Here is a 135926-nt window from a genome sequence, read left to right as displayed (position 1 = left end):
CACAGGAAGTTTGAATGATGCTCAGCCAGGAAGCCCTCCCAAATGAGGGGCAGGTGCAGAAGCCAGCTCAAAATTTCCACCTGATGCAAACGTGTGAAAAAGAGCTCAGATTTCCCATCCCGAATCATATTTTCTTCAGGAAATGTCCTTCATCCCTCCAGTTGCAAAATAGGACCTTAATTTGTGCACATAAGAAGTGCAGGTTGGTTTGCTAATATTAATTGGGTCTTAAGGACTAGACTCTGGTCTTTATCAAACAGAGCGATCCAAAGTGGTGAGATCACTTTGGTGGTGGTGGGGGGGGGTGTCAAATTATTCTCCAAAGCACCAGAGGGCAGGACGAGAAACAATGGATGTAAATTCACCAAGGAGAGAAGCAATCTGGAATTAAGGAGAAACTCCCTAGGAAGGTTGGACAATTAGCCAGCGGAACAGCTTGTCACCAGACACTGTGGGTGCTTCATTCCTGGAAGCTTTTAAGAAGAGTCTGGACAGTTACTTGTCTGAAATGTTATAGGTCTCCTGCTTGAGCAGGGGGCTTGGCTAGAAGACCTCCAAGGTCCCTCCCAGCTGTATTCTGATTTTGATTGATACATGACAATGATTGATAAGAATAAACGGTGCATTCAGCTACCCATGTACTTGCTCAGATTCAGATAAATGACCTTTAAGGTGCCCCTCTCCTGACTTTTAAGATTTCCCCCCCTCAATTCTTAGATTTAGGGCAGTCCTTCTTCAACTCATCAAATATCACCAAGTTCTTCTCAATTTTCCAGTCCTGGGAGTTTGGTAGATGACAGGTTGGGCAAAAACGGATTTGAAAACCCTTCTCTGGTTTATTTTCTTGTGTGCCAATTGCAGAGCCCAACATAGCCACAAACGTATAAGGAATTATCAAATAAATTAGGGCAGCCTTGATATAGGAGATCACACGCTTGTATGATTCCTGTTGTAATTACATAATAAAGTACATCAGTAATACTGTAACTGTATCCTCTCGCCTACTGTATCATGGCCACCCTGATTTTTCTGATTGTTCATTATCAAGATAATTTGATTAACACCTAGAAACTCCCTAGAAATGCAGGGATGTCCGTAAAGTATATGAGGTTTTATTGGAACGAGGCACTGTAAATTCCACCACTGGTACATGAAATCTCCTTCTGCCACTTCTGGCCTCCTAGCAGGTGGGAAGTCTGGGCTAGGAAGCTAAGCGGGATTATATTTCATTATACTTCCATGGGGAGGGAAGGGGGGGGGGAAGAAGTTATAGGTCAGCTCTTCGCCGGCAGTTCCTCCATCCTCTTCTCTGCAATCCCATCCCGTTTTCCCACGGGAACGCCCCTCGGAGAACGTGAGGCAGTGAGGAACGCAAAGGGCCGATTTGCGAATCAAATATCGGCTTCCTTCCTTCCCTTTGACATTCTCCATCTGTCCAGCTGCAGAATTTGGGCACCGGCTGCCAGGGTTTCCAAGTGGCATTTCATACTGCGCCTTCCAGATGTTGAAGACTACAACGTCCATCATCCTCTATCTCCATATTGATCACCCCGGTGATCAAGGCTGAGGTGAGTTGGGCATCCCAGAACTACGTTGCTTGAAAGAAATCCGGCAGAGCTTAAGAGGAAGCAAGAAGGCCCTTCGCCCTACAGGATCTGCCTACACTGTAAAACAAGGAGCAGAAGAAGAGAAGGAAGGGATGCTGGAAAGACCCCCTTCACCCCTCCCCCAACCCACCTTTCAGATTAACCTTCGGCAGGGGATGCAGCCCTCCGGCTCTTACAAAAATGCAGCAATTCCCTTCTCCCAAGTACAAGCAATAGTAGGAAGACCCCAAATTTTACACAAACAAGAATACAGGTGAAAAGGAGTGGAAATCAATGATACCCCCCCTCCCCAGAAACCAAGCAAGGTCAGTTCTGGGACGGAGATGGTGAGCCGCTCGGCAGGGCAAGAAAACAGACGGGTCCATGGAACCTCTAGGAGCCTGGTTCAATTTGAGGGAATCTCTCCAGGGAAAAGAAACGTGGCCAACTTCTGAGCGTTTCTGAACCCAAGATATCAAAGGCAAAGAGAAGATCTCCACCGTTGCAGACAAGAGAGACTTCATCACACAGAACATCCCAACCAAGCTTCCTGCAGGCAAGTATGAAACCAGAGGAGGCTTCTAGAGGGTGACCCCCTTACAAGCCAGCCTCTTCTGGAGAGATTTTGAGGGCTCCAATGTTAGACCCAACCCCAGCGTTCCTCCTCTCCTTGACGAGAAGCCGACGTCTACCCTGGCTTTATGAATTATGGAAGGGGTTCACTCAAGTCAAAGCTTGCTTCGTGCAAGCTTCGGAGACACATCGGGCAGAGAGGACGGAAGCTTCTATTAAGCAAGGTTAACTTCTCTGGCAAACGTGCCCCGTCTGCAGTGTTCTTCCCTTAAATCATACCAGGCACCACCGCCAACAAATCATGACATCCATTCCAATTTTTTGATGGCCAACAACCACAAGGAGAGAGGGGGGGAGGGAGGGAAACACCCTCCAATATTAAATAAATGGAATAAGGAAGAACGGAGGTAGAAGAACTGAAAGAACTATGCAAGGAGAACACCCCCCAAAAAAACCCGTCTTTCCCTCAAAAGATTCATCCAAAAAGAGGTCAACTGCTATGACTTTCCAAACGTTGGTAGACCACAACACCCATCATCCTTTGCCTCTGTATTGATCCTTACTGGCTAAGGCTGAGGTGAGCTGGGCATTGCCCAGTTAGGTTGCTTAAAGACATTCAACATATTTTAGTTTGAGGAAACTCCAGAAGAAGAAATTAATGTGTTGATATTTGTGAAGAGCAAGTCTTCATTTGTGGTCCAGAAAGAGAGTCATCACCAATGGGAGCAGATCACTGTTACCCAAAGACATCGCTTATGAATCCAGGCACTGTGAGTTTGGAGGTAAAAACCGAGGTGCGTTTTTCAAGAGGCAACTGGACTTTCTGGTTTTTCTTTGAAGACATCTCACTTCTCTCCAAGAAGCTTCTTCAGCTCTGACAAGATGGTGGGGAGGGGAAGGACTTATATTCCTTGCAGACAGCTGGTCATTTGCATCCTTTTACAGGGTCATTGAGGCCACTTGGAGGTTTATCTGTGTCTTCAGGGTCTCTATCCGGTCAGAGCTGAAGAAGCTTCTTGGATGAGAAGTGAGACGTCTTCAAAAGAAAAAAACAAGAAAATCCAGTTGCCTCCTGAAAAAAGCACCTTTGGGACAACCGTGATCTGGATGACGGAGAATCTCTACACACTTTTAGCTATACAATTTGGGATGAAGACCCTTGGAATGGGTGGGGGGAGGAATGGATTTCCAGAAGAAAAATTGCAGACAGCAAGAACCATTTGCACCACTCAGGTGACCCCGAGGACACAGGTGAACCTCCAAGTGGCCTCAATGACTCCCTAAAAGGATGCAAATGACCAGCTGTCTGCAAGGAGCATCAATCCTTCCATTCTCCACCATCCAGTCAGATGCTGAAGAAGCTCTTTTGCCTCTGCTGGCTTGGAAGCTAGATGGTTGAAATTGGAATGAGAGTAGCTAGAAGAAGTGGACACACAGAGATTTGGGGATTTCCACCAGTCTCCCTCGCTAAGGGATGGAGTCTAGCTATGTATGGACTTTCTCCTCGAGATCCTGGGTAGGTCATCCTAAATAGGTTCAATTTCCTCTTGCCTCACAAGCAATGATCCCCAAGGTCACCTGATCGGGGAGGTACAGTCACACAAGTCTGTCATTATGGTACAGTGATTGAATTGTGAGAGGACTATGATGAAAGCTGTGGTAGCTCCTGGGTTCACTTCATTGGAGCATTGCTGGTTGGAAGAAACCAGAGGACATCATGTTAAGTACAATTCAATATTCTTTGAATTCGGTCAGGAAGTCTCTTCCAATACTTCAGAATAAAAGGAAGTAGCGATCCATTCTTTGGTGCTTCTACCCCTCACCAAAAAACTATGGACTTCTTTGCTGGCATTTGGTCTCATGGGAATTTTTAGATGCGTTCTTCAATATTATGTTGTGGTTTCAGATGAGTTGCTTGTTCAACTTCTTCATATTTTAACTACTGTAGAAGATTGACTGATTGCAGGCCAAGGGTCACAAAGCATGTTCGGTGTAACTTTCAGAAAGCACATTTTGAAGCTTAGTTTTATGGTCTTCAAGAGCCCACAGGCATGAGAAGAAGGTTCTCCAACAACTCATAAGCGCACCACACAAACATAGGTGCAGCTTTTGGAGGGCAGTTCTGAAGCTTAATTTATAATCGTCAGAATTCATGGGCATCACAGGAAAATTCTCCTACAAACTTCATTACCACCAGCCCAAACTTTATTTACAACTGAAGGGTAGAAGTTCTCGGAGACGGTGCCAGGGACCGGAATGGTTATGCAATCCTCCTTCATTTGTTGTAACGATTGGAAATTCTTCCCCCTGTGACAATTAAGCTAAGATCGAAAAACAACACAGTCCAATGATGCAATATAAGGCATTATTCATCTCAGCTCGACTGCCATGCTGGGGAAAGGAAAGGAATATAAATAAGGATGATCCCATTCTCCTGGCTGTCCCTGAAGATCAAAGCACCAGCGGAAATTCACCTTAGGACGTTCCTTTCCCTCCATGCCAAGAGAAGTTTTCTTCCTCCCGTTCTTGGGACATACCAAGTTGTAGCTGAGAGGCCAAGGGACACTCAGGCTTAATAAATAAATAAATACATAAATAAATTGGTGGCATTCAAACTAGGAAGACTCTCTGGCACTGGAAAATATTTTGTCCCTCTGCTTCGCGACACATTGTCCAAATTCCAACTTCTCCTTTTAAAACTGTTTCCTGTCAGAAGTTCTGGAGATCTGCCTGTTGAAAGCTTTGTTCTGTTCCAGGGAGAGAAACAGAAACTGCGTATACAACGATGGACTTGCCAAGATTTTTTTAGAACAAAAAGAGAGAGAGAGAGAGAATACATGTACACAGAGTTGGCAGACAGTCTGGCCATTTTGGGGGAGGAGAAGGAGAAAGGAGGAGGAGTAAAGGAGGAGAAAAGGAGAAAGAACAAGAAGAAAAGGAGGAGGAAAGAGGAGGAGGAAAAGGAAAAAAGGAGAAAGGAGGAGGAGAAGAACAAGAAGAAAAGGAGGAGAGAAGAAAGGCAGAAGGAGAAAAGAAGGAGAAAGGAGGAGGAAGAGGAGAATAAGAAGAAAAAAAAGGAGAAGGAGAAGAAAAGGAGGAGAAAAGAAGGAGAAAGGACGAGGAAGAGGAGAAAAGGAGAAAAGCGGAGGAGGAGAAGGGGGAGAAGAACTAGAAGAAAAGAAGAAGGAAGGGTGGAAGGAAGGAAGGAGCAAAGAAGCTTCTCCAGAATGCTGGGTTGAAATCAAAGCTGCTCTTGGCGTCCTAGGACATCTTCCAGCCTTTATTGTCCCATAAGCTTTCTATAAAGCCAGCTCTTATTTCAGATTCATGATCTATGTGGAAATCCCCAGCATAATGCTAAGTTGTCCTTAGTATGTACACAGCCACACGTTTCTGGAGCATTTCTAGAGAGGAAGGGCTCAAATCCCAACCCACTGGCTCCACAGTTCTCCCCGACGCTCCCTGTGTGGGAAACCAAAGCCACAGGTACACGCACGCTTCTAATAGTTTTTCGTGTACCTTGCTCGCATCCTTGGCGCCTCCATCCTGCTGGCCTCATGTGATTGACAAATGCACCTGCTTTTCGGTGACATCAGTTGGTTTTCTAACCATGCTCCCAGTCATCCCTGGAGGCCAGGGGGGTGACGGCAGCAGCGTGAATGATGATGATGATGGAGTAATGCTTACCCAATCCTGCCTCGAGTCTTCACCTGGGAGTGTAACCTAATACATGGGATGGGGAATTCAACCCTTGAGAGTCAACTCTTGAAGTGTGTTTTTCTTTCGGTTAAAAGTAGGCATGGCTTTCAAGCAATGCAGCACTGGTTCTCTGGGACTGAGGAGAAACCTTTCAGGTGCCTACAGCATTAAAACAATGGATCATGAGATCAGAAGGCAAGATCACGACATTTTTGTTGTTGTAGTTGCAAAGTCGTGTCCCACCCATCGCGACCCCCATGGACAACGTTCCTCCAGGCCTTCCTGTCCTCTCCCATCCTCTGGAGTCCCCTTAAGCCAGAGGTCTTCAAACTTGGCCACTTTAAGACTTGTGGGAATTCTGGGAGTTGAAGTCCACAAGTCTTAAAGTTGCCAAGTTTGGGGACTCCTGATTTAAGTTCACGCCGTCTGCTTCTCACCTTTTCCTGGAAGGGAGAGTTGCTCATTGCATGCAAAGTCCTTTGGTTGTCACCCAAGGCAGGGTCCTCAAACTCTTCAACAGGGGGCCGATTCATGGTCCCCCACACTGTTGGGGGGGCTGGACTGGCTGGGTGGACGTGGCTAGGGGGGGTGTCATGTGATTGGGTGGGTGTGGCCAATTTCCAGTCCAACCCTCTGCTCAAGCAGGAGACCGATACTAGTATTTCAGGCAAAGGGTTGTCCAATCTCTTCTTAAAGACTTCCAATGTTGGAGCACCCACAATTTCTGGAGGCAACTTCTGTTCCACTGATTCATTGTTCCGACTGTCAGGAATTTTCTCCTTATTTCTATATTGGTTTCTCTCCTTGGTTAGTTTCCATCCGTTGTTTCTTGTCCTGCCTTCTGGTGCTTTGGAGAATAGCTTGACTCCCTCTTCTTCATGGCAGATATTGGAAGACTGCTATCATGTCACCCCAGGTATATGGTGTGTGTTGTGCTTGTTTGTTTTGTAATATTTCTGTGTATCTATATCTGTGTGTGTGTGTGTGTGTGTTGTGCTTGTTTGTTTTGCAATACTTCTGACCTCCCCCAATCCAAGTAGCGTCTGACAAGATCAAAAGCACGAAATAAACAATACAGCGCAAGGCAAAATTAACACATCACCCGTAGACAAGGGCCACACGTGCTAATATAGGGGGGGGCATGCTGACTAAACCCCTAAATTTGATTTTAAAAACACAACCCACCCATCCGAATTCAATTAAAGGCAGAGGTAATTTTCCCCCTCTGTGTAATTAAGCATCCTGCCCCCCCCCCCCGGCCCGGTCCTGTTTAAATTGGCAGCTTCTGGATGGGAGCCATTCCACTCATGAATATATGGCAATCTTTGTGGCAGAGAAATTGCCCCGAGGGCAAAAGATGAGAGTGTAAAAGTAAGAAAACTCATTTTACCTTCTGAATGGGAAGGGGGGGGGAAGGCGTTTCTTAGAAAGTCTGCAAAGTCCTTTGTTCAGAAAAACAATGTCCTCCCCCCGGTCAGTTCAGTGGGTTTCATGCCTCTTTTATTTGGAGATTTACTGCCCTGTTTTGTGTGGAATTTGTGCGTGCCGAAGGATGATTGATTTTCATTGAAGGGAGCAGGACTGGTCAGCTAAAGTATGTCGGGTTTTATACCCTTTTTTATGAACTGCGTCGACTGGGATGGATTCCGTCCCCTCCTCAGACAGTTCTCTAAGCAGGCCTTGAAAAGCTCTGAGAAAAGAAGTTATTGATAATACACCCCCCCCCCCCGCAAAATAGGAGAGGACGGTGGATGGAAAGCCAAAATGATGCTTCTAACCCTCAAATGCAAATGTCTTCAAGAGGATCCCTGGCTAAGCTCTCCGTCCCGTTGGGTTTGGGGCTGCTGAGACATCTCCCCCTCTAGTTCTCCGCTGCAGGAATAAATCTGATTTTCAAGGCAATCGACAGTTGGGAGGTGGGGACAAAAAAATCCCACTGGCAGATATACCTGTTCATCGCGGACTTTGGAAATAAAAATCTGCAGAAGATTATCTCTGATGTAGCTTTCTATCTCCTGATTCGATAGCCCCCGTTTGCCAAAATGCCAAGAGAGTTAAAAATAAGCAGAAACAGTTGAATTCGGGCTCTAAATGAGCTTGGGGGAAATTCTAATGAATGGATCAAATTGCCAAGTTAGGTATCTCTTCTGCTTTGATCATAGCTATTTCTGAGTTGAATGGAGGCCTTTGGACTCTGGTACTGGAGAAGACTCTTGTGAGTCCCTTGGACTGCAAGGCCATCCAGCCGGTCAGTCCTAGAGGAGATCCACCCTGGCTGGTCTTTAGAAGGCCAGATCCTGAAGAGGAACTCAAAGACTTTGGCCACCTAATGAGAAGGAAGAAGGACTGCCCTGGAGAAGACTCCTGCATTGAGTCCCTTGGACTGCAAGGCCTCCAACCGGTCAGTCCTAGAGGAGATCCCCTTGGCTGCTCTTTAGAGGCCGGATCCTGAAGAGGAAACTCAATCCTTTGGCCACCTAATGAGAAGGAAGAAGGAACTCCCTGGAGAAGAGCCTCATGCTGGGCAACGATGGAGGGGCAAAAGAAGAAGAAGGGGACGGCAGAGATGAGGTGGCTGGATGGAGACACAGAAGCAGCCGGCGTGAGCTTCAATGGACTCCAGAGGATGGTAGAGGAAGGAATGGAGGAACATTGTCCCATGGGGCTGCGATGGGGCAGACACGAGCTTTAACAACTAACAACGACAACATTTCTGGTTAACATGCGTTAACAGATGCGGGGACATCCCCCTTGGGGGAAAACGAGAGACCAGCTCTCCATTAATATGCAATTATTCTCCCTCAGCCACCCAAAAGCATTTGCAGACTGGAAGAAACAGAAAATGGGTTTGTTTGTTTAGTTTAGAATAGAATCACAGAGTTGAAGAGACCTTGGAGGTCACCTAGTCCAACCCACCTGCCTAGGCAGGAAAACCCTATACTGTTTCATACAAAGGTCTATCCAACATCTTCTTAAAGACTTCCAGTTATTGGGGCATTCACAACTTCTGGAGGCAACTTCTGTCCCACTGACTAATCGTTTTCACTGTCAGGAAATTTCTCCTTAGTTCTAGGTTGCTTCCTCTCCTTGATTAGTTTCCACCCATTGCTTCTTGTTCTATGCTCAGATGCTTTGGAGAATAGCTTGACTCCCTCTTCTTTGTGGCAGCCCCTGAGATATTGGAAGACTCCTATCCTGTCTCCCCTGGGCCCTTCTGTTCATTCAAACTGGACACCCCCAGTTCACCTCCACGTGGTCTGATTCTATCCCTCATATTCCCATTTACTGGGGAAGGAGGGGGAGGGAAATCAATATTGCTTGGAAGGACATCGAAAAGGGGAAGAAGTGTTTTAGACCGTATTTTGCAGCAAAGTTTAACTCCCAATAAGTGGTTTTAGTTCCTCTTCCTCCCGACTGGACAGATTTAAGAAAAATGCTGGAGGTTGTAACACAAAGAGAGGTTCTTCAAACGTGGTGTTTTTATTTCATGGTCTCGATTTTAGCCCGGCTCTAAAACTGCAGAGTGAGCACATGTGCTTAAGCAGAGGTGTCTTTTCTTTTCTTTCTCTTCTTCTTTCTTCTTCTTTCTTTCTCTTTCTTTCTTTCTTTCTCTCTCTCTCTCTCTCTCTTTCTCTTTCTTTTTCAACCCCAAGACCGAACAGGCTGTTTATTCACGGGGGGCTCCGCTCCCCCCTGTATTAGCAGTCACAACCGTGAATCATCTGTTTGCCAGAGCTGCCAGATGTAGAAGGAACTCAGTGAAGGAATTCAGTCTTCGCTCCCCATTCAGAGAAACAATGCCCGGGTCCTGCACACAAACGCGGCTTTGTTTCCCCCCCCACCCACACACGAAAATTTCTCCAAAATGCCCAGACAAAGAGAGAGAAACAGAGAGAGAGAGAGAGAAAATCCCCTCACTTTCCTCAGAAGTTATTTCAAGAGCTACCCTGGAAATAGAACATCCTAGCAGGTTATTTGGTTTTAAAATATAGATATATATATAGCTTGCAATGTGTTCTCCACGCCATACCCAACTAAGGCTTGAAGAACAAAACTGCCACCACACCCAGCACACACAACATCTTCTCCTGCTTTTGATTGTTTTTGTTTTTCCACTCCATCGTTGCACAACTCGGAAATGGAGCCCTGATCTTAAACGCGGCTAATGCTTCCCGGGATTTGATTCCTGATCTGAGGCTGCAGCAACCCATTGCAGGCATCCTTGGTACAATAAACACCGTAATCAGGACAGTTGTTGTCAACTTTTGTTGTTGTTGCTGTTGTGGTTGCTTTGTGGTGGAGGGAATCCTGCCAGGGGAATGATAACCAAGGGCAGTTTGGCAAGAGGCGTGTGAAGGTGGGTGCCCTGTTCAGCAAAGTACACGACCGGGGGATGGGGGGGGGAGAAACCCCTCCCTCAATTTATGATGGAAGGAAAAAACAGGAGGACATCTGGTTAATCAGCATTAGAAAAGGAGGCACATTTGGGGGGGGGGGAGTGCTTTCTTAAGGGACCCGGTGGCTCAGTGGCTAAGACGCTGAGCTTGTTGATCAGAAAGGTCGGCAGTTTGGCGGTTCAAATCCCTAGCGCTGCATAACGGAGTGAGCTCCCCTGACTTGTCCCAGCATCTGCCAACCTAGCAGTTGGAAAGCAGGCAAAAAATGCAAGTAGAAAAACAGGAACCACCTTTGGTGGGAAGGGAACAGCATTCCATGCGCCTTCGGCATTGAGTCATGCCGGCCACATGACCACGGAGACGTCTTTGGACACCGCTGGCTCTTTGGCTTTGAAAGGGAGATGAGCACACACACCCCTAGAGTCAGGAACGACTAGCACAGATGTGCGAGGGGAACCTTTGCCTTTCTAAGCACTTTCTTGGAAAGGAAAATCCCAAACTCCCACCCAGCGATGCTCACCTAAGCAGGATTTTGCAGCCCTCGTCCAAAAACCTTTGAACCCCCCTGCAGTACAGATGGTCCTCGAGTTAACAATTGGTTTGGTGGCCATTCAAAGCTACGACGCCCTGAAAAAAGGTGGCTTATGACCGTTTTTCACATTTACGACCGTTGTGATGCCTCCATGGTCAAATGAGTCAAATCCGGGCACCCCCCCAACGTCCTTGCATTTAAGACAGTTGCTGGGTCCAGAGGTCTTTGACAAATCAAGGGGGAAGGCAGGTTCTCTTAACAACCGTGTTACTAATTAACCACTGCAGTGATTCACTTAGTAACTGTGGCAAGGAAGGTGGTGAAATGGGGCAAAACTCCCTTCACAACTGTCTCACTTAGCAACGGAAATCCTGCCCTCAACTGTGCTTGTAAAGCGAGGACTACATCTACACCATACATTATATAAGAATACGGGGTGCCAAGGCAATGACTTCCCCCCCCCCCAACCTTGGCAGCTTTCGGATGGGTGGACTTTAACTCCCAGAATTCCTTAGCTGACATCTGTGGGTTTCAATCAACCCCCAGAACTGGTGCAGGCTGGCTAGGGAATTCTGGGAGTTGTTGGCTGCCGTGGGAAGAGAGAGAAATCTATAACTGTATTGTCCTTTACACAGTTGGCGGGCGTGGGGGAAAGAAATGATTGTTGAACGAGAGATTTCAGGTCCAAGGAGATACAGATAGAGATGAGTTGGAGCAGACCTTGGAGGTCATCTAGTCCAACCCCCCGACATATGGCAGTCCAGTCTCTTCTCGAAAGCTTCCAGTGATGAAGCTCCCACAACTTCCGAATTGCCTAGAGACCGAGGTGGCGCAGTGGTTAAATGCAGCGCTGCAGGCTACTTCAGCTGACTGCAGCTCTGCAGTTCAAATCTCACCGGCTCAAGGTTGACTCAGCCTTCCATCCTTCCGAGGTGGGTGAAATGAGGACTCAGACTGTGGGGGCGATATGCTGACTCTGTAAACCGCTTAGAGAGGGCTGAAAGCCCCGTGAAGCGGCATATAAGTCTAACTGCTATTGCTATTGCGCTCACTGTCAGAAACTTTCTCCTTATTTCCAGGTTGAATCTCTCCTGGACCAGTTTCCACCCATTGTTCTGGCCTTCAGGGGCTTTGGGGAATAGCTTGGCCCCCTCCTCTCTGGGCAGCCCCTCAGAAATGACCACCCCCCCTGATGCAAATTCTTTGCATCCGCAAGCAAGTCAAGCTGCCATCAAACTTTTCTTCTCTCCGTCCTTGGCAACTTCCTGGCCCAACATCTTCCATCCCTCGGTCTCCCTTATCTGAAGAGCTCCCAGGCCATCTTTCAGACACCGAAAGGCTGATCTTCAGCCAATGTCCCCATCGCTACCGAGAAGCTTTGAGATCAAAGACAGGGCTGGGTTTCCCAGAGAAATCTTTCAGGCCAAGAGACTCAACGATCCAGAGAAGAACTCACAAGCGCTGCCCACGACATCTGGGGTCACGGCCTTTGCGAGCTCCTTCCCTGGCTGCTTAGAGCCCCCCACAACCCACCCAGATTTAGCAGGAGGCACCACTTGTTACCCTGCCTTGATAGAGGCAGCATTCCCGACCCTGTAATTACCGACTTTCTTCTTGTCTAGGTTGAACCTCAACTTGATAAGCCCACTTCAGTCTCGTCCCATCAGCGCCTCCAGGCAAGAGCGGAGTTGGGAGTTTCATCGCCAGAACTTGCCTGGCATTAAGGCGGATAAGGCAGCTGCTGCAGACAGTGGGGGGGGGGGGGGGTTGTCGCTGGTTGGAGGGGGGGGGACTGGAGGGAGGGGGTTGTGTGCATTGTAGAGAGGCAGAAGAGTGTTGTTGTGGCCCGCCAGCAGAGCTTCTGTAGAGTGAGGAGGTTGGGGAGGAAGATGGGCCAGTCCTGAGGTCTGGGGAAGGCTCTGATGAGGGCTCTGTGTCGGAGGCAGAGAGGGGACATCTGGTACTGTACGTGCTTCCTTCGGAGTCAACATCAGTGAGCAGAGGAACAGCTGGAGCCTGTTTCCAGTGGTGCGCATGGAAGGGAAGAGCCAAGAACAGGGGGCGACTTGGGAGTAAGGCCACAGGTGGCTGATGAATTTATCTCCCAGAGGAATAAAAGAGAGCAAAAGGGAGTGGAGTTTGCAGAGAACATTAGTTCGCTTAATATCTGTGACTCTCCGAGACTCCGTGCCAAGTTCTGCAGATCTCAGCCTGGCAGCTCTCCAAGCCAGATAAGGTCGTGACTGTTAAATCCTCCCGCGAAAAGACTTTGCTGGATGGAAATGAGCAGAATTCACAGTCAATTATCAAGGGTATTTTTGTTCCTGCTCTTGGGGAAGCCTCTGGTCAGAACAAGTGTCAGGAAGTGTGTGTGTTTGTTTGACAGCTGTCCCTGTTGTCAGCTGCCCGCAGATGCAGGAGGAGAAGCGGTTCTCCCCTTTGTATTCCAGAGGAGGGACTTAAAGAGGGCGCCATCTTGCTCGGGTTGAGGGATGGGCCATCTTGGAGGCAAAATATCTTGGACTTGGTAGAGTCACGGCCCCCTTTGGGGGACGGTCAAGAAAAAGTCAGAGCTTTATCACACGTTGCTTAAAAAAGACTAAACCCGCAGAAGTTACATAATCTAAAAGCCGTCCTGGAAACAACCTCCAAGAAACCCTACAGCCACCTCAACTGGGAATGGCTGAGGCGGCCAGAAGAGGGAGATCCAGAACTCCTGAAGCAGGAACAGAGGAAGTAAAGAAGGAAGGAAGGAAGGGGCTGGTTTAAGCTACCAGATCCCGTGCTTAGTTCAGGGATTGGAGCAAAGCCAAGTCAACAAAGGACCATCCAGCTTTTGCCTGAAGAACCAGAACGGCTTCTGGTTCCATGGCTGACTTGCTCTTCCACTCAGGAATCAGGGCTCAATCAGAAGGTGCTTTCTTGAAATGCTTCCCTGCATATGTGGGGTGAAAAGGAAATTGGTCTTGCCTCCTTTGGGGTATTTGAAGAGCAGGGTCCCATATCCTCCCCTGCAGGTTGTTGTTTTTCCAAGGCAAAACACACCCAGTTTCTTCCATCTCTCCTACCTAGACGTTCGAAGAAAGCTCTCTCCAAACTTGGCAACTTTAGACTCGGGGACTTCATTCCCAGAATTCCCAGCCTGGTGAACGAAAAATTAACCCAGAGAAGCAACTTAAAGACACGTCGAATCTCACTGACCAGCGAAGCCATGAGCAACAATTAAGCCCTCAACACAGCTCTACTTTGTTTGTTACACAATGAAATCAGCCTAGTGGAATGTGGACAGAAAAAGGACTTGCAACCAGCATTCTAGACTGTGGAGGGACTCGTGTTCACAGCCTGCATTCAAGAAGAATTTTTTGAATTCATCAACACACGATGTCACCGCTTCTTCTGAAAGGGCACGTTGAGGACAACATCCTTACATTACAAGCCTGGCCTACCTCAAAATACCAATTTCCTCGAAGAAGAAGGGGCAAAAGCCTGCTCCTCGCCACTTGCTCTGGGTCTCCAAGAAGCTGCTTTTCATCTCTGCTTCTCTTTCTTTCCCCTCTTCTGCCTTTCTCTCCCTCCCCGGGGGCATCCTTCCAAGCTAAGCCTTGGTTTCCAACCCACCTTCCAATTTGATTTTCTAAGAACGCCGGTGGGGCCCTGCGTTCGAGCCAGAGCTATTCTTGGAAACAGAGGCTTTGTTTGAAGATGGTACTTTCCTAGCTTCCCTTTCTCTAACACAAATGAATAAAACAAAATGGAAAGAATGCAAATGGATTCAGAGAGGAGGAGGCATAGACAACACAGGTCCTACGGTGGAAGAGATGTCGCTGGTTGGCCCTTACTCACATTCCAGGGTTCAGAGTAAGCTGTCTAGCAAGTCTGCCTGGAACCCACACTGTACATTGGATATAATACAATCAAGAGAGTCCAGAGGTATGTCACGAGAAGAGTCCTCCATTCCTTTGCTCCCACAGAATCCCTTAGGCCACCAGGCTCAAAATTTTGGCCTCGGAGAATCTGGAACTACGCTCCCCTATGGTCTGACTTAGCGTAGTACACAAAATTGTCTGCTACAACATCCTACCTGTCGATTACTACTTCAGCTTCAACCTCAATAATACACAGGCAAATAATAGATACAAACTCAAGTAAACTGCTCCAAACTCAATTGCAGGAAATACGACTTCAGCAACAGAGAGGTCACGCCTGGAATGCTCTACCTGACTCCGTTGTTACAGCCTCAAATCCCCCCCCCGCACAGCTTCAACCTTCAACTGTCTATTGTGGACCTCACCCCATTCCTTAGAGGTCCGTAAAGGGGGCGAGCATAAGCACACCAGCGTGCCTTCCGTCCCCATTTATTTGTACCCATTTTCCTGTGTTTATGTCCATGTTTATACCTGCTATCGTGTCCATGTTTGACAAACTGGAAAAGAAGAGAAAGAGAATAGAATTCTTTATTGGCCAAGTGTGATTGGACGCACAAGGAATGTGTCTTTGGTGCGTGTGCTCTCTCAGTGTACATAAAAAGACAGGATTCATTCGTATTTGTACACAAATGCAAGTCCCGCTTCCCCTCGTAGGTTCTTTTCTTGCAAACTATTTTCTCTTCTTCGGTCACCGTAGGCCTTCCGCTCAACAGAATGGGGCCAGGGTTTCCTACAGCCTGAAACACCCCCCCCCCGCCCCCATTGATACTTGTCAATGTTTAACAGCCGAGGCTCTGAGCTTCAGATAAAAAGAGCTGAGACCAGATTCGATCTCCCTGTTGTCCCAGGGAAGAGGCCTTTTTACGGAACTGCCTGGCTGGGCTGCAGGACGGATCTGAGATGGGAAGCGGTTGGAATGAAAACACAGGCTGGTCCAAGAAGGGTTAGTTTTTGGAATGCAACCTCGCCGTCTCTAAAAGAAAAGACACGGAAAGCACGCACCAGCCCCGTTGCAACCCACGTCTCTCCCCCGTGGTCCAGCCTCCAGCGGCGGCTCCCCTCTCAGGCGTTCCTGGACCTGCTAGAAAAATCCCACTTTCTGCCGATTGTTCTTTCTTCTTCCTGGCTATTGTCCACATTCTTTTCTCTCTCTCTCTCTCTCTCTCTCTGTAAATAGTTGCCACGCTCCAGGATGAAGAAGACTTGAGTGGGAGAGAAACAAAGGACGAATCTGACTTGCATTTGCAAAATGCCTGTGCAAAAGAGAAAGACACGGAGACTCTGGGAAGCACGCAGAGAAGAGCAATGAAGATGATCAGGGGGCTGGAGGCCAAAACTTACAAAGAACGGTTGCGGGGAATTGCCTATGTCTAGTCTAGTGAAAAGAAGGACCAGGGATGATGTGATAGCAGTCTCCCAATATCTCAGGGGCTGCCACAAAGAAGAGGGAGTCAAGCTCTTCTCCAAAGCACCTGAGAGTTGAACAAGAAGCAGTGGGTGGAAACTCATCAAGGAGAGAAGCAGCTTAGAACTGAGGATAAATTTCCTGACAGTGAGAACAATTAATCAATGGAACGATTTATCTGCAGAAATTGTTGGTGCTCCCATCACTGGAGGTTTTTGAGATTGGATAACCATTTGTCTGAAATGGCTTAGGGTTTCCTGCTTGAACAGTGGGGTTGGACTTGAAGACCTCCCTCCCAACTCTGTTATACTGTTGTTCTAAAACTCACTGAAGTTAACTCTCCTTTGCTCTGTCAGAAAAGACCATGAGGGAAGTATGTGCTGAGTTATTCTGATCATGGATCAAAAGAAGGTCTGGATGACGAATCCTTTCTCCGCATTCAGCATTCATTCAATAGCAATAGGAGTTCGACTTATCTACCGCTTCATAGGGCTTTCAGCCCTCTCTCAGCGGTTTACAGAGTCAGCATATCGCCCCCAACAACAATCCGGGTCCTCATTTCACCCACCTCGGAAGGATGGAAGGCTGAGTCAACCTTGAGAAACGGTGAGATTAGAACCGCTGAACTGAAGATAGCAGTCAGCTGAAGTGGCCTGCAGTACTGCACCCTAACCACTGCGCCACCTCGGCTCTTAAGGTCCATGAAGGCCAATTTCTCCATCTTGACCTGATCCTTTCTGGTTCTGACAGACTACAACCCCCATCTCTTTTGAGCCATGTGGAGGTCATCTGGAGAGCATCACTCTTGGGAAGTTGGATGGGGAATCTAATATTTTAACAATGCATTTAGTATTGCAGACAAGAAAGTAGGGAAGTTATCTAGAGATCTAGAGATCTAGAGTCGAAGATTCTAAGAAAAGTCTAGCATGTTGGAAGTCAATTCTACAAACCTTCAACCAGCATGAAAAGACCTTGGAAGATCAAGTCCACCCAATTGAGGACTTGTATTGTGTCCTGTATAGGGTAAAGGTTCCCCTCACACATATGCTAGTCGTTCCCAACTCTAGGGGGCGTTTCAAAGCCAAAGAGCCAGTCCGAAGATGACTCCGTAGTCATGTGGCCGGCATGACTAAACGCTGAAGGCATATGGAAGCGCTGTTCCCTTCCCACCAAAGGTGGTTCCTATTTTTCTACTTGCATTTCTACGTGATTTCGAACTGCTAGGTTGGCAGAAGCTGGGACAAGTCACGGGAGCTCACTCCATTATTTGGCGCTAGGGATTCGAACCGCTGAACTGCCGCCTTTCTGATCAACAAGCTCAGCGTCATAGCCACTGAGCCACCACGTCAGTGTCCTATATACAACGGTACAAAATTGGGAAGTCTAGGCTGGAAAGTTGGTGGAGAACCACAGAAACGGGGGAACAAGTCCCCCCACTGCCTCTCTGCTTTGGGAATAAGGAGCTGTGGAAGGAAGGAGACAACGCAGCAGGTGAGAATAACAGAGGAAGATGGGTCTATGCAATAATGTGCTTCTGATTTATTTAATACTGGGAAAGTGTATGGCAATAGAAGGAGCATGATACCCGTTGCTACCTCTGGGTGAGAGTGAATGGTAGAAATTGATGGAGCACTCAGAATATTCATTTTATGTTTCAATGTGGGAAACTTCCCCAAGAAAGCAACGGACTCCAGAAGAAGCTGAATCATTGCTCTTCTCTTCCTTCTCCACCTCCTCCAAATTTAAATGTAGGATTCTGCACCTTTTCCTGATGGCTTGCAGGGATCTCACCTGGCGAAGGACGGCAAGAGATGAGAAGGCAACGACCTCTTGAGTCATCCGGAGCACTTCAGTTTCTTCTGTCAAGTGGCTGATTCATTGTTGGCGATGAATTCCTTGCTCGTAATCAGGGAGCCCAACCTGTAAGTGGACATTACTAAACCACATTCTTGCTTTGAGTGACTCCACTAATCCAGAATGTACACCTGGGAGCCTCATCGTGTTAGTCTCACCCGTGGAATGGGACCAAACTAGAGAGCTTGTAAGAGAGAACTAATCCAAGGAGAGAATCCTTAGAATTAAGGAGAACTTTCCTGACAGGGAGGACAATGGATCAGCACAATTGCCTTGCCTCCAGAAGTTCTGGGTGCTCCTTCACTGGAGGTTTTAAGAAGAAATTGGACAACTGTTGTCCGGAATGGAATAGGATTTCTTGTTTGATCAGGGGGTTGGAGTAGAAGACCTCCAAGGCCCCTTCCAACTCTGTTTATTCTGAGCTTCTGCAAACTCACAGCCTTTGGTTCCCCTTGCAAGGGATTTTAGGACTCTAAGAAGGATGTTCTTCCTTATTTTTCTGCTCCTCGTATCCTGTATTATGCCATTGTTTTCCCCTCTGGAGTTTTTGATCCACTGAAGTGACCCAGTACGTGGGAACTCAAAACATTCTCAGGATTATTGTTATTGTTGAGATTTACCGTCTGTAATGAAAGATGTCACTCCATCCAAGCATCTCAAAATCACCTGTGATGCTTTAGATCAGCCCTTCTTCATGCCAGCAGCCACCCCCAACACCCCTTGCAAGAGACCCTTTCAATGGCTACAATAAACCCATGTAATTCTCAAACAAAAATGCCAGGGTGACATTTTGGCATCAAAGTAGATTAGAGGGATGTGCAAAGCATTGTGGTCCTCATCCGATGTTTTTCACTTGTGGACACTCCTAGGGGTGAAATTCAGCGGGTTCTGGAGAACCGGTAGCAGAAATTTTGAGTAGTTCGGAGAACTGGCAAATATCACCTCTGGCTGGCCCTGCCCCATCTATGCTCTGCCCCCCACCTGAGTCCCAGCTGACCAGGAGGAAATGGGGCTTTTGCAGTATCCTTCCCTTTGCCACGCCCACCAAACCACAGAACCGGTAGTAAAAAAGATTGAATTTCTTCTCTGAACAAGAGTTACTTGTACTTCTAATATCAAAGAAATAGCGGATTAGAACCACTAAAGAAAGGATGCAAACGGGGGAACAGAATGAAAGGTGCATAACAAACATTTAACTGATTTTTATTTATGTGAAATCATTAAAATTGAACTGCTCAACGGTCCCGCGGCCAAGCTGGTTGCGGTGAGGTGGCTGCATTCTATGTCATTCAGTTGGTAGCCCCTGATTGCAAAGAATGGCTTTTGAACCTCCAGAATGTCTCAACAAATGTAAAAAGTTATTTATCTTACTTCTATAGTCTGCCTTTCTTCCCAAAGAGCATCTCTACTTCAATGCATTTCGTAAAGTATCCACGTTGGAGAAATTTCTTTGATCGGTTTCAAAGCCTTTATCAAAAATGACAGCAGTTAAGTTAAAAACCCAGCCGTGAAGACATTTGATACAACATCTAAAGAAATTCCTTGCTAGTTAAGCAAATGAATTCATATCCCAGGCATTTTCAGGGTGTTTAAGGTACAGGTGAAGCCTCTTTTCAACTCAAGCTTCACTCTTCATCATTTTGTGGGCACATCCCTAAAAAAAAACCAGTTGAGCTTTCCTGCTCATCGCCCAACCAGGTAAATAACCAGCTTTAACCCTGCTTAACTCAGTGGCTAAGACGCTGAGCTTGTCGATCAGAAAGGTCAGCAGTGCGGCGGTTTGAATCCCTAGCACCGCATAACGGAGTGAGCTCCCGTGACTTGTCCCAGCTTCTGCCAACCTAGCAGTTTGAAAGCACGTTAAAAATGCAAGTAGAAAAATAGGAACCACCTTTGGTGGGAAGGCAACAGCGTTCTGTGCGCCTTCGGCATTGAGTCATGCCAGCCACATGGCCACGGAGACGTCTTTGGACAGCGCTGGCTCTTTGGCTTTGAAAGGGAGATGAGCACTGCCACCTAGAGTCTGGAACGACTAGCATATATGTGCGAGGGGAACCCTTACCTTTAACTTGATGAAAACGAAGCAAAATAAGATAGTTTGGTGGACTCTCTTGATTAAATCAGGATTTTTATCTATGAAGTTCCCTTAAGAAAAAGCCTCTCCTCTTGGCTTAAAAATTAGTAAAAACTCATATGAATAATTAGATGATTTCTTCTCCCTGCGATTAATCAACCTTCCCTCGCAAGAAAACAGAACCATCAGAAGAAAAAACTTGTTAGCACCACCAGAATGGCGATAATCTACTTATCTCTCCATAGTTCACTTTAGGGATCCTCTTTGGAAATGCCCAGTTTTGCGATAAATGTCATTAAAGTGCTTTAAAAGAATCGCCCTGATCCTTTACTGGCTTGTTATTCAGGGATGGCTTAAGCAGCGATATAAAATCCAGAGCAGGCCTGTCATTTATGACATAATTAACGTTTTAAGTCTCTCCTAGTAAAAAGAGAAAAAAAAACACCAGCCAGGCAAGTTTACTGAACTGATTTGCAAAATGTGAATATTCTCAGTGCTCGTATTTATCATCACAATAGACTCCAGCTTTTATTGTTCTAAGAAAACATTCCTGCACCTGCACCAGGATAAATAGAGGAAACGGAGGAAAGGAAATAAATGGGATCTTTATTTCCCAACAGAAGGCACCATAAATTCTCCAGCCTTCAGCACCCTGGAAATCCCCCCTTTTCTCTAGAGCAGGAGTGTCCATCCTTGGCAATTTTAATACCTGTGTGGACTTCAACTCCCAGAATTCCTCAGCTGGACAAATGCATTCAGGGAGACCTGCCTATGGAGATGCTCAGGCATCCAGGTCGTGGTTGTCCCCAAAAGGGCTTTCCCCCCCCAGGAGACAAGTGGACTTTCTGGTTTTTCTCTGAAGAGGTTTCGCTTCTCATCCAAGAAGCTTCCTCAGCTTCTCTCAGAAGCTTCTCCAGCTTCTCTCAGAGCTGAAGAAGCTCCTTGGGTGAGAAGCAAAACGTCTTCAAACCAGAGAGTCCTGTCGCTTCTTGAGAAAGCACCTTTGGGTTCAGAGAGATAGTTAAATAAATCGTTAATCCCTGATTTATTTTACTCTCTCAACGCAGGAGGTCCTTGACTTACAACCATAATGGAGCCTCCTCATTGTGGTCAGTAAGTCATGGAAGTATGTGATTTTACAACCTTCTTTTGCAACGGTTGTTAAGCGAATCACCAAGCTTGTAAATCAATACATGGTTGTTCGCGATGGGGAGTTTTTGCTGAAAAATGGAAACAAAGACCAGTTTTTGGTGGAAATGTCATAAAATGTGGTCCTGTGACTACGGAGGCTGCAAAAATGGCCATAAATGTGAGCTGGCTGCGAAATGTCCCTAATGCAGTCACATGACTGTGGAGGGCATATCAGAACGTTGGAACTGGGTTCTAAGTCCATTGTGTCCACTGTAACTTCACTTGTTGCGACCAGTCACAAGTCAAGGAGGAGACTGGGCAGCCACTTGTCTCAAATGGTATAGGATCTCCTGCTTGAGCAGGGGGTTGGACTGGAAGACCTCCAAGGTCCCTTCCAGCTCAGACGTTTATATCATTAACAGAGTTGGAAGGGACCTTGTAGGTCATCTAGTCCAACCCCCACCCAAGCAGGAGACCCTACACCATTTCCAACAGATGGCAGTCCAGACTCTTCTTGAAAGCCTCCAGGGATGAAGCTCCCATAACGTCTGAAGGCAACTTCTGGTTCCATGGGTTGATGGTTCTCCCTGTCAGAAAATATTCTCCTTATTTCCAGGTTGAATCTCTCCTTGCTCAGTTTCCATCCGTTATTCCTTGCCTGGACTTCAGGTGCCTTGGAAAATAGCCTGACCCCTTTCCTCTCTGGGGCAGCCCCTCCAATGTTGGGAGACTGCTCTCATGGTCCTTCCTTGGTCCTTCTCTTCACTAGCTCTGCTCTATTTAATTGCAGTGAAGGCATTTGCCCCAAAGCCAACACTCAAGTCCTTCTCACAAACTTCTCCCCAGCAGTTGGCTCTCCATTCTAATCATTTCCTTGCCTCTGGAGATCCTTTGCTTTATTGTCAAGGGTGTAACCAGATCCCTACAGAAAGGAGGATCACGGCATCGGGCAGAAACAGCTCAGCAGCTGCTTGTTCCCACTTCAGTTGGCTTCTGCAACTGCAGCTGGCAAGGTCAGTGAGCGCCCAACACTGTTGTGAGCCCAACAGCCACCTTTTAATCTCAGGATACACAATGATTCCTGCAGGTTGGCACCCTGCACCCTTCATGGAAACCCAGGCTGAATATTTTCCTAGGACCTCGCCCGCAACAGCAACAGGATCCACATAGCACTGAGTGGTTGCTTTGATTTAGCCCTCTACGTGGACCCGGCCATTAGGGTACTTTCAGGGGCCATCAACCTGCGGCTCTGGAGCCGCATGTGGCTTTTTCATCCCTCTGCTGCGGCTCCCTGTCACCAGTCGGCTCCAGAATTGATAGGGCTTTCGGTTAGGACAGGTAGGGGAAAAACAACGCCGTGCTAGGAAGAGACTCTATGGTGGGGGAACCGGACTCTTCCGGTAGGCTCCAGAATTGAGTGTTTAAGGTTGCCGACCCCTGCCCTAGTTAGACAAACCATAACTGGGTGGTGGCATGAATCAGGATGCTCTCTTCAGACAATATTCCCACTTCTGGCCCTATCGGCCTGACTTCTATTCTTTTTTCCATTTATGCAATTCTGGGTAGAGAGCATCAAGATTTCAAAGCGAATAGAAACATCCTTCCAAGAAAGATCACTTTAATTAATCTTTAATTCTGAGGGTTGAAACCATCTTTCTTTCTTCAGCCGGCCGCACCTGGGAAATCTGATCAGGCTCAAAGGGTCACATTGTGGAGCCCTTACAGGGGGCTCCAGCTCTCTGGAGAAGACTGTGATGCTGGGGAAAGTGGAAGGAAGGAGGAGGAGGAGGAAGAAGGTGTAGTGCTGATGGTTGCGTTACTTGAAGATTTGGAGGACCGGATGGGGGCAGATAATCACGGAGAAAATCCATCTATGTGGCTGCTAAGAGTCAACACTGACTTCACAGCATACTATCCATCCATCCATCCATCCATCCATCCATCCCCCATCTATCTATCCTGTCCTATCCCACCCACCCACCCATCCATTCATCTCGATCCACCATCCATCCATCCATCCATCCATCCATCCATCCTACCATCCATCCATCCATCCATCCATCCATCCATCCATCCATCCTACCATCCATCCATCCATCCATCCATCCATCCATCCATCCATCCATCCATCCATCCATCCCCCATCTATCTATCCTGTCCTATCTCACCCACCCACCCATCCATTCATCTCGATCCACCATCCATCCATCCATCCATCCATCCATCCATCCATCCATAGGAGCCAAGGTGGCGCAGTGGTTAAATGCAGCACTGCAGGCTACTGCTAGATCAGCAGGTCAGCGGTTCAAATCTCACCGGCTCAGGGTTGACTCAGCCTTCCATCCTTCCGAGGTGGGTAAAATGAGGACCCAGATTGTTGGGGGCAATATGCTGACTCTCTGTAAACCGCTTAGAGAGGCCTGAAAGGCCTATGAAGCGGTATATAAGTCCACTGCTATTGCTATTGCATCCATCCATCCTACCATCCATCCATCCATCCATCCATCCATCCATCCATCCATCCATCCTACCATCCATCCATCCATCCATCCATCCATCCATCCTATCCAGTGGTGGGTTTCGGATTCCCCGGAGTTACCCATAGGCATGTGCATGCGTTCTAGCATCAAATGACGCTTCCACAAGCCTCCACGATGCTCCAGCTGCTCCGCAGAGCATCAGGGTTCTCGTCTGCAACCCACCACTGATCCTATCCCATCCGTCCATCATCCATCCATCCATCCATCCCCAGCCCAAGAAGCTAAGGTATTAGGTAGTTTTGGGACAGCCGGAGTGGTTTACAACCAAGAGGATGCGCTGGCTGACTTGAGACTTTTGTCTTGAGCGCCCATAAGAGGTGATGCTAGCCAGGTGCCTTTCTCTCTCCTCCAAAGCGAAACGTACAACTCTAAAAAGAAGAGTCGTCTCTGATTTGGACAAAGCTGGGAAAAGAAAGTTTGCTCAAAGCCCCCCCCCCCTTTTTTTAATGCTAACCGCTTTCCCCAAACGAAGACGGGACAGTAACTTAAGTCTTCCTTCTAGGTAAATACAACCTACACAAGTTTACCCAGGGAGCCCAGGCAAGCGGAGAGAGAGCTCCAAGGCAGACGGCTCAAACAACGTATTCGAACAACCTCAGAATTAAAATCCAAAAACGGCCACAGAGAAATTAAACCGAGGCTTTAAAGCTAAAAACCCAGCCGGGAAATTTGCTCTTAGTAAACTCTTCAATCGAGGGCAGTGATGAGCCCAAGAAGATGCCAATCCCTGCTCTTCCAGCGAACGTCTCCCCCAAAAGAACTCAGAGCCAAGCAGGATTGTTGGGTCAAGAAATTCAAACTTACAATGCGCATGTACAAAGTTTGCCAGAAGTCTTGAAAGACTTCATGAAAGAGACGGGAGCAGAGTGGTACCGGTGGCCTAGAGGTGGAAGCGCACAATCAGGAGGCTGTGAGTTCGATCCTAGGGAGAGGCAGATATTTCTCTCTCTGGGCACCATGAGAATATATCTGCTGAACAGAACTCCGCTCTGGCGACGGGAAAGGCATCCGGCCAGTAAACACTCTGCTACCTCCAGACTCCACCCCAACGCAAGGGATTACGGGGACATTAAAGAAGACGAGGAGGGAAGGGAGAAGGACAAAAGCCACTTCTGTGGGCTTACCTGCCGCGCCTGCGATGACAACGGGGACGGCTGGACGTGCCGCTGCGGCATCCGTTGCGGCGGCTGCATCAACTGCCGGAGCTGCTGCTGGAGGAATTGGTTGTTGTTGACTTGTTGGGACTGTGGCGAGGTTGCAGCTTGCTGCTGAAGATAGTGCATGAGGGACTGCTGGCCCGTGGAGGACCCCATGGGCGGCATCTTCTGGGGAGGGGCGGCCTCTGAGCTGAAGTGGGAGAGGGGCTTGGTGTTGCTGAAGGAAAACTGGTCTTGGGCCCCGGGCCCTTCGCTCCCCAACCCCGCTTGGATGCTGTTGGAAGACTGCGTCAGCATGACGTTCATGTTCTTGGACTGGGAGGGCGGCATGTTTTTGTAGAGGGAGCCCGGCATGTTGGCCGGGTTGCTGGTCGGGGTGGCGTTGGCGATCAAGGTGCTTTGAGGGCTGAAAGGCTGCTGGTGCAAAGCTGGGCTGGAGAGCTTCTCCGGCCTGTAGGGCGACGGCCCCGCGTTGGGAGAACTCTTAATGCTGCTGGTTGAGATGCTGGACATGATGGAGCTGGGGGGGCTGAAAGGCTGCTGATTGAGGACCGGACTGGAGAGCTTCTCTGGCCCAAAAGGGGGAGACAGACCCCCAGGGGGGTTACTGTTGGACGTGATGCTGGAGAGCAGAGGGTTCTGGGGGCTCTGGATGTTGCTTCCTGGCAGGCCGTTGGGAGTCATGCTGGAGATCATGACGTTTTGGGGGCTGAAGGGCTGGTGGTGAGGAGAAGAACCTTGCCGGTAAGGAGGCGAAAGGCCTTGGGAAGAGATGGTGGGCCAGTTGGGCGTTGGGGGCTTGGACGTTGGCGCCTGCTTGCTGGCTAAGTGCTTCAACTGCTGGGCGTGCCAATTGGCCCCGGACATGTGGAGGGCCTGTCCCTTGTTGGGCGTGGCCGAGGAAATGGGTGACCCCACAGCCTTGTTCTGAGACGGGACCGAGTATCCAGCTCCGGAAGGAGGCGTCACCTGTGGGGAGCCACCGCTTCGGTTGCATCCGGGAGAGAAATCTTTACTGGGGATGTGATTGTCCAAGGGGGGGGCCTGCGGAGAAGATTTAGAAGAGCTGTTCATGGCTGAGGGCGGGTGGGCCAGGCCCCCCATGGGCTCTTCGGGCTTGCTCCCCAAGATCTTCTCCAGGTCCAGGTCGTTGGGAGAAGGATCCGGCATCTTGGTCAACTCTTCCAGCAAATCCTGAAGTTCCTGGTCCACGGCGTGCATGTTGCTCCCTTTCTCGCCGTAATGGCCCCCGAGGGGCCCTTTCTGCCCAACCTCGGCATTCGGAGGGACGGCGAAGGGAGACCCCATCCCGCTCCCGTTCATGTGGTTGTTTTCAAGGAGCATTCCGTGTCCGGGCATGGCGGGAGTCCCGTGATTGGTTGAATACGGAGAGCCCTGCATATCGGGGCATGAAACAGAATTGGACCCGGGGCCCATGGAGAGAGTGACGTCGTCCAGACAAAGCCGCTTGCTCTCGCTTGGGAAGAGGAGGTCAGGCATGGCGCCGGAGGCGGGAGACGCATCGTCCGCCACTTTCCTCTTCACAGATCCCTGCAATGGCCAGATAAAAAGGCTTTCGTTAAACAGGCCAGAAACGATGGACTTCGCACCCCCATCTTTGCTCAATGGGGGCAGCTGGTTTGTCTAGTACAGTGTTTCTCAACCTTGGCAACTTGAAGATGTCCGGACTTCAACTCCCAGAATTCCCCAGCCAGCATTCGCTGGCTGGGGAATTCTGGGAGTTGAAGTCCGGACATCTTCAAGTTGCCAAGGTTGAGAAACACTGGTCCAGGATAGGAGCCAGGAGACTGTGAATTCTAGTCCTGGGACATGAAAGCTAGCCAATCACCGGGAGAGGGTGAGTTCTAGTTATGCCTTAGACCCAAAAGCTGGTTGGGGGACCCAGGGACGTTGTGGAGAAAATAGGAGGAGGAGGGAAGAGCATTTTGTGCGTTTCCTGCCTTGACTTATTTATACAAATAATAAAGACGGAATATAAACAAGCAAATCAGCAGAAACAGCCAGTTTTGGGGACAGAGAGTTAGGTCTACACTGAAGATGAGAAGTTTGGTTAAACTTTGGTCAACCTGGCTCCAATCTCTTCCCAAAGGCTCCCAAAGCAGATCTTCTCAACCACTCCTAGCCTTGACTTCAACCCCAATGCCCCAGAACCAAACCTTGCCTTCCACCCATTTGCCAAGCTGCAATGGGGCTGCGTATGCTTTGCATGTTGGCGTGTCACGCTTTGCCCATCACTAACCATGGTTTAGCATGCTGTGGAAACCGAGTTTCCAAACTCGTGAGAGCATTTTCTCACATCTATCGCGGGTTGGATCTTTCCTCTCTTCCGGACTACTAACAATTCCCCATGGTCAGAGAGATCTTAATCTGTTGATTGCGATTTGTGGGAGAAATTATGACCGTTTCCTGTCTGATGAACATGGAAACAGACCAAGGAGAGATTCAACCTGGAAATAAGGAGGAATTTCCTGACAGTGAGAGCCATCAACCCACGGAACAGAAGTTGCCTTCGGAAGATGTGGGAGCTTCATCCTTGGAGGCTTTCAAGAAGAGACTGGACTGCCATATGTCAAAAATGGTGAAGGGTCTCCTGCTTGTGTGTGGGGTTGGACTAGATGACCTACAAGGCCCCTTCCAACTCTGTTAATCTGTAACTGTTCTCTGTAACATCCTTTTAGGAAAAGAACTTTTCCACCAGGGTAGAATGCTGTCGGCTCTTAGAGGACACACCACCCCCTCATTTTCCTGCAGAAATTAAAATTTCTCATCCAAACAATTGAATGCTTGTAGGGAAACGTGGCCCAAAACTGGCCTGGCATAGCTAACAAAGGGAACGAAGAAGTTCGTAGGGAGACAGAGCAACAATCCAACATTCCTAAACAGGCAGAGTGTTTGAAATAACCTGCATACTTTCTAATCCAAGCGCAACAATGCGGCCCGAGGGATCTAAACAGACTCTACCTAACTACGGCGGCTTCTGTAGAACAGCCCCCCCACCGAAACAGTTGGGAAACGGAGAGAAACCAGAGGCACGAACCACATTAAGTGTCTGTTTTGAAGACGTCTTCACACACACAAACTCCACACTAGCATCTATATCGATAGGACCAGGGGTGAAATCCAGCAGGTTCGGACAGGTTCAGGAGAAACGACAGCGGAACTTTTGAGTAGTTTGGAGAACCGGCCAATGCCACCTCTGGCTGGCCCTAGATGGGGATGGGAATGGGGATTTTGCAGTATCCTTCCCCTGCCACGCCCACCAAGCCACGCCCACAGAACCGGTAGTAAAAAAATGTGGATTTCCCCACTGGCTAGGACCCTCAATAACACAGCAGTTTGGGGAGCCAAGAATTGGAATGAAGCCAGACGTCAAATTTCCTGCTGCGTCCAAAGACGACTTTAAAAACAAATAAATAGCAGAATGGGTCTCCAGGGGCTTGCTTGAGATAGCCTTCCCATTTTATTCCTCCCCCCTCCGAATTTAATGATCGTTGGTTTCTCCCTTTCAAAAACTATGAACTGGAGGGCAACCGGATCAGATCAGATCAGTAGACCATGAGGTATAGTATCTTGATTTAGCTTTGGGAAATAATCTAAAGTGATTTTCCCCCTATATGGAGTTATGTGACAGCTTGAGATTGCAGCTTGAGTTCTTGACAGCATGGGTGGCGGGGAGAGGAGGGGAAGGAGGAGAACAAGAAGAAAAGAAGAATGAGAAGAAGAGGAGGAAGAAGAAGAGGAGGAAGAGGAGGAGGAGGAGGAGGAGGAGGAGGAGGAGGAAGAAACAACAACTATTCACTGAATATTTTTCAGATTATTGCAGAGGCCACTAAAGAGATAATGAAGAAGACGCCTCTATTTTATGTAGCACTTTAAAGCAGTTAAAGCATTTTTCTTATCATATTTAGCTTCCGATAAACCCAGCTGTTAAAAAAGTTGATGCACATTAATTACGGGAAACATAAGAGACTCCCTTACAGCAGGACAAGAGATAATTAACCTTGCTTTGCAAACCTTCCGTGTTCATTTATCCTACCTTCCTTCCATTTGTTTTAGGTAGCTTGGAAAAGTTGATGCCCCCAAAATGAAATTAGTTTGCTTGTAAAGCTTTGCTTTCTGCCAGTCACCAAAGAATCTGGCTTTTAACTTGCCAAAGTGAGCCGGGAGCTTTCTGAATCCACAGCCAAGAAGAAGAAAAAACTCTTGAGCAGAAATAAGGGACTTATGAGCAGTCCTGACGCTCACAAGGCATATGCTGGATCTGGGCTGTAGGCTCTGGAGGAGAAACTCCACCTGTGGGACCTCTGCAGCAGCAGCTGCCAAGTCTACCAGCCCTGGGCCTTTCATTGGCGCTGTAAGGCATAGGGAAGAAGGCAGCAGCCTTCAGAGTTGAGAAGAGCCTTTGGGACTCTTAATGATAGTTGCCTTCTCAAAGTTATGACTGCAGACCTTGTCACTTCCTCCAGTCTCATTCATATCCTGCCTTGCATAACTTCTACCCCAAAAAGGGAGGGCAGAGAGAGAATCGCTCAGCAGGCAGTTACAGCTACAGGAGTCTCCGAGCTCCGTTACACCCAAGAGGAGCGAGAAATATTTCTCCACGATTCAATGTGTTTCCACCAAGAGATTCTCCTCCTTCTAAGCCTAGATGTGGGGTGTCCAGCCTTGGCCACTTTTAAGACTCGTGGATTTCAACTCCCAGGGGTAGCCAACCACCTTGTGTTCTGACCGAGGCTTTCCGAGAGCGTGAAGCAGACTCCTGGTCCTGACCAAAACCTCTATTATTAATTGGCTGGGAATTCTGCTCATTCACCTCCAGCAAAGTCTTTCAAGGGAGGATTTACGGTCACAGACCTTTTCTGGCTTGGAGAACTGCCAGGCCGATACAACCAATTAAGCAAATTAACTGTCTCCTGCAAACTCCACTCCCCTTCCACTACTCTTTATTTCCTCTGGGAGGGGCCATTCATCGTCCATCTGTAGCCTTACTCCCAAGTCGACTCATGTTCTTTAACTGTTCCCTTCATCTGGCAACTCTGCGCATGCGCACACTGGGAAGAGGCTCCAGCTGTTCTTCTGCATCACTGATGTCTGACTCTGAAGGCAGCTGATAACTGACAGACGGCCCTGGGCCCCTCTCTGCCTCCAACGCAGAGCCCCCCTAAGAGCCTTCTCCAGACTCCAGGACTGGCCCAGGTTCCTCCCCAACCTCCTCGCTGTCCGAATCTGCTCCGCTCACAAATGTCACAAATCAAAATGACCCACAAAAGGGTCATCCATTTTTTTTTTTGTTTTAAATCTTTTTTTTTTTTTTATTCATATAATGAAACACTGCAATCCCCTTTTACGGAACTTTTATCAAGTCCTTATTTAGGGTTAACTGCATAACTTAAGCAGCTCGACAGTTCATTAATATCTCAGAAACCACATTTAACATTGATGTAATTTTCTTTCTCATCTTTAAAGATTTAATTGATCTTAATCACCACAGTGCTAACAGTTTCCAGATTCTCTTGTATAAATACCACATCATTCTGTTATTATACCTGTATTCGGTAATGTATTATTTGCACTTTATAATGCAATTAAATAATTAGCTTGCAGAAAGATGGGAAAATGAAGCCTAGGTTTTTTTTAATTTTATTTTAAGTTCCACCCGTTTTTTAAGCATCTCACAGATAAAAAAAAAACGGGTGAAATTTTTAATTGCACGGCTGCCATCTTGACTCTTTCGACCTGCAGAGACTTTCGCTTACCAAATCACTCCATCTGTCTTAGGTTTTTTTTTAAACCTATACCCCTTTCCTAAGATTTAATAAAGACGGCTCAAGAAAGACACAGAGACTTCATTTCATGCTGCGTCTTTGCAAAATTCATTCAAATGAAATCCCCCCCCCCCCGAAGAAGAAAGCACAGGAACAAACACCGTTTCTCTTTTTCCCCCCCTGTCCTGCCTGAGAAAAACAATTAAAAAAAAAAAACCCTGCAGAGAATATTTTGGGCTCCGCAATGCTATTCACCTCCCCAACTGCACCGCCCCCCAACTCGATGCCACCCCCCCCCCCGGCAGGTGTAAATACCTTGGCGACTCAGCAAAGGAGAACAAAGCCAGAATATTTGCATCTGACGAAGAAGGAGCGTTTGCGAGGATGGAGACAATGGCTGTTGCCACGGCATGCCAGAACCTCTGGAAAGGATGTGTCTTAATTAGTAATCCAAGGACTTAACGGCAGCCACACTGGGCATATTGTTTTGTTATAACTTTCACATTTCATTTACTGACAAGTGTTATTAGCTTGACAGCTGAAGAAAGGGAGGCTCTGCCCTCCCCCTCCCTTTCTAATTCCCCACTCCTCAATTCTTCCTTCTTCTTCTAGCTTCTTGCAAAGCTGGGCTTTTTTTCCCTTCCCATTTCTGGCTCAAATTCAAGATCAATCTCCCGTTTATATTTTTCCTTCCCCATAATCTCTGTTGCTTCTCTTTACCCCCCCCCCCCCTCCGATACATGGCGGTCTCCTTCGCTTAAAGTGTGTTAATTTCAAGATCCTCTGGTTCCTTTAACCTAATTTCCTAAAGTTAAAGTAAAGGTTTGCCTTGCACATATGTGCTGGTCGTTCCTGACTCTAGGGGGTGGTGCTCATCTCTGTTTTAAAGCTGAAGAGCCAGCGCTGTCCGTGGTCATGTGGCCGGTCTAAATGCCGAAGGCGCACGGAACGCTGTTCCCTTCCCACCAAAGGTGGTTCCTATTTTTCTACTTGCATTTTTTACGTGCTTTCAAACTGCTAGGTTGGCAGAAGCTGGGACAAGTAACAGGAGCTCACTCCATTATGCGGCGCTAGGGATTCGAACCGCTGAACTGCCAAACTTTCTGATCGACAAGCTCAGCGTGTTAGCCACTGACCCACCGCATCCCTTGAGCCTTATCTCCTAGACTGCATTAATTCCTTGTGATGATCCAAGGATACTGCGAAGCAGACATTCTCCAGTGAGATGGTGTAGGGTTCCCTGCCCAAGCAGGGGGTTGGACTAGAAGACCTCCAAGGTCCCTTCCAACTCTGTTATTCTAATTCCAACAGATGCCCTGGTGTATTTTGGCTCAGTGCAGTATTTAAAACCACTTCTGAACCACTGCATTAAGCAAACAAGATGCCTGCCGATCGATTTAAGTTAAATGCTGTGTTTAAGGTGGGTCTTTTAGAGAGAGAGAGAGAGAGAATTAATGTTCTGTATCCAGAAGTCCAAATGGTCTTTAACACAAGGATTCTTGGGCACCGGATGGCAGAGAGGAAAACATTCTTGGATCTTGGCCTGAACAACAGCACGCTGGGGGGAAAATAGCTCTAACCTTGATCACTCTTGGAAAGTCAACCCTGGTGGATTATTTGGTAGACTCCCAGTGCTTAATTATTGTGAAATTCTAGCTCCCACCAAACCAGCAAGATGCTTTCGGTTGGCTTAGGCAGAGATTTACCGTATGTTACGTGGCAGATACATTTGTGTCCCAGAAAACCCTATAACAGCAACAATAATAACCGAGTTGGCAGGGACCTTGGAGGTCTTCTAGTCCAACCCCCTGCTTAGGCAGGAAACCCTACACCACTTCAGACAAAGGGTTATTCAGTCTCTTCTTAAAAACCTCTGGTGTTGGAGCATTCATCAACTTCTGGAGGCAAGTTTCCCCCTGATTAACTGTTCTGACTGTCAGGAAATTTCTCCTTATTTCTGAGTTGCTTCTCTGCTTGATTAGTTTCCACCCATTGCTTCTTGTCCTGCCCTCAGGGGCTTTGGAGAACAGCTTGACTCCCTCTTCTTTGGGGCAGCCCCTGAGATATTGGATATCTTGTCATCCCTATTATTATTGATACCTAAGCATTTTAGGCCATCATCCGTCAACATCCAATCCTAGTGCAATCCTAAACTGCATTAAGAGAGGGATACAATCAAGATCAAGGGAGGTACTAATACCTCTCTATAAAGGCTTGGTAAGGCCACACCTAGAGAACGGCATCCAGTTTCGGTCACCACATCATAAAAAGACGTTGAGACTCTAGAAAAACTGCAGAGAAGAGCAACCAAGAGGATGAGGGGACTGGAGGCTGAAACATACGATGAACAGTTGCAGGAACTGGGCATGGCTGGTCTAGGGAAGAGAAGGACCAGGGGAGACAGGAGAGCAGCCTTCCAATACTTGAGGGGCTGCCACAGAGAGGAGGGGGTCAAGCTGTTTTCCAAAGCCCGTGAAGACCAGACAAGGAATAATGGATGGAAACTGAACAAGGAGAGATTCAACCTGGAAATAAGGAGAAATTTCTTGGCAGTGAGAACCATCAACCCATGGAACAGAAGTTGCCTTCGGAAGTTGTGGGAGCTTCGTCACTGGAGGCTTTGAAGAAGAGCCTGGGCTGCCATCTGTCAGAAATGGTGTAGGTAGGGTCTCCTGCTTGGGTGGTGGAGGGGTTGGACTAGATGACCTACAAGGTCCCTTACTGTTAATCTGTAATCCTACTCTCGATCTGCAATGCCCAGACTTACTACCCGGTGGAGATATTATTTGCAGGCCCAACACATCTCATAGGTCCGTGCTGAGGGATAGTCCCGAAAACATGGGACATAGATTTGTATGGAATTAGGCCACTCAACTCTTCACTTTTGACAGCCGGTTCCCAAGACAGACTCCCAAAATAAGAGATTCCACTCTGCCAACTGCTATGCCAGAACCTAACAAGGCACATTACGGAGAAGCATAACGTATGAACCGAAGCTATGACGCTAGAAAGACCGAGGCGGCAACAATATATTAAAAATACACACACACACACACCAGTGTCTCTTTTGTTCAAAGAGCTGCATCCTGAGGAATGGAAAATTTCGAGATGGGCACGTTAAACCTCATTTTTCTCAACCTGATGACTTTGTAGCTACAAATCCCTCTTTCAACAACTAGCGTTTCCCTCCTCCCCACCCCCCACCCCAAAAGAATACACAGCTATCCTCTATGACTTTCTTGGAAAACAACACACACACACATTTGAGGTCCATTGAGAACATACTTTTCTTTTTCTTCTGAAAACTCCTGGAGACAAGTACAAGTTTGTGAAGAACTCGTGACAAAGTGCATGAAAGTTTCGTTTTAACACAGACTTTAAAAAAAAGATTTTTTTTCTTGCTCTCAAAATGACAACAGGAAAAACAAAAAACAAAAGGAAAGAAAAAGCCACAGAGATACACACACTGCCAAAAAGAAAACAGGTGCTTAGAGAGCAACAAAAACATAACAGAAAAAAAAGATTTAAAAATTGCAAGTTTAATTCTTTAACAGCCTTTTAAAGGCTGATCCAAGAAGCCAGATGAACCCTCTCACCACTCACTTCCAAGCTCACTTCCAAAATGGGTGACATTTGCAATAAGACTCAAGGTCACTGACTCTTTTTTTTTAAACACAAGGACAGACAAATTGATGGGACTCGCCTGAAAGCCCATATATCACACGAACCTCCAAACAACCTTCCTTAAAGGGGCAGGAGGAACATTTGCTTCAAGTACGTTAGTTCTGGGATTCTGGAAGCTGCATTCCCAAGAGACATGGGCACACCGGGTAAGGGGCAGATGGAAGTGTGAATAAAGGAGAATATTTGTAGCTCGGGGTTCAAAGGAGGCCTGCTTGGGGCTCTCTGAGCTTGGTTCTTTTGTAGAAGTTTCATGACCCAACTAGGAAACTTTATCAGTGCTAGGAGGGAAAGGGGTGTGCGGAGGGGGAGGAGGAGGAGGAGGAGGAGGAGGAGGAGGAGGAGGAGGAGGAGGACCAAGGGATCCTTGGTGCTCTCTGAACCTGGTTGTTTTCTAGCAGACATTTCATTACCCGTCTAGATAATATCATCAGCGTTCTCATATGGTGTAGTTCTATATCTGGCTTTTCCCCTCATTGGTAGTTCCTAGATTGTTTTCTGCTCAATTGTTTGTCAGTGTTAATCCCTGCTTATCTGGATGTTGCTTGCCGGAGTGGACGCGTCCTGGTCTTAAGCAGGGAGCAAACCACACCCTCACTAGCCCTGATGAGGTTACCTAATTTGGGTAATGAAACGTCTGCAAAAAAAATCAAGCAAGCTCAGAGAGCATCAAGGACCCCCCTCATTGGGTAAAGAGTCCCTCTTTTGGGGGGGACGGGCGGTTCAGAAAAACGAAATATAATCATACGAGACATGAAACTTTCAGCATTAGAGCAACGTTTATCTTTTCTTCATTGGTGTCAGTGTGTGTGTGTGTACGCGCAGTATGAAGTTGGGGACCAAAGACAGTGGTCCCCTTTCAAGGAAATATTTGCATTTTTAATAGAAAAGCCCTGCTGTTCACCACCCAATGCTTGTCTAAGAAGCCGGCACCCAACAGCACATATCACAGTATCTTCTATTGTTTACTTCTGGCTTCTTTCACCAGCTAATCCAGCCGCTAGCGCAGTGGTTCCCAAACTTGGCAACTTTAAGACTTGTGGACTTCAACTCCCAGAATTCTCCAGCCAGCTCTGGCTGGAGAATTCTGGGAGTTGAAGTCCACAAGTCTTAAAGTTGCCAAGTTTGGGAACCACTGCGCTAGAGCAATGGGAAGAGCACTTAGACTTATATGCTGCTTTACAGTGCTTTGCAGTCCTCTCTAAACAGTTTACAGAGTCGGCCTTATTGCCCCCAACAATCCAGGTCCTCATTTAACCCACCTCGGAAGGACCGAAGGCTGAGTCAACCTTGAGCCTGAGATTTGAACTGCCAAATTGCAGGCAGCCGGCAGTCAGCAGAAGTCGCCTGCAGTACTGCATTCTAACCACTGGGCCACTGTAGGTCATGAACCATGGTTCAGGGCCAAACATGGATTTGCTGAACACACCATGTTGAGAAGAACTCACTCCTTACCAAGTCAGACAGTGCCTTTTTTGTCCCTTCCCAAAATCAACTGTAGTCAGGGCCATGGTTACCCCCAGTTGCCATGGATGGCTGTGAAGGTTGGACCATAAGAAAGGACCAAAGAATGGAGGACTTTGAGCTCTGGTGCTGGAGAAGAAGACTCCTGCATTGAGTCTCTTGGACTGCAAGGCCATCCAACTGGTCAGTCCTAGAGGAGATCCACCCTGGCTGCTCTTTAGAAGGCCAGATCCTGAAGAGGAAACTCAAAGACTTTGGCCACCTGATGAGAAGGAAGAAGGACTCCCTGGAGAAGAGCCTCATGCTGGGAAGGATGGAGGGCAAAAGAAGAAGAAGGGGACGGCAGAGAAGGAGGGGGCTGGATGGAGACACAGAAGCAGCCGGCGTGAGCTTCAATGGACTCCGGAGGATGGGAGAGGACAGGAAGGCCTGGAGGAACGTTGTCCAGGGGGTTGCGATTAACAACAACAAAAAACCAAACGTATCAAAGACATCTCTCCATCCCAGCCCCGAAGAAGCTCTCAAGATGCCTACGGAGATTCTCAATCCTCCGGATCGTGGTTGTCCCAAAGGTGTTTTTTTCTCTCTCTCCAAAAGGCAACTTGGCTTTCTGGTTTGATTTTTCTTTGAATTCTTTTTTGCTTCTGGCCTGAGTAGCTTCTTCAGCCTGTTTGAAGTTCCACCTGAAGAAGCTTCTTGGATGAGAAGCGAAATGTTTTCAAAGAAAGAACCCCCCCCCCCCCAAAAAAAAGTCCAGTTGCTTTTTTTGGAGGGTGGGGGGGAAGCACTTTTGGGGCCAACCTCTCAAGATGTTTGAAGAGTTTCCTCCACTTTTCTTTCGTCATGAGAAGAAAAACACATGGGGCAGAGAGTCTGAATCACTAAAACTGGGAAGTTCCCTCCCCTCCCCTGGCCCAGAGATTATAGCGGAAACAAACCTACAGTTAAAAGGCCAAGTCCCAGATACTAGCTCTTGCCTCACAATCACAGTTCGATCCTAGGTAGAGACCGATATTTCTCTCTCTGGGCACCAGGATAATCTGTTGGACAAAACTCGGCATTGGCAACAAGAAGGGCATCCGGCCATTAAAACCCCCTGCTATCTCCATTCAGTCGCCCAGACTCCACCCTGCAAGGGATTATGGGGGGCGTTAAATGAGGTTTAAGCTCCAGAGACTTACAATGAAAGAATGGCTGAGGACTCTCCGTTTTCAGATGTTTCTCGCTGCACCCCACCATATAAGAATCTCCTTCTGCCCCCCTGGAAAAATTAAGACAGACAATTGCCATCTTCTGCCCAAGATGCCACCCAAACCGGCCAAAGACGCACAGGCTGGACATTGGATGCCCATGAAGGCATCATGGCTGGCAGCAAATCTTGGATTCCGGCCAAAAGAGAGGACTCGATTCCCCCCCCCCACGCAAGGTTTAGCTTCCCTCCCCAGGAGAGGCGCCGGCCGGGATCTGCCCGAGTTCCTCCTCTCTTTCCAGTGTGAAAAATCAGATGGAGCCGCTCTAACAATAGGCCAGCAAAATACCAATTCCACCCCCACCCCTCCATTGTTTGGAAGGGAAAAACAAACCCGGAATCCGGTTGGGTCTTGGCAGAGGGTCTTCCAAGAAGAAGAAGAAGGCGGCGTTTGGGGAATCTCTCCTGCCGTTTACGGAATCACTCGCTGTCTAAAGAGCCGGGAAGCCTTGAAGGCCAGGAGGGGCCCTGCTAGGCCAGAGATAAATAGCAATAAAGGCATTAAGGTCTTCAGAAGAGTTTGGGGAGGCGGGGGGGGGGGGAGCTTGGGCCACAGCAATCTTCTCCCAACTTGGCATCTCATCCAGATCAGTGGAGGACTCCCACTTCCAGCTGTTGCAACTGCTCAGGGAATGAAGGGCCTTGTATTTCAAAACATCTGGCAGGCATCAGCTAGGAGAGAGGCTGTCCCTTGGAAATGGGGAGGGGATATTGCAGTGGGAACGGATCTCAGTTTCTCCTTCAGCATTGGACATGATTCAGTTCCTTCCTCCCTCCCTCCCCTTCTCCTCTCCTTCCTTCCACCTCTCCCTCTCCCTTCTCATTCTCTCCATCTCCTCCCTCCTCTCCCTTCTTCCCTCCCTCTCCCTTCTCCTCCCTCCCTCTCTCTTCTCCTTCTTCTCCTTTACATCTCCTTCCTTCCTCCTCTCCCTTCCTATCTCCCTCTCCCTTCTCCTCCTTTCCTCTCCTTCCTTCCTCCTCTTTCTCCCTCTCTTTCTTCTCTTCCCTTCCTCTCCCTTCTTCTCTCCTTCCTTCCTTCCTCCTCTCCCTTTCTCCCTCCTTGTCTTCTCCTCCCTCGATCTCCCTTCTCTTTCCCTTCCTTCCTTCCTTTCCTCCCTCCTCCTCTCCCTTCTTCCCTCCCTCTCTCTTCTCCTTCTTCTCCTTTACATCTCCTTCCTTCCTCCTCTCCCTTCCTATCTCCCTCTCCCTTCTCCTCCTTTCCTCTCCTTCCTTCCTCCTCTCTTTCTCCCTCCCTTTCTTCTCCTGCCTTCCTCTCCCTTCTCCTTCTTCTCTGCTTCCTTCCTCCTCTCCCTTTCTCCCTCCCTGTCTTCTCCTCCCTCCCTCTCCCTTCCCTTCCTTCCTTCCCTCCTCCTCTCCCTCTCTTCCCTTCCCTCCCTCCCTCCCTCTGAAAACTATAACAGTATTTCCATCCAGTCTCCCTGGCTTGTTTCGCATTAAAATATTATCTCATTCAGATCACAGCTGAACAAAAAGTGGAGGAGGAGGAAGAGGGCCTGTTTTTTTTTTTTAAAAAAAGAAAACCAAATTCGTTTGTTTTTGCAAGTCAGTGGTGCCGGAGTTCGTTAAGAGTGGGGGCTATGAAACTGAGATCACTGCTGAAAATAGAAACAACCTGGGGAGAAAGGAAGGAAGCTCGGAAGGAAATAGGTTCAGGTCTGCCGGCTTCCATTCCGCAATCTTCGGAAGAGAGATTGTCCTCCTTTACGACAAATCATAGATCATTTCACTGGGCGACAGGAGCCGACACGATCAATTAAGCACCCGATCTTCAGCGGAGCAGGTAGCGCTCCCTTGCCAACTGCCCCCTTTAGCGACCAAAGGTTGGAAAAAACCCAGCTTTGCAACCGTTGGTGGCATCCTACGATCCTGCCATTGTCATTGGGGAGGGCCATCAAAGTTTAAAGTTTCAACAGCACTGAAAAAAACCTAATTCACCATTCCTCACACTTAGAACCGTTGCAATGTCCCCACGGCCATGTGACCAAAATTTGGGCACTCAGCAAGAAGCAACAGATGGAAACTGATCAAGGAGAGAAGCATCCAAGGACTAAGGAGGAAATTCCCTGACTCTGAGAACAATTCATCAGTTGAGCCACTTGCCAAGAATGCTCCAACCCTGGAGGTTTTTTCAGAAGAGATGATACAATCCTTTGCCTGAAATGGTCTAGGGCCGGGGTGTCAAACTCGAGGCCCACGGGCCAGACCCAGACCATGGGGGGTTTAGATGTGGCCCAGAGGGCTGGTCTGGAAAGGAAGAACAAAGGAGAATGAAGAGGGAAGGAAAAAGGAGAAAAGGAAGGAAGGAAGGAAGGAGATTATAATGAAAGTGAGGGAGGATCTCACTTAGGTAAGTCCTTCCTTGGCACTTGCCCACCACAGGTGCCCCCAACATGGGTTCTGTGTCAGCCCCCCACCCAAGCCCTCTGAGGTCAAAGACCCCCCCCCCCCCGATGCAGACCTTAATGAAATCGAGATTGACACTCCTGATATAGGGCACAGGGGGTTGGACTAGAACAGTGTTTTTCAACCACTGTGCCGCGGCACACTAGTGTGCCGTGACATAGTGTAAGGTGTGCCGTGGGAAAAACACTTTATATATAGTCAATATAGGCACAGAGTTAAATTTTTTTAACATTTTCTAATGGTGGTGTGCCTCGTGATTTTTTTCATGAAAAAAGTGTGCCTTTGCACAAAAAAGGTTGAAAAACACTGGACTAGAAGACCTCCAAGGTTCCTTCCAATGCTGTTATTCTATTATTCATATCAATTCATGGCATCCTGATATCACATGACCTTCATTTGCAACCTTCCCAGCCAGTTTCTAACAAAAGCAAAGTCGGGGGGGGGGGAGGTGGACTTGCTTAATGACCATGTGACTCGCTTAACAACGGTGACAAAAAAAGCCTGTAAAATCATGCCTCTGTTAATTGCTTACTTAGCCATGAAAGTTTCTGTCCTGGTCGTAAGTTGAGGGTTTGTCTTGAGGGCGTTTGGAGGAGCAGGAAGGGTTTGAGGGGGGGGGGAATCACCCTTTGAGATTCCCGGAGAAATGACTCTCTTCCTCACGGAGGGAGACCCAGCTGGAAGGGACCGAGAGGGGCCACATCGATCAAGTCCGGGAGAGAGTCACAACGTGTCTGTTGTCTCGGAGGAAGGAAAAGGCTTCCTCGTAATGACAGAGGCCGCGTTCAACCCCACAGAGAAACGGCTCACAACTGCTCACCCATTTCAAACTTCCCCTTTTGTCGCCATTGTGCCAAATCGTGCAAAGGAGGGAGGGAGGGAGGGAGGGATGAATCAGATAACAAATGGGGGAGGCGGGGGCGGTGGGGGTGATGTCATCTTTATATCAAGAACACATTTTCGGCAACGACCGAGCCACTTTTCGACATGTAACACACGCGTGGTCGGGCGGGAGAAAACACGGCTTCTACCTTTTCTTGCTCGGAGAGAAAACCCCCAGGGAACATCCTCCCCCCCCCCCCCCCGGCTTCCATATCAAGCCATAAATAAACCCAGATGGACAACAAAGTCCCAGGGGATGTGAGAAACCAAACCAGAACTGAATCGCCTCCTTCCACGTCACTTAGGACAGGGGTCACCGTCGCCCCCACCACACCCCAGGGTCTGGTTGTTAAGTGAATCTGGCTTCCCCATTGGCTTCCCCTATCAGAAGGTCACCCCCAAAGGGGAATCACATCGCCCTGGGGGGCTGTGAAGGCCATCAATAGGAGCCAGTTGTGCGAGAGGGCAGATTTTGACCACAAGACCCTGGGGACGCTGGAATGGACGTAAAATGGGTCATAAGTCAACGTTTTTCCCAGTGCCGTTGTAGCTTGGAACAGTCATTCAATGAACGGCTGTACATCAAGGACTACTAACTGTAATTAAAATCGATAAAGGCTGTAAATAACAACGAATTCTTTACTTTCGGGGGTCAAACATTGTGATGACTTCTTCAGCTTCAACCACAACAACACACGGGAACACAACAGACACAGATTGCAGAAGATGCGACTTCAGCCACAGAGAGGTCAACGCCTGGAATGCTCTACCTGACTCCGTTGTTACATCCTCAAACCCCACACAGCTTCAACTACAAACTGTCCACCGTGGACCTCACCCCATTCCTAAGAGGTCCGTAAAGGGGGCGCGCATAAATGCCCCAGCGTGCCTTCCGTCCCTGCCCTCCTGTCCCCATCTATTAGTATCCATTTCTTTCACGTCCAAATCTATATTTATAGCTGTTATCTTGTCCATGTTTGACAAACTAATAAAAAAAAGACAAAGAAGTGGTTGAGAAGGTAAATCGAAAGGAGGGGAAAGAGCAAAAGAGGCTGGGGGTGTGTGATCTGAGTGGGGATCTGGGGCTCCCCTCCCTCTCCCTAAAAGGACCCTCCGTTTTAGAAGAAGACGAGTCTCTTGGTTATGCGAAGTGACGTTACCTCTCTGCCCAGGGCTTTCTAATTTGGTCTTGTAAACAGGAAGGAAGACGACACGCTTCTCCTTAAGTGCCGATTTCTCTCTGCTCTATTAATTCTGGAGTTCAGCAAAGCTTCTCTGGGCCGGCCCAAAGAGGAGGAGGAGCAGCAGAAGCAGCGGCTGAAAGATCCCTCTTCAGCTGGGGAGGTCCCCAAGAAGAAGAGCTCTCCTCCTCCTCCTCCTCCTCCTCCTCCAGGGGGAACCTTTTGCAGCACGCCCTTCTTCCAAAGCAGGGTTTCTACATCCTTGGAACGTAGTTAAAAACCGTCCTCAAAACTTGTGGCCAAGGGTGGGGGGGGGGGTTGAAAGTCAGGTTTTCATGGCTTATCCATCCCACCGAGAAGAAAAAGAAACAATCCACCCTAAATTACGGCAGGAATCCATCTGACTTCAGGATTCGCCTGGCCCTGAGATGATGGGTGCAGAAGGAGGAGGAGAACAAGGAGGAAGAGAAGAGGAGAAAGTAGAAAGAGGAGGAGGAGATGGGTGGAGGAGCAGCAGATGACTGGAGGAGGAGGAGGAGAGCGAGGAAGGGGGGGAGGAGGAGAAAAAGGAGGAGGAAGAAGGGGAGGAGGAGGAGATGGTCTTACTGAGAAAGTATCCCTAGCAGTCAGAAGACTTGGGTGGCAGGGAAGGTGAGAATCAAGAAGAATGAGAGAGGAGGGGAAAGGAAGAGATCAGCCTGAAACGAGAGATTAAAAGGGCTCCCTATTGCCCCGTCCACATAGCCAGACGGGTTGACGGTGCCTGGGAAGGGAAGCATTTTCACGAAAAACTGCCCCCACCAGGGAAGAAGACCTCCCCCCCCCCCCGGACGATCTCTCCCCTTCAGAAATTACGCTTTCCAAATAGCCTCCTTTGCCACCTGCCCGTCCATAGTAGGCAGGAAAGCAAATCTGGGGGGCGCAAGACCTCTGCGGGGACCCCCCTGCGTGCTTTGGGGCTGCGATGACACCCCCCTGGCAGGATCCCGATTCCCACTCCCCCGGGTAAACCTGCACACCCACAAAATGAGAAGAGGCACCCAATTCCCACCACCCTCTGAGCCGATTCGCAGTCGAGGCGTAGCAATTTATCAGCCAGCCCAATTAGCTTCCAGTTCAAGAAGCTAATTAAGTTGATATTTAACTGGAAAGAATGCCAAGGAAAGAGAAGTGGGAGCTTAAAGCGCTTCTGAAATAAACCTTTCTTTTTTTTCACCCTTGCTGGACCCAAACCCAGCTTTTGGGAGGGATGGAGGGCTGAGAGTCCTCTGTCTGTCTGTCTGTCTGTCTCTCTCTCTCTCTCACACACACACCGCATTAAATAATTACAGTTCTCGGCTGGCAAGGTTAAAGATCAACTATTTGTCTTAACTACGAATCCTGCTGCCTCTTCCTCAACACCCCGGCATGTTCCTTGAAGGAATATTAAGGAAAGAAGAGAGGGGGGGGGGGGTTAGAAAGGAAAATGCTGACAAACTGAAGAGATCCGATGGGTGTCTGAAGCTTAATAATTCATAATAAATTGCTAGATCTGTCTGGGCTTAAAAGGCATCTCTTGCCAGGAGCAAAATAGGAGAGGAGGAGATAAGTAATTGCAGCTGGAGGCCAGTGACGTGCGGAAGGTCTGCAAAAAACAGAGCTTGTTAAAGCAACAAAATAATAATAATAAAAAAAGAATGTTAAAAAGTGGCGAAGGGGGAAACGAATTCGAATCCTAATTCGATGCAGCCAAAGGGTTGTAAACACAGAGGCTTCTAATCTCCTTTTTTCATTTGCAGGGAGTAAGACACCCCGAATGTTTCTCCTGGGGGGGGGGGAAGTTTCTGCAAAATGACCTCAAAAAGGCTCTCCATGCCCACCACCCATCCTTATCAGTGCAGACACAAAGCCTCTGACCTTTCCCCAACGACCTGCGCAGTCAGTAAACATCCCATAATAACCCCATGGAAGGGAAAGGTTTGAAGCCACGATGCGCTGGACTTCCGCAGCAATGCTGGCCTTTTATTTTGAACATGTTTCCTTTGAGCTGGCTGAGCTTAAGAGATGCGGACAGAACCAAAATAATAATCCTTTTGAGTCATGCTTTATGTAAACGCGGGTGGTGGTGGTAGTACAGCCAGTCCTCGACTTACGACCACAACTGAGTCCCCAAATTTCTGTGGCTAAAGTGAGATAATTGTTCAGGGAGTTTTGCCCCGTTTCGACGGCCGTTCTTTCGAATCGCTGCGGTCGTTAAATTAGTATGAAATGGCAAAATTGACTACTTTGATTAAAGAAAAGAATGCAAGTGCACGGAAACAAACTTTGTGCTCGAAGTGGAAAAGAATGAAACTTTGATTTGGGGTTTTACCGGTTGGATCGGAAGATCTTTAAAGAAAATGGCTTGTTTATATTCTTATGGAAAAGCAGAAAGTGGGGGTTTGATGTTGATGCTTTATGTTCCTGTAACCGAGAGAGCCAGAAGTCAATGCTCCTTCTTTTCTCTCATCCTTCCTCCCTTCACTTTCCCCTCTTCCTCCCCACCGTTCCCCTATTTACTTTTGTATTCTGGATCTTATTTTATCTTGCAACGCAATAAAAAAATGTTAAAGTAAAAGAAGGAAAAAAGCAGGAAGCCTCCCAAAAGAGACTTTTTTCCCCCTTTCCTTTCTCCAACAGAGGCCTGGTTTTTCACACCTTCCTGCAGGAGGAAGAAAGGGATGCTTCAGCCGGGAAGTCTGTAAGATCAGCCGGCCTCCCTCGGCCAGTCTGGCTGTTTGACTTCCCTTCGCCCGAGTCTCCCCGGACAAAAGAATCATTTCTATTTCTTTCTTTCTTTCTTTCTTTTTTACATGGCAGGGTATTTGAGAAGGCTTTTGACCCTTTGGGTCTCAAGTAACCACAGAGGCTACACAAAGGAACCTCTTAGCACAAAACAAGTTCAGCTGGCTTTTCCCCAAAAAGAAGCAAGGGAGGGAGAGAAAGGGAAGGAGGGAGGAGGAGGAGAGAGAGAAAAAGAAAGAGAAAGAGAGAGAAAGAAAGAGGGAGAAAGTGTGTGTGTGAGTGAGAGAGAGAGAGAGAGAAAAGAAAGTGAAAAGACAGCAAGAACTTGAAAATTGTAAACTGTAGGATCCCCAAAGTCACTTTAGTTGAATAAATAAACTGAATAAATAACTAACTACGTAAAATCTATGGCAATATTTCCTAATATAGGTAGTGACCATCAATCTATGACCACCACCACCACCCCCTGGCCTAAAGGAGACGGAAGAGAGTTTCCAGTCCCTGGTCCATCTCTCTGGCAACATCTGCACTCCCCCAAACCTCTCTCGGGGGATGGGAAATTAGCAAACGATTGGAAGGGAACTAAAAATAGTGGCAGGAGGGTCTGGTTGGCTTTTAGCAGAGCGTCAAGAAGAGAAAACGTCAGTCAGAGGCCGGCTTCGGTTTCTATAACATGCTGGATCAGAGACGTTGAGTTTTATCCTCCTGGTGCAGATGTTTTTGGACTCTGTAGGACAGGGTTTCCTCAACTTTTGAAGAGATGTGGACTTCAACTCCCAGAATTCCCCCAGGGCTGGCTGCCGGCTGGAGACTTCTGTGAACTCACAGAAGTCTCCAGTTGGCCATAAGAAGAAGAACAGGAGAAGGAGGAGGAGGAGGAGAAGAAAAGAGGAGGAGGAGGAAGAGAAGGAGGAGAAAAGAAGAAGAAGAAGAAGAAGAAGAAAAACAGGAGAAGGAGGAGGAGGAGGAGGAAGAGAAGGAGAAGGAGAAGGAGAAGAAGAAGAAGAAGAAGAAGAAGAAGAAGAAGAAAAAAAGGAGAAGGAGGAGGAGGAGAAGAAAAGAAAAGGAGGAGGAGGAGGAGAAGGAGAAAAGAAGAAGAAAAGAGGAAAAGGAAGAAGAAGAGAAGGAGAAGAAGAAAAGAAGAAGAAAGGAGAAGAGGGGAGGAGGAGGAGGAGATGAAGGAGGAGGAAGAAGAAGAGCCCTAACATTTCTTTAACAAATAAAACCGCTCTCCGCATGGGAGGGTAAAAACTCCTGCATCCGCTTGTAGAGAAATGATAAATGGGTCATATCTCCACAATAGGTTGTTCGTCTTCCGCTCCCAGACATTCAAGCAACCCAAACTAACAACAGCCTGCTAATTAGATTCCCTCCCTTTGGATATTAAGGGCCCATTTGCACGATTAATACGGATTACCATTACTTGCTCCATGAATCAAATTAACCCATTTACCCAATCGCAAACTCTCCTTTGGGCTCTTAGGAGAAACAGATGGGGAGGGGGGAGGGAGACGGGCCCGTCCCCCACCTTCTCTGATCCGACAAGCGGCAGGACCCCTAGAGAGAAGATCTCGGGGTGGGGCTGGTTACTTTTTTGGGGGGGAGGGGAAGCATGATACAGGGACTCCTCAATTTACACTGAAAGTTGAGCCCAACATTTCTGTTTTTTGGTCGCATGACCATGGGGATGCTGCAATGGTTGAAAGTGGGAAAAGCGGTCATAAGTACGAAACCAAAAAATCATAAGTTGCTTTTTTCAATGCCGGTTTAACTTCGAATGGTCACTAAATGAACTTATTGCAAATCAAAGACCAGCTGCACTGCTGGCATTAGTATTATTCAATCTGCATCAAAGGTCGGCAATCTGTGGCTCTGGAGCCGCATGTGGCTCTTTCATCTCTCTGCTGCGGCTCCCTGTCGCCAGTCGGCTCCACAATTGACAGGGCTTTCGGTTAGGCCGGGTAGAGGAAAAAGGAGGCCGCACTAGGAGGAGACTCTATGGTGGAGGACCGGACTTCCGGTCGGCTCCAGAATTGAACGGGGGGCTTCCGGTTAGGACCTTTGTGGCTCTTTGAGTGTTTAAGGTTGCCAGCCCCTGATCTACATGTACATCCTGAGCATCCACAAAGTCCAGGGAAGGATGGAGACCCAGAATTGGCACTTGGATCCATTCACACAGAGTTAATCACATCCTTGGTTTTCTAGATCAGCTGCTCCCCCAACCTTCAGGGCACCAGGGGCTGGTTCCGTGGAGAAAGGTGTTTCCGTGGACTGGGGGCTCACGGTTTTACATGCTACCTGCATCCCACGGATGGGGCTTTGCTTGTTTGCGTTGCCCGATTTCTGGCATGTCACGGCCTGGTACTGGATTGCGACCCGGGGGGGGGGGTCGGGGACCTCTGTTCTAGTAGGGGGTCCCCAAACTTGGCAACTTTCAGACTTGTAGACTTCAACTCTGAGAATTTTATTCTGGCTTTAAGATCTGTGGGCTTCACCTCCCAGAATTCCTGGGAGCTGGCTGGGGAATTCTGGGAGTTGAAGTCCACAGATCTTAAAGACGTCAAGGTTGAGAAGCATTGCTACACATAGAGTAATCACTAATTTCCCCCCTCAACTCTAGGATTACAAGCCATGATTCCACACTAACAACCATCATTTTCAAAACATCCGTACCGGATAGGAAATATTCTCTTGCCACAGTTGAGTATTCCATTAGATGGCATCTTAAAGCTTCGTTAAAGCAAAGCGATTAGGAAAATGCAAACTAGTGTGTGTGGGGGGGGGGGGGAGCTGTTTATAAATCTTTATTTAGCCCTCCTGCATCTGATGCTATGAATCACATCCCTGATGCCTCGTCTCAAATCTAGAAAGCACAGAAAAACAGAAAAAAGCAGCAGAGATTCTGAATCAGCAGAGAACCGTTGCTTGCAAATAAAGTCACTGGCAGGTTCATTTCCGGTCCTGTAACCGAGTTTTGTTTATTTTGGGGAGAGCCGGTTGGGTGGGTGGGGCTGCCCTGTCCTTGTGGCAGAAGCAGAATTCAAAGTTAAAAAAACATTCCTGATTCATTTCCAATTGGGGCGACGGCCACAAACTTGCCCCGAAAGACAAGCCGAAGGGAAATGGATTTGCAAAACATACAAATACAGACCTTTGACTGACGACCACAATTTAGCCCAATGTTTCTGTCACTAAGTGAGACAATTTGTTCAGTGAGCTCTGTCCCCTTTTTCCGACCTTCCCGGCCATCCTTGCTATGGGAATCACTGCGTTAAGCAAGTCACACGGGTTGTGAAGCATCTCTGGCTTTCTCTGGGGACTCTGCTTGTCAGCAGTTTGCAAAAGGGGGGACCGCGTGAACTTCTGGGGACGCTGCAACCGTTGTAAATACGAGCCACTTGCTGAGGGTCTGAATCTGGATCGTGTGACTATGCCTGATGCCACCATGGTCATTAAGTGGGGCCACCGGTCACTTTTCTTAATGCCGTCGTCGCTTTGGACGGCCGCTGAACGAACGGTTGCAAGTGGGGGACCGGCCCGCCAAACCCGGCGCGGAGAAAGCGAGCGCCGAGAGCAGGGGAATTCTGCCGCCTGCCTGCTTTTCCCGTCAAGGAGAGTTTATTTCCAGTTTCTAGCACCAATGGCTGCCGACAGCTGCGGGGCCCAAGGAGAAAGTAGGTCAGAGGGAGCATCGGAGCCTCCCACCGACAGACAAGCTGGCAGGCTAACGTGCCCAACCAGGAAATGTGTAATGCAACGATTGGGATGGATTTATCTGCAGCAAGCCGTCATCTGCTCCAACCACCCCCCCCCCCGCAATGGTTTGCAATTCTTTCTTTTTTTCCAGATTCTGCATTCTTTCTGGATTGGTCAGCCTCCACCAGAGATGTGATGCACAGCATGCGAGGCAAGGCTGCTGGACATTTACACACAGATGCATGGACAACCCCCGAGTTTGGATATTCTTCTAATTGTTTGCTTCGGCAAAACCTTAAGTTGCCACCTGATGGAAGGCTCATCTGTGGCTACAAAGGACATTTGCGCCAGCCGCTACCGATTATGATTATTTATTTATTTTACTAATATTTGTTTTGTTTTGTTCTTAGCACCGGAGTTGCCGGAATGGAAACCCAACCTGTAAACCTGGGAGGCAAGAAAACAATCAGAGGTTGCCCTATTTAGGGTGCAGAAACAAACAGCCTGGAGGTATCTTCTGCTACCACCAGTGTATATTGATCTCCATGGGATTATAACACTTCTCTCCGCCCAGTGCCCCAGTTTTGTCTGTGTTTGAAGTTCTCCGTATGAGAGGTAATAACGCACGTCCGTCAAGAAAAGGCATCCGAGAGGATAAATCATGTCAAAGCAGCTGAAGAGCCCATCTCTTCTTCCTACCTTCTGGTAGGCCTTGCCCATCCCTCTTTCACAACGCTCCCAAACCATCTACCCCAAGGACTAACCTTCCTCTCTGACCTCATATCTGCCACATCCCCATGGGGCTCAGAAGTCAACACTGATCCCTCTCGTCCCAAGTGGGCCTGCACCTCTCAGGCACATTAGATGGTTCCTTCGAACATGACCATCAGTGGGACTCTTAAGTCCTCAACATTCACACCAAGAGCCTGAAGGGGACAACGCTAACAGTTCCTTTCTCAACATCTCCAAAGGGCCCAGCTTTTCCCAGATGTTGTGTTAGTTACCCTCTGGGATGAGACCCCTAAGTCTGGAAGGGAGATCTCCAGAAGATATGGTTGCATGGTGAGGGAAGGGGAGAGCGTCAAAGCCACAATGGTTTTGGGTGTCCCAAAGTTGCTTTTTCAAGAGGCAACTAGACTTTTGGGGTTTTCTTTGAAGATGTTTTGCTCCTCATCCAAGAGCTGAAGGAGTTCGAAGTTACAACAGGATGGAGAAAGTGATTTTCACGACCACTGCAGGATCTCATGGTTACACGATCCAAATCTGGGTGCTTGGCAACTGGCATGTACTTATGACGGTTGCAATGTCCCAATCATGTGACCATCTTTTGCGGCAAGTAAAGTCAAGAGGGAAGCCGGATTCACTCAACAACTGTGTGTTATTGACTTAACAACGGCAATGATTCGCTGAACAACTGTGGCAAAAAGGATTGTAAAAAATGGGCGCGCCTGACTTAACAGCTGCCTTGTTTAATGACAGAAATTCTGGATTCCATTGCAGTCGTAAGTTGAGGACTGAAATGAGAATACATGTCAACAACCATGTCGCAAATAAAAATAGGGAAGTTAATGAATTGTTTTCACATGATATCACTACTATACCAGAGCTATGAGAAGAAGGAAGAGGAGGAGGAGGAGGAAGACCAATTTAGAAACTTTTCCAAAACTCAATGGAAATTTTCCCACATAAAACACCCTTTTGGTGCCAATTAGTCCCTGCAAGCAAATAAGAAAACACAACATTTGTTCTAAAATGCAAAAATACTTAAAAGGAAAACAGTGAAAGTGATTAGTGTGACCAGATCACCACCCTACAAGAGGGAAGGAGAAGATGTTTTCAGATGTACTAAAATATGTCACTGATTTCTCCACATTTTTCATAAAAATCAATGCAATTAACAAGCAGCTGAACATGAGAAAGAGAAATTGATTGCTGGCGAAGGCCGCCAGAAAATAATCATTTCAGTCTCCTAGATCGCCTCTTCATAATAAAAGTTACTTAATCGCTTCCAAGTTATTTGCCCTATTAATACAACATTAACAGTAATTCTTTTCTTTACAATAGCCCCTGTTTTTCTCAAAAGGTCCTCAAAGTCAGAGTTTCAGCCTCCAGCATAATTTTTAAGGTCCTAACCCATCCCCAATTCCAAATATAGAAACGCAGAGCAAAAAGGTTTAAGATCTCCGAACTTGGCAACTTTTAAGACTCGAGGACTTCAATTCCCAGAATTCCCTATCCGGTGGGCCACAGGTCTTTAACTGCCAAGATTGGAAACCACACACACACACACACACACACACACACACACACACGGCTCTTAACCTTTCAAGACCTCAGATCACCAAGAATAATTCCTAATTGCAAGATGGCACAGATCCCAGATTAATGTTAGGAGGAAGAGGAGAGGAAGAGGAAGAAGGAGAAGGAGGAGGAGAAGAAGATTATTCACTGAATATTCTTCATTGAGAGAATACAAGGTCTGGACATACTTAGAGAGGGTTGAAAATTCATTGCCACTACTTTTAAGGGGTCTTTGACTGAAGGATAATTGTCTCATTCCTTCTGCCTTCGAAAGACCCAAAGACCACGCAGACCAAGTGAAAGGCGCGAGAGGCAACATTTGCAAGTGGATAATTAGAATAAATTTAATCGAAATTTAAGTGGGAGCCCTTTCATTCTGGCAGAAGACAGCACCGAACCACCTGTTAACCTGCTGTAAGGAAAATCGTGCAGGAAGTCACCAGATCCTGGTTTCAAACCACAGCAAGCCGTGATTTTAGAATTCCTGGGACTCCTGCAGGGGTGAAATCCAGGGAGATGAGGTGGACTTTCCACCAACTCCTGATGGGAACCCAAAGACACGTCAGGTGGCCTTAAAACTCCCTGAAAGAAACATATCCACCTGTGTGAGGTCATTACATCACTTCTGCCCTTGGCCCGTAATTATGAAAGACGTGATCCCATCAACACCAGCTCCCCACCCCCACCCCCACCCCCCGAAGGTCTTTCCACCAAAGGAAAAGTGTGTCTCCTTGGGTTTGACTGGAATTCCGGGATTCCCAGCGATGACGACCAGCTACCACGAGGGCCATGAATTTTAAATTGTAGCCCTTGTGCTCTCAGGCCTATCATGTGGCCACACACATGCGGCAATATAGGAAGAAATGTAGAGTAGTTGAAGGTCCAAGGAAAAAGGAGATGCTTATAGAGTAACACAGTTGGAAGGGGCCTTGGAGGTCTTCTAGTCCAACCCTAACCCTCTACCACTTCAGACAAAGGGTTATCCAATCTCTTCTTAAAAAACTTCCTGTGTTGGAGCATTCACAGCTTCTGGAGGCAAGTTGGGTTGGGCAGCCCCCATCCTGTTTGGGGGTCAAGATGAACCGTGTGGTTGGTGTGTGTGTGTGTGTGTGTGTGTGAGAGAGAGAGAGAGAGAGAGAGAGAAATGATTCCCTGATAACCTCAGACAAGGCTGGGCTTCTGCATCAGGGGAAGAAGAGACAAGATGCTCGGGATACGCGAGAAGTGGGCACTTAATTAACCTCATTCGCTTAACACAGTGTTTCTCAACCGTGGCGACTTTCAGTCCTGTGGACTTCAACTCCCAGAATTCCCCCAGCCAGCTATGCTGGCTGGGGGATTCTGGGAGTTGAAGTCCAAAGGACTGAAAGTCGCCAAGGTTGAGAAAGACTGGCTTAACACATCCATCCAAGCTGCAGATGACAAGTCAGCCGGTGCTCGGAATGGATGACAGGCCTGGGCAAGGATGGCAAATATGTCACACGTGTTTTTGGAGGCTCCTCTGCGGCACTCCGCTTTCAAACAAGGGCCCCTGGCAAGCGGAACCGGCCTGTCCGGCTGGTTTTCTAGAGTGCGGCTGGGACTTTAAAAAAACAAAACACCCAACTCCCGGTAAGTGGAAAACCCAGTCAGAGCTTCCTAGGCCTCCAGTGGACATTCTTTCCTTTGGCTGAAAAACATTTTTTAATTAGTTTATAATATAGCACAGAAAAAAAAATACAAAAGAAAATAGTAGGGGAAATAGGGAAGGGAAAAGTAAGGGAAAGAAAAAGGGGGAAATTAATAAAAAAAGGCACTGACTTCCAACTCCCTTTGGTGCAGTAAAATAATCTATTTATCTATCTCTCTCTCTCTCTCTCTCTCTCTCTCTCTCTCTCTCTCTCTCTCCATCTTTATCTAGTCGAACCTCCTGAAAAGTTCACTTAACATAAATTTCTCGCTCAGCAACATAAATTGGTGGGGGGGGGGAGCTCGGTGGTGGCCGTAAGCTGAGGACTAGCTCTTCTTCCAGACTCCCGAAATGCTATTAAAGTAAGCTGACACTGAAGCAGATCATCTCGTCCGGTTTTGTGTCTGATCTGCCTGGAGAGGTTGACCCATCTGCCTGGAGGATCTGGCCGAGTTGGAGAACTTTTCCCCAAATCCATAATTTTTGTTTTTGGGGGCTATTTTGTTTTTGTTTTTTGCCAGGCTGCCCCCAACATCTTCTCAAGACTCCTAAAGCTCATATTATCTCCCTCCAACCCCTAAGTGAGGATCCCTCTTCTACAATGACCCCTTTGGCAGAGGAAGCAAACCGGGCGTTGAGTAACCTCAAGCTTTGACCCACGTCCTGAGCAGCCGGCAGGTGAAAAATGGAGGACCATCCTTTGCTTTTCTCCCTCTCTTGGGGAAAATCTCCACACCTGGCAGGCTCTGAAGGGCATTGAAGATCCCGACAGTGTGGTTGTCCAAAGAAGAAGAAGAAAGGAAGAAAAGGAGAGGAGAGGAGGGAGAAAGAAAGAGAGAAAGACAGAGGGAAAAGTAGGAAGGAAAGAAGGAAGGAGGAAGGAAGGAAGGAAGGAGGAAGGAAGGAAGGAAGGAAGGAAGGAAGGAAGGAGAGGAGGGGAAGGGAGGGAGGGGAGGGAGAAGTAAGTAAAAAGAGAAGGAGAGAGGGAAAGGAAGGAAGGAAAGAAGGAAGGAGGAAGGAAGGAGAGGAGGGAGGGAGGGGAGGGAGAAGTAAGTAAAAAGAGGAGGAGAGAGGGAAAGGAAGGAAGGAAAGAAGGAAGGGGAAGAGTTAGGAAGGGGAGGAAGGAGAGGAGAAAGAAAAAAAGAAAACACTGGCTGTTCTTGCAGTTAAATTACTCTTTGGAGGAGAAGCAGAATTCCGTTCTGGTGAGTCAGACTTCAGCAGCCGGGATCCAGCCTGCATTTCTGACTGCAGAAGGGGACGGAATTGTGTGTGTGTGTGTGCGTCTCTCTGTGTGTGTTTTGCAAAGGGTGCAGTGCTTTTCCAAGAAAATAACACCGTTTGGAAACCAATGCTGGCAGGAGACGCCGCAGCTGGAAAGGACAAAATGGAATTAAATTCACGATCTGTTTGGTATCTTCAAGGCAGGCTGCACCACGCCAGTACCTGACCCACTATTTGGAAAAAAATTATCCAACTGGATTGGAAGATTGCTTTTGGGGGGGGGGGGCAGTAGAGGGAGGTGTGTGTGTGTGTGTTGGGGGGGGGGAACCCGCTTAGCCCAACCACCTGGGGCAAATTTCCCCCTTAAAGCCAATCCCCGAATTGCAAAGTGGAAAATACATTTGTCGCTTGGGCCTTTTCTCCCTGCGAGAGACATTGTTGCGCAACACAAATTTCGGGAAACATTCCCAAGTTTTTTTTGTTTTGTTTTTTTAAAGGAAGAAGAAGCAGCTGGCCACTCCCTTTCCCTTGGTTTCCCGAATATTAAGATAATGCAGTCATTCCTCTTGCAGGCATGGTCTTCAAAAGCCCTGGTTTGCTTGAAGCTAGTTGGTTAAATAAACTACAATCGTAGAGGCTCGGCTGAGGCGGCCATCCGCGAAGCAGACTCTGTCAATCACCTGGACCAGTGTTTCTCAACCTTGGCAACTTGAAGATGTCCGGACTTCAACTCCCAGAATTCCCCAGCCAGCATTCGCTGGCTGGGGAATTCTGGGAGTTGAAGTCCGGACATCTTCAAGTTGCCAAGGTTGAGAAACACTGTTCTAACCACTGGGAAGGAAGGGAGGGAGGGAGGGAGGGAGAGAGGGAAGAAGGAAGGAAGGGAGGGAGGGAGGGAGGGAGGGAGGGAATGCTGGCTGGGGAATTTCTGGGAGTTGAAGTCCGGACATCTTCAAGTTGCCAAGGTTGAGAAACACTGACCTGGACGGAGGTTATACAAGGTGCCAATCCAACCATAGTTCACTAGCCAGAATACAGACAGCCCTCGACTTACGACTTGCATTTGAGCCCGAAATTTCCTATTGCTGAGAAAGACTAAGTGAGTTTTGCCCCCTTTCAGGAACCTGTCCTTGCCACGGTCGTTACACCGAATCCATGCAGTTGTTACGCGAGTGACACGGTCGCTAAGGCGAACAAAGCAGACTTGGGCAAGTGGTGCGGCTTCAAAATCCGCCGCAAGCCCAATTTTAATGCTCCCACTTTGCAACTATGAAAATCTTCGGGTCAGAAAGAAGCGGGGAAACAAGGAGGAGGCAACGATGGTGAGAAACTTTAAATTGCCATCCTTGTTAACCTGATGAAAACAAACAGTGTTTGGTGAACGTTTTTCCCCCCCACTTTCAAGAAGGCAAAAAAGAAATAAATTGGCAGTGGAGAGACCACAGATAAGAAGAGGCTGTTTAACCAACTCCTTCCAGCAGCATCAGAAAACAAAAATCATATATAAATGTTCTTACATTCGACTTGCAGCACACATTATTTTAGCGGGCAGCTTTAAATCCCCTAAATTAATTTCGAGAGCCAGCGCTAAGTAAGAGCCCGTGTATCTCCTTGGGCTTTTGTTAGAACATGCTCATGGGTAGCAAACTGTGAAGGAAATGTTGTAATTAGAGGTTAAATTAATCCCTGACAGACAAGAGGCTTAGTAAATCCAGAACCTCGTCAAAAGGCAGCCAGGGAAACTTGCTACTCGGGCAGGATGGGAGACAAAGCCACCAAGAGGTGGGTTGCAAGGCATTTTGGCCAAGCCTGACAGACGTCTCGAGACAGAGCTAAAAAGGGGAGTGTCAAAAATCCACTTAAACGGTCTCTTCTCCACCCTCTCCACCAGCTGAATGGCAACACAGCCTTAAAACGGCTGGCAACCTTCTCAAGACAGAATATCACAGGTGACAGATTAACAGAGTTAGAAGGAACCTTGTAGGTCATCTAGTCCAACCCAGGTTTTGCTTGGGCCCCATAACAGTTGGTAGGTAGCCAACTATTCATTGGCTTAGCTTGGAGCATTCCAGCTTTATTTATTTACCTCTTAAATCAGTTTGCTTGTTTTGTTTAACTAATTCCAATTATTTCATTCTAAACCTGACGGCTGCAAAATGCCCACAGGAGACCGGAGAAGGTGATCTTCAAACATTCTGGACATGGGAGAAGAAGACACTTAAATCCAAAAGTGTGTGTTTTTCTTCCACGGTTCCAGATTTAAACCCCAGAATGGTGAAATTAGGGTACCCTAGAACAGAGGGTCTCCAACCTTGGCAACTTGAAGACTTTGTGAACTTTTTGCTGGCTGAGGAATTCTGGGGTTCAGTTGACTTGACCAGAGACCATGGCAACCTCAACTTCAAAAAAAGAAATGCCCAACTTCAACTCAACAAAATATTGTGTTTCTCTTTCTTCTTTTGAAACACCTGTTTTTCTTTTGTTTTAAATGCCAGGCTCTTTTCTAATAAACATGTTAAGCCTTTAACAAATACTTCCAAACGTCTCCTCAAAATATCTTCACTATATTCTCCTATAAGAGCAAGGTGTTTAACCATACATTATAATCTGAAAAAGTCAAACCAGAACCTCAATATGAATTATGAAGCCAGATCAAGGCCGCCTCTTGATCTTCAGGGCTCCATGTAAGTTCATAATGGTCCACGCCTAGAATTCTTGAGCCATCCTGAGCGGTGAATAATGCTCTGTCCGTCTTTGCCCTCTGCTCCCCCAAAACACATAAGCAAACCTTCCTGTGAATGATGGGAGTTGAAGTCCATCACATCAGGAAAAGTTAGTCTGGGAACTTTGTAGGCTTTTTTCTGGAGATGCTGATAGGCATGGAACATCACCTGTGACCACGCTTCATCAAAACATCCCCTCTGTCATCAACCAGTTGGAATTCCTTGTACACTTCTGAGGAACCTCAGGATATCAAAGGTCATAGCAACTTCACTTATTAGGCTAGTCCATGTAGAGTGGAGTGGAATGGATGGAATATGGAATATTATGAATAGAATAGAATAGAATTCTTTACTGGCCAAGTGTATTTGGACTCACAAGGAATTTGCCTTCGGTGCATTAATTGAAGTTTGTTGGTAAATCACAACTGGCTTGGTGCACACAACACAGCATGGCTAAGCCAAATAAAGGCAATAGTGGTGTAACAAGCTATTTTGGCCCCCGTTTGAGTTCCAACTTCTATGCTAAGCCACCATGCACTTGGTTTACTTATGGCTAAGCTCAACAAATGTATCCACCCATTAGCTCATTATCGCTGAACGAACAAATCATAGCCTTCCTCAGATCGTGGTTTAAGCTCAGCATATAACCCATTCATTTTGTCAACTGCATATATTCAAACCAACTCTCGGGTCCCCCCCCCCCACCAAACACCTAATGCAAGGAATGTTAACGGCCAATTCCCATCATTTCCACTCTCTCCGAAGCTCTGCAGCCGGAGCAAATGGCCTTGTGTGAGAATGTTTACACAACTCTAATAGCCCAGGACAGATTGAAAGCGTGTTGAGGTGCCGATCTCGGCCAAAGAGATTGGCTCATGCACACTGATTAGGAGGCCGAAGCAAGTTCAAGCATCGTTAACCCAAGATAACTGATTGTGTAAACACCTCCCCGGGATCTGACTTCCTTGGCTAAGTGAGCGGCAATAGGAAGGAGTTGGAGGGAGAGAAGGCGGCTGCTCATTTCACCTGCTAAATTACTCCCGCTACTGTTTATATTCTACCGGCAAAATGTTAAATTGTAGATGCCCACTAGATACCTTCGATTATTTTCATGTGGGTTTTGTTTTTTTTAAACACGGAGAACTTCTGCAGGCCTTCAAAGCAACAATGAACCTCCTGAGAATTCTTGGAACGCTCCAAGGCAAAGAAACCAATGTTAGGGTTCATAAAATCTTTCTTTGTTGGCTTGTTTCCACGCTTTGAGGTGTTTGGCTGCTTTACACTCTGCGCTCAAGCCACGATCTGCTCTCTTTCATGGGGATGGACTCTGTTGGGTTGACTTAAGCCATCCTGGCTTGCAAACCACGGATAACCTCAGTCAACCGTAGCTTTCTGTTGAATCGCTGCTGAAAACAAATAACGGTTTAATGAATAAACCAGGGTATCGGCTCTCTGGAGCAGCGGTCACCAACAGTGAATGAGCAGAATTCGCAGGAAATTAATAAAAGGGTTTTTTGTGGGGACCAGGAGTTTGCTTCGTCCTCTTGGGAAGCTTCGGTCAGAACAGCTAAGCCTTGGTTGAATAGCGAAATGTCTCCAAGGGGGGAAAAACACAAGGAACTCCAGCTGCCTTTTGGAAAACCACCTTTGGGTTCTCCATGTGTCCTTGACAGGTGAGACAAGACCAGGTGCATTGGGTAACAGCCTCATCATGAAGAAATACAAGATGACTTTCCACAAACTACTTTGAGAGAAGCTTCAGGGAAAGCACTGATCCAGACAAGGAGGTCTAGTTGTCCCATCTACGGTTGAAGACCAACATCTAGACATCCAGCACTGGAATACAAGAAGATTCCTCTTCTCATCTCTAGGGCCTCACCTGGGCTGGCAATGCAAGGTAACCAACCCACGTTCAGCCTGGGGAATCCATGTCAGGAAACCCCCGTTATTGTGGCAGGACAAAAAAACCCCAGAATCTCATGGAATTGACTCGGCATTGGCTGAGGCGGCCATAAAATGCAGGCGATGGATTGTGACCTTCTCGGCAAAGAGGTCTGGTGTGTTTTTCGCCTGCTTCCTGTTTTGCTGGCAAGCAAAAATCCCGCCGTTCCCAGCAGATGCAACCGAGCCGCTCGAAAAAAACAAACCAACCACATGAATTACAGAAACTCAGAAGCTCCGCTCTAAGTTACTCGACGATGTGTAGGTTGTACAACAAACCCCCCAACGGTACAAGTGTTGGTTCCGTAGGTCGACCACATAATAACAGCTTTTTTTTAAAGAAGGGAGTAAGACACACGGGGTGAGTAGAAACAGGTCGTCTTCAAACTCAACTCAACTCCTGGGGACTGGACGTAAATATTCAGGAGCCGCCCGCCCACTATTGTCTTAGTGAAGGGGGTTTTTTGGCCATCACAACCCTGCTTAGTGCTCTTAGATCAGAGGCTGCCTCCGACTCGGTGATTTTCCAGAGGGAAAAAACCACCAGAAAATCTTACTGAACTTTAAGGACTTGGTTATAGGTCCCCTGCTTCCATGGGGTTGTTGAACAAATGGTCATAACTCAAGGACAACCTGGGTTATTAAAAACAATACCTCAGTCTGATGTTTCTATGCTGCCCAGAATCACCTTGTAGGGAGAGAAGGGTGACACACACACACACACACACACACACACACACACACACACACAGGCCTTGTTGTATTCGGGTCTTTTCCCGTGTAAGATTGAGATTGTCTTGGCAATGTTTCGAAAACACCGGCCTGAGGATGGTGAGTGAGACCTCACCAAAACGTTGCCTACACAATCTCAATCGTACACAGGAAAAGACCCAAATTCAAGACCAGCATACCTACACCCGTGAAAATCTACGAAAACACACACACGCACGCACACAGACATATTGTGTATGTGTGTGTCTGTGTGTGTGTGTTGCAGCATAACTATGGAATGCCTGGGCTGCTGAAATGAAAAGGAATTAATTATATCTATAGTGTCAAATTACAGTACTTTTGACAGTGATAGTGTGCATTTTGGATTCAAGTTCGTGTGTGTGTGTGTGTGTTTGTTCCAGCATTATTTTCACTTGACACTATTGATATAATTCATTCCTTTTCCTGTCTAATACAGGGTTAGGATAAATAAATACCGGGCAACGGCAGGTTATCAGCTAGTATAAATAATAACATTAAAATGATCTCTCAACCAATCGTTATTGGTAATTTCATCGATTTTTCAACTTAATGGGAGATTTTTAAATATATTTGAATGCGCGTGGCAGTCTTGAAGTCAATTCAAGTGCCTCTGTTCCGATGGGCCCTGGGCTTGTGCATGTCATTATCCAAGGGGGGAAAATCCCAGTTTTGGGTAAGTTGAGAAACACTGTCTAACACCCCCTTTGAAGGGGTGAGGGTGGGTTCACCCATGCTTTCACCCTCAATGGGAGTTGCTTGGCTTAGTCTTGGCCTGTTGCGTTGAGCCAGCTGCGGCTTCATCAGCAGGCAATGGTTAATTAAACAGGCCATAGTTTAGCATGAGGTGGCGCAGTGGTTAGAGTGCAGTACTGCAGGCTACTTCAGCTGACTGCAGTTCGGCTGTTCAAATCTCACCAGCTCAAGGTTGACTCAGCCTTCCATCCAGGTGGGTAAAATGAGGACCCGGATTGTTGAGGGCAATATGCTGACTCTGTAAACCGCTTAGAGAGGGCTGAAAGCCCTGTGAAGCGGTATATAAGTCGAACTGCTATTGCTATTGCTATCTTGACCATCTTAGCAATGATCGCAGGCAACTCCTATCCCCTTCTAATTCTCGTCAGACGAAGTAGAACCATGTTTTGGATTAACCACACATCTTTGACATTTGAGATGAGCACTGGCTAGACTGTGGTTTAAGAGGGGGGGTGGAATGAATACTCTGTCCCTTCTTTTCCAAAGGAAACATGCAGGCCATGCTTTGAGCAAGTATGGGGAACCAGAAGTCTTCCCCGGTTTTCTTGGCTATGCTCCAAGTATCCTGTCTACCCGTAGAAGTCAGAAATGGCAATATTCAATCAGCCACCGATATATAAGGTTGTAGCAATAGAAGAGGATATCTGTAGCTCAGGATTGAACTGTGCGGTTCTCGGTTGTTTTCCTGATGATGTTTCATTACCCTACAAGGAACATCATCAACGCTAGAAGGGGTTTGTATACAACAGACAGCAAACCTTTCTCCCGTCGAGCACTGATGATGTTCCCTAGTTGGGTCATGAGATGTCTGCAAGAAAATAGCCAAGCTCAGCACCAAGAACCCCATAGTTCTCCTCCTCCTCCTCCTCCTCCCCACCACCATCACCACCACCCCCTTCTAGCACTGATGATGTTCCCTAGTTGGGTCATGAAATGTCTGCAAGGAAACAGCCCAGCTCAGCATGAAGGACCCCACAGTCATTCTCCTCCTCCTCATCCCAGGTATCTGGATAACTTACAAAGCCCACCCCAATCCAGGATAAGACAATGTAAACGCCAAACCAAGGTTCGTCGCCAATCTATCTCAAGCCCCCCCCAATGGTTTCCTCCCCCCACAACCGACCGACCCCATTGTCCCATTTCAAAGGGGACCAAAGGGACTCTACCTCATTCGACTCCGCTTCTCTGCCACCGCAGATGGACAAGCCTTTGGTGCTTGGATGCCAGCTGCAGAATCTCTGCCAGCTTTCTCTAAATTTAAGATGCACGGCGCCAAGAGGAAGATTCCCCAGGTTTTCTTTTTTTTAAAAAGAGCCATGTAAAATCTCTGGGAAGGAAAGAGCCCCCCCCCCCCGCCCAGAATATTTCTTTTACAGCTGACTGGTGCTGCCTTGGTTATCTGTCAATAGCCCTGGAGTAGGTTGTTGTTGTTGTTATTATTATTATATTATTATTATTATTAAAAGAGAGCTGGTTGGTATTGTGCTGAACTACGCTAACCAACTTGGCATCGTCCGTAGACATCTGGGGCCCCCAATTCAGACTCAGCAATCTCTCTGCTCCAACAAACACCCGGCGTTTTTCTGCTTGGATAAGACGTTTGAGTTGGGTTGGTTTTTTTTTTAGTAAGATCCATTATGTCCATATCAACATTTATGGCACCAAAATAACTGCTCGAGAGCCCCAGGGGTCTGTGTGTGTGTGTGTGTGTGTGTGTGTGTGTGTGTGTGTGTGTAAAGCATGCTCCTTTTAAATGTAAGCTTCCCCCCCCCTTTTTAAAAAATAAAATGAAAATAAATCAATGTTGATATAAACTAGTTGGAAGCAGGGGTGAAATGCTCTGAAGTCCGCTACCGGTTTGGTTCGCCCGCAGGTGCACCGCAGGGGGCTGGGGAAGGAGGTTGAAGAAGCCCTTTCTGTCTCTGCAGAGGGGAGTAGAACATGAAGTGGGGGGGGGAGCAGCTGTGCCGCGTGATTTAGATTCGCTGGAAAGGAGGAGTCCCTGCTTCCCAGCGAGTATAAATCGTGCAGCACGACTGATTGTCCCACAGCTCATCGTCGGAGCTACCGGTTCCCCTGAACAAATAATTTTTAAAAAATGCTTTAAAAGGTTTCCAAAAAGTCCTGGCAATCAGCTGTGCCCCACAATTTCTAGCATCCTCTGACGGTAGCATTTCTCCACCGGTTGGAAGCCCGGACAAGCCAATCTTTTAATCTGCAATGTATTTGTTGTTATTTCTCCATCAGGTTATTCCGGAAAACCAGGTAGCGATGATGGCTAATGACTAATTGGGCCTTCACGGAAAGGTGGAGGAGAGGGAAACTTAGCAATAGGATGTTATTCGTTCCTTAAATGAAGCCAGTGGCCAACTTGGGTAGAACTAGAAATCTATGGCACATTATTTGACCTATTTTAGAATGAATGAATGAGCTGGAAAGGACCGTGGAGGTCTTCTAGTCCAGCCCCCTATTTTATCAATCTTGGCTACTTTAGGACTTGTGGACTTCAACTCCCAGAATTCCACAGACAGCATAGTTGGCTGGGGAATTCTGGGAGTTGAAGTCCACACGTCTTTAACGTTACCAACACTGAGAAATACTTAAATATTGTTGTGCCTGGCTTGAATAGATCTCGCCACAGAACAAGTTCTCCTCGGCTTTACGACCACAACTGAGCTCCACATTTCCGTTGCTAAGTGAGACATTTAAGTGAGTTTTGCACCACTTTATGACCTTTCTTGACACAGTTTTTAAGTAAGCAACACTGCAGTTAATTGAATAACACGGTTGTTAAATGGATCTGGCTTCCCCATGGACTCTGCTTGTCCGAAGGTCGTCAAACGGGATCATGTGACCCCAGGACTCCCCAACCGTCATAAATACAAGTCAGTTGCCAAGCCTCCGAAATTTGATCACAGTGGGGACACTTCAATGGCCGTAAGTATGAAAAAAATGGTCATGTTATTTTTTTCATCTGGCGGTATTTCTTCGTTTTTCTAATATTGGGCAAATATATAATTCTCCTGCTGTTAAGACATGTAATCTCTCTATATAAAAGCCAAATACCACTCATTCATCACAAAATCTCCAGAACCATCAAGCCTACAAACTTGAAATTTGGCATGGACGTTCCTCTTGGCTTCTAGGTGTTCGCTAAGAAAGGGTTTTTCGAAATGACCATCAGATCATTAGTAGTTCTTATACAATAATTAACATGATCTGATGCTAAGGTGTTCTACTCCCCCTCCCCACCTGAAAAGAACTCTGTTCCGACTGCCAGTTGCCTCACATTCTGTTACCTCAGTTCAAACTGGCAGACGTTCCACGCCTTCACTCAGGAGCGGCCTGGGGCTCCTTACAGTACTAAACGTCAGTACCTCTACAATATGTCTACACCTTCCACCCATGGAACCGTTTCTGGACTCAAGGCAGCGGGAGAGAGATTCCCTTATGTGTTTCAATCACTGACCACCACTGAGCCAACGGATTAAACCGGAGTGAACCAGATTTCCCGATCACATAGTTCCGTCGCGAAGCACAGGGTGTCAAGCTAGAGTTAAATATATACTTTTCTTCACAGGTTTTGCCAACGTTATACCTAATAAAAAACAGTTCAGGTTTAAAGTCTCCACGTTTTCCTATCATCTTTTCTAACCACTGTTTTTTTCTGTGCTGCCATAACTTCATGAACTGTGGTTAAGTCAAGGACTACCTGTGTAGATCTGACCGGCCAACAAGCTAGCAAGAAGTCAAGACATTTCCACGTCCCTGGCCTTGCACGCTTTTCAAAGGCTCATCGTCCTCTGGCAGCAGCTCGAGAAGAAAACATGATTTGAATCGGGAGAACCTTTTCAAGTGCAGATGATTTCCTCCGCTGGTCTTTTGCAATCCTGAACCAGAAAGGCCTGTTTCTACACGGCATGTTCCTACCCTACGCGGTGCCAGAGGAAATCCAGCATTTCTCCACTCCAGAGGATAAGCAACAAATGAATTCCGAATCTTGTCAAGGTTTACAAACAGAAAACCACAAGTGTTTTCCAACACTCAATAGCAATAGCCCTTAGACCCGTGTTTCTCAACCTTGGCGACTTTAAGTCCTGTGGACTTCAACTCCCAGAATTCCCCAGCCAGCTATGCTGGCTGGGGAATTCTGGGAGTTGAAGTCCACAGGACTTAAAGTCACCAAGGTTGAGAAACACTGACTTAAATACTGATAATGTATTAAACTTGGATGGATGCAGCAGGGGTCCACACCTCACCCCCAGCCTGATGGCCAAACAGAAGCTGCCCTTCATTTCTCCTGCTCACTTAGCCTCATTCTTTGAGGTTCTCCTGACCTGATCCACAAGATCAAAGAGAGAGTCCTTTCTGATTGGCTTTTCCATTGGAAACGCTTTTATTCCGAGCCAGCGTTGTCTATGCTGTGGGGGATTCTGGGAGTTGAAGTCCACAGGACTTAAAGTCGCCAAGGTTGAGAAACACTGCCTTAGACTTATTCAACGCTTCCCAGCGCTTTACAGTCCTCTCCGAGGGGTTTACGGAGCCAGCCTCTTGCCCTCAACAATCCGGGTCCTCATTTCACCCACCTCGGAAGGAGGGAAGGCTGAGTCAACCCTGAGCCTGGTGAGATTCGATCTGCCAAATTGCAGTCAACCGGCAGTCAGCAGAAGCAGCCTGCAGTACCGCACTCTGACCACTGGGCCACTGCGGCTCATAAACACAAACACTTGGGGAGCCCCCGAAGTTTGAATCTATGGTTTATTTTCAGAACTCAAAGAACTTGCTTTGACGTGACAGATGAGCCTCAAATGTCTGTTGCTGAACAAGACGGTTGTTAAGTGAGTTCTGCCCCCCCCTCTTTTTTGCCACTGTTGTTAAGTGAACAGCCGCAGTTGTTAAATTAGTAACACGGTTGTTGAGTGAATCTGGCTTCCCCATGGACTTTCCTTGTCAGGTCACCGAAGGGGATCATGTGCCCCCCCGGGACGTAGCAACCGTCATAAATATGAAGCGGTTACCAAGCGTCCAAATTCTGATCACGTGGCCACGAGGATGCTACAACGGCTGTTACGTTAAACTCGGAGAGCAGAAGACGCTTCTGAGAGAAGCTGAAGAGGCTCCTTGAATGAGGAGCGAAACCTCTTCAAAGAAAAAACCAGACAGCCCAGTTGCCTCTTGAAAACAATAAGGACCTTCGGACAATCTGGACTCAGGGGAAAAAGGGCCGACAGCAGTTAGATTTCAACAGCTCCACCTTCCATCCGGTAGCCTCGGAGACTTCCGCTGGGCTGGGGATTCTTTTTTTTTTTTTAGAAAACCCAAATATTGAGCCCGATGACTGAAGGAGGCTCAATGGGCGGAGGGCCAAGAACCAAAAACACAGACACAGATTCCCGCCGGTTGGTTTTTGTGACTTGTTTTGCGCTGCCCTCCTCATTTTGTGGTCATCTGAAGGTGAACAGAAGCATCACTGTTAACCTCCTTGCATTCAGTGGAAGATCCCCAAGACTCAAGTAGACCTTGAATGTTTCTCACTGCCCTCCTTCCCACAACAGGTTTACAGGAAACATCTCCCTCTCTCTCTCTCTGTTTCTTTCTCTCTTCTTTCTCTCCTCTCTGTTTCTCTCTCTCTCTCTCTTATTTCTGTGTTTTTTACTTTCTCTCTCTCTTCTCTGTGTTTCTCTCTCTCTTCTTTCGCTCCTGTTTTTTTCTCTCTCTTCTTTCTGTATTTTTTACTCTCTCTCTTTTCTCTGTGTTTCTCTTCTCTGTGTTTCTCTCTCTTCTTTCTCTCTTCTCTCTCTCTGTCTCTCTCTCTGTTTCTCTCTCTTCTTTCTCTCCTGTTTTTTTCTCTCTCTCTTCTTTCTGTGTTTTTTACTCTCTCTCTCTTCTCTGTTTCTCTCTCTCTTCTTTCTCTCTTCTCTCTCTGTCTCTCTTGTGTTTTTTACTCTCTCTCTTTTCTCTGTGTTTCTCTTCTCTGTGTTTCTCTCTCTCTTCTTTCTCTCCTCTCTCTCTTCTTTCTCTCCTGTTTTTCTCTCTCTCTCTTCTTTCTGTGTTTTTTACTCTCTCTCTCTTCTCTGTGTTTCTCTCTCTCTTCTTTCTCTCTGTTTTTTTCTCTCTCTTCTTTCTGTATTTTTTACTCTCTCTCTTTTCTCTGTGTTTCTCTTCTCTGTGTTTCTCTCTCTTCTTTCTCTCTTCTCTCTCTCTGTCTCCCTCTCTGTTTCTCTCTCTTCTTTCTCTCCTGTTTTTTTCTCTCTCTCTTCTTTCTGTGTTTTTTTACTCTCTCTCTCTTCTCTGTTTCTCTCTTCTCTGTTTCTCTCTCTCTTCTTTCTCTCTTCTCTCTCTCTGTCTCTCTTGTGTTTTTTACTCTCTCTCTTTTCTCTGTGTTTCTCTCTCTTCTCTGTGTTTCTCTCTCTCTTCTTTCTCTCCTCTCTCTCTTCTTTCTCTCCTGTTTTTCTCTCTCTCTTCTTTCTGTGTTTTTTACTCTCTCTCTATTCTCTGTGTTTCTCTCTTCTCTGACTCTCTCTCTTCTTTCTCTCTTCTCTTCTCTCTCTCTCTCTCTCTGTGTGTTTCTGTGTCTCTCTCTCTCTCTCTGTGTCTTTCTACCTCTCCCTCTGTCTCTCTCACTGTGTTTCTCTCTCTCTCCTAGCAGTTAAAAAGCGTTTTACAGCTCTCAACTTACAACAACTGAGCCCTGAATTTAGGTTGCTAAGCGAGACATTTGTTACGGGAGTTTCCCCCCATTTTATGACTTTTTCTTGCCGCTTTGGTGAAGTGAATCACCTCAGCTATTGAATGAGAAAGCCAGGGGTGAAGGGGATCTGACTTCCCCCTTCCTTGTGCTGCTCAGAAGGTCTCAGAGTCCCCCCCCCCCACCCAAGGACACGGCAACCACCCCTAAATATGAGTCAGTTGTGAAGCTTCCGAAGGTCATTCACGTGGCCACGGGGATGCCGCAAGGGTCGTAAGTGTGAAAAATGGCCATAAGGGCTGTTGTAACTTGGAAGGGCCACTACGGGAACTGTCCTAAGTCTGCATTTCCCTTTCCCAGAGTTCCTCTTTTAAAGCATTTGAAACGCACCCACACAAAGGGGGGGGGGGAATCTCAACGCAGCTGAGCGCTTTGTTGCTCTCTTCCAGCGCCACCTCGGGCGAGCTCAAACGCTTGCTTTTCCAACCCCCAACAATCCCGACAAACTAACTTCCTGGTTGAGTTGCAAAGCGTTGTGACTGCAGCCTACACAGCTGTGTCACCACCGACGTCAGCAGGACGGAAAACATCACAATCGCCCTTTGCTCATGTTTTCCTAACATGGAATATCCTGCTGGCTTCTGCGCCTCTCTCGCTTCTAAACCCAGAAGCGGCTTTCTCTAAATTGATTCACACACACACAAGCACACACAGAAGGGAGCCCCTGTTATTTCCCCACAACATATGGAGGTGGGTGGGAGGTTTGTAACCCTACCGAAATGGGGAGAAAGTTGGCTTCATTCTCGGTTCCAGCCAGCCCCGGCTTTTTCCTCCGTTAACATACTCTGGAGAGTTTGGGAAGAGTCTCAAGGCATAAGCAGCTGGGGTGTGTGTGTGTGTTTGTGTGGCTTGGCAGGCAGACAAGATGGCTGGATAAAAGCCGATCTCTGCTATCGACAAGGGGCTAATTGCAAGGTTTGGCTGTGGGGGAGACAGAGGAGGAGGGCGGCCATGAGATTTGTAGTTTTAGAAGTACTCTCCCCCCCCCCCACACACACACGCAGCGCCTGGGACACCGGGGAGGACGAACTACAGGAAAAACAGCTGTCTTCACTTATTATGGCTGAAATAATCCTTACACAATGACAGTGTGTGTGTGTTTGTGTGTGTAGAGACAGGCAGAGGGTACAAAGAGCCAAAATTACAAGTGCTTCTTTCAGTTGCCTCCCAAAAGTTCTCCTTGGTACAAACTATACATTGCAATATATAATATATAATAATCTATAACAGTGTTTCTCAACCTTGGCAACTTGAAGATGTCCGAACTTCAACTCCCAGAATTCCCCAGCCAGCGAATGCTGGCTGGGGAATTCTGGGAGTTGAAGTCCGGACATCTTCAAGTTGCCAAGGTTGAGAAACACTGATCTATAATCAATAATACATATATAATATATAATTATATATTATGTACGGGTAGTTCTTGACTTGCCACCACAACTCAGCCCAATGTGTCGGTTGCGAAGGTTTTTGTTAAGTGAGTTTTGTCCCCTTTTCACGACCTTTCTTGCCACTGTTATTAAGTGAATCCCGGCAGTAACACGGTTCTGGCTTCCCCGTCGCTGGTTAGAAGGTCGCCAAAGGAGACTCTACCACCGTCATAGGTACATGCCAGTTGCCAAGCATTCTGGATTTTGATCACGTGACTGTGAGGATGCCACAACGGTCATAAGTCTGAAAAACGCATCCTAGGTTGCGTTTTTTCCCAGTGAAGTTGTAATTTCAAACGATCTGTTGCAAGTGAAGGGCTACCTTTATATTAACCCATATAGTGGGGGCTGTAGTTTTTTCTCTCTCTGTTGCTTTACGTGTGAATTTAGAATAGACTAAATGAGCTGGAAGGGACCTTGGAGGTCTTCTAGTCCAGCCCCCTGCTCAGGCAGGAGAAACGATATTATTTCGGTATCCGAAATATCCGGTATCCGATACTGTCCAGTCTCTTCTTAAAATCCCCCAATGATGGAGCACCCATGATTTCTGAAGGTGAATTGTCCTCACTGTTAATTCCTCCTTAATTCCAGGTTGCTCCTCTCCTTGATTAGTTTCCATCTCTTGCTTCTCCTCCTGCCTTTGGGTGCTTGGTAGAATAAGTTGACCCCCTCTTCTTTGTGGCAGCCCCTCAAGTACTGGGATATGGCTATCATGTCACCCCTAATTCTTCTTTTTCTTTAGACTAGCCAGACCGAAAACCTGCATTTTACCGATTAGATCGTTTGTTGTTATAGAAGTGCTTCCGTACCAGAGACAAATTCCTTCTTTGCCTAATCAAACTTGGCCAAATAAAAGGTATTTAATTCAATAAAAGTATTCGGAAAACCAGAGCTCCCTTTTCCTTGACGGAAACTCCAGTTGCCTTGCCCACGTGGGAAAAAGCCTACCAGTCTGACTTCTAAGCACCCGGGGAGGACCCGCTACCAGCCTTTACTCCTTGTCCCATTATTCTGCACCCAAATATATTTGGGGTGGGTGGGTGTGGGAGGTGGGAGGGGAGAGGCGGCAAAAGAAAAGGCGAGCGAAGCAGGAGATGAGATCACAATTTTCCTCTTCCTGGCGAGAACTTTTTAGTATGCAAACACAAGAAACCATCTAGATGGGGGAGGGAAGGGGAGAAGATTGGGGGGGGGGGGAGAGGGACAGAAAAAGGGAGCGCTGTTTCTTTAAGGGATGAGCTGATTAGCTGGCCACCAACAGCTGGTCACTCCACCAGGTTCAATACCATTTTAGTTGCTTCTCTTATGGCGGCACCATATGTTCTATCGCTCGGTTTGGCAGCTTTGGTTTCCAATAATCTTGCTCCAGGAGAGAAGCACAAAGGAGGAGGAGGGGGGGAGGAGGAGGGGGGAGGAAGAGGAGGAACTTAAAAAGGGGGGAGGGGGGAAGGGAGGGACCCTGCTTTGCACCCGATGGATTGTTCATAGTCACACTGGTGAAGACTTGAGTGCACCAGGGCCTAAGCCAGGGATGGCCACCCTTTCCGGCACTCGCACGGAAACGTCATGTGCGCGCACGCTCGTCGGGGTTCTGGAAAAGCCGAACTCCTGGGTTCTGGCATGCATGCCCACCCGACAATTAGCACACGCACACTGGCCTTTGGCACTGCCCCGCGCATGAAGGACAGCTGATCGTCGTGCGTGCCTGTGCACCAGAAACCTGGAAGACAAACAGGCAAGGCCAAGGGACATGGCTCTGCGTGGCATTTGGGCACATGGATGCCATAGGCGCTCTCCCTCTCTCTCCCTTTCCCTCCCTCCCTCTCTCTCCCTTTCCCTCCCTCTCTCTCTCCTTCTCTCTCCCTCCCTCCCTCTCTCCCTCCCTCCTCTCTCTCCCTCCCTTTCTCCTTCCTCTCTCTATTCCTCTCTCTCCCCCCCTCTCTCTCCCTCTCTCTCCCTCTCCCTTTCCTTCCCTCCCTCTCTCTTCCTCCCTCCCTCTCTCCCCCCTCTCTCTCCCTCTCTCTCCATCTTTCTCTCTCCCTCCCTCCCTCTCCCTCCCTCCCTCTCTCCCTCTCTCTCTCCCTCCCTTTCTCCTTCCTCTCTCTATTCCTCTCTCTCCCTCCTCTCTCTCCCTCTCTTTCTCCCTCTCTCTATTCCTCTCTCCTTTCTCCCTCTCTCTCTCCCTCTCTCTCTCCCTCTCTGTCCCTTTCTCCTCCCTCTCCCTCTCTCTGTTCCTCTCTCTCCCCCTCTCTCTCTCCCTCTCTTTCTCCCTCTTTCTCCCTCTCTCTCTCTCCCTCTCTCTCTCTCTCTCTCTCTCCCTCTCTCGAACGGTGGCCATCAGTTTAGCAAACCCCTGCCGGTGTCTCTGTCTACCCCGCACATTTCTCAAGGAGATGCTTGAACATGCTTGAGTAAGAATCAGATCAAACCAACACCGATGTGTCCAGGAAGCAGTGATGTAAATATACAAAGTTTAGAGAAGATGAGAGATAAAATAGATACGGAAGCTTTCTTAGAATTCAATTCCTCCCCAACTTCTAACCTTCACTGCGTCCTTCTCAGGTGAAGCCATCCTAAAACCTGGACAGGTTTCATTTATTCTTTGATAATAAGGTTTTTTTCCCCACCTCTTGACTGATCTCAAGGTTAAAAGTTGCCCCTAGAAATCACACCCTCGTTTCGACCTACAAAACCATTCACTTAGTGCAGTGTTTCTCAACCTTGGCGACTTTCAGTCCTGTGGACTTCAACTCCCAGAATTCCCCCAGCCAGCTATGCTTACCTGGCTGGGGGAATTCTGGGAGTTGAAGTCCACAGGACTGAAAGTCGCCAAGGTTGAGAAACACTGATTTAGTGACTGTTTCAAATTACAACGTCCCCTGGAAGAAAAGGGACCGATGACTCCCTAAATTGTTTCAGCCTCCCCAACGGTCCCCCTGATCAAAATTCGGAGGTTTGGCAACTGGTTCATGTTTATGACCGTCCTGGTGTCACGCGATTCCCCTTTTGAGACCTTCTGACAACCAAAGGCAATTCGGGGGGAGCCTGATTCGCTTAACAACCGTCTTAGTAACTTAACTGCGGCGGTTCACTTAAGAACTGTGTCAAGACAGGTCGTGAAATGGAGCAAAACTCACTTCTGTCCTGCTTAATGACAGAAATTTTGGACTCAACGGTGGTCATAAGTAACAGGGCCACCTGTAGACGGCCCTTCTTGATAAATGGATCTACCTATTCCTTACAGCCATGGTACATCCCCCAATCGCGGTCCGTAGTTAGTTTAACCCAGCGTGTTAAGCCCACATTTGGGCAATCCTACAATGGCTTAAACCTTCCACATGAAGCCAAGCATACATTCCCACTCAGTTCTGGGAGCCATATTCAACAACTTTATGATGTGTCCTTCTTTACTGCTCATCAGATGTGGAGTTTACACCCTACATCTCTTCCCTATCCCCTCGTTCGGATCCAGATTTGAGCCAGTCACTTCCATAAAGACCGAGAAACTATATCCATATGGACCATACAGGGTTGGAAGGGACCTTATAGGTCATCTAGTCCAACCCCCGCAAGCAGACCCTAACATCCTTTCTGACCGATGGCAGTCCAGTCTCTTCTTGAAAACCACCAGTGATGAAGCTCCCACAACTTCCGAAGGCAACTTCTGTTCCTTGGGTTGATTGTTCTCACTGTCAGGAAATTCCTCCTTGTTCCCAGGTTGAATCTCTCCTTGTTCAGTTTCCATCCATTCTTCCTTCTCTGGCCTTCAGGGGCTTTGGAGAATAGCTTGACCCCCTTCCTCTCTGGGGCAGCCCCTCCAATATTGGAAGATGCTCTCCTGTCTCCCCTGGTCCTTCTCTTCCCTAGACTAGCCATGCCCAGTTCCTGCAACCGTTCATCGTATGTTTGAATCTCCAGTCCCCTCATCCTCTTGGTTGCTCTTCTCTGCACTCTTTCTAGAGTCTCAACATCTGTTTTTATAGTGTGGTGACCAAAAATGGATGCAGGATTCTAGGTGTGACCTTCCCAGGGCTTTATAGAGTGGTATTAGTCCCTCCCTTGATCCTGATTGTATCCCTCTGTAAAACAACCTGCAGAGATCCCCTTCAGTAAACCACCTGCTCTTTTTCCTGGCTTGTTTCTCCCACATCTAAAGGAGTTCCAGAACTAAGATGCATTAGGAATTAATCAGAGATTAAAGAGCTAAACATAGAAAAAATGAAAATAATTATATAATAGGAAAACAACATATTTCCTTACTGGGTGGAAAAGCCAAGTTTCCGAGCAGTAGCTGTTCAGATCAGCTTCAGCTCCACTCACAGGAATTAACTCCTAGGTGGAGGACAGACTAAAAAACAGCCAATATTAGAAGAGGCACCACCGACTCTCATTCTTAATGATCCCCTTGACAGAAAACCCACATTTTGGGGCCAAGAAAGAGGAACAAGACTGGACTAGAGTCTCACTTGAGCTCCCTAACGTGTTTCAGCCTTGATAGTTTAAAAGATATGGACTTCCACTCCCAGAACACATGTTGGCTGGGGAATTCTGGGAGTTGAAGTCCACCCATCTTCAAGTGGCCAAGGATGAGATACCTTGCTCCCATCTATAGCAAAAAATAGGCCCTTCACCTCTTACAAAGCTTCTACTTTTTTGGGAATAGATCCCTGCTTGTTTAGCCCAGGATGTTGAAGTGGTTCATCCACTGTCTTTCCCTATGACGCGCTGGGTTAGCTTTTGGCATCCCACGATTCTAGCTGCCCCTTGGACAATCCCTTCCTCATTAGTTGTGCCAGGTGAAAGAGCCACTTCTATGTTGGCTTGGCCCTTTCTGTTTACACCCAGAAGGACCTGGCAGAGGGACGGCCAGCTCCAGACCCACATCGCCATGTTTCCGGACCGGTTATTAGGCAGGTAAACACAACCGTCCATTTAGCCACCACTTAACAGAGCTGTAAAAAGGGACTTACGGCTGCGTTTCACACTTACCACCTTTGTGGCGTGGGATCAAAAACCAGACGCTTGGCAACAGGTTCATACTTACGACCGTTGCAGTGTCCCACGATCCCCTGAGCCCCTTTTGCAACCTTTCGACCAGAGAAGCCCACGGGGGGAGCCAGGCTCACTTAACAACAATGACGATTCACTTAACAAGCGTGGCAAGAAAGGTCGTAAAATAGGACAAAACACACTTGTCTCGCTTAACAATGGAAATCTTGGGGTCCGTTGTGTCGTACGTAGAGGACTTCCTGTATATACAAGTCAGCGGAACAATTCTACAAGCCCCTTTACTAACCTCTAACCTCGCAGTCCCCATTGAAAGAAAAGCCCACCCCCTTAATATATTGGGGTGGGCCAGAGGTGGGTTCAGCCTGGATCGGCCGAACCGGTTGTAGCGGCGGCGGGAGGCGTGCGCACCCGAACCGGTAGTCAAAAAATTGGCAACCCACCACTGGGGTGGGCCCCTGTGTATGAGGCTGTAACTCTGGTGAGTAAGCGGGGGAGAAGGTCATTTAAAGGTAAGTCCTCACCTTATGACCACTGAGTCCAACCTTCCAGTGGTGGGTTGCCAATTTTTTTTACTACCGGTTTGGGTGCGTGACGTTCTGCGCATGTACACAAGTGTCTGGGCGGGTGGGCGGAGCCTCCCACCACCGCTACTACCGCTTCGGCCAAACCGGGAGTAACCCACCCCCCCTCCAACCCTCCCGTTGCTAAACGAGGCAACGTTTTGGCCTCCCTTTTACAGCCATTCTCGCCAGGGCTACCAAGTGAATCATTGCAGCGGTTAAGTTAGTAACACGGTTGGGAAGCTGACTCGGCTTTCCGGAAGGTCTCCAGAGGGGAATCCACGGCATGTGCAACCGTCATAAATGTGAGCCAGTTGCCAAGGCAGCCGGGAGTTTGGATCAGGCCCCGAGAGCCCGTTTTTTTTCCCTGTGCCTCCGCCGTCACTTTGAGCTAAAGGGATGGTTGCAAGTTGAGAACTAATCTGCCTTTATTGACTCTCAAAGGAAGCCCCCCCCCTTTTTTTGCCATAGTTAAAAAAAAGAGAGGATGGGATAGGCCAAGCCCCCCCCCCCGAACCCCCCCTCTGCAAAACCCACAGTGGAGGAGGCTGGCAAAGGGAGACAGCCCCCACCCCACAAGCCATTAATCTCCACACACAGTGCCATTCCTTCCCCCCTCCCCTCCCTCCTCCTCCTCCCCCCCTCCCCTCCTGCTTCCTCCTAACTCCAGCCTGCGGAAAGGAGAGGGAGAAGAGGGGGGGGGGGCTTTTAAAATGTATTATTCCAGGCAAGAGGAACACTCTGAAAAGAAAAAGAGGGAAAGGGAGGGAGGGGACTGTCATCCTCTTTCTCCCCCCCCTCCGTGTGTGTGTGTGTGTGTGTGTGTGTGTGTGTGTGTGTGTGTGTGTGTCCCTTTCCAGGATTACTCTCCTCCTGATCACCCTGGTTACACAGCCACCCCTGAACACACACACACACACCCTTTAGCACAGAAATAACAAAACCCAGGGCTGTGTGACCCCAGTCGTGTGTTTGTGTGGAAAGGCACTCAAAGAAGAGGGCATCGTCCTCCCCTCCCCAAAAGCCTCAATTGGGGAGGGGTTTTGTGCAGACAGGGTGGCAAATGCAGGAGAAGCGAGGTGAAGCAGCAAAGTGGCAGCCACCAGCATGCTGCCTCCAGAGAGAGAGAGAGAGAGAGGAGAAAGAGAGAAGGAGAGAGAAGAGTGAGAGAGAGAGGGAAGGAAGGAAGGAAAAAAAGAGAGGAGAGAGAGAAAAGAGAGAAAAGAGAAAAAAGAGATAGAAGAGAGAAGGAGAAAGAGGGAGAAAAGGAGAGGAAAGAGAGAAAGAGAGAGAGAAAGAGAGAGTGAAAGAGTGAAAGAGAGGAGAGGGGAGAGAGAAAAGGAGGGAGAAAAAAGAGAGAGAAGAGAGAGACAGCTGAAGTCTCCAGTCAACAGCGCAGCCCTTGTTTATTCTGCAAAGTGGCTCCTTCAACCTTACCTCTTAATCACTGGGTGAGAAATCAAAATACTTTTTTTTGGGGTTAAAGAAATGAGTCAGCACGGGTGGAAAGAGACGGAGGAGGAGGAGGAGGAAAAATTCACAAGGCAAAGCAAAAAAGCCGGCACTTAGGAACTTCGCAGAAGCTTTTCCAAGGGTTAAGGAAGTTGGTTTGTTTCTTCCCTGGTTGGAGGGGGGACGAGCAGAAGAAATAGGGCGACAACACACACACACACACACACACACACACAAACACACACAGAGCCGTTTGACAGGAGGGCCGCCCTCTGGGGCGCTTCTGATTCCGATCTCTCCCCCCTTTAGGAAAGGACGGCGGGGGGAGCGGCCCCCACGGAGCCTTTAGGAGAGAACCAAGAACACGGGGGGGGGGGGGAAGGGGGAGGGATAGTGAAAGACAGAGAACTACCAAGTAGAAGTAGTGGGGGGGGGGGGTTAGCATCCTCATCCCCAGAAGGCAGCTTTAAGGATCTATATAATTATTATACACTTTATTCATTAAACGTGAAACTCAGCCAACTGAACATTCAAAAGGCATCATAAATCCCACCGACTGGGGCTCAGCGTTGCTGCAGCGTCCTAGATATCGACCAAAGACCTTCTTCAGATGTATTCTATTATCACCGTCCTTATTAGGATTATTTGTTATTTCGTGGATTAGGGAAAACAAGCCTCCTTATAAAAAAACTCTTCTCCCTACCGCCTCCCCCCTTTTTTCTATTAAAGCCGCCCCCCCCCCAATGAAACCCCAACCTGCGCCGTCAGCGGTTTCCTCCGGAGCGAAGGGCAAGCGGGGCTCCCTTCTTCTCCGGGAACGGGGGCTGACAATGCAGCCGGAGCCCCGGCGGGGTCCGAAGGGAAGCCGAAGCCGTCACGCGCCTCCGCGTTTTTCAAATCCTCGCGCACAAGGCCAGGCGCCTTCGCGGCTCTCAAAGCCCCCCGCCCCCCCCCACACACAACGCCCCCCTCCCTCCACGCAGCTTCGTGACAAGCCAGGATGCGAAGGAGGGGGGAGGGAGGGCTCCAGAGCTGGGGGGGGAGGAGGGGAGGGGGCGGGAGGTCGAGCCCACCGACTCTGCCGCGGGGACCCAGCGTGGGAAGGGGGGGCGGAGGGGGAGGAGGACCCGCGGTTCCTGCGTGGGGCGTGTTTGTGTGTAAGGGGGGGGGAGGAATGAAACAAGGAGCGAGTCAGGAGCGCGTCTCCCCCGCTTGGTCGCCTCCACCGCCGCCGCCGGCAGCTGCTTCTGCTGCTCCCCAGCCGGCCCCGCCGCCAAGACAGCGGCACTTTGTCTGCCTTCGCCCAGCCGGCCCTGCCCTTCCCCCGCCCGCCCGCCGCGCCGGAACGAGCCTGCCTTCCGAGAAGCCGCCCGCTGCCTTCCCTCCATCGCCCGGCCCCGCCGCGGCCCCGAGTGGAGAAGGAGCCCCGCCAGAGACTCAAAGCCCCCCCCCCCACAAGCACACCCCCCCACCCGGGTAAAGCTACGCTGCCCGGGCAAGAAGGAAAGGAAGGGAGGGAGGAGGGGAGGAAAAGGAGGAGAGAAGGGAAAGGAAGGGAGGAAAAGGTGGGAGGGAAGAAGGAAGGAAGGAGGGAAGGGAAACGAGGGAGAGAAGGAAGAAAGGAAGGAAAGGGGCGAGGGAGGGAGGAAAGAAAAGGAGGGAGAGGAGGAGGGAGGGAAGAAAGGAAGGAAGGAAGGAAAGGAAAGGGGCAAAGGAGGGAAAGGAGGAGGAAAGCCGTGGAGACCGCTGGCCGAGCCTCCCCCTCCCTCCCTCCGCGGGTCTCTTCCTCCCCCGAGCGGCGGCGGCTGCCTTGCCAAGAAGATACAATGAAAGTCCGGGGCGCCGGAAGGCCAAGCGGAGCCGCTGGGCGCCCCCCTCTTCCCCCCGCTCCCCGCCGGGGCTCACCGTGATGTGGGGCTCCATGCGTGGTGCTTCTACCCGCGGGGAAACTAGAAGCATCTTGGAGCGGCGCCGGCCCAGCGCTTTACATCCACTCGGGAGCGCCGGGCGCGGGGCCCGCCTGCGCGGCTGCCTGCCTTCCTTCCTTCCTTCCTTCCCGGCCGGCGGCGGCTCCTGCTCGGCCGTCCCTGGCTGGGCTGCGCTGCGCTCCGGCCTCAGGTTCCCGACAAGTTCATCGCGGCGGCGGCGCCGTTGGCTAATGAGCCGCTGTCTGGCTGGGCGCGCTGCGCTCCCCGCCGGCCCCCGTTTCCTGGCTGGGGGGGCGGAGTGGGCGAGCGGCGGCGCAGCTGATAGGGCCACGTCACAGGGCGGGGAGGGGCCCCGCGACGCCCCCCCACCCGGCCCTGCCCGCGCCCCCCCCCCACCCGCCTTAAAGGAGAAGCGGCGCCCCCGCGAGCGCCCCGGGAGCAGCGGCCGGTGGCCGGGGGAGGCCGGCTGGGGCACCTGGTCCCGCGCCCTCGTCTTCCGCGCCCTCCTCCTCCTCCTCCGCGCAACTCCCGGCCTGCGCCCACCCGCGATCCTAACCGAGGGCTCTTAGGGGATCTCCGCGCAGCCAGAAGAGAGCCAGACACACCACCCATCTTTTCCTCCTCCTCCCCCCCCCGCAACTCCTGGGCTGCGCCGCGATCCTGACCGGAGGATCTTGGCGCAAAGTCCGCGCAGCCGGGTGAGTGCGAGCTAGCCGGGACCCCCGCGCCTCCTCCTGCTGCTGCTGCTGCTGCTTGACGCGATCGGCCTGGGCGGAGAAGCGGCCGGCGAGCGCCCGACTCCCTCGCTTACTCACGCCCAACCCCGGGCGAACCTGGCTAAACTCCCCGGACCGGCTGCGCCAGCCTGGCCCCTCGCCTCCCTCTGGATCCGGCCGCCGCCGCCGCCGCTTCCGTTGGAAAGCCGGACTTTTTCCTAGACGCAGCTGGGGAGAGGGGGCGTGGAGAGGAGAAGCGGGTCCCCTGTGGGCTGCAAAGTGCCTTCGACTCCAACGAGGAGCCCATTCTGGCCGGTTGGACAGCTCCCCGGGACTCCAGCTCCCATCATCCTTGGCCAAGGAGGTCGGCAAAAACCTGAGGATCCGGTTGTGATTGCTGTCCTAGCTCCTTCCCTGGTGGATGCCTGCCTGTCAGCCTCTTAGAAGAAAGAGGAAACTGCCCGAGGACGGCTGTGGCACATGGGCCATGATGGCCTACCTGGACCTGGGGCTTTCAAAGGGTTGCAAACCTTGGGGGTCAGCTCTCAAGGCCAAAAGGACTGGCAAAGGGCTCACTGGGAGAGTCGCGGGCATACAGACCCACAGGTCTAGGCTCCTGGCTCACCCCAATTTCCCAGGTCGGTAAAATGGGAAGCCAGATTGTTGGGGGGGGGAGCGAAAATGCTGACTCTGTAAACCACTTAGAGAGGGCTGGAAAGCACCGTGTCACTGGTATATGTCTAAGTGCTATTCCTCCCTCCCTCCCTCCCTCCCTCCCTCCCTTCCTTCCTTCCTTCCTTCTTCCCTCCCTCCCTCCCTCCCTCCCTCCCTCCCTCCCTCCCTTCCTTCCTTCCTTCTTCCCTCTCTCCCTCCCTCCCTCCCTCCCCAGTGGTTAGAACAGTGTTTCTCAACCTTGGCAACTTGAAGATGTCCGGACTTCAACTCCCAGAATTCCCCAGCCAGCATTCGCTGGCTGGGGAATTCTGGGAGTTGAAGTCCGGACATCTTCAAGTTGCCAAGGTTGAGAAACACTGGGTTAGAACACAGTATTGCAGGCTGACTGCCAGGACTTCGATCCGGTGGCTCAGTGGCTAAGATGCTAAGCTTGTCGATCAGAAAGGTTGGCAGTTTGCCGGTTCGAATCCTTAACTGCCGCGTAACGGAGTGAGCTCCCATTACTTGCCCCAGCTTCTGCCAACCTTCAAAAGCATGTAAAAGTGCAAGTAGAAATATAGCGCTGGCTCTTCAGCTTCGAAACGGAGATGAGCACCGCCCCCTAGAACGACTAGCACCGGGATGGCGAACCGCTGGCACGTGGGGCGTTGCCCTGCCAGCTGGCCAGCGTGTGTGCGCTCATTGGCCAGCTGACTTCAGCCTTCTTTGGAGGCCATTTTTCGCCCTCCCCAGACTCCTATAAAGGCTCTGGAGTCTGGGGAGGGCGAAAACAGCCTCCCCCCACAGGCCCTCCAGAGGTTTCAGGAACGGAGGCCTCTGGAGCTGAAAAAACGACCCTACCGTTTGTCCGTAGGGCCGTTTTTCATTCTCCGGAGCCTTCAGGGAAGCCTCCTGAAGGTTCCTGAAGGCACCAGAGGGCTAAAACCAGTGTTTCTCAACCTTGGCAACTTGAAGTCCTGTGGACTTCAACTCCCAGAATCCCCCAGCCAGCAATTCTGGGAGTTGAAGTCCTGTGGACTTCAAGTTGTCAAGGTTGAGAAACACTGGCTTAAACTGACCCTACAAGCAAACCGGAAGTCTGTTCCCAAACTTCCGGTTTGCCCATAGGGCCAGTTTTCTGCACTCCAGAGGTTTCAGGGAAACTCCTGAAGCCTCTGGAGGGCCTCCGGCGTGGGGGGGCAGGCTGTTTTCGCCCTCCCCAGGCTCCTATAAAGCCTCTGGAGCAGTGTTTCTCAACCTTGGCGACTTGAAGTCCTATGGACTTCAAGTCGCCAAGGTTGAGAAACACTGCTCTGGAGCCTGGGGAGGGCGAGAAAAGCCAAAAATGGAGCACTGATCATGTGCGCATGCACGCAGGGGTTGTATGCATTGCATTATGGGTGTGGTACGCCCACGTACGACCCCCTGCGCTCCCTCCGCTTTTGGTACGCGAGCCAAAAAAGGTTCGCCATCCCTGGACTAGCGCAGAGGAATCGTTACCTGATTGTCACCTTTGCTGCTAAGATTTTTTTCCCCCGTTAAAAACACTCTTTAAGCACTCCGTGAGTGAAGAGCCATAGACTAAAGGCGGGGGGGAGGGGGGGGGGCAAGGACTCCAATCAAACGATTTCCACTTATTTTAATCTCTCCCCGTTAAAGGTAAACTCTCCCTTGAGTCACATGGAGCTTTTGGAGATTTCACGAGTAACTCCGATGTGGTTTTCTTGATGATATAGAAAAGAATTTTGCGCATCCCCTGCTTCTGGGCTCTCGTTGCAAGTTTCCCCACTCTTTTCAAATGTTTCCCATTCCAGTTCAGGAATTAACCCAGATCAACCCTGGGTTAACCTTTTGAATCAACCAGGATTGCTGAGCTTCGTTTTAAAACCTGCCAAAACTTCTACCATTCCGACTTCCTGTTGCATCTTTCACATAAGGCGCATTGTTGAGGGTTTTCTATGCACAATAAAGGTAAAAGGTAAAATTTCCTTTGCGCATCTGTGCTAGTTGTTCCCAACTCTAGGGGGGTGGTGCCCATCTCTGTTTCAAAGCCGAAGAGCCAGCGATGTCCGAAAACGTCTCCGTGGTCATGTGGCCGGCATAACTAAATACCAAAGGCGCATGGAGCGCTGTTGCCCTCCCACCAAAGGTGGTTCCTATTTTTCTACTGGCATTTTTTACGTGCTTTCGAACTGCTAGGTTGGCAGAAGCTGGGACAAGTCACGGGAGCTCACTCCATTATGCAGTGCTAGGGATTCGAACCGCAATGCAACTAGCAAATTCTCACATCAAAAACAATGTTAGAAACATTGGCTTTGCTCAGGTTGAACCTTTAGCCTTGGATAACTCTGCTTAGCCCTGTATATAGGATTGCTAGAATCACCAACGAGTCAGACAGAAGTGAATAGATATCATCATCATCATCATATCATCATCATCATAATCGTCTGGCAGAGGAAGAAGAGAGAGGGAGGGAGGGAGGGAAGGAGAGAGAGGGTGGAGAGGAGAAGGTGAGTTCTATTCCCGCCTTAGCCATGAAAGCCAACAGGGTGACTTTGGGCCAATCGCTAGGAGAAAGTGAATTATAGTCCTGCTTTAAACACAAAGGCTTGCTGGGGGGACTTTGGGCCTTATCCCTCTCTCTCGGAGGGTCATTGTGAGGAAGATAGAAGGAGGAGGGAGGATTAGATATATTCACCACCCTGAGTCATTTATAAAAAAAGTAATACAATACATTTTTAACAATAAATGAAAACGGAAACAGTCCATCCAGGACGGGCGTCATTCTGCTGTGCGCACCCACCCAACTTATGCTCACCCAAAGTTGAGCACATGATCTAAAAATGCAAATTTGGCCAAGCTCCGGGTCACATGGGAAGCAAACAGCAATACAGTGTGAGAGCATCTTTGGTATGCTGCTCGCATAATTCTAATGGAATGTTATCTTAGCTGGAAGAAAGCCCTTTTGGAAACAATGCACAGCAATCCCTTCAAAGCCAGTGGGGGAGCTTGGTTACCTAGGATTTAATTGCCGGGGACACCTGAGCCGATTCACTTAACAACGGAGACTGCAGGTGGAACAAAACCACAACGGGGCCTTGGGTTGTTACTGGTTTTTCTACACAGCCAGTAAATCTGTTGCATATTGTCGTTTCCGTGGCTTCGTCGGCACCTCGTTGACGCTGAAGGTTGAATTGAAAGTGCTGGTTTTTATCCTTCAGTCCAGAAAGCAGATCAATACGGTATCAGAGACACAATCTGCCAAGCGAAGTCTTTCGAAGAACCTCTGTTCTACGTCCCACAAATATCTTGAGGTCAGTTTTGGAACTGTGCAAGGATGGACCTTCTCAAGGGCACACCTGGATCGAGAATTTCCTGCTTTGGGGGGGGCTTAACTGGGACCCCCTTCCTTTCCCCTTTTGGAAGGTGAGGGGAAATAATTCGATTCTGTTTATTACAGTCCTGGACCAGAGATCAGAACAAATAAAGAACACCCCGTAAATATACAATTAAAAATTCCAGCATAAAATGAAAAGTAAGAAAACTAGGATCATGGCATCCGGCCCTCTCAATTCCTGGCAAGTAGAAGGGGAAGAAATGGAGGTAGTGACAGATTTTACTTTCCTGGGCTCCAAGATCACCGCAGATGAGGACGGCAGCCAAGAAATTAAAAGACGCTTGCTCCTGGGGAGGAAAGCTATGGCAAATCTAGACAGCAGACTAAAAGGCAGAGATATCACCCTGCCAACAAAAGTGTGTAGTCAAGGCGATGGTTTTCCCAGTCGCAATGGACGGCTGTGAAGGTTGGACCATAAGGAAGGCTGAGCGCCAAAGAACGGAGGCCTTTGAACTCTGGTGCTGGAGAAGAAGACTCCTGCATTGAGTCCCTTGGACTGCAAGGCCATCCAACCGGTCAGTCCTAGAGGAGATCAACCCTGGCTGCTCTTTAGAAGGCCAGATCCTGAAAAGGAGACTCAAAGACTTTGGAAGGAAGAAGGACTCCCTGGAGAAGAGCCTCATGCTGGGAACGATGGAGGGCAAAAGAAGAAGAAGGGGACGGCAGAGAAGGAGGGGGCTGGATGGAGTCACCGAAGCAGTCAATGGACTCCAGGGGATGGGAGAGGACAGGAAGGCCTGGAGGAACGTTGTCCATGGGGTCACGATGGGTCGGGCACGACTTTGCAACTAACAACAACAGTATAAAATAATAAATAACAACTGAAATCTACGACCAAATCCAGTCTGCCAATTATACATGGTCTAACTATGCTGGAATGACCATCCTTAAACTGTGTGGCCCGCAGTCAGTCTAATCCTCAAAGGGAGAGGAATAAGCAGAGCAACGGGATTGCCACATAACTCTGGTGGTGGATTAGACGCTTGAGGGGGGAATAAAAGTCTTTGAAACCATTAGATCTGTTATTATTATTATTATTTTAAAAGTTGTTTTGCTTTTTACAATTATTCTCCCGAATGTTTTTCATTTCAGAGGCTTCTGGTTTGGTGCCTGAATGAAGATCCTTCCTGTTGCTCTCTTCTTTTATGGGAAGAAAAGAACGGGCATTGCTATTTCTTATGGGCTTGTTTGTATCCGCTCAACCCAGAGTAATTGTGACACCTGTTAAGGCCACTGTTTTTTTTTTTTTAATTATTATTATTAGCAAGGCAAGAGTTGGGTCTCCTCTGTTTTTAGAACATGCGCAACAACCCGAAAGAATCATTTTGCAAGAACCTCCCGCTTAGATGAACCTTGTGGCTTCCTCTTATTCACAACCGTTGCTGATTGTGTTTCCCCTCTTTTAGCCTGCATTTCGGGGACTCCAACGCTATCAGCGCCACAAAGGATCCTATGTGTTGCTGCAGATATAAGGCAGCCCGAGGCGCATGATTTATGCTCAAATAAGGGTATTTAGGGGCGCGGTGGCTGAGTGGCTAAGATGCTAAGCTTTTCGCTCAAAAAGTTCGGCAGTTCGAATCCCTGGCGCCGCATAACGGAGTGAGCTCCCGTTCCTTGTCCCACCTTCTGCCAACCGAGCAGTTCGAAAGCACATGAGAAATGCAAGTAGAAAAATAGGGACCCCCTTTGGTGGGAAGGGAACAGTGTTGAGTCATGCCGGCCACATGACCACCGAGATGTCTTCGGACAGTGCTGGCTCTTTGGCATTGAAACGGAGATATTGTACCCTTCCAAATCTTTGCAATTAATGCCCACAAATTATTTTATTAAGGTAAAGGTAACGGTTCCCCTCGCACCTATGTGCTAGTTGTTCCCGACTCCGGGGGGCGGTGCTCATCTCCATTTCAAAGCCAAAGAACCAGCACTGTCCGAACTGCTAGGCTTGCAGAAGCTGGGACAAGTCACGGGAGCTCACTCCGTTGCACGGTGCTAGGGATTCAAACTGCCAATAGCAATAGCAATAGCAGTTAGACTTATATACCGCTTCATAGGGCTTTCAGCCCTCTCTAAGCGGTTTACAGAGTCAGCATATGGCCCCCAACAACAATCCGGGTCCTCATTTCACCCACCTCGGAAGGATGGAAGGCTGAGTCAACCCTGAGCCGGTGAGATTTGAACAGCCGAACTGCAGAACTGCAGTCAGCTGAAGTAGCCAGCAGTGCTGCATTTAACCACTGCGATATCTCGGCCAAACTGCTGATTAACAAGCTCAGCGTCTTAGCCACTGAGCCACCGCATCCCATTATTTCATTACAACATCTTTAACTGTATCAGGTGGAGGAGAGGGGTTGTAGCATAAGATTGGCAATTAAAAGTCACCCGAGGGAATGTTTGTAAACCGAGGACTATCTGCATCCGTCTAGATCAGTGTTTCTCAACCTTGGCGACTTTAAGTCCTGTGGACTTCAACTCCCAGAATCCCCCAGCCAACACAGCTGGCTGGGGGATTCTGGGAGTTGAAGTCCACAGGACTTAAAGTCGCCAAGGTTGAGAAACACTGGTCTAGATCCTTGCAATTAACACCCACGAATTGTTTTATTATAACCCCTGATAACTGCGCCAGGCCAAGGAAAGCGGTTGCAGAATAAGATATAACAATGACGAGACAGTAAGTGAACGGTCGTAAGTTGAAGAATGCCTGTGTCATTCTCAGCAGCAGGGAAACCTTAGCTCCGGCTTCCCTTTGTGTGGCCGTTGTGGCTGTGACACAGCCGCAAAGGTGCAGGGTGAATTATTGTAGCTCATGCTTTAAGGCATTCTCCCAGGATCATGTCAGACCGGAAACATCCAGCAGAAGGCTTTGAGACACACACACACACACACAAACACACACATACACACACACACACACACAGGCAGCACACGTGCACGCACATACCATGTCCTCACAGTGAAAAAATGCAAGAATTCCCGGAAGCAGCGGGGAGGGGGGGGGGATCTTGTCATTTTGACCTTCCCCTCCCCTCTTTCCAGGAGTGATGGGCTCATAACGAGGGAGGCCTAGAACGATTTCTAGCTTTCCAAAACCGTTCCAGAGAGATTTATTTTTTTTAAATAAAAAAAGTCTCCTGGCCATTGTCAGCCTGTTTCCTCTATGTGTAATCATAGAACAATTTTTTTCTTTAAAAAAGTGTAATTTCCCTCCCCCCCCCCCCCCCAAATGGCCACACGCCTCGCTTTGAGAAGCACCGGAGCAAATAAAATAAAATCAAAAACAAACAAACCATAATCTAGTTTGAGTTTTCAAGCAGTAACTGGAATTTCTGGTGGTTTGGGGTTTTTTTTTTTTGAAGACATTTCGTTTCTCATTTGAGAAGCTTCTTCAGCTCTGACTGGATGGTGGGGAATGGAAGGATTTAGCCCAGTGTTTCTCAACCTTGGCAACTTGAAGATGTCCGGACTTCAACTCCCAGAATTCCCCAGCCAGCGAATGCTTCAAGTTGCCAAGGTTGAGAAACACTGATTTAGCCTAAGCAGGGGGTTGGACAAGAAAACCTCTCTTCCAACTCTGTTGTTCTGTTCTATTCTATTCTATTCTATTCTATTCTATTCTACATTGTATTATTCTCTCTTCTGTTCTGTTCTGACCGATTCTATTCATAATCCTTGCAGACAGTTGATCATTTGCATTCTTTTTAGAGGGTGGTTGAGGCTGCGGGGGGTGGGGGGGGTTTCTCTGTGTCCTCGGGGTCACCTGAGTGGTGCAAATGGGTGTGGAACCTTCTAGAAATGAGAAACTTTCTGACAAGTGAGAGCAATCAACCCATGGAACCGAAGTGGCTTTTGGAAGTTGTGGGAGCTTCATCCCTGGAGGCTTTTAAGAAGAGACTGGACTGCCATCTTTCACAAATGGTGTAGAGTCTGCTGGGTGGGTGGGGGGTTGGACTAGATGACCTACGAGGTCCCTTCCAACTCTGTTAATCTGCATTTTTTTGTATTTTACAGTACAGGTAGCCCTCGGCTTAGGGCCAATTGCTGTTCAAAGTTAGGAAGAACCGTCCGAGGGGGGTGGGAGGGTACTTACAACCAGGATTCAAAGTTACGATGACTTCCACACACCCCCTTGGGGTCACATGATCAGACTTCCAGCACTCAGGAACCAGGTTGAAGGATGGGTCTTTTGCAGCCTCCTCCAGGCACACAACTCTCTTTATGACCGTTCTGCCAAAACAAAACCCAGCATTGTAGTTTTCAGCAAAACTGGTCCCTAGCGAACCATGGATTTGCTTAACGACCGCCACGAAAAAGGCCATGAAGTCAGGTTGGTCACATGGGTGATCTGATTTATGGCGGTCACAAGTGATGACCATGTTGGGCAGGCTCCGTACTGGTTGTAACTCGAGGACTAAATGCAAAATTGGTGAGACGCCTTTTTTCATTCCGGACCCGGCCTCTTGGTCCAGTTTTTTCTCTGCTCTCTTAGCCCACCTCACAAGGCCGTTACGGGGACAAAAACCCTCCGAGTTTAAGGGTTTTAAATTCTTTAACGAAGAATTTAAATTGGGGGAGCGAGGAGCTTGTACTGTGGTCCCTAGTTCGAATCCTTCGACATAAACATCCACGGAAGAAATAAAAGAGATGCTCTTCCAGTCTTAGCCGGGGGATCCAGGACATGAAGTACAATCACTTCCGTTTCCCCATTCTTTCTCTGAGAAATTATCTTTTGACACGCCCGTCTGGTTCGCCAGAATCTGACCCTTCATCAGATTTAAATCAAACCAAAGCGGGGGGGGAAGCAGCTCAGGGCTGGGCGGGTGGAGCTGCTCCGTCTGATATTTGGTGACCTGGTGGGTGGAGAAGCTGCGCCGTCTGTTTTTACTTTGCGTGGTGTTTATTTGGTGATTGCTAAATTCAGGACAGGCAAAGAAACAGCACACGGCCACATGAATCACCACCCGGGGAAAATTGACAGGAATTGCTCACCAGGTCCAAGAATTCGGAGCCAGGAAAAGAGAAAAGGGGAGCCTGTCCATTTCTTCCCCACCCACCCACCTCCTCACTTCCGGAAAAGGGCAGGGGAAGTGGAGAGTGGATCCCAGAGAAATCAATGGCACTTAAATGCACTTTACTCTGCCCTGGACGATGTCCAGAGGGGAGTTAATTATTAATGCCATGTGTAAAATAACTTGCAAGGCAACCCAACCAAGCCCTCCATTAAGGCCGACTGGCCAACAACAACAGGCAGCTTCATCGATCCCCTTGCATAACGCTGTCGACATTGTGTAGGGCAGGCAAAATTTCATGTCTGAGCACAGGAGAAGGCGGGAGGAGTCTGGTTGGGGAACAACAGCACATGGGGAAATGATACGGAGGTCATGAAACGTCTTGTATTTGTAGCAATCATGTATGGAAAACATATATCTTCCTTCCTTCCTTCCTTCCTCTCTCTCCCTCTCCTTCCTTCTTTCCTCCCTCTCTCCCTCTCCTTCCTTTCTTCCACTCTCCCTCCCTTCATTTCCTCTCCCTCCCTCCCTCTCCTCCCTCCACCCCATTTTAATTATCCACCTCCTTCCCCCACTTTATCTCAGTGCTGGTTATGTCTTTTGCAAAGCCTCTGGACTTCTAAATCAAGTTATGGGTTGTGTTATCCCTGGGAAGCGGACCAGAGTCCTTTCCCCTTTGCCAATACATTATTAGCACTGAGAGAGAGAGAGAGAGAGAGAGAGAGAGAGAGAGAGAGAGAGAGAGAGAGAGAGAGAGAGAGAGAGAGAGAGAGACCTCTCTGACATCTCTTTAGAAATGACAGCGTCCTATTTCATTCCTAGAAACCCGTTTCTCCTACAGTTTGCCCTTCAGGTTTTCTGTAGCATCGTTCTCTCTCTCCCTCTCTCTCTCTCTCTCTCTCCCTCCCTCCCTCCCTCTCCCTCCCTCCCTCCCTCTCTCTCTCCTCTCCTCTCCTCTTTCCAGCCGCGATCCAGTGAAATCCTATTGAACTGACCTATTTTTTCCCCCTAAAGGACAAGTGAACTGTGAAGAATATTCAACCTCAATTTCTGCAAATATTCGTAATTATTTGTTTGCGGTGCTGTGAATTTTTAAAATATCTTTTGCCAGTTTTTTTTTTTCTTCTTCTCCACGCAATTCTTGTATTGTTCGTTTCACTATTTCGTATTTTGTTTTATATTCGTGGCTAACATTGTTTTGTGAAATTTTGGGGGACCCAAAGAGGTACCCAAATGTTTTAAACGAATAGTGGCTTTGTTCACGCAAGAACCAATACTCAAGTCTTACACCCCCAAATTCAGTTGAATAATTCATGATCATTTAAGGTGGCAAATGCAGGTGAACACTGAACCCTTGTTTCCTACACAATTTGAATATTTGCAAGAAAGCAAACCTTAACTGTTCAGCACCATAAGAAGAAGAAAGCCCACGGCTTTTATAGATCCATGTGGTTAACTTTGCACATCCAATTCCAGGCCCAAGGAGATCTGTAGAGGATTTCATGCACAAACCCACGTTTTTTTCATAGGTACCATATTCCTGTCCCCCAATGAAAGAAAACCCCCGGATTGACCTGCCTGTTGGAATCTTTAAATAAAGGCCCTCATCTGCTTTGTTTTAAGCATCCCCCCCCCCTGGGGGGATGGGGTGGCTAAAGTATCTGGGGCAAAGAGATTTTAATATCTCCCAAGGAATCACGTTTATTGAAGGGGACAGCCTATAAATTAGTGCTTAAGTTAAAATCAATTTCTAGATAATACGCATCCCTCAAAGACAGATTGTTTGGTTCGGCAGAGGCCTTGTATCAAAACTTTAATTAGAGCCCCTTTTAAAAAATAAAACCTGTCGTAAGTTATATGGCTAATTGACTTGACCCGCGAGGAAGGCGACTCGGCTGACCAAAGGAGATTCTTCCGTCTGCTCCGGCTGTAGGGAAACGGGTGCTTTGATGAAAAGAAGGACTAAGGGAGACATGATAGCACTCTTCCCATATCTCAGGGGCTGCCCCAAAGAAGAGGGAGTCAAGCTATCCTCCAAGGCACCCGAAGGGCAGGACAAGAAGCAATGGATGGAAACCAATCAAGGAAAGAAGCAACTTAGAACTAAGGAGAAATTTCCTGACAGTGAGAACAATGACTTCTTTGTAATTCTTTGATGCTCGTGCACCTTGCATTCAATGAGTTGGCCCTGTCAAGAAAACCACTGTGCCCGCCTTTGGCATCAGCTCAAGAAGAGGCTGTGCTCCCGTTTCACAAAAACCACAATAGAAATAAAACAACCTGGGGCTGAGAGGAAGAGAGGGCAGATCCTAACTTGGAGTGAGAATTCAAGCAGATGTCAAGAAGGAGAAGGAGAAGGAGAAGAAGAAGAAGAAGAGGAGGAGGAGGAGGAGGAGGAAGAAGAAGGAGAAGGAGAAGGAGGAGAAGAAGAAATTGGCAATACGGATAAGCAAAAGGATAAAAACAGGCCCTGGGATCTGTATTTGCCATCCTTTATCTTGGATCTGAGAAAAGGGGCAGAGGAAGATCCCTGATGGATCTCTGGAGTCAGTGATTTATCGGCAGTGAAGAAGAGAAGGCCACTCTTTGCCCACCAGATGTTTGTCTTCTGCTTTTATTGTTTTCTCAAATAACACAAGGCAGGGAAGAAGAGAAGGAGGAGGAGGAGGAAGAGGAAGAGGAAGAGGAGGAGGAGGAGGAGGAGGAGGAGGAGGAGGAGGAGAAGAAGAAGAAGAAGAAGAAGAAGAGGAGGAGGAGGAGGAGGAGGAGAAGGAGGAGGAACGTTTCCTTGTTGCAAGCTTTGTGATCTAAAATAGGCATCATACAAGAAAGAATGGAGGGGCCAAAGGAAATTGAAGTGTCTATTGATCTTAGAATAACGGGAGAATGAATTGGTTTGAGGCACAAATGACATGCTGACTTTCAGGGTTAAAGTCACTTGGACCCGGACATCCCTGAGAAAATACGCATAAGAATATGATCTCCACGTCTTGTGACTTCCTTGTGGTTCAATGGTCCTGAAATACCCCTCCAGCTTTTGGGGCTCCCCTCTTTCACGGCGTTGCTAGCACCCCCACAGATGCCCACTCCATCCTGCTCCAGTCTCCGAATTTCTCTCCGCCTCCCACACCCTGAAGGGCCTGTTGGGGCAAGAGGAGGTTGGGGAGCACCGGACGTTCGCAGACACTGAGGTAAGAGCGAAGGAACAGATCCCAGCTTTAAGTCCAAGGAAGCTTCACAACATCTCTCCAACAGGGAAAGAGAGAGAAAAAAAATTGTTTGGCGAAAGAGGGCTCTGTGAAAGGGCTGGACAAAGTTGGATTCATCTGCAAGCTCAGCAGATGTTCGAGCCATGAATGGAGGGATTGATTTCCGCGCATCTCGGGGGGTGCAAATGCCAATCCCATCCAGCGTCTTTGAAGGAGCGCAGGAGGACGTTGAGATTGGGTACCAAAAATATCTCCCGGGTGATCTCATTTTCCTAAATCTAAATATAGATGGGCTTCTTGCGTTTCCTCGCTTTGCTCAGTAGCCTTCCTGGTGGGGAGAAGGCGGGGAGAAATCCCTCTGAATTTGTAATCATCGCCTTGTTTCATTGCTGCTTGCACTGCTTCAGAAGTGGACATTTAAACCTAATTAATCTCTCGTCAACCACTTTGCTGGTGGATCAGAGACGTTTCAAACATAAATAAATGACCACCTCGTTTTTCTGAAGGCTCTCCTGCTTGAGCAGAGGGTTGGACTAGAAGACCTCCAAGGTCCTTCCCAACTCTGCTATTCTGTATGCATTTTTCCCCAGGTCACATTTTAGTTTATGTATACATTTTTTCTTCAAATACACATAGGTGCCTGGTGAACAGGGCATTGTCTGAGTCACTTTAGATCCGCAAAGTATTAATAATAGTTTTTAAAATAATAATAATAATAATAATAATAATAATAATAATAATAATAACCATTCACAATTCACAATTCAGTAGCACAAATGATCCATTGGAATTTGTGCAAAAATTATAATATTAAAACAGCAACAAACTGGTGGGAACATCAGCCTGAAAAAGTCACCGAAAATCAGATGGTCAAGATCTTGTGGGATTTCCGTATACAAACAGACAAAATACTGGCGCATAATACACCAGACCTCACACTGGTTGAGAAAAATAAGGTCACAATCATAGATATTGCAATACCAGGTGATAGCAGGGTCGCCGAGAAGGAACATGAAAAAATCGTAAGATACCAGGACTTAAAAATCGAAATTCAACGACTATGGCACAAACCAGCAGTGGTAATTCCAGTGGTAATTGGCACACTGGGTGCAATTCCAAAAGCACTGGAATTACATTTAAAACAGCTAAAAATTGACAAAATCACCATCAGTCAAATGCAAAAAGCCGCACTGCTTGGATCTGCACGCATATTACGAAAATACGTTACGACGTCCTAGGCCCCTGGGTGGGGCCCGACTAGTAACCAATGCCAAATCCGGCGAAACAACTGGCCGCTGTGATACAATTGTATAATAACCATCATCAATGTACTTTATAGACAATACTAATAACAATAATAATACTATTCATCTCCTAATAATCTTTCAGCTTCTACCATTTGCCTCTACATGGCAATTATACTATATTGTGTAACGGTGTATGTGGCAATATTCTGTACGTATTCTGACTCTCTGCTTCTTGGGCACAGAATGGCTCTCCCCACCAGAGTCCGGTTTATTCTAGGTTTTCTTTCTGTCCTATTCTTTGTTTTCTCTACGGCTGAGGGTTTCAAAAGTTTTGCCATTGTGTGCGTGTTGTCGGCGTCTGTTTAAAGAGTAGAGAGCTGGCAGAAAGGGACACCTTGATCTCTTGGAGTGGATGGATCTGGTCGGATGCCAGGCATCCCCGCAGGGTGGAGTCTGGTAGAGGAATAAAGAAGGCAGGTTGGGCAGGAAGGGAAACATTAAACGTCCTCCCTGCTAATCTTCTACAAAGTGTGTACTCCCACAGAGGAAATATCTGCTAACTGCATTCAGAGGAAGCTGAGTGAGCGATGCAGATTAAATCTTCCAGAAGGACAACGCTGGCTCGGAATAAAAGCGTTTCCAATGGAAAAGCCAATCAGAAAGGACTCTCTCTTTGATCTTGTGGATCAGGTCAGGAGAACCTCAAAGAATGAGGCTGTGAGCAGGAGAAACAAAGGGCAGCTTCTGTTTGGCCATCAAGTTGGGGGTGAGGTGTGGACCCCTGCTGCATCCATCCAAGTTTAATACATTATCAGTATTTAAGTCAGTGTTTCTCAACCTTGGTGACTTTAAGTCCTGTGGACTTCAACTCTCAGAATTCCCCAGCCAGCATAGCTGGCTGGGGAATTCTGGGAGTTGAAGTCCACAGGACTTAAAGTCACCAAGGTTGAGAAACACTGATTTAAGTATTATTAAACAGCCATGCATTCCTTCCGGAAAGAGCCTATAAGGAGGTTTGGAGGCTTGGCCATCTTATCTTGACCATGTTTACTTGAGAATTTATGTGTCACCAAGTTCAATTGATTTCATTCCCAAAAAGGTAATTTACAACTTCCGCGAAGGTGTTTGGGTCATTGTTGAGAAGAGAAGGTCCTAAGAGGCTGGCCTCAACTGAGAAGGACCCGGTCTGTGGTACTCAGGGCTGTGGTCATCCACTAGCTGCCAAACAAGCAGTAGGTCAACCTTGACAAACGTTGGCATGCAAAACACGTGTTTTGCTGAAGATGTCCATTAAAAGACAATGAGGACATTTGAGAAGAAGTTGAGTCGGCAGTTGGACTTCCTGGTTCAGAATTTTTGCATGAAATCCGGCAGCTTTCTCGGTCCTCCTTGAGGGTTGATTTCTACTGTTCTGACTTAGGTTTCACTAAATCCCGAAGCAGACTCCTCGTCCCGACAAAACCCCTTTTCATTCAGCTAATGTGAATTCCTCTCATTCACACCCAGCAAAAGTCCCGGCAAACAGTCTTTCAAGGGTGGATTTACAACCACAGACCTGATCAGGCTTGGAGAGATGCCAGGCCGATATCGTCCAAATGCAATGCTATACCAGAAAGTGCTTGACAAGGAGTCTCTGAGCGGCACAAACAAATCTTCACCCTAATTAAGGAACTGATTGTCTCCTGCAAACTCCCCTCCCCTTTGGCTCCTCTTTATTCCCTATGGGAGGGGCCATTCAGCGTCCACCTGAGGCTTTAGCTGTTCCCTTCTCCTGGCAGCTCTGCTCCTGCACACCCTGGGAACAGGCTCCAGCTGTTCCTCTGCTCCACTCATCTCTGACTCCGCTGATAACTGTCGGACGGCCCCTGGCTCCATCTCTTCCTCTGACGCAGAGCCCTCATCAGAGCCTTCCCCAGACTCCAGGACTGGCCCAGGTTCCTCCCCAACCGCCTCACTGTCTCTGCCGCCAGCTCCGCTGGCTGGTGGTGGGCCACAACACCTCCATGCCGTCTTCTTCAGCTTTCCCCAAATTGCCCTCTTCCAGGTGTTTTAGACTCTGAAAGTTCCCCTAAATTCTGACACTGGTTGTTCTAGCTCAGATATTGGAAATGGAAGGAGAACGCATTTCAGGCTGCTATGATGGAGCAAACTTCTATGGTTCTGCCAATATTATAATCCTGGAAGAAACAAGCTGTAGGTCCACGCTCATTTGCCTAGAAGAAGACTTCTTGACCTCAGTTGGGTGTTCCTTCTACGCAGACGTCATCCGAAGAGCTTCTAGTCACCCTGGATGATCCCAGAACTCTTCATGCCAGCCGGATAATGAAGTCAACACTCTCCTTTTCTCTCTCTCCCTTTTTCCTTTCCTACCTCTGTTTATACCTTTAGGAACCAGCTGGGAACAACAGCTGGTCCCTTCCCCAGCAGTTCTTTCCCCTGTAGGTTTTGGAAACTCATTTGTTCTGCTTGTTTCCTAAGCCCAGGAGACTTGAGAGAAAGAAGAACTCAGTTGGCTGAGTAAAATTAATAGGGCAGGAAGAGTTGAGTAATTATTTGATGGTATGGAGGAGGGCCTCCTTTTGAACCCATAAGGTAAAGGTAAAGGTTCCCCTCACACATATGTGCTAGTCGTTCCCGACTCTAGGGGGCGGTGCTTGTCTCCGTTGCAAAGCCAAAGAGCCGGCATGGCTCAATGCCGAAGGCGCACGGAACGCTGTTCTCTTCCCACCAAAGGTGGTCCCTATTTTTACATGCTTTTGAACTGCTAGAATAGGAATAGGAATAAGAATAGCATAGCATAGATTAAGGAATAGGATTAGGATTAGAAATAGAATAGCATAGAATAGAATAGCATAGCATATCATAGAATAGATTAAGGAATAGGATTAGGATTAGGAATAGAATAGAATAGGAGATAGAGAATAGAATAGCATAGCATGCAATAGGTTAAGGAATAGGAATAGGATTAGGATTAGCATAGCATAGCATAGCATAGATTAAGGAATAGGAATAGGAACAGGAACAGAAATAGAATAGAATAGAATAGAATAGTGGGAAAGAACCTTGGAGGTCTTCTAGTCCAACCCCCTGCTCAGGCAGGAAACCCTACACCACTTCAGACAAATAGTTATCCAATCTATTCTGGACTTGGTTGGTAAACAAACCGGAAACAGCCACGTTCATAAGAGTTTTGTTTCTTGTCTCTAATGCGATTTCTGGCTTGTCTGGATGTTGGCTTTAAAGAGAATGAACTCAGGAGTCTTGGTATCCTTCCTTGACTTTGGGTGAATTTTTTAAACGGTAAGTATACGGCAGTTATTTCTATGCATTTATTGATGGTTGATCTGTCTAAATTATCATAGGAATAGACACACACACACACACACACACACACACACACACACACACACAAAGACACACAATTTTTCATTTGCTCAACTGTATTTCAGGTGTCCTTGTTTACTATTTTCAGCTTCTCAGCCCTGGAGTATTGTGGAAAGTATTGTTTTTCACCCTGCCCCCAAAGGAACTGGGATGTCCTTGGGGGGGAAAGGGAGGAAACAGATCCAGGGGAAAAAAGAAAAGGAAGGAAGGGAGGGCGGGAGGAGAAATAAAAAAGGAAGGAAGGAAGGAAAGAAAAAAGAAAAAGGGAGGGAAAGAAGCAAAGAAAGGAAGGAAATAAGAAAGAAAGAGAATAAAGATCTAGATGTGCTTTCTTTTGCAAATGGATCTAAAGTTTTAAAGGTTTAGAAACAAAAAGTGAAAATAATGTTTTCAGAATTGTTGTGTGATAAAATTAGGGCAGAGGATGCCCTCCCTTGGCCACCTTTCACCAAACTTGGTTATGTAACTAACTAAGTAACAAACCAACCATGGAGAAGACTAGAGAACCGTTGCTATATTTTAATCATACAACAAGACATTTATCTATCTATCTATCTATCTATCTATCTATCTATCTATCTATCTATCTATCTATCTATCTATCTATCTATCTATCTTCTATCTATCTATCTATCTATCTATCATCTATCTATCTATCTTCTATCTATCTAACACACACACACACACACACACACACACACAGTTGACATATAATTTGCAACCCAGGAGAAGGCAGTCTTCTAAACAATCCATTTTGCAGAAAACTAAAGCAAACAAACGGAGCATATGTTCAGCCACAACTGATTGACAGCTGCCATAACAGATTGTCAGGTTTAAAGGAGCTGGCCAGTTAACCCGCTGATCTAATGAGTTGGATTCCTAGCTATAATTGTGTGTTCTTTCTCATCCTCCCAGGTGTCCCAGCCTCTGAAAGGCAGCAGAACCACTTCTCTCCAATTCTTTAGTCAGAGGGGTGTGTGTGTGTGTTTGTCTGTGTGTGTGTGTGTGTGTGTGTGTGTGTGTATAATACAAGGATGCAAGTATTCCAGAGGGGTGTGTGAATGTGACCATGGATTGGACACCATTGCAGTCTGGGTTCAAATTCCTAAATTTCGCTTCCAAAACAGCTGGGCAGCAGCCCAGAATTTTCCACGACATAAACGTCACGAAGGATTTGCTCCTTTATATATTATTATTATTATATTTATAAATGATAAAATCCTGCATTTTGCAGCCAGGATGTCTTTCTTGCCGAGGTCCAGGCTGATGGTGGAGAAAACAGGTGCCTGATCTTCCATCTGATTTTTTTTTTTCCTAATCAAATTCCACTTTTTGATGGGATGCCTTTTGCCACCTTTAAGGTCACTTCCGTCAGCGCCGCGTTGAGGTTTTTCAATCAAACCTTTTAAATGCCAGTCTTGTAGCGGCTTTTGAAACATTTCCACAGCTCCGTTGGAGGCTTGTCGTAGGACAAAGGAGATTTTCTCCGCACGTTGATGGACGATTGTTGGAATAGCCACACGGGGACATTAGAGAACGGCCTCGGGTCAGGCCATAATGCACAGCCTACGATTTATATTTTGCACCAAAACAAGGGTGGATAATGAATCCAGAGGCGACGGAGGTTCAGCCCCAGTGCAAAATGGAGAGATTTCAGGTTCTGGGGAGTGCAAAGGCACATCCAAGCTACGAGCAAAGGGACAAGCCACAAACAGAGCAGACAATGACTCACTGGCACAACAGAATGGTGAGTTTGAATGGATGCCGAAGATTCACAGAGGTCTCCATCACAGCACCTGAGTGGACGTTATGACTTGCTCAGGGGCTTCACCCAGTTTCGAGTGCAAAAACTTACAGCTATTCATTTAGTGACCGTATGAAGTTACAGCGGCTCCAAAAAAAGGGACTTATGACCATTTTTCACACTTATGACCATTGCATCATCCCCAGGGTCAATTGTTCAAAAGTCGGATGCTTGGGAGGTGGACAATGACCACGGGGTCTTGAAGGCTCTCTGAGATGGGTTGTTTTCTTGCAGATGCTTCATGACCCAGCTAGGTAACATCATCAGTGCTAGAAGGGAGTGGAGAGGAGGAGGAGGAGGAGGAGGGGGAGGGGGAGGGGGAGGAGGACTGTGGGGTCCTTGGAGCTCTTTGAGCTCGGTTATTTTCTTCTAGATGTTTCAGGGTCCAATTAGGTGACCTCATCAGTGATAACTTGTGACTTATGTACTGAGCATGAAGTCTTAAGCAAAAACCTAATTACAATTAATGACAATAACATCAACAAAATAACCATAGTTTTGTTCTTCATGCTGGTTTCAGGAATGGTGAAGATTTCAGGTTTTTAGATAGATAGATAGATAGATAGATAGATAGATAGATAGATAGATAGATAGATAGATAGATAGATAGATAGATAGATAGATAGATAGATGATAGATAGATGATAGAGAGAGAGAGAGATAGATAGATAGATATAGATAGAAGAGATAGATAGATGATAGATGATAGATAGATATAGATAGATAGATAGATAGATAGATAGATAGATAGAAGAGATAGATAGAAGAGATAGATGATAGATGATAGATGATAGATGATAGATATAGATAGATAGATAGATAGATAGATAGACAGACAGATAGATAGATGGATGGATTGTGTTTCTTCCACAGCTCCTTTTATTGTAGGCTGGTGAAATAAATGATTCCAAAGGGAACAGCTGGCATCTCTTTTCATAAAAGATTCTCTTTTGGGAGACTATTTCCAAACAATTTCACACTAGCTCCATTCACAGGACTATAGTTAAGGCTGTGTCAATTCTTCTCTAACTTCTTCTTCTTCTTTTTTTACAACTTTTGAGTGGAGCCATAATTAGCTGTGAATTGAAATAGATTCATTTGATGGACTTAATAGGATTTCTCCACTTTCTGAAATATTAATCGAGTTAGGCTTTTCTTGTCCATCTTGTAGGGAAACGGGACAAATGAGTTAAACAACACCAGCAAAAATGAGACCCCACAAAAAAACCTTGAACATAATTTAGACATTTTGTGTAAAAATAGCACAATAGCATCAAGGTTAAATTCTTCTTTGACTTTAGAACCGGATCGATTTCTCTTAAGAGATATCAGATAATCTTCCCTTTAAGAAGCAGGGAAGCAAGCCACTTCTCATTAATAAGAGGCAGTCCTTGACTTACGACCACAATCGAGCCCAAATTTGTGTTGCTAAATGAGATGCTAAATTATTGGTCAAGTGAGCTTTGCCCCATTTCGCAACCTTTCTTGCCATGGTCGTTAAGTCCATTGCCACAGTGGTTCAGGTAGTCACACGGTCGTTAAGTGAGTCTGGCTTCCCCACTGACTTTGCTTGTCAGACGGTCGCAAAAGGGGATCACAGGACCTTGGGACACTGCAACCGTCCTAAGTACATGCCAGTTGCCAAGCTTTATGGATTTTGATCACGTGACCACGGGAAGGCTGCAGGAGTCATAAGTGGGGGAAACCCATCATAAATCCCCTTTTTTTCAATGCCGTTGTAACTGTGAATGGCTGCTAAATCCAAGTTTGTAAAATCAAGGATTACCTGTGGGGAGGGGAACACCCAAACCAAATTGGCCAAATGTATTATTGAATGGAAGAATATTTGGATTTCTGTACACCTGTTCAAAGGTGGCATTCAGCAGGTTCTGACGGGTTCTGGAGAACCGGCAGCGGAAATTTTGAGTAGTCCGGAGAACAGGTAAATATCACCTCTGACTGCCCCCCCCTCCCCCATCTATCCTCTGCCTCCCGAGTCCCAGCTGATGGAAAGGAAACGAGGATTTTGCCTTATCCTTCCCCTGCCACGCCCACCAAGCCACGCCCACCAAGCCACGCCCACCAAGCCACACCCACCAAGCCACCCCACGCCCATAGAACTGGCAGTAAAAAAAAATTGAATCCCACCATGCACCTGTTGCAAACTTAAAGGCCACCTCATGATTGGGGGAATGTATTATCTCTGCTTCGGTGTAAGATTCTTTGTTTTTTTTTTAAAAAGATCTTAAATCTTCTTTTTTCATTTTTATTCTTCTTTTACTTTGATGCACTAGGTCAGCCATATCTGCAGGGGCGGAAAAAAGGATTTAATTGCTTTTCTACTTTCATCTCAGGGTGGCCAGACCATTAATAATGCACTAGAAGCCGCGAAGAAATCCGTGTTAGATTAGCGATTAATTGATATTTGGAAAGGTTTCAATCCACATTGGAGGAAGGGGCCACATGACAGCCTTAATTCTTTTCGCTTCTACTTAATTGTTTTTAAAAATGGTAAATGGACATACTTTTTTTGGGGGGGGGAAGGGAGTCTGATAAAAGTCCCCCTTTTGTCCCATTCAGACCCCTAAAAATAAGGTGACTGCTCTGAAGCTGATGCATTTACCCCAAAGAAGCACAAGGAAACTCGAAAATTGCAAGGACAGAAGAATATCTGTTCACTTTTCCCCCAGGAGCTCAAAGTAGCCTGAATGGAAATCTCCCGTCATTTTATCCCCATTTTAACAGCAGCCTGGTATCTAATTCAGCACCTTCCTCTTTGTCTAGTATCCCGTGAGCTTTTATGTCCATCCAAAAACAAGTCTAAATAGAAAGCTAAAATAAATCTAAATCAAAAATTAGAAGGGAAGACCGTCTATAGGTCTGCAAAGTTGCTGTTACTTTTCATCAGCAAACCTAGTTTTATTCAGGGTTGAGGGTAAAAAGAAGTTATGCACGTCATTAATTGACTAGTAGTAAGATGTTACAAGTTCATCTTTCCAATTCCCCAATTTCTGGGACAATTTTTAAAAATATAATTGCCTTGCCTCCCTCCCTCCCTCCCTCTGTTCCTCCCCCCTCCCTTCTATGGAAGTTACAGATGCCACTATTGGACTCTGATCTCATCCTGCAAGATTCTCCCCATGTTCTTATATGTTTGAAGGAGAAAATAACAGCTTCTTTTCTACAGATGATTCAAGCAATGGAAGACTAACAGGTCAACCCCCCCTCCCTCCCTCCCTTCCTCTCCTGTCCTCTCCTCCCCCCTCCTCTTTTTCAAAGACTACATAGATAGAATCAAGAGATAGAATCAAGATCACGTGAAGTGTTAATAACACTTTATAATGCCTTGGTAAGGCCACACTTGGAATACGGCATTCAGTTTTGGTCGCCACGATGTAGAAAAGATGTGGGGACTCTAGAAAGAGTGCAGAGAAGAGCAAGAAAGAGGATTAGGGGACTGGAGGCTGAAACCTATGAAGAACGGTTGCAGGAACTGGGTATGTCCAGTTTAATGAAAAGAAGGACCAGGGGAGACATGATAGCAGTCTTCCAATATCTCAGGGGTTGCCACAAAGAAGAGGGAGTCAAGCTATTCTCCAAAGCCCCTGAGGGCAGGACAAGAAGCAATGGCTGGAAATTAATCAAGGAGAGAAGCAACTTAGAACTAAGGAGAAATTTCCTGACAGTGAGAACAATTAATCAGTGGAACAGAAGTTGCCTCCAGAAGTTGTGAATGCCCCAATACTGGAAGTCTTTAAGAAGATGTTGGATAGCCATTTGTCTGAAACAGTATAGGGTTTCCTGTCTAAGCAGGGGGCTGGACTGGAAGACCTCCAAGGTCCCTTCCAACTCTGCTATTCTATTCTATACATAACCCCTCTTTCTCCCAAATGGAGAAAGTTCACGTGAAGCAGAACTGCCAAAGAAATGGAACCACTGTGGCTCCTAAGTGGATAAACGACACCCCGCTTCTGCCCAGGCCCTGGCTTAGCCTTCTGGCTGAGGAACACATCTCTACCCCCTTAGCTGTGTGGCCATGCCGACCCCCCCCCCCCCGATCCTGGGCTCTTCAAAGTGTGAATGAAGTCCGCTTTGCAGGTGAAGCTGGTGTTAGCTCGCAAGTGGCTACAATGGTGTGTGTTTTAATGATAAGTGTTTGAAGTGCAGAGGAATGGAATGGTGTAGGGAGCTTCTAAGGGGAAACAATTTGGATGGGTTTCAAGTCTGCAGCACGTAAGAGAGAGAGAGAGAGAGAGAGAGAGAGAGAGAGAGAGAGAAAGAGAGAGAGGGAGAGAGAGAGAGAGAGAGAGAGGGAGGGGGGAGGAAGAGAGATTAGTGGGGTAGCATTAAAAATGCGAGTGGCCTCCCCCATTTAGTTATTAAGATGTCAAAGGAAACTTAGACTCCCGTTTTACATGAATAGGAGGACAAAGAGCTGGGGGGGGGGGGGAGATACTGATAGTCCATTTCATGAGCCTCCATAATGAATGTGCGGGAGGTCCCTCAAACTCATTCAAGGCAAGGAAAAAGATTTGGGCTTCTGAGGGATGAAGGCAGACTGAACTCTTAGCCCAAACTAGAGATGATACGGATAACTTTGGGTTCCTTCCTTTCCAAACACGGAGTCAAGTTGCATATCTTTGAGTTCCGAGTGGGAGAATTGCCAGGGCCTCAGCCGGTACCTGGGGCTCTTGGCAGGGGTGGGATTCAGCCAGTTCTGAGCGGTTCAGGTGAATCAGTTCGCTCCGACAATCAGGTCCGCTGTGTGTTTTGTGCGCAGGCATGTTTCGTGTTTTGCATGTGCGAAACAAATTTTGGTGTTACGCAGAAAAATTATTTGCATTTTTTAATATTGCACTAAATCAGGAGTCCTCAAACTACGGCCTCCGGGACGGATACGCGCAATGAAGTTTGTGTTGCTGCAGAGAGTCTCCCCCTTCGGGGTCTTTGTGTGCGGGTGGGAGGGGGGCAGAAATTCCGACTTAGTGGGGGGCTTTGGGCTGGAGGGAAGCTCCACTGCTGGCAAAGAGCCGGAGAGCCTGATTCCCATGGGACTGCATCGTGGCCTGGAACTGGCTGGCCATCTCAGCCCAGTGATCCTCCAGGCGCCGGTCCCTGGCCTTGCTCCTAGTCCTCAGTGAGGTGCTTCCACTGAGCCTCCTTCTCGGCCAGATCCAATCTGAATGGAGCTGTTTTGCCAACTCTTTCTCCTGGGGGCTGCTTAGCTCCAGCAATTGCTTCCTGTTGGGGCTCTCAGGAGAATGGGGGTGGGCAGCAGAGGAGTGGCTGGCAGGGGAGGGGCGAGTAGTGGCTGGCGAGGCGCCCCTCAGCGTGAGTGAGACCACGCCTACTCAGTCACATGCCCACCTAGCCACGCCCCTCCAGCTGGCCATCAGGCAGATCATCTTAGTGGTCCGCGGGATTTAAACTTACGAATTTAGTGGTCCCTGAGGTCCGAAAGGGGTTTAAATGACCACTTTCAAAAATGTCTAAGTTTTTTTTTAAAATATTTTTTTTGGGGGAGGGATGACTTAATTGACATCACTCTCCGTAGCTGGAGGTCAGGGGAGATGCTAAAAGACTAACTTCCAAGCCCCACGTGATCTTAATGCAGCCCCGTTTACGGTTTCAGTGGCCGAAAGCTTTCAAAAGCTCCCAGGGCAGAAAGCAGGAGGAACTTCCCCTAAATCATGAGGCCGTAATGGGTGCGTCAAGCGACTGAGCCTTTTAAATGAAAATATTCATGTCCACAGCGGATCCCTCTGCAAATTGTCAGGAGCTGAGATGATTGAAGAGGGGGGGGGGGAAACGGGGGAGGCTAATTTATTATTATTATTTTGGTTAGCCACGACATTAGCCGTTTGCCGGTAATCGGCCCCCAGGATCAAAGAACAGATGGAAGGATCCGGCAGCCCCCTTTGGATGGGAGGGCTTCTTGCTTTTCTTCAGGTGGGATACAAAAATGTGATTACAGAGCAATCTCTAATTCGCTGCTCTTTCAGACAACGTAGCGAGTGGTTTTGTGCTGCGGTTCGACATTTGCATTTCTTTAATTTGCATTTTTTAATTTCCCAGCGCACGGCTCCACACCTCACACCCAGCATCCCTCCTGGGAAGGGAGAGGATGTTTTTCACTAAGAATGATACTATTTCTTTTCCACTTATTCATTCCCTCCCCCCCCCTCCATCCACACACACACACAAACGCACAAATCGCTTGCAAGTCTGTCTATCCAATATAGAACCGGTTGGTGAACTTTGGTCAGTGAGGTTCTGGCCCATATGAGGCAGGCAAGAGACTCTGGAAGTTTACATAGCAATAGCAATAGCAGTTAGACTTATATACCGCTTCATAGGGCTTTCGGCCCTTTCTAAGTGGTTTACAGAGTCAGCATATCTCCCCCAACAACAATCCGGGTCCTCATTTCACCCATCTCGGAAGGATGGAAGGCTGAGTCAACCCTGAGCCGGTGAGATTAGAACCGCTGAACTGCAGATAACAGTCAGCTGAAGTGGCCTGCAGTCCTGCACCCTAACCACTGCGCCACCTCGGCTCTATACTGACTAATTGTCCTCAGGAAATTCCTCCTTAGTTCTAAGTTTCTTCTCTCCTTGATTAGTTTCCACCCACTGCTTCTTGTTCTACCCTCAGGTGCCTTGGAGAATAGCTTGACTCCCTCTTCTTTGGGGCAAACCCTGAGATATTGGAAGACTGCTATCCTGTCTCCCCTGGTCCTTCTCTTCTGAGCTCTTACAGAATACAGAATAACAGAGTTGGAAGGGACCTTGGAGGTCTTCTAGCCCGACCTACTGTTCAAGCAGGAGACCTTATACCAGTTCAGACAAATGGCTGCCCAATCTTTTCTTTAAAAACTCCAGTGTTGGAGCACCCAGAACTTCTGGAGGCAAACCGTCCCACCGGTTAATTGTCCTCAGGAAATTTATCCTGAGTTCTAAGTTGCTTCTCTCCTTGATTAGCTTCCATCCATTGCTGCTCCTCAACTGCAGAAGACTAAAATGTCCGGCGTTGCCCCTGGATTGCAAGAATGGTGAGAGTGGCGGAGTGGGAGTGAGTAACGGTTTAAACAAGCATTACTTTAGAGAAAGGCCACCTCCGGTTTTGTGGGTGGATAAGAAATCGTGGCAGGTTTTGAATGGGTGCCCAGTCAACAATGTTTGTGAGCTGTCGGAGAAAAGAGGGAAGCCGAGGGGGTCTCTTTGGGAGGAAGGGACCCATCCTCTCAAGATGATGGAACCAGCCAGTTCCAGATCATTAAAGATTTCTCAGAACCTCACAGTTGTTCTCCCGAATTCGCACAAGGCATGTGCTCGCTTCGGCAGCACATATACTAAAATTGGAACGATACAGAGAAGATTAGCATGGCCCCTGTGCAAGGATGACACGCAAATTCGTGAAGCGTTCCATATTTTTGTTGTGTTTTACTGTTTTGTTTTATTTTATTCACATTTATGTTTTGTCTTGCACTCCCTCCTACGAGTTGTAAGCCGCCCTGAGTCCCCTCAGGGAAAAGGGCGGCCTATAAATGCCAAATAAAACTCTAAAAACTCTAAAGGTCGGAAGCCCATCTTGCCTGCGCCTGAGAACCGCCTGCTTCCTAACTTGAGAATAAATCACACGGAATAAGAATGCAAAGTCATAAAACGTAATCAGATGGGCAGCTTACGTGGGGTTTACAAGAGAGGCGGTGGCTGTTTCATACGGAAGCACGAATGTACTGTGGACGACCCACCAAAGATAACACGGTTTCATGGGAAAACGCCAGGGTTTCCTAGCCCTGTGATTCGGAATTCCTGACAGCTGCTGGTAGGAAGAGAGAGGGAGAGACTGTTTCCGAGAGACTGTTGGCTCTGCAGAGATGCTGAGGATGCCGTCACTGAAAGAGGGGGAAGCAGCGTTCATAACATTGGACATGGTGAACCCCGTATTTCCACAGCCCCAAAGCACACTTGCAAGAATGAGGCGGATCAACCGGGACAGTGATGGCGAAGCTTTTCGGCACCCCAAACCAGAAGACAGGTGCATGCGTGTGCAAGCGGGTTCACCAACAAAAGGGCAAACGACAAAACCGCGCCCGACTAAACCACGGTGACAAAACCGCGTGTTCTAAAGCGCTCCGACAAATGAGCGCTGAATCGCGCCGACAACAGCGCAGCGACAGAAGCGCGCTGTAAACCTAAACCTAACCCTAAACGTAACGCTAACCCTAACCGTAAACGTAACGCTAAACCTACCGCTAAACCTAACCCTAAACCTAACCCTTACCTTAAGTTAAATCGGCTTTCTGTCAACGCGCTGTTGTAAAACGCCCTTCTGTCTCCACACTGTTGTCGACGCACTGTTGTTGGCGCATTGATGACATTGCAGTTTTAGCGACACAGTTTAGTCGGACGCGGTTTTGTCGTTCGCTCTTTTGTCGGGTCACGGTGCATGTGCATGCACCAGAGCACCGAAAAACCAGGGGTGAAATCCAGCAGGTTCTGACAGGTTCTGGAGAACCAGTAGCGGAAAATTTGAGTAGTTTGGAGAACCGGCAAATGCCACCTCTGGCTGGCCCCAGAGAAGGGAGGGAATGGGGATTTTGCAGAATCCTTCCCCTGCCACGCCCACCAAGCCACACCCACAGAACTGGTAGTAAAAAAAAATGAATTTCACCACTGCTGGAAACCCGAAAGCTGGCTGTTGTGCAGATGTCTGTTTTCTTGCCATTTTTCTGGCTGTTTTCTGGCACCCTGAGGCCCATGGATGTGCATGCTGGAAACCAGAAGAGCAGCTGGTGACGGCGCACATGCCCACAGAGAAGGCTCTGTGTGCCACCTTTGGCACGCTTGCCATAGGTTCGCCACCACGGATCTAGGAGCATTGGTGACTGATCCTCAAAACGTCCAGGCCCTGGATGATGTTTACATTCTGCTGAAAAGCTGGAGGAGATTGGAGACACGTCCTTAAGACGCTTCCAAAAAAATGTGGTGCTGAAAATCTGCCAGGAATTGTAGCCCGAAAGCTAAGCTATGCAACCTGCTTTCCAATATGTCAAGGGAAGGGAAAAGGAGCTCCATTTATTCCATAGGAAAAGTGTTGGAATAATTATAAACGTAATTATGGGACTAGATCAGAACCATCTAATTCTGACGTTTCCTCCTCTCCCAATTGCCTTTTGGAAAAAGCACCTTTGGGGAAATTATTCTGAAATCAATTTCTTCTGTTCTTCTGGGTTTGACAACCATGACCTGGGTGGTACAGTATATGTGGTACCTTGCTCAATAGTGATAACTGTGAGAGGGATCTTGGAGCCCTCGTGGACAAAAAAGCCAACACAGTTCTAGGCTATATCAATGGAGGGAGAGAATTAAGATCATGTGAAGTGCTAATACCACTTTATAAGGCTTTGGAAAGGCCATACTTGGAATACGGCATCCAGTTTTGGTCGCCACGACGTAAAAAAAATGTTGAGACTCTGGAAAGAGTGCAGAGAAGAGCAACAAAGAGGATTAGGGGACTGGAGACTAAAACATATGAAGAACAGTTGCAGGAACTGGGTATGTCTAGCTTGATGAAAAGAAGAACTACTTTAGGCAAATGGTTGTCCAACATCTTCTTAAAGACTTCCAGTGTTGGGGCATTCACAACTTCTGGAGGCAAGTTGCTCCACTGATTAATTGTTCTGTCAGGAAATTTCTCCTTAGTTCTAAGTTGCTTCTATCCTTGATGCGTTTCCACCCATTGCTTCTTGTCTTGCATTCGGGTGCTTTGGAGAATAGCTTGACTCCCTCTTCTTTGGGACAACTCTTGAGATATCGGAAGGCTGCTATCCTGTCTCCCCTGGTCCTTCTTTTCTGCAACCGTTCTTCATATGTTTCAGTCTCCAGTCCCCTACCCCCCTTTGTAATTTCACTCCCCCTTCCACTAAAACCAGAATAGGGTCTCTAGTGAACCCAACATTCACGAGAGCACCTTTAGCTGCGTGCTTGTTGGAGGTTCACAGCCATTAAATCCAGAAGGCTGACTCATGATGGATTACCTTGGGCAACACTTTCCCCAAAGGTTATGCAGTACACAACTCTACAGAGGCCAAAGATCATTCTCCGCCCTCTGCTGCAACATTCCCATCAAAACATGTTTATTCTACCTAAAAAGGTCACATTGAGAAAACAAAGAAAGGAAATAAGTACAGTGGGGAAGGGAAAGGGCCTCTCCATGAAAATATTGCCATGATATTTGTCTGATCGCTGATATATCACACCATAAGAATTAGCTGTGGCAGATCTAGACAGCAGACTAAAAGGCAGAGACATCACCTGCCAACAAAAGTGTGTCTAGTCAAGGCTATGGTTTTCCCCATTGCAATGGATGGCTGTGAAGGTTGGACCATAAGGAAGGCTGAGCACCAAAGAATGGAGGCCTTTGACCTCTGGTGCTGGAGAGGAAGACTCCTGCATTGAGTCCCTTGGACTGCAAGGCCATCCAACCGGTCAGTCCTAGAGGAGATCCACCCTGGCTGCTCTTTAGAAGGTCCTAAATCCTGAAGAGGAAACTCAAATCCTTTGGCCACCTAATGAGAAGGAAGAAGGACTCCCTGGAGAAGAGCCTCATGCTGGGAACGATGGAGGGCAAAAGAAGAAGAAGGGGAAGGCAGAGAATGAGGTGGCTGTACGGAGTCACTGAAGCAGTCGGAGTGAGCTTAAATTGACTCAGAGGATGGCAGAGGACAGGAAGGCCTGGAGGAACGTGGTCCATGGGGTCACAATGGGTCAGACACGACTTAGCAACTAACAACCACAACAAGAATTAGCCCAAAATTGTGGCTCCCAAAGGCACATGGCCAAATTTTGTGAGCCGAAAAGGCCCAATCCTGCAACCATTCCTGTATTTGGACAAAATCTGCATGGGTTACTCCATTAATGCAGCATGCCCCATCATGGTGAAGAAAGAGAACCATGAGGTTTGATCTTCAAGCTTCTGGGTCATCAGGTTTGGTACCGAATCTGAAATAATTTGGAGCTCTAGTGAAATTCAGATTTGTGAGTTGAAGTTCCATATTTGGGCTTTCTGAGTGTTATGTGGCTGATGGCTGGTTTCAAAACTGGGACCTCCCCCCCCCCCCAACTTGAAGCTGAGAGTTATACAAAAGTGTCCTTCAAGGCTTTAGCAATAGCAATAGCAGTTAGACTTATATACCGCTCCATGGGGCTTTCAGCCCTCTCTAAGCTGTTTTACAGAGTCAGCATATCGCCCCCAACAACAATCCGGGTCCTCATTTCACCCACCTCGGAAGGATGGAAGGCTGAGTCAACCCTGAGCCGGTGAGATTAGAACCGCCGAGCTGTAGATAGCAGTCAGCTGAAGTGGCCTGCAGTACTGCACCCTAACCACTGCGCCACCTTGAATGCTGGCTGGGGAATTCTGGGAGTTGAAGTCCAGACATCTTCAAGTTGCCAAGGTTGAGAAACACTGCACTAAACGAATGGTTGTAAGTTGAAGACTACCGATATGGGGTCGCTAAGGGTCAACACCGATCTGACAGCACATAATCACATCATCAACCAGGGAAAGGATTATTTCCAGCCCTTACGTTGTGGCTCAGAGTTGGCTGAGATAAGGCAGGCATCCTCCAGATGCCAACTTAAAGGTGAAAAAGTGTAGAGCAGAATCCGGTCCGCGGGATGCTCAGATCTGGCTTGCAGGCCCAGCCTGGAAACAGTGAAGGCCCTGTGGTGCCTCCTCTGCCAGTGAGAACAGAACCTGTGCAGGCTGCGGGCTGCCTCCCTAGGCTCTGCCTCCACTGGCAGAAGGGCTGCAAGAGGCTGTCGCGGCTGAAAACGGAGCCTGGGTGAGTGACATCAAGCAGGCCACGCCCCCATGCCCCATCCTGATGCGGCTCTCGGTGGAATCAAGTTTGACACCCTTGGTGTAGAAGGAGACGGCAGACCTAATCACTAGACCCTCTAGAAATGGCATTGGGAAGGGGTGCATCGTTCTAACGTTTCTGGTCGCTGACCTTTATTTGTTACCCCACCGATCTGAAAAAAATAAACCCCTTTTCAATTCCAGCTGGTCCGCCTGTGGGACTCATCTGCGTGAACGGGAGAATCATCCTGCGTGGCCCCAACTTCTCTTCTGCTGCACACTCTCCTTCTCCCCCCCTCTCTCTGTCTCCCTCTCTCTGTCTCTCTCCCCCTCTCTCTCCCTCTCTCTGTCTCTCTGTCTGTCTCTCTGTCTCTGTCTCTCTCCCTCCCCCTCTCTCCCTCTCTCTCTTCCTCTCTCCCTCTCTCTGTCTCTCTGTCTGTCTCTCTCCCTCTCCCTCTCTCTCTGTCTCTCTCCCTCTCTCTGTCTCTCTCCCTCTCTCTCTCCCTCTCTCTGTCTCTCTGTCTCTGTCTCTCTCCCTCTCCCTGTCTCTCTGTCTCTGTCTCTGTCTCTCTCCCTCTCCCTGTCTCTGTCTCTGTCTCTCTCCCTCTCCCTCTCTCCCTCTCTCTTTTCCTCTCTCTGTCTCTCTGTTTCTGTCTCTCTGTCTCTGTCTCTCTCTCCCTCTCTCTTCCTCTCTCCCTCTCCCTCTCTCTCTGTCTCTCTCACTCTCCCCCTCTCTCTGTCTCTCTCCCTCCCTCCCTCTCTCTCTGTCTCTCTGTCTGTCTCTCTGTCTCCTCCCCAAATGCCAATAAATCCTATTCTGAAGCCCTTGTTTGTTTATCCTTGGGCCTGGCCGTTATTGCAGAATATCAAAGTGCCAACTCTGCTCCTCTTGCTGCTTGCACAGTGTTCAACCTTGACCCACCAGGAGGGCTCTCCGCGAACGGAGAGGGAAGTGAGATAAATCACTCTCTCAGCACACAAAATTGCCCAGATCTGCTGAGCAGAGTCTTCGGTCACCAAAGCAAATATCGTGTCGCTTTGGCACACGGGTATTTAACGCCCGGTTCAGGAGCTGGAAGGAATTTCTGCAGCCCAGTCAAGTCTCACTACCTCTGGAAACGTAGGTAGCCAGCATAAATCCCTTCCGTAATGATTAACAGGCATTTGAACTCTGGGCCTGCTCTGGACTAGGGAATGATGGTCTTGTTAGGATTCTGACAGCCTCAAGAGATCAGGAGAGGACAAAATCTCTGCCTCTTTCCCGATAAGTCTGGAAAACCAGTTCACTTTAGGCGGCCTCCCCTGTCTGGTGACTAATGATGAATTGGCAGCTGTAATTTGTGTCGTTGGCCGATCTCCGGCTCTCTCTCTCCCACACAGGCCAGCAGCTGTGCTAGCTTCCAGGTGGAGGGAAATTCTCCCCGTCTCTTCCTCTCATTGCCCTTCACTGGAAACGGATCTCCCGGGGGGGGGGTCCTTTGAGGGTTTGGGACTACAGATCCCAGAATTCCTAGTTAGCCTGGTGAAGGGAGTGCCAGTTGTGGAAGCAGGTGTCCTCAACATCTGGGCAGAGCTGGAGGGAGGAGAGGGTTTCAGTGCCTCAGCTGCTCTTCTCGGGTGGAACAAGGGTGGATTTAAGGACTGCAAACTTCCGATCTTGGCTCTGAACATTGCTTGAGATGTAAGCAAAACACTCAGCGGGTCTCCACTCCTTTCTCACCATCTGAAAAGAGCTCACGGTGGACATCAGAAGAAGAAACGTCCTTCTGGGTTCGGCTCCAAGTGGGGAAAAAGACACTGGAAACAGGGAGGCTGCTTGGAAAGATGGTTTAATGGTGGACAGGACAAAAGGGGGACCATCACATGCTTCCAGATGTTGGGTGAAGAACAAAGGGGGACCAAGATACTGAAAGCCCCTGGTTTCAGGGGCAATTCTCTAGGCTGTGTTTAGAGTCCACGTGTGGGTGAGCATCGCTTCTTCCCAGGTGCCCTGTGGTGAGGTGGGTAAAGCACTAATAGTATCATGCCTTAATCCCATCACCCTGGAGCTGAAGGGAGAGGTCTTTGTTATGTAGAGTAGACCGACTCGGGCATTTTAATGGCCCATTGACAAAGGTGGGGGCTATTAAGAGTAAGTCTGTTTTGACAGGGGGAGATTAGAATTGGCATCACAAGGGGTACAACTAGAATGGTGGTCTTATTTACAGATACAATCAAGGTTTGCACGGGATAGGAACAGGAAGGTATTGCCAAAGATTACACAATAATAGATAAACGTCTGATAGAGACAGAAGACAGGTTGATCAAAGTGCCGTATAGATTTCTGTTGGAATATAAACTTGAGGAAGAAGATGTCAAAGAAACTATGGTCACCTGGGCAAAAACAATCTTTTGGTTATAATGCGGAATTGGCTAAATGGGAAAAATTGGGATACTTAATCGGAAACTAACAATGGCCATGGCTTATAAAGAAAATCTGTACAAGATGTTCTACAGATGGCATCTCCCCCCAGCACGGCTCTCCAAAATGTTTTAAAAAAACACCAGGCACCCCATATGTGGTGGACACGCAATGAGGCAAAAAGATACTGGAAAATGATTCAATTGTGGTTGGACCAAATGGTGGGAGATCAAATTTTGTTCAAACCAGAAATTTTTCTCCTAGGCTTAATACCGGAGGGGTATAAGAAAGATGGGATCTCTCTAATTGTCCATGTATTAAGTGTGGCACATATAACCTATGCGCAGTATTGGAAAAAAGAAAATACACCGTCAGAGTTAGATATATTCAGGAAAATTTTGGCTTGTGCAGAAGCAGATAGGCTCCCTCTTGAACTAAAAAATAAAGGGGAATCGGAATACTTTGAAGTCTGGAACAGATATTATTATTATTGTATAAGACAAGGTGACCAAAACTGGAACAAACTGTAAATAATGTGATTGGATAGAAGGATAGATAATGCATTAAGTGGGCTAATAGTTAATGGATGAGATTATTTGTATATCACGTGATTGTATGGTCACTTCCACTTCGCAGTACTGCACTGTTTTAAATGTAAAAACAATAAAAATATATATTTTTTAAAAAGGAGAGTAAGTCTGTCTCTTACCTAAAAACATGTTTCTCCATTTCTTATTCAGAGAAATATAATATTCTGTCTTTTCAATATTTCCCAGGATATTTCATTTTTCAAAGGGTGGGGGGGGGCTAACTTCCTATACTCTAATGTCAAGAACATCTTCACACTTCTGGACTTTCTGGTTTTTCTTTGAAGACATTTCGTTCCTCATCCGAGAAGCTTCTTCGGCTCTGACTGGGTGGTGGGGAACGGAAGGATTTATACTCCTGGCAGACACAGCTGGTCATCTGCATCCTTTTTAGAGGGTCCTTGAGGCCTCTTGGAGGTTCATCTGTGTCTCAGGATCACCTGAGTGGTGCAAATAACCGGCTGTCTGCAAGGAGTATAAATCCTTCCGTTCCCCACCATCCAATCAGAGCTGGATTCAAAGAAGAACCAGAAAGTCCAGTTGCCTCTTGGGGGGAAAAAAGCACCTTTTGGACCACCTGGGAATCTCTACAGACTTCCGCTTGATTGTTCAACCATTTTAAAGCTGATAAATGAAGTTTTCAGGATTTTGTAAGCATTGGAAAATGTATAGTATTTATTCTCCTCCTCCTCCTCCCCCCTCCCCCTCTGAAATTGCAACCCTCCTTAAGAGTTTGGCAGCCTCTCTGCAGAAGATGGTGTTAATGATTAATACGGAGCCGGTGGAATTCCGCCGTGAGAGTCTTGCGCCCAAAGACCGAACTGCGTTGCTAAATCAGCAAAGGCAGTTGTCAAGGTAACCTCTATGTAATCTATTTAACTGGCTCCCAAAACACCAATCAAGGTCAGATAACACACTCCAGCACCATATGAATACACTCATCCTGTATAAAGCTTTGTACCCAGACAGCAGGGAGGGAGAAACCTCATTAGAAAGGGAGGAGGGAGGGAGGAGCTCCCCAAATTCGGTTTGGAAAACGTGTTAATTAGCCAGGGGGAGGGGAGGGGGGCCAGGTAGGAGGAAGTGGAGGGGGGGGAATTGCAATCCAAACAGGATGGAAATCTTGGTCTTTCCCCCCTCTTTAAGAGGCAGGCCTGTGTAAATTATTCATTCCGCTTATTGTTTTATTAATGCCCAGACTTGTATTTACATTCTGATATACAGAAGTAAGCTGGGCTCGTTCACGGCAGATTCCTGTAGTACTTAATTGCTGCCTCTCTGAATAATGGGCTTTGAGGAGCATCGCTGTCTCCTTTCCTGACTCTCCCCCCCCCCCATGGCTGCGGCCACTGGGCGACTCTACCTTGTCACGGGCGGGGGGGAACAGGTTAAGTAGAGAGGGGACGCTTGCTGAAGCTGGTGGGATTAAATTAATCCAGCCGTGATTAATCTTGGTGGATGGCAGCATCTAGTGGAACGTGGTTGAGTACGAGAGATAAGCAGGCTTGGTGGGAGGTTGCCAGCAGGTGGAAGGGGAATCCTAAGGAATAGCCTTGTAGGCTAGAGTGGGAAGCGTGTTTCCCGTTGAGCTTGGTGGTTTTCTTGTAGATGTCTCATGACCCAAGTAGGTAACATCATCAGTGCTAGAAGAGAGAGGGGTTTCTGGAGAGGAGGAGGACTGTGTGGTCTTTGGTGCTCTCTGAACTGGGGGCGGGGGTTCTTGCAAACATTTCATGACCCAACTAGGGAACATCATCAGCTAGAAGGAAGTGGGGTTCATGGAGAGGAGGAGGAGAAGGTAGACAAGGAGGAGGAGGAGGAGGAAGATAGGGGTAACTATGGGTGCTCTCCTTGGTGCTGACAAAGCTAAGAAAGTTTGTCGAAAGTTGTCAACAGGTGGACGGGGTATCCTAAGGAATAGGTTTGTAAGATAGATTAGGAAATGTGGTGCCCGCGGTGTCCTTGGTGGTTTTCTTCTAGATGTTTCATGAGCCAAGGAGGTCATATCTCCAGTGCTGGAAAGGAGGAGGGTTTGCACTCTTTGGATACCCAGCCCCTTCTAGTCCTGATGAGAGCTGCCCCATTTCAGTGGGTTTGCAGAGGGGAAAAGTCCCAGGGAAGATTCTTATAGTCTTTCAATAGACAAGAATATTTATGGCTTGGAGTTTCATCACCCAACTAGGTAACATGTTCTTGATTAGCTGTTGTTTATTTAGCTTGTTTGTCTGAGTTGGTAATTCCATGATTGCCATATTGTTTATGTCTTGATTGCTGCTCTAATATTAACCAGAAGGTTTGAAAACCATCCCAGAAAAAGAAAAAAGAAGACCAGGAGACACCGCTTCTATACCAAAAAACATGTGTAGACCTGTCCACCAGAAAGTTGGCTCGAAGGAGGTGCTACTTTTGGCCAGGAAATTAAAATCCAGTCCCAGCCAAACCAATCCCAGCTCCAACCAACATTGATTGCTCAGCATCGCTCAGAGCATCTCCAAGGAGAAACAAAACAGTTGATTTTTTGAAAAATCAAACATTTTGGACGATCCGGATGATCCGTAGATACGTTACTCGGTTCCCCTCTACCGCCTTCTGTGACACAACGGCGATCCATTGTTCACAGTGGTCCCTGACCCGAAATCCACAGCTGGATTTTTAATCCTAATTATCCCATTTGTGTCCCCAGCGCCCCCCAGCGCCAGCCCTCCCCCCCCCAAAATAATGTCCTCTGGATTATTTATTGTCTTCACGCAGCAATTTTGATACACTTTAACAAGGCCTGACAAGAGTCACTGCAATCTGAATTGATTTTTTTACTCCACGGGTTGCGGTGCATATAAATTAGGATTCTTCCAAGGAGTGAAATTTATGATTAGGCTGGCGCACCAACAGGAAGCACACAGAGACGAGCCCTGGGCTGAAAGAGTCATTTTGGGGTCTCTTGCTCTCGAATGGAAGAAAACGGGCGTTGGGTGCCACAAAGAGCAGAGGGCAATCTAGCCGTTGACCTCAACGCCCACAAAAACTGCCCCATGAATCTCTGGGCTTTGCTGGATGGCACAGCTAAAAATTCAACATCCACATGAGAATGTTTAGATGCTCTATTTTTTTTTTTTTTTGCTTATTCAACCCTCCTGTTCTGTCACCACCCCAAGTCCAGGATTTCCATTTCATTGAATGACCAGTGAGTTGGTCACTACTGCGCCCACAGCAGTCCCTCCAAAATATAAGAACTGAACCTGTGTAAAATGATTGTAGGGACGCGCTGGCTCAGTGGCTAAGATGCTGAGCTTGTCGATCAGAAAGGTCGATGCAGTTCGGTGGTTCGAATCCCTTGTGCCGCATAATGGAGTGAGCTCCCGTTCCTTGTCCCAGCTTCTGCCAACCTGGCAGTTCGAAAGCACATTTAAAAAATGCAAGTAGAAAAATAGGAACCACCTTTGGTGGGAAGGTAACAGCGTTCCGTGCGTCTTTAGTGTTTAGTCTTGCCAGCCACATGACCACGGAGACATCTTCAGAGAGCACTGGCTCTTCGGCTTTATAATGGAGATGAGCACCACCCCCTAGAGTCAGGAACGACTAGCAGATATGTGCCAGGGGAAACCTTTACATTTAAAATGATTGTCTGGCTTAATTCTGATAGAGTATCCTTTTCTTTTTCTTTTTTAAATTCATTTTGACTGGAAGTGTTTGACATAATGAAAAAATAAACAAGAACAAAGGTGTAAAAGAAAAATGGAAAAGACAGAAGAAAAATTGCCAGAAAGTTAAAAAAAAGAAAATAAATGTTAAAGAAACAATTTATCTTTTTTTTATAGCTGTTACAAACGAAATTTATCTCTCTCTAAAATGACATTATAGAGTTCTCTTTTGTCCATATTCAGGATTTTTAATCAGCAAACCCACAAACCATCCGTTCATTTTAATCCATTTCCAGCAATAAGTCCACAAAAGGTTTCCCATTTTTTTTATAAAAGTGCTTATGGTTTTGTCCCTAATCAAACAGATCAATTTTGCCATCTCTCTGGGTTCCTGATACAGAAACAAGGATATTAAAAGATTTGTGGTGGGATATATATACACACACACACACACACACACAAACACACACACACACATACAGTATAAACTCTAACATAATCATTTGGTTGGCATTACAAGAGCAGTCACAGATCTGCGTTGATATTTGGCATGATTTATCTAGAAAAATAGCCTTAAATTTATTTAGCACACTTTTTTTTTTACATTATACGTCTGCATCGTATAGCAGCAAAAGGAGCTACATTACACCGTCTCACAGATGTGCAAATTTTTTTAAAAAACAGACACTCATTTTTTAATATACTTTAAGCAGATTTTAATGTTTGGGGAGATATGCAGTCCGGCCACTCTGTAATTTCACTTCATCCCCAAAGGGAAGAGGCACAATTTTTGGGAAGCCTGTGTGTTAATCTCCTGCTGGATTCCCCCTCCCCCCAATGGTTTGGAGATTGTGTGTGAGAGCAGGAATCTCAACTGAGCAAGGACTTAGAGAATAGATTTATTTACAGCTAACCCTGGCTATCTACATCCTCCTCCAAGGAAATTCAGAAAACATGGGCTCCAGCCCTGGGAAAAAAGGAGGAAGTCACCTCAGGATAGCCATCTCTTGACCTAAGAGGAGGCCGAAGGATGGACAAACAGGGAGACCCTTAACTTCCTAGCCACACCCCATTGGCCCCTGAGTGTCAGTCTGTCCTTACCTCCCCCATTCATTCCCCCCAACCTTTCCCCCCTCTTGCAATGAAACTTGGCTGGCTAACTCTGAGCTTATTTGTTGATTGCAAAACACCCTGGAATTTGCTGCTGTTCTTGTTTCTCCTTCATTCTGCCATTTCCATTTCCTGGAAGAGGGTCAACGGGGACAATCCCTTCCCGGAGTCTCAGGATTTCGGCCAAGTGTGGGAAGCCGAGGAGGTGGCAGAGTTGATCCCACACATCTTGGAATCTTCCTTACCGCGTTTTCTCTTCTTAGCAAAATGGACATTTCATTGAGACGCTGCTGGCAGATTCGTCTCCTGGAGGACCCGGGAAGCTGCGGAAGGGCGGGCCGAGCCAGGCAGGAGAGGAAAAATGGCAAAAGGAAAACTTGGAGAGAGCAGACGGCTGACTTCATTAGCATCGCAATCCGATATAAATCACACGTCTCATCACTTTATCTCGCTCGTAGTGTAGCCTCGCTCTGGGTAAGGTCAAGTCGGGTCAGGGAGGGCAGAATGAAAGGTAGCCGAGTTTATCTCGAATGTTGAGACTCCAACCCATCATTCCTGCTGTTATTTACACACAAGCATAACTTTGGGGGCCCGTTCCTGGGATTTATGAGGAGGGGGCAGGGGCCGTCTTGTCAGGCCCACCAAGGCCTAATCAAAATAACCCCCAAACACTCCAGATTAGCACATCTTTGACACAGCCAGGCTTTCCCAGCCGATAGAAATCATAGAGAAGAACCAAAAAGTGCTTTTTCAGGAGACAACTGGAATAGGAGGCAACTCTAACAAAATTAAATTCAAGGGTGAAAAAAGCAAAGTTCCACATTTAGGCAGGAAAAAGGAAATGCACAGGTACAGCATAGGTGGTACCTTGCTCAACAGTAGTAACTGTGAGAGGGATCTTGGAGTCCTAGTGGACAACCATTTAAATAGGAGCCAGCCGTGGGCAGCAGCTGCCAAAAAAGCCATCATAGTTCTAGGCTGCATCAACAGAGGGAGAGAATCAAGATCACGTGAAGGGTTAATAGCACTTTAGAATGCTTTGGAAAGGCCACACTTGGAATACGGCATCCAGTTTTGGTCGCCATGATGTAGAAAAGTTCTGGAGACTCTAGAAAGAGTGCAGAGAAGAGCAACAAAGAGGATTAGGGGACTGGAGGCCAAAACATATGAAGAACGGTTGCAGGAATTGGATATGTCTTAGTTTAATGAAAAGAAGGACTAGGGGAGACATGATAGCAGTGCTCCAATATCTCAGGGGTTGCCACAAAGAAGAGGGAGTCAAGCTATTCTCCAAAGCACCTGAACACAACACAAGAAGCCATGGAAACTCATCAAGGAGTAGAGGAGTAAGGAGACATTTCCTGACAGTGGGAATAATTAATTAGTCAAACAACCTGCCTCCAGAAGCTATGAATACTCCAACACTGGACATTTTAAAGAAGAGATTGGACAACCATTTGTTTGAAGTAGTGTGGTGTTTCCTGCCTAAGCAGAGGGTTGGACTAGAAGACCTCCAAGGTCCGTTCCAACTTTGTTCTATTCTATTCTATTCTATTCTATTCTATTCTATTCTACAGACTCATAGAGAAGAATGTAGAATTGGAAGGAGAACATGGCTGTGATTTTAATGAACCTCCAAAAATGATTCCATTCCGCCTTCCTTAAAATGAAAAAAAGATGGAGTTGGTTCTTCCTGCAAGTCTTAAAAACTCATATTTACTTTTTCTCTCATCATTGAATGACCAAGCAATGCCTAGATTGGAAAACTGGAAGAGGGAAGCTGAGAAGATTAAGGTTTGAACCTGGAGGAGATTCAACCCCAACCGATCCTTTGGTGCTGAAGGAAGAGGAATTTTTGAGGCTGAAAGCAAGAAATTGTTTGCTTTTTAATTTTTTTTGCCCTAAATCTGGATTACCTAACAAAGATTTAAAAGTCTTCTAATCTTTTCCCCAAGCCCTAAGCCAAATTGAATAGCTTTTCTGTTCTTTAAGGAGCATTGAAATGGATTGATCTGCTTCGTGACACCTGTAACCTCCGTTAAGTTCTCTTATTAGAATCTTATGGAATTGCTGTCATGTTTCTACTGTACTGCATGGAATTTTAATTATGCAATACCCGGCTGGCCATAAGGAAGGAAGATGGTTTAAATAAACAAACTTATAGTATTATGTCTATAAATTATCCCCAAACAATGCAATGCAAATAAGTAACAGAATGCAGGGCAATCTGCCAGCTGAACAAATAGACAATCCAATAAACAAATCAATAATGTTTTATTTTTAGATTTTCATTCCTAAATCTTCCCAGTTCAGCTTTGCACCCCTAACGACGAGCTGCACTTTTCTAACACGAAAACCACAACGTTGCATTCTCACTCAATTTGGTTGTGTGAGGAGCTGCTCAAACATTTGCCAACACCAGTGTTTTTCAACCTTGGCAACTTGAAGATGTCTGGACTTCAACTCCCAGAATTCCCCAGCCAGCGAATGCATTCGCTGGCTGGGGAATTCTGGGAGTTGAAGTCCAGACATCTTCAAGTTGCCAAGGTTGAAAAACACTGGCCAACACAACGTAATCCAGGCAACTTCCAAACATGTTAAGAGTTTCACACCTTGACGGCACTTTTCATGGATGAAAAAGCCTCCGATTCCCCCAAGCAGGGAAGATTGGTATAAATATTCTCCTTGCCAATCTCTTCAGGGCTGCATGTAATAAACTCTCTTATAATGAAATACACTCAACGGTTGAAATTCCCCTTACCTGTAAGACGATGTATGTGTTTGTAAGCAAAGCGGGATATGAAATCCGTGACCTTTGAAGATTTCACCCCAGGCAGGTTAGTAACTTATGTTAATTCCATAGGATGTGTCAACTGCGGAATAAGCTAATTTGTCACTGTTTTGTTATGACTGGCAGGGGCCCGTTTAGAATAAATCTTAATTTAAATTCAATCGGCAGCGTCTCTGTGGGCGGGTCCATGGGATAAATTAATTCCACACCTGGCAGCGATGGGGAGGAAACCGTTGGGCTGCCGACAAGCCAGTCTGTCGGGCTCAATGTTTATTGGTAATGGATGCTAGGTGGCTGGGAGAGTGCGAAGGAATGGGGTTTGAACTAAAATTACACTCGCTCGCTTTGCATGGTGACAATTCTGTACAATTGGTGCGCGCACACACACACACACACACACACACAGATAGTGCTGAAGTCAACTGTTGTTCTGAGATAGGACATCTGGTCATCGTGCCATCACTAAAAGGAAGATATTTATTGAATCGGTTGCTTTGCTCACCGCTTCAGAAAACCAGGGTGAATGATGAGCACTGGCTGTTGTTGTTTGATATGGAACAGAGGAATCCAGTTGGAATAAAGTGTGAAATCTCTGTGAGGAGGTGGATTAGTCACACACTAGGAGCTGTTTCACAGAGCAAAATCTGTTCACTGACTCAACGCAAACTCACACGCGGAGGAGAAGGTGGCTTCAGCCTCTTCTTCCATTCTGATGGAAGTGGACAACCCAGATCTACTTGGTCTCCCAGTCTTGAAGGTGCCTTTCAAAGGCAACTGGACTTAATTTTTTTTTTCTTGAAAAAGTTTCGCTTCTCATCCCAGAAGCTTCTTCAGTTCTTCGGAACTGAAGAAGCTTCTTGGATGAGAAGCGAAATGTTTTCAAGGAAAAAAAATCCCCAAGAAAGTCCAGCATCTTTGGGGCAACCGTGACTTGGGTGACGGTGGAGAATTTCCATAGGCATTTGTCTCCAAGCTCTTGAGAAATCTTCTTGGAACTGGGCCAATATTTCCGAGAATCAGTTTCCACAGCGCGAGCGATCGTGGGTGCACCTCGCTTCACCCACGTAACACCTATCCTCCGCGAGCTGCACTGGCTGCCTGTTGATCTCCGGGTGCGCTTCAAGGTCCTACTCACCACCTACAAAGCCCTTCATGGTAGTGGGCCTGGGTATTTGAGAGACCGCCTACTGCCAATTACCTCCACTAGACCGATACGATCGCATAGATTAGGCCTCCTCCGAATTCCATCTTCCAGCCAATGCAGACTGGCAACTACCCGGAGGAGAGCCTTCTCGGTGGTTGCTCCGACCCTCTGGAACGAACTCCCCGTGGAGATTCGCACCCTCACCACCCTCCAGGCCTTCCGCGCCGCTTTAAAGATCTGGCTGTCCCGGCTGGCCTGGGGTTAAGATTTTAACCCCACTCGAACTGTGTGATTGTGTGACTGTTGTGCTCTCTTTTAATATGTTGTATTGTCTCCATGTGGAATATTGTCTGTCCTTCCCCCCCCCCCCGCTTTTTGAACTGTGAGCCGCCCTGAGTCCCCCCAGGGAAAAGGGCGGCATACAAATTTCAATAAAACTACAAAAACTACAAAACTTTCTATGCTGCTCTCTCTCACCAGTCCCCAGGAAGATTAAGACCGCTTAAGTTCATTTCAAGATCATTTACACATCACCGAGTATCCGTCCCAGGCTCACTTTGCAATTTGGTGTTTCTCTGTCCTAATCCAACCTCCTCCATCTTCACCCAACAGATGGACCAGGGCTGCAATTTTCAAAATTCCCCAGCAGTCGAATCAAGAGAGCTGATTTTTTTTTTAAATCACAGCCAAGACTTCAGTTTTTCTAAGCAACAGCTGCACGCTTCTTTTGCGAATGCCTTACTTAGCTGAATTATTTCCTGGCATCGGCTGAGGCTATTTGGTACATGTTTATACGGAGTGTTAATAATAATGAGGCATTCAGACAGAAGAAAGCAGATTATTAACCCTAAAACAGTCATGGGCCACCTTAGGACCTGTGTGAGTCCATCTTGGGAAACCTTTTGTAATGCGCTGATGAGTCTGAGATTCGGCTCCCGCACTGTTGAAGAGAAAACAACGAGAAAGAAGATGCCGCCAGCATCAAAACAAGGGACAGATGGGAAGTGAATCTCAGAAGCCATGCATTTGTTATCTAGGATGAGGAAGGATTTGCAGAGTGGTTCTATAAATAGGGATTGCTCATAAAACGCAGCACTCAGTCCGGAATTATTTCTATCATGGTTCTTATAATCTTTATTGTCATTGTACTTAAACACAATGAAATTGGTTGTTATAATCCCTATTATATCCACCCAGGACACTAGGATGGGAAGACAGAGTATGTTACGGGCCCCATTAATTAGGGATATAAAAGGTCAAGATAAAAGGAACCCCTCGGACATATGTGCTAGTCGTTCCCAACTCTAGGGGGCGGTGCTCATCTCTGTTTCAAAGCCGAAGAGCCAGCGCTGTCCGAAGATGTCTCCGTGGTCATGTGGCCGGCATGACTCAATGCCAAAGGTGCACGGAACGCTGTTCCCTTCCCACCAAAGGTGGTCCTTATTTTCTCTACTTGCATTTTTTACCTGCTTTCGAATTGCTAGGTTGGCAGAAGCTGGGACACGTAACGGGAGCTCACTCCTTTATGCGGCGCTAGGGATTCGAACTGCTGAACTGCCAACTTTTCTGATTTGACAAGCTCAGAGTCTTAGCCACTCAGCCACCGCGTCCCAAAGAAATTAGGGATAAACACCTCATAATATCACAAAGAGAGTATTCTCTGTGGTGGCCCCTTCTTTTTCCAATAGTGTTCCCTTGAGGGACCTTCTAAGTTGATTGTCCATAAGGCTCTGGAATTGTGGTTTTGCCAGTGGGCCTGGGGCTCCTGAACGAAAACGGATTGGATTGTGTTGTTGCTGTCATGGGAATGTGGAGTGTGAGTTTTTATGACGCTGTGGATTTTTTAAATGTTGGAAGGCACCCGGTGATATCTACGCATGAGTTGGGCGGCCCTGTTAAATTTATTTAATAAATAAAACAATGACTTTCTAACTTTTCATCAATAGAGATTACGGATCTGAACTTTTTGCAATTTTACGAACTGGCAATATTGGTTTCCCACCCTGCCTGTGATTGGAAACTGACGATTTTGTAGATCAAAATTGCTCCTTTTCCAGGCATCCGATCCATTGCTTTTTTCAGCGCCTGCCCATCGTGTCTGAATTATTTTTAAGAAGTTTCTCTGCTTCATTCTCTCTAATGTTTGATTATAAAAGAATGTATGCAAAATCTTTTGGGTCTCAGGGGTAAAAGGAAATATAGTGTGAATAGCAAGCTATTTCAACTCAGGATTTTCCTGTGGGTTTAATGACCACAAATGCATTAAAGGGTCAGTCTTAACCAACAACAACAACAATAAAAATCTTTTGTTTGCACGGTGTCCCTGACTTCAAAATGATCCCTGTGACTAGGGAGGATGGGGGTCAGAGAAGATCCTCGGTGAAGTTGATAAAGTGGTGTTCTTCCAGAGGCCCAGCGTACCATCCATCAAATCCCCTTTCCCTTGGCTTGTCTGTTGACATTCCAATATTACAACAGCAAATCATAATCCTAGCCAAGTAAATAGGCTCCAGGGAGCAGGAGCCGTAAATTGGGCTCCTGCTTTGATCAAATGAACTCCATCATGAAGCACTCTTAAGTGCTGAATGCCATTCACTTTCAGGAAGGAAGGAAGGAAAGGACAGAAGGAGGGAGGGAGGGGGAAGCAAGCAAGCAAGCAAGCAAGGAAGGAAGGAAGGAAGGAAGGAAGGAAAGGATGGAGGGAGGAAAGGAGGAAGGAAGGAGGAAAGCAAGGGAGGAGAAAGGATTACGACGGAAGGAAAGGGAAGGAAGGAAGGAAAGAAGTAAGGAAGGAAAGGACAGATGGTGGGTGGGAGGAAGGGAGGGAGAAAAGAAGGAAGGAAGGAAGGAAAGAAGGAAAGGATGGAGGGAGGGAAGGAGGAAGGAAGGAGGAAAGCAAGGAAGGAGAAAGGATTACGACAGAAGGAAAGGGAAGGAAGGAAGGAAAGAAGTAAGGAAGGAAAGGACAGATGGTGGGTGGGAGGAAGGGAGGGAGAAAAGAAGGAAGGAAGGAAGGAGGAAAGCAAGGAAGGAGAAAGGAATGGGAAAGAAGAAAAAGAAAGGAAGAAAAGGGGAGAGAGGAAGGAAGGAAGGAGGAAAGGAAGGAGAAAGGATTAGGAAGGAAGAAAGGAAGGAAGAAAAAAGGATAGGAAAGAAGAAAAAGGAAAGAAGAAAGGGGGAGAGAGGAAGGAAGAAAAAAGATTCAGAAAGAATGAAAAGGAAGGAAGGAAATATTAAATTTGAAAGAGGTAGGAGGGATGGATTGGGATGCAGCAAATGAAAACCTGGGACAGGAATAGAGGCTGGGTTTGTAGGCATCCTTAACATTATTTCTTCTTTTGAGTTAGTGCTTTAAAGTTGAGTTGGATCTGCTTAATCAGATCGCCCCGTTCACTAAGCCTTGGCCAAATTGTGTTTCTGCATTGGCAAGCTATTTATATTCACACGGTAGAGTTCGGGTAGTCCTTGAGTAACAACCCTAATTGAGGCTACAACCTTTGTTCTTAAGTTGTTCCGTGAGTCCGATTTTACGACCTGTTTTCTCACAAATTGCTGCGGTTGCTGAGTGGACCACGCACCCTTTAAAAGAATCCGTGCATTTGATCCGAATTCATTCTCGAATCAGATTACATTCCAGCAAGATACAGATTTGATAAATACATAAATGACATTTCGCCGTCTCTGCAATTCCGGCCATCTCCCTCGACCTTTCCTTTGTGGTGGGCAGGGCCAAACCACCTTTCCCAGCCCTCCTTCCCAAAGAACACAGTGGGCTCCTCATCCTGCTCTCATCATCCTGTAGGCTTCTGAAACGAGGCGCCTGGGCTGCCGGCTGACCTCCAAAGCCAAGCCCTTTATTTAATGCCTCCATTCCGGAGAGGGTGGTGGGAAGGACAGGCGGTAACCTTGGGCGAAGGCGAAGAAGAGACGTCAGCTGTTTGGCAGGGAGAATCCATCACTCTCTGGCTGCATCGGCCACCTGGGACTCCAGCTTCTGCCTGCCTTAAGAGCCCCAAAGCGGATGCTTCCCGATGAGGTTGCTGAACTACAACTCCCAGCAGCCTGGCCAGTTCTGAGACCTGCTTCCAAAAGGTCTTTTTCACTTTTCTGTCCTGCTGCAACTAAAGATTCTTGGTGAATCATCAATTCACTCTCTCTCTCTTTCACACGCACGCACGCACGTATATATGTATTTATGTCATTTGTGATAAAAATAATAAAAACTGAATTGGGCAGACAAAAGAGTCACTTGGTTATAGTGGTCAACCAGGAGATGGTGAGTTCTAGTCTCACCGTAGGAATGAAAGCAGCTGGGTGACTTAGGGCCAATCACCAGGAGACTGTGAGTTCTAGTCCTGCCTTAGGCATGAAAGCCAGCTGGGTGACTTAGGGCCAATCACCAGGAGATGGTGAGTTCTAGTCCTGCCTTAGGCATGAAAGCCGGCTGGGTGACTTAGGGCCAATCACCAGGAGACTGTGAATTCTAGTCCTGCCTTAGGCATGAAAGCCGGCTGGGTGACCTAGGGCCAATCACCAGGAGACGGTGAGTTCTAGTCCTGCCTTAGGCATGAAAGCCATCTGGGTGACTTAGGGCCAATCACCAGGAGACAGTGAGTTCTAGTCCTGCCTTAAGCATGAAAGCCGGCTGGGTGACTTAGGGCTAATCACCAGGAGACTGTGAATTCTAGTCCTGCCTTAGGCATGAAAGCCAGCTGGGTGACTTAGGGCCAATCACCAGGAGACGGTGAGTTCTAGTCCTATCTTAGGCATGAAAGCCGGCTGGGTGACTTTGGGCCGGTCCCTCCCTCCCAGCCCAACCCACCTCCCACCTCACAGGAATGTTGTTGCTCCATCTTTAATAACTTCGAAAACGTAGGGATTTGTGACGCAGCCACATCTAAAGGGCTAAAGGATCTTTGGGCTTCCCTCTTAGCACTAGGACCTGCTCCCCCGTGGTTTATTGTTTGAGCATGTGTAAAGATAAGACGTCTCCTTGTCCACAGTTGGGTGAATTTCAGGAGGCCTCTCCCTCAGGGACAGGGTTATGTCACCGCTGCAAAGATCACATTCTCGCTAGGATTCCCAAACTCTTTCCAACCGCTCCAAGGCCCAGGTGCACGGGAAACGCAGCATACGGTCTTGGTGCTGAAAAAGTAACTTTGGCAAGCATAATTTCCTGAGAGTGATTTATGTGACAGCATAAACAACTCATCCTTGTCAAATTCTGCATTGAAAAGAGAGTAAATTGATTACCAGGTCGAGGGCCCCAGCAATTTCTGGAAAAATTGTGTTTTTCATTTGTAAATGTTTCTTGCCATCCAACAAGGCAGCTACTGACTGCCTTTTTTGCCTTTATTTTGGTGAGACTTGGAGATGCTAAAGCCTTTTTTTTTATTGTTTTGTTCTGTTTTAAAAGGCTTCGTGAGTCCCTGGCTCCATCAGCAGGATTTTTCTGCTCAGCTCTAAAAATGCTTGTGCAGGGAAGTAAGACGAGAATCCTCCAGGGATATGGTTTTTTTTTTTTTGTATAAATACACAGCAGAGGTCAACAAGAAATCCTCCCAATGAACAAAATATGCTGTGTGTTTTCTAACTCTTTTCACAAGTAGAACATGAAAGAATAATCGGTGGCTTTCAGATGGGTATCGCTTCTGCGATGGGAGGCAAGGCACACTTTAAAGAGAGAGAAAAAAGAGGGAAAAGGGAGAGAGAAGAGAGAGGGGAGAGAGAGAGAAGAGAGAGGGAAAAGGGAGAGAGAAAGGAGAGAGAAAGGAGAGAGAAAGGAGAGAGGAGATAAAAGAGAGAGGAGAGAGAGAAAAGAGAGAGGAGAGAGGAGAGAGAAAAGAGAGAGGGGGAGACAGAGAGAACAGAGGAGAGAGAGAGAGAGAGAGAGAGAGAGAGAGAGAGAGAGAGAGAGAGAGAATGAATAATATGAAAAAGAAGATAGGTTTCCCTAACCTGGTGCTCCAGAAGCATTTCATTAAAAATCCCTAAATTCGCAGCCGAAAAAACCATCGCTTATGACTCAACACACGGAAGCAGACTAAAGAAGAGAAGAATATTCCAAATTAAGAAATGGATTAGTTGGACTAGGTTATGCCGTGCATTTAGTTCATAATTTAATTAAGAGGCAGTTAACCCACCTTGTAGCCAAATATGATCAGAAGGATGAACCTTGCCTATTTTTCCTCCACTACTTAAGTATTTTAGCAGCATCCTCGTGGGAACCAAAGCAAGCCAGAGTTAAGGACCTTTGGAACTTCTAAAATTAGATAGCCAGGGTGATCTTTGTGATCGATGAATAACAACTCTATTATCTGTGTAATGGTTAACATTCAAGGTATTTGATGGTGTTCGATTAGAAATACGGAGGCCAAAATGTAAGTTTAGAGCAAACAACATCGCTAGGAGGTATTGGATGATCACACCTTTTACTTCAACTTTGTTGACAAGGAAATGGGACAGTTGCTTTTTTCAAACCAAGAGTTCCTAGGGATAGCAATTTTGGAGGGGGGGACCAATTCAGGGGTGGATGGATAGTATTTTAACTTACTAGTGGATTAACTCTTGTGTTCTGACCTAGGCTCCCCCAAACCACAAAGCAGACTCCTTGTCCTGACAAAAAAACCTTTTTTTATTAAGTTACAGTGAATTTCTCTCATTCACATCCAGCAAAGTCTTTCAAGAGATGATTTACAGTCACAGACCTTCTCTGTCTTGGAGAGCTGCCAGATATCTGCAGAACTTGGCAAGGAGTCTCAGAGAGTCACAGAATATTAAGCAAACTAATGGTCTCCTGCAAACTCCACTCCCCTTTTGCTCCTCTTTTATTTCCTCTGGGAGGGGCCATTCATCGTCCACCTGTGGCTTTACTCCCTGTTCTTTAGCTGTTCCCTTCATCTGGCAACTCTGCACATGCGCACACTGGGAACAGGCTCCAGCTGTTCTTCTGCCTCACTGATGTCTGACTCTGAAGGCAGCTGATAACTGGCATAGAGCCCTCATCAGAGCCTTCCCCAGCCTCCAGGACTGGCCCAGGTTCCTCCCCAACCTCCTCACTGTCCGAATCTGTTGTCAACTAGGCTGGCCACTGGCGGACCACAAAATCTTGTGTCTTCTTCAGCTGCTTCCCACCAGCCAAGATTTGGTCTCTAACAATAGCTTTGTCCAATAGCGATGTTTTCATTAAAATTGAATATGGATGACGAGGTGGCGCAGTGGTTAGAGTGCAGCACTGCAGGCCACTTCAGCTGACTGTTATCTGCAGTTCAGCGGTTCAAATCTTACCAGCTCAGGGTTGACTCAGCCTTCCATCCTTCCGAGGTGGGTCAAATGAGGACCCCGATTGTTGGGGGCAAAAGGCTGACTCTGTAAACCGCTTAGAGAGGGCTGAAAGCCCTATGAAGCGGTATATAAGTCTAACTGCTCTTGCTATTGCTATGACTTCCATTCCCATGGAAGGAAACAGTGATCACGTGACTTTGGGATGCTGCAACAACCATAAATATATGACAATTTCCAAGCAAGACCTCCTTGGTGCTCTCTGAGCTTGGCGGTCTTCTTGCAGATGTTTTACTGAATCAGACTAAGCGACGTCATCAGCTGCCAAGGCCTCAGATTTTGATCACATGACTAAGGTGCTGATGCCGCGGTCATAAGCGCGAGGAGAAGTTGCAAATAACTACTTTCAGTGCTGTTGTCATTTTGAAGAGGTTGTAAGTGAAGGGCTACATGTGTGAGGCAGTGGGTAGAATGTGGTTTATTTCCCATCGTCACCAAATAGACCTGTCCTTCTGCCATCAAAAGTGAGAAATCCAAGCAAATGTGTCAAACACCCATCAAAAAGGCCCAGGGTTCAATGACAAGGAGGGGCAGAAAGCTAGCTCTGAGATTTCCACCAAGCTGGATTTTGCACCCCAGCGATAATGCAGAAAAATGATGCTTGCGATTGGTTATTTATTGTTCCAACGTGCTACCCAGCGGCTCCTCACATTTTTCATCCTAATTAATCCTGACCCCACATTAATTTATGGAAGATAAACATTTGCAATGCAGACGAAACGAGCCAATTTAGAAATGCCAGCAAAGTAAAAGAAAAGAGAAAGAGAGAAAGAGAGAGAGAGGGAGGGAGGGAGGGAGGGAGAAAGCCCTGGCAGATGAAATGTTTAAATTAGCACTCAAAAAAAGGAGATTTCGTTTCAGTGGTGCCCAGAGAGAGGGAAAGAGACAACGGAATAAAAACACAGTCAACAAAACTCCGGAATGTCAAAAACTAAATCTGAGTCATTCAAATTCTCCAGTGATGATTGGGGGGGGGGGGGGACCCACGGCGGGAGGGGCATTTCTGGAGTGGGCAGAATTGTCAAAACTATGTGAAAAATCCCCCATTCAAATCCTTTTATTTCTTCAGAAAAAAAAAGTTTGTACTACCAAAATCTATTTGTTCAGTTTTCTACTAATCCTTTGGATTACGTTGGTGTGGCGATTAAGGTGCTCGTTTTTTAAAAAAACAAGAGATTGGGAGTTCTAGTTCTACTTTAGGCACTAAAGCAGCTGGTTGATTTGGGGTCGATTGCCGGGAGACGGTGAGTTCTAGTCCCACCTTAGGCACGCAGGCTGGCTGGGTGACTTTGGACCCATGGCCAAGGGACGGGGCTGAAATGGATCCTTGAGAAGCAGGGGTTCTATCATTAGTGTCCTTCTGGTTGGGCTTGTTATTCTTTGCAGGGAATCCGTGAGGGACGACAAGCCATTTAGGGAACATTCAAAATTTCAACCAACACCCCCCCCCTCCAAAAAAGCTACTCATGTTCTGAGCATCCAAGTCAGCTAAGCAGAGACTACAGTCAATGGGAAGAGCAGACTCATCTCATGAAGCTCTCTGGACGTTATGGAAGGAGAATGTAGAAGACGGGATGTCAGAGCTGGAAGGGGCTTTGGGGGTGTCTTCTGCAGCAGGGGCCCAAATGCCCGTCCCCCCCCACTTTGCCCCGTCCATTTGCGCATGGGGACAAAATGGCAGCCGCTGGACAAAAGCTCTTTGTCCTCCGTTTCCTCAGAGAGGTGTCCATGGTGCTGCAAAAGCTTCTGAACACTGCAGGAAGCTAATGGGGCGCTGTGCAGAGCTGGTTAAACACAGCAAAATGGAGCACATGGCCACCATTGTGTGTGCTGGACAACATGATGGCCGCTTCGGGAATTTCACCAGGCAGCCATGCAGGGAAGCAACCTATTCCATCCCCCTGGAAGGCCCCGCGATGCAGCGCTTGCTACGGCTGCAAAACGCAGCACTTATCCACATGGCTGCCATTTTGTGGCTTGGACAAAATGGCTGCCGCTTCTGGACTGCCCCAGGCGGCCACGCCAAGAAGGAGCTCATCTCTGCGCATTGGAAGGCCTCGGAGGTGTTCAAAAGCTAAATGGCGGTTCTAGGTACTTGGCCTCCAATGGCCTCCTCCACTGGGGAGGCAAACTCTGCCGAACGACCCACTTAACAAAACTCACTTAACAACAGACTCACTTAGCGACACAAATATTGGGCTCATTTGTGGCTTGTAAGTCAAGGACCTCCCTTCCATTGACACCCACCAGATATATACAGGTAGTCCTTGACTTACGACCACAATTGAGCTTAAAATTTCCATCGCTAAGCGAGACAGCTGTTAAGTGAATTTTACTCACTTTCTTGTCACAGTTGTTAAGTGAATCAGACAGACAGACCGATTAACAGAGTTGGAAGGGGCCTTGTGGGTCATCTAGTCCAACCCCCTTCCCCGCCCAAGCAGGAGACCCTACACCCTCACTGCACTTGTTAAATTAGTAACACCGTTGTTAAGTGAATCTGGCTTTCCCCATTGAATTTCCTTGTTGGAAAGTCACAAAAGGGGATCACGTGACCTTGGGACATTGCGACCGTCATAAATATGAACCAGTTGTCAAGCATCCGAATGCAAATCATACGACCATGGGGATGCTGCAATGGTCATAAATATGAGAAAATGGTCATTAGCTGCTTTTTCCCCCAGTGCCATTGTGATCTGGAACGGTAACTAAATTAACTATTGTAAGTCGAGAATTAGGGAAAAATTAGGTGGCTCAGTGGCTAAGACTCTGAGCTTGTCAATCAGAAAAGGTCGGCAGTTTGGTGGTTCGAATCCCTAGTGCTGCGTAACAGAGTGAGCTCCTGTTACTTGTCCCAGCCTCTGCCAACCTAGCAGTTCGAAAGCAGGTAAAAAATGCAAGTAGAAAAATAGGAACCACCTTTGGTAGGAAAGTTATAGTGCTCCATGCACCTTTGGCATTGAGTCATGCCGGCCACATGACCACAGAGACATCTTCGGACAGCGCTGGCTCTTCGGCTTTGAAACGGAGATGAGCACCGCCCCCTAGAGATGGGAACGACTAGTACAGGGGAATCTTTACCTTTAAGTTGAGGATTACCGGTCTGTGGGATAATGCCTGTAAGCATATGTAAAAAATTACGAATATACCCTAAGAACGAGAGCAAATCAAATCTTTTCCATCATGGCGAATGACCTGGGTAATTTAAATTTATGTATTTGTGCCAAGCTATTGTACTGAGTTTGCCATTTAGAGGAGAGATGATTAAAGGGCAGGATGGTTTTTCTTTGCCAGATATGTTTTATATTTTCTAAATGAAACAAGAGATGGGAGGGAAAAAACCCATTCAAGCGTTTCCGGGACATTTCCACACACACACACACAGGCAATTTCTCAGCGGAGCGGAGTGCGTGAATGGTACAGATAAAAAGCCAGGGGAGATTGGACCACTCTGAGTTCTTTCAAATCCCTGGGTAGGAAGTGAAATTCCTTCCTAATCAGGAATTGTCAAGTATAATGGCTACTTTTCATCCCCACCAAGTCAAAGCTTTCAGCCTGAGACAAGGAGAAATTTCAATTTTCGAGGAGCTGAATGGAGGAGGCTCTCCGCATCCGTGGAGGAGATGGGCATTTAATATTGAAGCATTTGGCAGCTTCATCTCCCAAGACACTCTGTCTCCGAGGCTATAAAATAAATCGCTTTAAGGGGAGTTGAACAGAAAGAGGAAGAAATAGAATGAAGGAAAAGAGAAGGGAGAGCGATGGTGGAAAGAACGAAAGGATGGGAACCTCAGCCTTAAGCCTCAGCAAATTCCGTCCCGCATAGCAAGAGGTAATCTTCTCAATTGTGTCTCATCCAGATCTTTGAACCCTTTTAACAGGAGTGCATTAAGATAAAAAGGGATTTAAAATAGGTTTTGTTTACAAACAAACAGGTATTTCATGCATACAAGGAACACAGGCAGCCCTGGTTTAGCGACGGCCTCATTTAGTGAGTTTTGCCCCTCTTCAGAAGTACAGAGGTGATGAAAAAGTAATTTTAAAACCAATCCTCATCTTTGTGACCTTTCCGCTGGTCTGCAAAGCAAAGGGAAGTTGAAGTAAGACCATCAGCGCAGTCAAAGTTAGTGGCTGCTTCACTTAATGACCTAATGGCCGGTTGCAATTGTGATCATTGAAGGATCTGCTATATTCCACTCTGATCTAAGGGACTGCTATCAGTTTTCTAAAAGGCCTGTGCCATTTGAGTGGTCCTCTGGTCGGAAAAATAAGAGCGCACAAACACGCAAACACAAATATGCACATATTTGTGGTGTCCTGTTATGAGAACATAGTTTTTCAGTGACCCCAAGAAATCACTTTGTCAAAAGGGCAGGAATGTTTACGATCTGATGGCTGCTGTTGTTTTAAAGGGAGGCTGGCTTGTTTCGTGGAATTCCTTGCAACTGCCAGTAGTTACAAGTTGGAGGAAAACACATCCTCACAATCCAAAAGATCAAGAAGAATGCCACTATACAAACAACCCCTCATCTTCTAAGCAACCTTTTTGTAAACTCAGTGGAAGAAAGTCGGCTGGTGAAGCTGACTTTGCAAAACTGACATTCAGGTGTATTTTCTTCTTCGTTCTTCCTATTTTGAATTGAGGAAAACAAATAAATAAACCAATATACCACCCACCCCCCTCTGCTTATTAAAGGGGAAACTAGGGTTGAAAAATCTAATTCCCCAAAGACATGAGATGATCCACCATTAAATATAAGGTAGCTTCTGAGTTCCTAAAATATTTTAGAAGACATCGGAAAGATCTGGCTGGATTAAACCATGATGTGGTTGATTTGGTCCAGTTCTCCTTTTAGCTTATGGTGTGTTTTTAGCCGATCGTAGTTGATCTACGATGTGAATCCAGATCTCTTTTTTTTTAAGGACTAGAAATAACTACTTCAGGGAGTGGGAAAGGAAGAACGATAAGGATCAGAAGTGCAGCACATACACAAAAAGAGGAGGAAATGGCCACAAAACACAACATTCCAGCTGTGATTTATAACCCTTTGGGGGCTCCTCTGCCATAGGACACAAAGCTTCTGAACTGTGTGTGTGTGTGTATGATTGTGTCAATGAAAAAGGAGAGTTTAGGTCTGGATTACCTTCCCTTCTTTGCAATCTGCAATTCTTCCACTTTTCATATCCTCTTCCTCGGTAAGACCACACTTGGAATACAGCATCCAGTAGTGGTTGCCATGAAATAAATAAGATGTTGAGACTTTAGAAAGAGAGCAGAGAAGAGCAACAAAGAGGATTAGGAGAGGCTAAAACATACGAAGAACGGTTTCAGAAATTGGGTATGTCTAACCCAAAGAGAAGAAGGGCTGGAAGTGACAAGATAGCAGTGTCCTAATATTTGAGGGGCTGCCCCAAAGAAGAGGGGCTCAACCTGCTCTCCAGAGCCCCTGAAGGCAGGACAAGAAGCAATGGGTGGAACTTTAACTTTAACTTTTAATAGATTTATATGCCGCCCAATCCCGTAGGACTCCGGGGGGCTTACAGAAAAAGTTAATATAAAGAGTTAAAAATAAGGAACAATTTAAAAAGAAACAATTTAAAAACAAGACACCATACACTCAATCTGAGTGGGGCTGGACCTCATTCCTGAGTCAACAGCCTCAGGCCTGCCGGAATAGCCAGGTTTTAGTGGCTTTTTGGAAGGCCGAGAGAGTGAGGAGGGTCCGGATCTCTACGGGTAGGTCGCTCCGCAGGGTTGGAGCAGCTACAGAGAAGGCCCTCCTCCGAGGAGCTGCCAGCCAGCATTGTCCGGTCGACGGCACCCGGAGAAGGCCCAGTCTGTGAGTTCTTATCGGCCGTTGGGAGGTATGTGGCAGGAGGCGGTCTCCCAGATATCCAGGTCCTAAGCCATGTAGGGCTTTAAAGGTGATGACCAGCACCTTGAATTGTGTGTGGAGACCGATCGGAAGCCAGTGCAGCTCGCGGAGGATAGGTGTAATATGAGTGTATCTAGGTACACCCATAATCGCTCGCGCGGCTGCGTTCTGGACTAACTGTAGTCTCCGAACACTTTTCAAGGGCAGTCCCATGTAAAGCGCATTACAGTAATCGAGCTTGGAGGTGACGAGGGCATGAGTGACCATTCGAAGTGCCTCCCGGCCCAGATAGGGCCGCAACTGGTGCACCAGGCGAACCTGGACAAAGGTCCCCCTGGCCACAGAACATCATCACACAGAAACTCATCAAGGAGAGAGAAGCAACTTAGGACTAAGGAGAATTTTCCTGATGATCGGAATTAATCAGTGGAATGACTTGCCTTCAGATGTGACTACTCCAACACTGGAGGTTTTAAAGAAGAGATTGCACAACCATCTGCCCAAAATATTAGGGCTTCCTGCTTGAGCAGGGGGTTGGACTAGAAGACCTCCAAGGTCCCTTCCAACTCTGTTATTCTGCTAGGCAGAGGCCGAATCTCTCCCTCCCTCTCCCCCTTTCACGGAATGGCTCAGCTTCACTTGGAAAAAGGAACGCTAAAGGTTGTGTTGTTCATTAACAATCACAATGGACTTGTAAGCTGACCGCACAGTACAACCTGTCCTATGAAAATGCAAATGCCTCACCTCTCAAAGGTTTCTGAAGGCAATTCTACCTGGCCCCTTGGAGAACATAAAAGGACAATTAAATGACTGACATACACAAATGTGCCTCTGAGTGGATGGGGATAATTAGTGAAGCCTTTGGACATCCGGCCGCGCAAGCTGATTATGAACAAAGCCATAAAATGATGACGCTCAAACGCAGCTTAGTCATGAGGGATCCCCGGTGCTCTCTGAGCTTGGCGGTTTTCTTGCAGACGTTTCATTACCCAGCTAGGTAACATCATCAATGCTAGTTTGGATAACGAAACATTATCCAAGAAAATAAACAAAAGCTCGGAGGAGCACAAGGGATATGTCATTTCAACCCCGAGCTACAAATACTCTCCTTTATTGCAGCTTAAGCATCGTGGTGTTCTTGAAAGATTCATGTGGGTTTGACTTCTCTGGCTATATGCAATAGCAATAGCAATATAGCAATAGCAGTAGACTTATATACCGCTTCATAGGCCTTTCAGGCCTCTCTAAGCGGTTTACAGAGAGTCAGCATATTGCCCCCAACAATCTGGGTCCTCATTTTACCCACCTCGGAAGGATGGAAGGCTGAGTCAACCCTGAGCCGGTGAGATTTGAACCGCTGACCTGCTGATCTAGCAGTAGCCTGCAGTGCTGCATTTAACCACTGCGCCACCTTGGCTCCAAGGTGCAGGCCCAGCTCCCTGATTCCTCTCTGGCTAGAAGAAACCCAACCAAAGGCGATCGTATTATGAAACAAGATTCCATAAAAGCTTTTCTTCTGAATCACATAAATATTTGGGGACATCCACCCAAGGAGATGCGGTGGCTCAGTGGCTAAGTCTCTGAGCTTGTCGATCAGAAAGGTCGGCAGTTCGAATCCCTAGTGCTGCATAATGGAGTGAGCTCCCGTTACCTGTCCCAGCTTTTGCCAACCTAGCAGTTCGAAAGCACGTAAAAAATGCAAGTAGAGAATAGGAACCACCTTTGGTGGGAAGGTAACAGCATTCCATGCTCCTTTGGCGTTGAGTCATGCCGGCCACATGACCACAGAGACGTCTTCGGACAGCGCTGGCTCTTTGGCTGTGAAATGGAGATGAGCACTGCCCCCTAGAGTCAGGAGCGACTAGCAAATAGGTGCAAAGGGTACCTTTATTTTCCCCAAGGAGATAAATAAACGCCAAAGGTGCCTTTATTTTCCCCAAGGAGAATTCTCCCATCCGCACTTCCTTAAAGCTCAGAAGTTGCTTCCTCATGAATCCAGATGCAAATCCTTCCTATCACTCTTGAAATCTATAATTCTGCAAAAAAGTTTCACCTTGGGATTATTGCAAACTGTGCTAAACCACGATTTGTTGAATAAGGTATAATTGGCGGGGTTCAGACATCACACTCAAGCTGGAAGTGACATAGGGCAAACCAAAACCCATTAGGACAGGAGGTGATCTGAATGTTTTAAATTTTGACTACAGTGGGCCTGCCTCTAAGCCTTGGGGTGGGGGGGAAAGGTATCGCAAGCTGGAGAAGAATCTCCTGTCATGTTTCCCATGTGGTCATTATGGGATGCACAATGTGTCCTACCTCCAGCTTTGTTACTTTCATGATCCATAATTAATTTGACAATCTTGTTGGCTTTAATGGAGTTAATTTGGATAAAGTGGTTTATGGCGTCAGGGAACTAATTTGCTATACGTGTCTCTAATTCTATCCCTCTGGGGAAGGGAAGGAGGGGAGAGAAGGAAGGAAGGAAGGAAGGAAGGAAGGAAGGAAGGAAGGAAGGAAGGAAAAAAGGAAATGGAGGGAGGAAAGGAGGAAAGAGAGGGAGGGAGGAAATGGAGGGAAGGAGGAAGGAAAGAAGGAATAAGTGGGAGGAAAATGGAGGGAGGGAAGGAAGGAAGAGCTTATTTGCAAAATAAGATATATAAGATGCATTTGGACACACTAACAGACACAAGATATTTTAAGAACATTGGTATATATAAAAAAAGAAACTCAGTTGTCAAATTGAAGAATAAACGCCCTCAAACAATTTGGGAAAGAAAGAGAAAAGGGATTTCTACAGTCTGGGCCTTTGCACAGGGCTTTAAGAATGATGGAGTTTTACATTTCTGTCACGGGCACATTCAGTCTAATGAGGCAACACATCTGGGATGCTGGAAATTTTAGAGCAACGAAGGAAGATGTAAACCAAATTCACTGCCTAAGAACAAGGAAATGCATCAAGGGGGGGGAGAAAGCATTGCAAAGGACCTTATGAAATAGTAACAAACATTTTCATGCGTTCCCGAAACAGCCTAGCTTCTGCCGATAGCAACGAACTGTCACCCAAACTTCTAATGTTAATTAGACTTAAAAACAACACTTTGCTATTTTTTTTTTAAAGTTCCTCCATTTGATCGACTCTGGAACGCTGTCACAACTAAGCACCAGCGCTAAGCACCGTTAAGATTTCAATTAGAAGTCCTTTGTGCATGCAAACACGATCTATTCCCCCCATCCCCCTGCGCAAGCTTCCAATCCAAGGAGAGACATTA

General features: G+C 47.4%; 1 protein-coding gene, 1 long non-coding RNA gene and 1 other non-coding gene across 3 annotated transcripts; 1 reads left to right on the top strand and 2 right to left on the bottom strand.

The window, feature by feature from the left end:
- Positions 1–15657: 15657 nt before the first annotated feature.
- Positions 15658–76797, bottom strand: LOC116516042 (mastermind-like domain-containing protein 1). Its single transcript, XM_032228402.1, has 3 exons — positions 76467–76797; positions 24842–26425; positions 15658–15966 (listed from the first exon to the last, which is right to left on the bottom strand). The coding sequence occupies exons 1-3, from the start codon at positions 76518–76520 to the stop codon at positions 15658–15660; spliced, it is 1947 nt and encodes a 648-aa protein (XP_032084293.1). The 5' UTR covers positions 76521–76797.
- Positions 76798–80353: 3556 nt separating this feature from the next.
- Positions 80354–86322, bottom strand: LOC116516108. The gene is made up of 3 exons (XR_004256310.1): positions 86240–86322; positions 85341–85477; positions 80354–81321 (listed from the first exon to the last, which is right to left on the bottom strand). It is a non-coding gene; the product is annotated as an uncharacterized LOC116516108 (long non-coding RNA).
- A 16906-nt stretch (positions 86323–103228) lies between these two features.
- Positions 103229–103335, top strand: LOC116516258. The gene has a single exon (XR_004256321.1). It is a non-coding gene; the product is annotated as a U6 spliceosomal RNA (small nuclear RNA).
- The last annotated feature ends 32591 nt before the right edge of the window (positions 103336–135926 follow it).

This window comes from Thamnophis elegans, chromosome 12 (assembly GCF_009769535.1).
Source record: "Thamnophis elegans isolate rThaEle1 chromosome 12, rThaEle1.pri, whole genome shotgun sequence".
Lineage (NCBI taxonomy): Eukaryota > Metazoa > Chordata > Lepidosauria > Squamata > Colubridae > Thamnophis > Thamnophis elegans.
This window is presented reverse-complemented; position numbering and strand designations above follow the sequence as displayed.

Coding starts and splice junctions, on each gene's coding strand:
- LOC116516042 (XM_032228402.1), bottom strand. CDS start 76,520: ATGCTTCTAGTTTCCCCGCGGGTAGAAGCACCACGCATGGAGCCCCAC. Junction 26,426..76,466: donor GCATGGAGCCCCACATCACG/GTGAGCCCCGGC, acceptor TGGCCATTGCAG/GGATCTGTGAAGAGGAAAGT. Junction 15,967..24,841: donor TGTCATCGCAGGCGCGGCAG/GTAAGCCCACAG, acceptor TCTTTTGCACAG/GCATTTTGCAAATGCAAGTC.